Below are 143430 nucleotides of genomic sequence, written 5' to 3'. Positions count from 1 at the left end.
ACAGTATTATACATGATAGGCTTAGATACACAACTCAGCACACAGCATTATACATGATAGGCTTAGATACACAACTCAGCACACAGCATTATACATGACAGACTTAGATACACAACTCAGCACACAGCATTATACATGACAGGCTTAGATACACAGCTCAGCACACAGTATTATACATGATAGGCTTAGATACACAGCTCAGCACACAGCATTATACATGATAGGCTTAGATACACAGCTCAGCACACAGTATTATACATGACAAGATTAGATACACAGCTCAGCACACAGCATTATACATGATAGGCTTAGATACACAACTCAGCACACAGCATTCTACATGATAGGCTTAGATACACAGCTCAGCACACAGCATTATACATGATAGGCTTAGATACACAGCTCAGCACACAGTATTATACATGATAGGCTTAGATACACAGCTCAGCACACAGCATTATACATGACAGGCTTAGATACACAACTCAGCACACAGCATTATACATGATAGGCTTAGATACACAGCTCAGCACACAGCATTATACATGACAGGCTTAGATACACAACTCAGCACACAGCATTCTACATGATAGGCTTAGGTATACAACTCAGCACACAGCATTCTACATGATAGGCTTAGATATACAGCTCAGCACACAGTATTATACATGATAGGCTTAGATACACAGCTCAGCACACAGTATTATACATTATAGGCTTAGATACACAGCTCAGCACACAGCATTCTACATGATAGGCTTAGATACACAACTCAGCACACAGCATTATACATGATAGACTTAGATACACAACTCAGCACACAGCATTATACATGACAGGCTTAGATACACAGCTCAGCACACAGCATTATACATGGTAGGCTTAGATACACAGCTCAGCACACAGTATTATACATGATAGGCTTAGATACACAGCTCAGCACACAGTATTATACATGACAAGATTAGATACACAGCTCAGCACACAGCATTATACATGATAGGCTTAGATACACAGCTCAGCACACAGCATTATACATAATAAGCTTAGATACACAGCTCAGCACACAGCATTATACATGATAGGCTTAGATACACAGCTCAGCGCACAGTATTATACATTATAGGCTTAGATACACAGCTCAGCACACAGTATTATACATGATAGGCTTAGATACACAGCTCAGCACACAGTATTATACATGATAGGCTTAGATACACAGCTCAGCACACAGCATTATACATGATAGGCTTAGATACACAGCTCAGCACACAGTATTATACATGATAGGCTTAGATACACAGCTCAGCACACAGCATTATACATGATAAGCTTAGATACACAGCTCAGCACACAGTATTATACATGATAGGCTTAGATACACAGCTCAGCACACAGTATTATACATGACAGGCTTAGATACACAGCTCAGCACACAGTATTATACATGATAGGCTTAGATACACAACTCAGCACACAGCATTATACATGATAAGCTTAGATACACAGCTCAGCACACAGCATTATACATGACAGGCTTAGATACACAACTCAGCACACAGCATTCTACATGATAGGCTTAGATACACAGCTCAGCACACAGTATTATACATGATAGGCTTAGATACACAGCTCAGCACACAGCATTATACATGACAGGCTTAGATACACAACTCAGCACACAGCATTATACATGATAGGCTTAGATACACAGCTCAGCACACAGCATTATACATGACAGGCTTAGATACACAACTCAGCACACAGCATTCTACATGATAGGCTTAGATATACAACTCAGCACACAGCATTCTACATGATAGGCTTAGATATACAGCTCAGCACACAGTATTATACATGATAGGCTTAGATACACAGCTCAGCACACAGTATTATACATTATAGGCTTAGATACACAACTCAGCACACAGCATTATACATGATAGGCTTAGATACACAGCTCAGCACACAGCATTATACATGACAGGCTTAGATACACAACTCAGCACACAGCATTCTACATGATAGGCTTAGATATACAACTCAGCACACAGCATTCTACATGATAGGCTTAGATATACAGCTCAGCACACAGTATTATACATGATAGGCTTAGATACACAGCTCAGCACACAGTATTATACATTATAGGCTTAGATACACAACTCAGCACACAGCATTATACATGATAGGCTTAGATACACAGCTCAGCACACAGCATTATACATGACAGGCTTAGATACACAACTCAGCACACAGCATTCTACATGATAGGCTTAGATATACAACTCAGCACACAGCATTCTACATGATAGGCTTAGATACACAGCTCAGCACACAGTATTATACATGATAGGCTTAGATACACAGCTCAGCACACAGTATTATACATGATAGGCTTAGATACACAACTCAGCACACAGCATTATACATGATAGGCTTAGATACACAACTCAGCACACAGCATTATACATGATAGGCTTAGATACACAACTCAGCACACAGCATTATACATGACAGACTTAGATACACAACTCAGCACACAGCATTATACATGACAGGCTTAGATACACAGCTCAGCACACAGTATTATACATGATAGGCTTAGATACACAGCTCAGCACACAGCATTATACATGATAGGCTTAGATACACAGCTCAGCACACAGTATTATACATGACAAGATTAGATACACAGCTCAGCACACAGCATTATACATGATAGGCTTAGATACACAACTCAGCACACAGCATTCTACATGATAGGCTTAGATACACAGCTCAGCACACAGCATTATACATGATAGGCTTAGATACACAGCTCAGCACACAGTATTATACATGATAGGCTTAGATACACAGCTCAGCACACAGCATTATACATGACAGGCTTAGATACACAACTCAGCACACAGCATTATACATGATAGGCTTAGATACACAACTCAGCACACAGCATTATACATGATAGGCTTAGATACACAGCTCAGCACACAGCATTATACATGATAGGCTTAGATACACAGCTCAGCACACAGTATTATACATGACAAGATTAGATACACAGCTCAGCACACAGCATTATACATGATAGGCTTAGATACACAACTCAGCACACAGCATTCTACATGATAGGCTTAGATACACAGCTCAGCACACAGCATTATACATGATAGGCTTAGATACACAGCTCAGCACACAGTATTATACATGATAGGCTTAGATACACAGCTCAGCACACAGCATTATACATGACAGGCTTAGATACACAACTCAGCACACAGCATTATACATGATAGGCTTAGATACACAGCTCAGCACACAGCATTATACATGACAGGCTTAGATACACAACTCAGCACACAGCATTCTACATGATAGGCTTAGATATACAACTCAGCACACAGCATTCTACATGATAGGCTTAGATATACAGCTCAGCACACAGTATTATACATGATAGGCTTAGATACACAGCTCAGCACACAGTATTATACATTATAGGCTTAGATACACAGCTCAGCACACAGCATTCTACATGATAGGCTTAGATACACAACTCAGCACACAGCATTATACATGATAGACTTAGATACACAACTCAGCACACAGCATTATACATGACAGGCTTAGATACACAGCTCAGCACACAGCATTATACATGGTAGGCTTAGATACACAGCTCAGCACACAGTATTATACATGATAGGCTTAGATACACAGCTCAGCACACAGTATTATACATGACAAGATTAGATACACAGCTCAGCACACAGCATTATACATGATAGGCTTAGATACACAGCTCAGCACACAGCATTATACATAATAAGCTTAGATACACAGCTCAGCACACAGCATTATACATGATAGGCTTAGATACACAGCTCAGCGCACAGTATTATACATTATAGGCTTAGATACACAGCTCAGCACACAGTATTATACATGATAGGCTTAGATACACAGCTCAGCACACAGTATTATACATGATAGGCTTAGATACACAGCTCAGCACACAGCATTATACATGATAGGCTTAGATACACAGCTCAGCACACAGTATTATACATGATAGGCTTAGATACACAGCTCAGCACACAGCATTATACATGATAAGCTTAGATACACAGCTCAGCACACAGTATTATACATGATAGGCTTAGATACACAGCTCAGCACACAGTATTATACATGACAGGCTTAGATACACAGCTCAGCACACAGTATTATACATGATAGGCTTAGATACACAACTCAGCACACAGCATTATACATGATAAGCTTAGATACACAGCTCAGCACACAGCATTATACATGACAGGCTTAGATACACAACTCAGCACACAGCATTCTACATGATAGGCTTAGATACACAGCTCAGCACACAGTATTATACATGATAGGCTTAGATACACAGCTCAGCACACAGTATTATACATGATAGGCTTAGATACACAACTCAGCACACAACATTATACATGATAGGCTTAGATACACAGCTCAGCACATAATATTATACATGATAGGTTTAGATACACAGCTCAGCACACAGCATTATACATGATAGGCTTAGATACACAGCTCAGCACACAGCATTATACATGATAGGCTTAGATACACAGCTCAGCACATAATATTATACATGACAGGCTTAGATACACAGCTCAGCACACAGTATTATACATGATAGGCTTAGATACACAGCTCAGCACACAGTATTATACATGATAGGCTTAGATACACAACTCAGCACACAACATTATACATGATAGGCTTAGATACACAGCTCAGCACATAATATTATACATGATAGGTTTAGATACACAGCTCAGCACACAGCATTATACATGATAGGCTTAGATACACAGCTCAGCACACAGCATTATACATGATAGGCTTAGATACACAGCTCAGCACATAATATTATACATGACAGGCTTAGATACACAGCTCAGCTCACAGTATTATGATTTATTTTGCTTACTTATATAGCGCACAGCGCTTTACGGAGATATTGTCAGTCACTGTCCCATATATCGCACATGATAATAATTTTTATTATTTTGTTATACTTGTCACTATTTCCTAAATGTAGACACTACACACCACCACTGAAGCATTAGGGTTTATTCACACCTGGCAGATTTATCTGAATGAGATATGAATGGGATAGTAACAGAATATTTGGCAACCAATCTGCTGTGTGTGATTCTAGCCTTAAAGGGATTCTATCATTAAAATTGTATTTTTTCTGTCTACCACATAGGAATAGCCTTAAAGGGGTTGTCCCATGAAAAGCTTCAGCTTCTCCACTTATCAGCTGGTTAAATTGAATTTGGCTGATAAGGGCTGAGATAAGGAGTCCATTACCTCTGTATGTAATGCAAGCTACATCAGTTTCCACATCAGCTTCATACTGTGGTAATGCACAGCAGATAGCAAAGCAAGTGAAACCCCGCCCACCAATGTGCCGAGAAATCCAGGAAGTGAAGAGAGCACAGAGCCCTCAGGCTGCAGAGCAAGAGTTATGGGAATACCCCTTTATGAAAGGCTGTTCTTCTCCTAGCTTTAGATGTCTTCTCCAGGCCGCCATTCTGTAGAAATCCCAGTTTTCGTCGGTATGCAAATGAGTTATCTCGCATCACTGAGTGCGGGCCCCAGCGCTCAAACAGCACTGGGAGCGTCCCCAATGCTGCCAGAGAACTCTCCTTCGCCGCTTTCATCTTCGTCTGGAACGGCTACTTTTCGCGTCTTCTTCCGAAGCTGGGTTCAAACTTCTAGGTCTTGGGCAAAGCCGACAGCACATGCCCGCCAGCCACAAGAAAATGGCCGCTTACACAGTAAGTGTAAGAAGCCATTTTCTTGTGGATGGTGGGCATGCACAGTTTGAACCCAGTGCTGGAAAAAGACGCAGGGAGAGGCCGTTCCAGACGAAGATTGAGGCGGCGCTGGAGAGTTCTCTCGCAGCTTTGAGGACTCCCCCAGTGCTGCAAGAGAACTCATTTGCATACAGAAGAAACCCGGGATTTCTACCGAACGGCGGCGTAGAGAAGACATCTAGGAGAAAAATAGCCTTTCTTAAGGCTATTCCGATGTGGAAGGCAGAAAAAATACAATTTTAATGATATAATTCCTTTACGTGGCGATGAATATGAGGATTTCTTCATGTCAATGTAGTCTTCACATGTGACATCCTATGTTCTTCTCTGTGGTCTCCTGATACATTTTATGGGTTGAGTGGCAGGTTTTAACCATTCACTGTTCATCACCTTGACATTTATGATAGGTGCCATGTCCTTTCTACTTCTCCTCCTCAGTGTCTTCAGCTTAGAGGACATAACTCCAATGACATTGGTCGGATGTTTTATCTTGACCCTTATTCCACCATCCATCTCCTCCTCAGACGTCCATGTCCACCTCACGTTCCTGCCATGTGCCTGCCAATGTCATGTCCAGTAGTTTATATCAAGTTTCTCAACTGATACTTCCTCTTTCTCTTTAGAAAACCTAATCCTTTAGTCAGGAGTAGTCCAGCTAGAAATATGGCAACCGGCCAGCCACTAAGCAGGAAGATGGTCCATGACGATACAGTCCCCATCAGTCTCCACCACCATCTACTGGTATTTTTCCCTTGACCATTGCTATGGACCCCTGTAGAAAGAGAAGGTACAGTAGTTAGTGATGAGTAGATGACCTCTGATGTCCATCATGTCAGTATTCCTAATAGATACCTAAAAATGTGTCCACTAAAAGTGACAAGCAGAGGAGTCCTATAAAAGTATCTCCACCACCATGTACCCTCTTTCTGGAAACAACATAATACTGTAGCACTAGTTGTACTGCTAATAATTTAGCACCTCATGGCAGTATATAGGTATTAACGGATATAATATACAAATTAAGAAGGTAGATATTGCCCGGGTGCCACTAATCCAATGCCCTTGAATAATTGATCATTAACAAGGGTGATAGATAACCTCTACAAAAGAAGAACTTTGGACAGTTTGCTGGTCTGGAGCATTTAAGCGTGTATTAACACAATACCAAGGAGGAAAGACATAAGCAATGATCTTAGAGAAGCAATTGTGGCTGTTCTTCAAACTGGGAAGGGCTATAAAACCATTTCGAAAACAATTTGCAGGCTATCATTCTACATTGAGAAAGGATATTCACAACTGAAAAACATTCAGGACAACCGATCCTGGAGTGGACATCCCAGAAAATTCAACACAAGGTCAGCAGAAAAATTACACTCCAGAACTCTTCCAGATATCAGTGTATTGTAGAGTCAGATGTGAGGCCAACAGATAAAGCTTGGGTGAAACTGGGTAATGTAACTGGACAAGAACCTGAGCACATTGTACAACAGAATGGCTGGGAAAAAAAAGACAACAATGGCGATGTTGTAAAATCCCCATCACAGTCCAAACTCCAAACCAAAAGGAATGTTCTGACATTAAAATAGCTGAGCAAAAACCAAAGCAAACAAACCTCGATGACATGAGGGAACCTTATAAAGATGAGAGGGATAAAATTCCACCGGAACGATGTGAGACTGATAAAGACATCGAGGAATCCAGGAGGTCAGGTTATTGCTGTAAAGGAGGATCTAGAAGTGACTGGGGCATGTAGTTTACTACACATGACTTAAGCCATGAATGTTGAAGAATAAATAATGTGCCGGTGGAATCTGATGTGAGGGGGGATCTACCAGATTATAAGAAATTGTAAGGACCCAATATTTTTCATTATGTGTGTCTGCATAAAACTAGATGGAACTTTTCTCATGAGTATATATTGTGAGAAGGTGACAGGCAGGGTGCTGGAATCTCGCTATATCTCCTGCAGGGTTTTAACATTTGTGTGGTCCATTGCAGGTCTTGAGTAGGCCTCAGCCCAGGTGTGAGTCCTTGGCTCATTCCTGGGCTACAGATCCTGCACTCCAAGGCAGATCCATGGAGTGAAAGGAGATGTGTGGGTCTGTCCTGTAACCCTGAGTCCTATGAGACTATATTGCGCTTATTTTGTTTGTGTGGCTGATAGTAAGCCACACGTATAGTTAGGTTATCAGTTCTGTTTAGTTAGTTGCTCAGACGAGCAGGATTTTATTTTTTTTTCGCCTGAAGTTAAGGCTGTATTTTGTTTTGCTCATTTTGTGCCTGAAGTCAAAGTTTATTTATTTTCCTGTTTTTTTTGTAAATAAATCAGACTGTTTGGGTCCGCACCACTGCTTCTACTGAGCCTCCTTCCCCACAAGATATATATATATATATATATATATATATATATATATATATATATATACATATGATGTATATGTACATTCCCTTTAACACTTCTATTTTTGAAAGCCTTTTTGCAGCATTTTTTCCACATCTGCCTAAAACTCAAGCAGCTGCCTTGGTATTACATAATACAGGAAAATAGCTGGAGAGCAAGCACACCGTACCTGTAAATAATGACACTGTGAGTCCAAGTGGGAAGAGACGCGTCCCAACGCTTGTTTCGTAACCAATGCATCTCCCCCACTTGGACTCACAGTATCATTATTTATATTTATGGTGTGCATGCTCTCCATCTATTTTCCTGTATTGTGCCAAGGCATGTGATTATATCATGTATAGCCTATATAGTGTCTATGACTGAATGCCGTATAGAAGTATATGGAGAGCGCAGCCTCCCTTGCTATATTTACTCTGTGATTCTATCTGGGGTGAGTCTTTTGCTTACATATATATATGGTTATATTCCAACATTTCCTCCTTGCTTGTTCACCTAGTGCACCAACTGCCTCATTTCCAAGACTTCAAAGTTATTTTTCTTCAGATCTTCAGTGAGATATAAAGGTGTGTTCTATGTCACTGTAGCGTGCTCTGTAACACGGTGGTGGCAGCGGAATATGCTTCAAGGACGTAGTAGGGTTCCTTTTACTGCCAGTGAACCTGAAGCGCAATGTGAACTGAGGGTTTTTATGATCAAATCCAGTGTAGACTGGTGCACTACATATCTCCCCTGCCCTGGTCCCCGGACTGAAACCTCGTGCCTGCACTGACAATAGTGTGAGAAAGTTTTACTGACAACCCTTTTGGAAGAAAATAAAGGACTCGTGCAGGGTATTGTAACTGACTTACCAAGATCCAGGGATCACCGATCACCTCGGGGGTTCTGACCACATCACAACCACGAGTCCTGTCATCTGAAGCAGCGTTCCACCCAATTTCGCGTTGCTCTGCGTTCTCCCAGTTTCCCTGATCCCCTATAGTAAAGCAAAATTTACCTGTAAAATGGTGGGGGCAGAGCAACTAGGAGATGGAACGCTTCTTCAGTTCACATGCCATGGTGGTCGTAAACCTTCGAGTCCATCATAAGTGATCACTGGATCAGGTAAGTCTATTATAACTCCTCGGACAATCCCTTTAAGGCTAAGGCGCCATGTTGCAGAAACACAGCTGAAAAATTGCTGTTTTGCATCAGTGCCAAAGTGAATGACATTCTGGCTAATCCCATCCACACATTGCGGGAGGAAAAAATGCTGTGTTTATGAAAAACACAGCATGTAAATTTTACCTGCAGAAATGCAAGCGCTTTCCCTATAGAGTTAATAAGGGAAGGAAAAACACAGGGAAAAACACAATGGAAAAGGTTTCGGGAAAAAAAGCAACGCGTTTTCACTGCGTTCTTTTTAGCTAGCCTAAAGGACTGAATTTTCATAGTGATGACTTATCTTTAGGGTGATGTGTGGGGATCTGACATATGGATCCTGCACACATCAGCTGTTCCGGAACCCCTGGGCGCCCGGATGGGGAGCGCTGTGGGGATCCTATACCGGTGGATTGGTCATCAGTACAAAAACAACCAATCCAGGGCTGGACAGGACAACTAGGTTGGATGTCACCCAGATTTCCTAGAGAGAGATAGATTAGGGATTGGATTTACCGTGCACCCTGAGGAGGATGTCTCTTCTGTAGTAGGCGTCGGATAGGATGATCCAGCACTGATATTCTCCCGCATCTGATTCTTGCAGTGCAGAAATCTCTAAATCAGCTTTACCAAATGTCCTTGAGATCTGAGTCCGGGATGAGTTTGGGGACATTTGGCAATGTGGCGCCTTCTTGATTTTCACCACACAATCCCATAACTTCTCAGTAAAATTTTTGAACCAAATAACCTGCAGTTGTTCATCCTTCCAGTTGCTGGTTATGGTGATGGAGCACGGTAATGTGGCGTTGTGATCCACTGCTCCGTCCACTGTAAATGTATCATCCATTGCTAAGTGGTTGTGAACTGAAAGGGAAAGACACCAGAAGTTAAAATGTGGCCACTACTGGGGGGAAGAGTCGTGTGTGTATGGGAACATAGAGAGAAGAGAGATGACTTCTTTGTACAGTTTAACCCCTGATTTGTCTTCTCTGTATAGTTTAGCCTAAGGTTTGCCCTTTCTGCACAGTTTAGTCCCAGGTCTGCCCCTCTTATACAGATTAGCCCCTGGTCTGCCTTCTCTGTATAGATTAGCCCTGTCTGTCCTCTCTGTACAGTTAAGCCCCTGGTCTGCCATCTAGTATAGTTTAGCCTCCATGATTTCCTACGTTTACTATGGCACGGTGAGTCCCTGCAGCTGCAATGATTCTTGGTATTGAGATAAGAATCTTCCTTCACTTTCTGGTATCTTAGCTGTATTCCTGGCACTTCTTCAACTACAAATTATAATACAGATAGAGTCCCCTTGGATGAAACCCTGTGCGCCAACACAAATGTCTAGGTCCAGACTCACCAATCCTGAGCAGCAGACACAGGACAAGGACCAGGACTTCTCTCCTGGGCTTTGCCATGGATGTTCAGAGCTGGAGGAGATGTAAACTGTTCACACTTCTTTTTCTTAAAGACTTCTCAGACCTTTAATTATAAACAAGGATAAACCTGAAAATCTACTATGCGTCATACCTGTAAATGATGTGATAGGAGGACCTGCCCCCGGTCTGTAGACATCCTGTACATTATGGTGGAGAAGACATATCAAAGGATGGGGAAAGACATGGCTTAAGGGAATGGGTCTTTACAGTTATATAAGCCTTTATATTATATATAAGGGGGCGTTCAGACTACCGTACCATACCATAGGATGACAGCAACGGACAATAAACTGTCACAACCTGATTCTGTGCCCATTCCCATTGACACTAATGAAACAACATGTTGTATCCGTTTACCTTTGTAACAGAAGATGCATGCACAAGCTATCTTCCATCATCTTGTTTACGTTAGTGTCACAGAATTAGTCTGTGACCAATCACTGTGACAGTTTAATGTCCATTACTGTCACCCTATGACGAAAGAATGCAACATGGACATTAACAACGGTAGTGTGAAAACCTCTTCAATTATATATGCTGGTGTGTTTAAGGCCGGGCTCTATGTGCCACGGTTTGGTTGTGGTGGAAACACCGCAGAAAAAAAACAGGGCATTTTACAGTAGCTGTATAGTACGGAAATATACACGGTTGTGGAAATGACAACATGTCAGTTATACCTACAGAAACGCTGGCGGTTACCCTATAGGTGTAATGGGATCAGACTTTCCGTGAAAAGCGCTGCACTCTTTTTGCAGTGTCCCACTACATGGGGGCCTTACTTTATGTGGTTTTGGATAGTTTTTAGACTCAATAGGGTGTTATCTGAGTTGTTGTTGGGCGTCTGCAGACGGTCTTAGGGTCTTACATCTGATCAGTTGTATCTTTGTCTCAATGGGGGTCTGACTGCGGAACAACATTTCAGTGCTTCATAATGTATTTTTTCTGCTATGGCTATTACGATCCATCCCACAAGTCCGGGCTGGTGTAGGGAAGAGTTGTACTAGAGAAAGGGCGCCCTGTGTACTTTGCTATTATTAGTACTGTATACGTCTGGCTTTGCGCCCCCAATGCGAGGATGCCAAGGAGAGGTGAGCTAAGGTGAGTATAACAGTTTGCCATTTTCTTCCACCTTTCATGGGCTGCAACTTATTATACTCTGGGGTCTGAAAACTAGTACAAACTAAGCAGAGGGCCAAGCCTCATGAATATTCGTAAAAATTAATTTTTTAATTAATTTTGAAGGAACTGCCTGAAGCAGCTTGAGGCTCATGGGAGCATATTATACTGTGTGGGGCCACTGTGGAGCATATTATACATATTATACTGGGGGAGTCTATTATACTGTGTGGGGCCACTGTGGAGCATATTATACATATTATACTGGGGGAGTCTATTATACTGTGTGGGGCCACTGTGGAGCATATTATACATATTATACTGGGGGAGTCTATTATACTGTGTGGGGCCACTGTGGAGCATATTATACATATTATACTGGGGGAGTCTATTATATTGTGTGGGTCTGCTGGCAGTATATTATACTGTGTGGGGCCACTGTGGAGGATTATGCTAGAGGGCCTTCTGAGGAGCATATTATACTGGGGGAGTAAATTATATTGTGTGGGGCTGCTGGGAGTATATTATACTGTATGAGGACACTGTGGAGCACTATAAGGGGGGACATTTGGGCAGTATATTTTACTAGGTAGGGCCACCCTCTCCTCTAAGCTACATGATGTTAATAAGATCATCTGACGCTGTGCGAATCTGCTGTTGTATCAACAAGTTTGTCATAACAAATTGCATTACCTGCCAGGCAGTTCTAACAGTAATTTCTTGGCAATGGCTTGAGCTGTCATCTTCCTGACTGGTTACACCTCTATCCACCCATGGAAAATATGTAGGTTGCACTTTATATGAAATCCATTTATATCCGTTAGAATGGATACAGATATTTGGTAAATGTTTTTGATGAGGTTTTATGGGTTTACAAATAGTGAATTTTAGACAATAAGGCTACGTGAAGATAAGCTTAGTTACAAATATAAAATCTAGAGATGAGCGAGTAGTATTCGATCGAATACCTCGCTCCCATAGGAATGCGTGTAAGTGGCTGAACACCAAGGGGTTAAGTGCATCAAATATTCACTGCGCTTAACCCCTTGGTGTTCGGCCGCTTACACGCATTCCTATGGGAGCGAGGTATTCGAACGAATACTACTCGCTCATCTCTAATAAAATCCCAATGATAGACGTCCTTTAAAAATGTGTGCCACTATTAAATGAGGCCATCGATTTTAGATCATCGAGGGTTCCCCACATATCAGCTGTTTCTCAGGGTGTGCAGCTCCCAGTATTGTTTATATGCCTGGCCGTGTTTTGTTCACTCATCATGATCTTAATAAGGGTGTGGGTACTATAGCTGTGCCCATTTGAAGTTTCTGGGAAACCACTGCAGCAACCAACCATAACCATTGCTACTAAGATCATACAAGTAAATACATTGCATCAACGCCGCCACCCAAGAATATGACAGCGCTACTTCTGCAAAATATTTTTTTCCTTCCACCCACTGCAGTTGTGGGGTGTCAATGGTTATCATTAGAGATGAGCGAACACTGTTCGGCACAGCCGTTCCGAACAGTACGCTCCCATAGAAATGAATGTACGTAGCCGGCACGTGGGGGGTTAACCGACCGGCCGCCGGCAAAGTGTACATGCCAGCTGCTTCCATTCATTTCTATGGGAGCGTGCTGTTCAGAACGGCTGATCCGATCAGAGTTCGCTCATCTCTAGTTATCATGGCAAACAGGGGTCTCTTAAAGGCCCGAGGGTCTGCCATGGGTGAATGCCTATAAAGCCCTGCCGGAGACACATTCTAAATGGTTACCTGACCGATTACACTGAGGTAGCATTATATCAGCGATCATATGATCACAGTGCGACTTCCCCTAGTAGTGGAATAAATTAAGGGAATAAATTAAATAAATTAAATAAAATAAATTATTTAATACATTAAAATTAATAAATTAAATAAATTAAATAAAGTAAAAAAAAAAAGAAAAATCACTCCAGTGGCAAAATGAAAACCAGTATTTCAACAAAAAATGACTTCATTTTTTTAAAGTATTGAAAAAAAATAAAAATATATATATATATATACATTATTGCTACTATCATACCATACTGGACAATAATGAAAAAAGATCATTTAAAACAGGATAAAAAATAATTTTTTTTTCTCTCCTCCCCACCTAAGGATAACTAAATGAAAAATAAAAGTAGTAAAAACTATTTTTTTTAAACAAACAGTATAATTTCAAAAGAAATCCCCCATACGTGTTTTACCAAATCTTTAGCGACATGTACAATAAAGGTAATATGTTATTTACGAGACAGTGAATGGCACAAAATTTAACTCACAAATTGCTGTTTTTGTTCGGCCCCCTCGCAGGAAGGGTTAATAAAAGTCCTTCAATAAGTTTTATGACCCCCCAACTATTATTCCGTCCAAATATACAACTTATTCTATTAAACACAACCACAGACAATTACGCCAATGGCAAAATGGAAAAAAGTTATGGGTTATGGTGGGCGACCATGAAAACAATGTTAAAATTCTGGATCCTAAAGGTCAAAACTTAGGCCCGGTTCACATCTGCATTCTGCAAATCCATTCGAAATCAGTATTTGAAATCTTTAAAAACTGATTTTGAACGGTCCAGACTAAAACCCATTGATTTCACAATGAAATCGCATTTATCAGTTTGGGCCATTTCCACCTGGTTTCTGCTTTTTTGAGCGGAGAGAAAAGTAGAACTTGCAGGACTTTGTCTCCGTACTAAAAATAAGGATTCCAGACAGACAGCAACCGATCCGTTTTTTTTTTTAACATAGAAGTCTATGGAAAATGGATAGCAATCAGTTTGTGTCCGTTTTGCAAACCGTTTTTTCCTCTGTGCATGCTCAGAATGAAGAAGGGGAAGAAAGAAAAAACGGATTGGTCAAAAACAGACACGCACTGCCAGTTTTTTGAATGTACACGCATTGACTAATCCGTTAAAAAAAACGGATTCAGGTATCCACTGTGTAGCATCTGGAGTGCTTTTTGTAGCAAAATGTATTTCTCTTAAAACGCTTTGCAAGTGGACGGCTACCAGATGCAAATGTGAACCCAGCCTAAGCTGTGTCTCTGCTTCTCCCTTGAGAATATCTAGACACAATCTACAAACACTTCCATTATTTCATGTGCAAACATTACTGCCGACACCACCCCTAATGTAAAGGTGTGGAGGTGAATGGCCATCAATCTTACGTGCACTGGTGGCGACAATCTCAGACCTTCGTCCTAGACTTCTGGAGTGCTCATCTCCTGGAGAGAATCAGGTAAACAGTCTAAGGGTGCATGCACACGATGTAACGCGGCACTGATTCTTGCACAATAACTTGTGCAAGGATCAGTGCTGCAAAACAGAATCCCATTGACTTCAATGGGTTCCGTTTACGCGCGCTAAACGGAACCTATTGAAGTCAATGGGATTCTGTTTTGCAGCGCTGATCCTTACACGAGTTATGGTGCAAGAATCAGTGCTGCATTACATTGTGTGCATGCACCCTAATGCAAGTCCTAAAACTAAGGAGGAGTGCTACACACTAAATGATTATAAATACCCCAGACCCCTGGTAATAACCTGAGGACACCTGACTGTCCATCCAAGACATAGCATGCAAGGAATGTCCCAATCCCAAACCTACTAAGTTAACAAATAAGAACCCCCCCTCTGAGCCGACCTCACTAGTTCTCACCTCCATATGGAGCAGTGACTCCTCCAAGATCTTGCTGAGACCTCTGTAGGAATACCGGAGGTTTTTCCTCTTCTGCTAGAGGTTGACTTATGAAACCCGTATCTACGCTCAGTGCACACTCACAAGACTTACAGGTAAAACTACCTAACAGGATTATACGAAGAAGAGTAAACAATGGTGAACTGAGTAAGAATAAAAAAAAAAAAAAGGAGAATGGTTCAGTGATATAGTACACAAGCAGAGTCTTAGGAGTAATGGCGGGCGGTGTGCCAGGCCTGGAGGGCAGAATGGAATATGAAGGATAATTCTGGGTTAGTTACTGTCTTGCCAAAGAACATTGACTCATATAGGATAGTGATCACATGGGCAGTTATTCCTCAGGTAACAGCTGTCACACGACACAAAGATAATAATGGCTGCATCAATGCAAAGAACCCCGTCCAGTCCAACCATTGGGGCACAGTTGCCGCAGACATTGGCGCGCAATGGCTAGAATAGAGTGATCCTCTGTCCTTTGCATGTGAACCTCTCACATGTATTCACTTGTATACTCTGCTATATGTATGTTAGAGCGCTCTGATATCAGCATAGTAGTCAGTAATCGGTCTAATAATACACCGTATTTACACCAAGTGGATCACTGTTATACAAGGGTAAGTATTCTTGTCCAATACTTCATGGAATCAACCACTTGGAGTGCGTAGATTTCTTATGTAGATATATGTCGAGTCTGACACATAAATATACTCGACATGCTACGTCTTGTGAATCCTGTAGCAGCGCACAGTTACAGTGGGGCAAAAAAGTATTTAGTCAGTCACCAATAGTGCAAGTTCCACCACTTAAAAAGATGAGAGGCGTCTGTAATTTATATCATAGGTAGACCTCAACTATGAGAGACAAAATGAGAAAACAAATCCAGAAAATCACATTGTCTGATTTTGTAGGAATTTATTTGCAAATTATGGTGGAAAATAAGTATTTGGTCAGTAACAAAATTTCATCTCAATACTTTGTTATATATCCTTTGTTGGCAATGACAGAGGTCAAACGATTCCTGTAAGTCTTCACAAGGTTGGCACACACTGTTGTTGATATGTTGGCCCATTCCTCCATGCAGATCTCCTCTAGAGCAGTGATGTTTTGGGGCTGTCACTTGGCAACACGGACTTTCAACTCCCTCCAAAGGTTTTCTATAGGGTTGAGATCTGGAGACTGGCTAGGCCACTCCAGGACCTTGAAATGCTTCTTACAAAGCCACTCCTTCGTTGCCCTGGCGGTGTGCTTTGGATCATTGTCATGTTGAAAGACCCAGCCACATTTCATCTTCAATGCCCTTGCTGATGGAAGGAGGTTTGCACTCAAAATCTCACGATACTTTGCCCCATTCATTCTTTCATGTACCCGGATCAGTCGTCCTGGCCCCTTTGCAGAGAAACAGCCCCAAAGCATGATGTTTCCACCCCCATGCTTTACAGTAGGTATGGTGTTTGATGGATGCAACTCAGTATTCTTTTTCCTCCAAACACGTAAAGTGGTGTTTCTACCAAACAGTTCCAGTTTGGTTTCATCAGACCATAGGACATTCTCCCAATACTCTTCTGGATCATCCAAATGCTCTCTATAGCAAACGTCAGACGGGCCCGGACATGTACTGGCTTAAGCAGTGGGACACGTCTGGCACTGCAGGATCTGAGTCCCTGGCGGCGTAGTGTGTTACTGATGGTAGGCTTTGTTACATTGGTCCCAGCTCCCTGCAGTTCATTCACTAGGTCCCCCCACGTGGTTCTGGGATTTTTGCTCACCGTTCTTGTGATCATTTTGACCCCACGGGGTGAGATTTTGCGTGGAGCCCCAGATCGAGGGAGATGATCAGTGGTCTTGTATGTCTTCCATTTTCTAATTATTGCTCCCACAGTTGATTTCTTCAATCCAAGCTGGTTGCCTATTGTAGATTCAGTCTTCCCAGCCTGGTGCAGGGCTACAATTTTGTTTCTGGTGTCCTTTGACAGCTCTTTGGTCTTCACCATAGTGGAGTTTGGAGTCTGACTGTTTGAGGGTATGCACAGGTGTCTTTTTATACTGATAACAAGTTTAAACAGGTGCCATTACTACAGGTAATGAGTGGAGGAAAGAGGAGACTCTTAAAGAAGAAGTTACAGGTCTGTGAGAGCCAGAAATCTTGATTGCTTGTAGGTGACCAAATACTTATTTTCCACCATAATTTGCAAAAACATTCTTACAAAATCAGGCAATGTGATTTTCTGGATTTGTTTTCTCATTTTGTCTCTCATAGTTGAGGTCTACCTATGATGTAAATTACAGACGCCTCTCATCTTTTTAAGTGGTGGAACTTGCACTATTGGTGACTGACTAAATACTTTTTTGCCCCACTGTATATTACCGAGTATAAGCCGACCCGAATATAAGCCGAGGGCTCTAATTTTACCACAAAAAACTGGGAAAACTTATAGACTCGAGTATAAGCCGAGGGGGGGAAATGCAGCAGCTACTGAAAAATTTCAAAAATTTAAATGGTCGGAGTTTTTGGGTGCAGTAGTTGCTGGGAAAGGGGAGGGGGTGTTTTGGTTGTCTGTCTGCCCCTTCCCTGAGCTTGAGGACTGTTTTTTTTCCCCTCCACTTGGAATTCAGTCTGGCTGTATATAGGGTATCTGCAGTGCTCCTATTAACCCCTTCCCGACGGAACAGGAGCACTGCAGATCCCCTATATTCAGTAGACCGGGCACTGTCAGACACAGGGATACCTAATGTATATGCGTTTCACAGTCATTTTCTACTTTTATATGTTTTATATGTGTGAACGAGCCCTAAAGGATCCAAAGTAACAGCAGACCTGGAGCGTTGCTAAACTAGCTTCTCTTGTTTTTCCCAAATCCAACCTATATTTTACTATTGTGTCTGATATTCCTCTAGATTAGAAAGTTATAGCATGGGTGGATTACTGTAATAGCTATCTGGTAATGACCTAGAGCAGTGATGGCGAACCTATGGCACGCGTGCCAGAGAGGGCACGCAGAGCTCTCCATGCTGGCACGCGTGCGGTCGCCCGGATCGCTCACCAACAGGGAATCCGGTACAGGATTCCCCGTTGATGAGCGATCACTGCCTTCAGTTGTATGTGCAAATGCACATACAGCTGAAAGATGTCAGGGTAGGCCGCGGATCGCGCGACCGCGGCCTACACTGGCTGCAGAGTTTGACCTCTGCCCCGACGCGGGCGCGATGACGTCATCAGCGCCGCCAGTCACAAGAAGGTGGATGCCGGCGGCTCTTCAGGGGTGAGTATGAGAGTGGCTCACTGTGTATATGATGTTGGGGGGAGCGCTTATAATACTTGGTGGGGTGTATGATACTGGGGGGGAGTGTATAATACTGGGGGGGCTTATAATACTGGGTGGGGTGTATAATACTGGGGGGAGTGTATAATACTGGGGGGAGTGTATAATACTGAGGGGGCTTATAATACTGGGGGGAGTGTATAATACTGGGGGGGCTTATAATACTGGGGTGGCTTATAATACTGGGGGGTGTACTAAAGAGCATATAATACTGGGGGGGGGGCCTATTTATAAGCACACAATACTGTGTGTGGATGCCACTGTGGAGCATATAATCCTGTGGGGGGGGGACACCTACTGCGGAGCATATAACACTGGGGGGCTACTGTGGTACTGTGGAGAATATAATATTGTGTGGTGGGCCCACTGCAGAGCATATAATACTGTCTGGGGTCCCCTCACTATTTATATCACACAGTATCTGTTTTATAGCAGACGTGATATTAGTACAGGATGTAAGAATATTACACGGTAACTATAAAACAGATCCTGTGCGATGTAAATAGTGAAAATTAATTGTTCAAAGTACCAAATGCCGAGACCTTTACATTTCAGTACAACGTTGTTTGTATTATTGAAAGCTCTGTAAAGCCCCACATGGCTGTAATTTTTGGTCAGTAACTGTCCGCAATTGTGGATCCGCATAGTATTAAGTCTATATTGTCGTGTTGGCACTCCGCGAAAATTTTGTGGGTTTTGGGTTGCAGTTTGGGCACTCGGTCTCTAAAAGGTTCGCCATCACTGACCTAGAGCGATGGTTAATTATCGTCTGTTGCTTGCACAATGGCAGGCAGGTAGTAACGCTGTACAAATGCATCTATCCAGGTGCCACATCCACACTGCTATTATATCTGCTATTACTATAAATTAGGAAATTATCACCATAAACTGGGTGGATCGCTGTAATGTTAAACTAATAACCTAGAGTACTGGTAAAATGGCGTCTGTTGCTTATACAATAGCGGCTAGTAGTAACCTGGAATGCTGTTATAACAACGTCAAATGTTTTTCCAGATGCCACGTCCACACTGCTATTATATCTATTGTAAATCCACTGTGAAAACAGAGTCAGGTCTAAATCCACTAAATGTTCTTGTTATCCAACCTGATATGCAACATATAGCATGATGATCAGATGGGACATCTTTCCCTAGTATATCATGTGCACGCTCCTTAGCTCATATTGACACTGATCGCAGCCAAACCAAACACTGGAAGTGGTTAACGAAAGCTTGGGATCACTACAATGAGAATGGTACTGCACTGCAATGACCTTCTTCATAGACACCATAGTGGAGATACATACCTCCCAGCTTTTGAAGAGCCGAAAGAGGGACAAAATATGCGGCGTGTGTGCGCGCTGCGGCAAACTTAGCCCCGCCCACTCTTATGTTGACTCCGCCCATTCTCATTCATTTTTCATGTGCCCCCACACAGTATAATCTTCCTACAGTCACCTGTAAATTATATTCCCCCTCTCCATCTCTCCCAGTTTCATATAACCCCTTTATCTGCCCCCAGTTTCATGTCCCCCCTCCATCTCTGCCCCCAGATTCATGTCCCCCCATCTCTGCCTCCAGATTCATGTCCCCCCTTCTCTTCCCCCAGATTCATGTCTCCCCCCTTCATCTTCCCCAGTGCCATGCTGTTCTCCCCCCCTTCATCTTCCCCAGTGTAATGCCATTCCCCCCCTTCATCTGCCCCAGTGCCATGCCGTTCACCCCCCCTTCATCTGCCCCAGCGTTATGCCGTTATCCCCCACCTTCATCTGCCCCAGTGTAATGCCGCTCTCCCCCCTTCATCTGCCCCAGTGCCATACCGTTCTCCCTCCCCTTCATCTGCCCCAGTGTCATGCCGTTATCCCCCTCCTCATATGCCCCAAGTTTCATAGGCCCCCTACATTACTTTCCCTTCAATGTTTAACACAAACAAATACTTATACTCACCTTCCAACGCTCCCCCGCCGCTCCCTCCGCAGTCTCACATAGTTGTAGGCCCGATGTGACGTCATCACATGGCGCCTACACACGCCGAAGTCGGAGTGCAGCGGTAAGGCAGAGCTGAGCTTTGACAGCTTCTGCTTTAATCGCTTATATGTTCAACTCATCAGCTTCGAAGGATATATAGGTATGGAGGTATGGGAGATATACTGCGGCAAACACAAAGTGTCTCATGTTCATGGTCTTATGCTGCGACCGCTATCATTTTCCTGTGGTATATTATCCTAGGGCTATCATAAGTCACAGTACACCAAAAATATTGGGGTGCTGTCAACCAGCGTATAAAATCATCATACCATCATTACACTGTTATATCCTATGCTAGATGGATATAGATAGATATCAGGGCAACATGACAAATAATTACACGGTAGGGCGTTGGTTCCGCCAAAAATCCTTATTCAACATCCACTTGTGGGTACTGTATGAAGCATATTCATAAATCATACATACACATCAAATACTCCACACTCGGGAGGGGCAGATATGTACAAAGCCCCTAAAGATGCTATACATCCAATTCATAAACTGATAGGATGCAAGTGAAAATGCGGCCATATACCATGCATCATGCTATTCAATGAAACACATGTAAGATACAGATTCATTACGGCCAAGAGGGATCATGGTTTATAGGATAAACATCCATCTAGTTTCATATTGAAGAAGCCATTGGTCTACATCCCCCCTCTTGGTGAAACTTTAATTGATCGGTTCCCTTGGGATAATATGTTTTGCATTCCCGCCATGTTTTTCACATACGTGTCTTGCCACAGGGTGTATCTGCCGTATATTCAATGTTACTCACACGGTCTCTAATTCTCCTCCTGAACTGTCTGATGGTCTTGATCATGAACATGTCAAGAGTAGCGATAAGCGAACAGTGAAATATTCGAGATTCGATATTCGTTTCGAGTAGAGCCTCAATATTCGACTACTCAATCTACTCGACTACTCGACCCATTATAGTCTATGGGGAAAAATGCTCGTTTCAGGGGAAACCACTATTCGACTAAAGGAGAATCACCAAGTCCACGAGTAGCAGGAGGAGAGTGTTTAGGAGGAGCGCTGTGCAGTTGAAGCGCACGGACCCCATTATAGTCTAAACTATACCAGTTAAAGAGGACACAGTGTATTGCAGACTGTAGGGTCTGCATGAGTTCTACCTCTAGGATCCCCCATCTGCGCACAGCTAGTCAATATTTGCCCTCCATTATATACTGCAGGGGGAGAGTGGTCCATGTGACAGACTCCCGTACATGATAGGACACCCTGCAATAAATATTTTTTGAGGTAGCCTGAGACCTTAATTTACTAAATTTCCAGCCAAATACTACTAGCTACTCACTAAAGCTACGATCACAGCTACAAGCACAACTTTATCACATGGCACTTTCAATTGAAAACAACAGACACCCAGTCAATGGGTCCTGCGTGTCCACTATTTTAGTGGGCCATTTGTTCTTTGTTCATACAAGAACAATGGACACCTCGAGGCAAGGGTGAACTCAGTGTAACTCTTGGCACAAATATGTTGCCATCTTGGGTGTTGCAGCTTTCAGGTGAGAGGACACCAATGGAGTGAGTGGCAGGTATCTCTTGTGATACAGACCTGGGTACGTCTTGGGAGTCTGGTGGATCTTCAGAGGTGATGCTGCTGCGTATATGCTTCTACGCTAGGTTGGTGGGCTGCCTCTCTGATACTCCTCCCCTAAGATGCAAAGTCATGGAGAAGCAAGTAGTACTGGAAAATGTAGTCCACTGCTCTTCACGATAAGATGGGCTAATGTCTGCTGCAAAGGGTCCCTGGTTGGAATAAATGTATACAAAGGGCTCCCTGCCTGGACTACAAAACAAAAGAAAAAAGTCACCTGTTTGAGGCCGATAGACAATGTCATTTGCAACCAAAGTCCATGAAACAAGACCCGAAAAGAAGGGAGAAAAGACTGGTTGTAGTAGTCTCACTACCAGCTGCACTGCCTGTCCTGTGGTGACCCGGCTCACTTACAAAGGGAACCAACTTATGTCACATGCCCGCATTCTCCACCAACTGCTATATAAAGACTTTTCCATCTCACAGTGCATAAAAACAAATGAAAATTTTATTTAGAAATGAAGATTACAGAAAAAAAGAGTTTTAGAGATAAATTGAAAATAATGACATAAAGAAAACGAGGTAAATGTACCTTTCGTAGGAGAATAGAAAGATATCTGACCTCTCACCTCAAACATGGGCTTTCAAGTCAAATTTTTGTCCATTGAGAAGCTTCCTTATTTTGTGGTATGGGGCCCTTATATGCCTTTTTCCACCTAGATTAGTGGCATATTTTATGACTTAGAGCGACCTTTGTGGTCCCCTCATAGTGCAGGGCCCGGTAGTGACTGCTCCACTGCACCTCTTATAGCTACAACTCTGATATAAGGAGTGGCTGAGCTGAACCATGTCCAATCCTTTACATTAATTAAATAATATTATGGAGTGCCTATAAATTAATAACATAATGGTGTCCCTATATTTTAATTACATAACATGACGCCCCTATATATTAATGACATACCATAATGACTCCCCTGAATATTAATTAGATAACATTATGATTCCCCCATACAATGTAAACTTCTGAGCACAACTGTATTACCGTGCAGCGGACTGTAGTGCCCCAGTAAGGTAGACATGTCTTGCTATGCTGATGTGTCCTCTATTCCTTACCTCTTGGTTAGACATGTCCAGATGTCACGAGATGATTCGCTTTCTAGATGTGTTTTGTGATTTTATGTAACAGAGTGATGTCCTATATGTGTCTATGTGTGGCCACCCAGTGGTTGTGTTGTGAGTTACAACCAGTGCCTCTTTAATCAAAGGGCAAATGGTGTAGCTGTAGGGGGCGCCCTTGATCTGGACCACGTGACATCACTCACCATATGATGTACACTCAGTGGCGTAGCTCTAGATGCGACTGGACCCTAAGCTAGGGGGGCTCATAGGCCCCCTTGCTACGCTACTGCCTTTTGCTCTGGTGAGTTGTATACGTACCTTTCCTTCCTGCATATCTCTGATACGGCAGCCATCTGCGCATCTCTTCTCATGTTCTCCTGGCTATACTGGCTCCTGCTCTGTAGTGCCGATTGCGCACATTGCAGGAAGAAAAGGTAAGTAAGAAATTCACTAGAGACTGGACTGGATGTGATGTGGGGGTGCCATTACCTATCTAGGGGTGCAATAGTGAGAACGATTACCTATGAGTGTCACTAATATATGTGGGGGGGTCCCAACAGGACTCTATGGGTTGACTACTACCTGTGTGGGGATAATCAGGACACTATTACCTATGTTTTGGGGGGGTCACTATTAAGGAGGGGCCCGGTTACCTATGTGGATTACGTTTCATCCTGGTACAGCTAACCGTACACAAGGCTGCTCCACCCTGTAAGGTCTATGATTATCCCTTTCCCCTATACACACAGACAAGTTATACATAGATCTTTATTGATTATTATACAGGGTGTTATCTCGGGCACATGGTATGGCATCCGCCGTCTACAGGCAATGTAACACCTGTGATAAAAGATGCAGCGTCTGAAGCCAGGAAAGCGATTGTCCGGGCAACTTCCTCCACGGTGCCGGCCCGCCCCAGAGGATGACTGTGCTGACTGCTCTCCAGAAACTTCAGAGAGAGGAAGACAATGATGAGAGATCACCGAAATCACCGAAACAGCAATGAAGTCATGTGAAGGAGGAGAGTGCTGCATACCTGAGTATACTGCTCCTCGTCTAGACCAGCGCGGCGCTGCAATTCTGTCACAATCACCCCGGGACTGAGAGACAAAACGTGAACATGGTAACTGTAAATTCCCTCTATACATGTGCCATAAATAAAGTCAGGTCTACAAATCACATTCATATGAACAGGAGAGCTGCAAAAATGTGCAAAGCTGAACTTAGCTTTATACCGTATATTCTAACAAGATACAAAGTTGATATAAAGCTGAGCTCTGTCTGGTTACATGGCTATCTAGAGAGAATCTCCATGTAGTAAAGAAATTTTGTTTCCAGCGACATCTAGAACAGACTTAAGCCGCCATACACATGAGATAGGTGTCAGAAAGATGTTTGATTAATATCTACAGTATCTCTCCTTACTTCCCTATACACATATATACTCAGAGGTAAGCAGTGCATGTGTACTGAATGGAGGAGGGGAGAAAACTGCTGGCAGACTCCTGTGTCTCCTCCAGATCCCTCTATTTCCCTTAGACTTATTTGCCTCTTCCAGACTACTCTGCCCTTTTTATACACAGTGTCCCCTCCAGACCATTCTGTCCCTTCAAGACTCCTCTGATCCCTAATCCTTGTGTCTCCTCCAGACACTTCTACTACCTCCAGACATCTTTGTCTTCTCCAGAATACTTTGTACCCTCCAGATCCCCCAATTCCCTCCCTCCATCACCTTCCAGACTCCACCTTCCCGTGGCAGAATCAGGACCAAAATCTGCCATTCCACGCCCCGTGTAAACAAGGCCTATATGTATCTACTATAATGTATGCAAGTAAAGTTTCTACTCACCAGACGGCGTTCACTCGGACTTGGTTACTCGCCAACTCTGAGGAGGAAAGATGGAAAAATGTGATGAGGGCATACAATACCGATCATATATAATGTGAGCGCATCAAAAACGTGACCAAATGATGGAATAAACATGGTCTGTGATTCAACAGAGCGAGAGATTTTAAAAAAATTTCAGAAATACTTAAAAATGGATGTGGCCTAAGAGTTGTGATATCATCCTGCCCCAAGTGTCGTCCTGAAGTTGAGAAAAATCAGGGGAAATCAATAGTAAAATATATTTTTATTAGCATCGGATCTGTCACAGCGGCTGACGTTTGAGGTTAAATGTCGTATACCGTATTTTTCGGACTATAAGACGCACTAATATTTCCCAATATGGGAGGAAAATGTGTGTGCGTCTTATAGTCCGAATGCAGCGTGTGCAGCGTCTGTGTCCTGTCTATGTGGAGCAGCACGGAGAGCAGCACGATGCCTGCCTGCTCTGCCCCTCCTTCCCTGTCTGTGTCGTGTGTTTGCAGGAGCGAGATCTGAGAGGCAGGGAAGTAGGGGCGGGCCAGACAGGTGAAGGAAGCGTGGTTTCAAGCTTGCAGAGAAAACCACGCCTCCTTCTCCCGTCTGGCCCGCCCCTCCTTCACTGCCTCTCAGATCTGGCTCCGGCAATGAAACCACACAGACAGGGAAGGAGGGGCGGGCCAAACGGGAGGAGGAGGCGTGGTTTTCTCGGCAAGCTTGAAACCACGCCTCCTTCACCCGTCTGGCCCGCCCCTACTTCCCTGCCTGTGTGGCTTCATTGCAGAAGCAAGATCTGAGAGGCAGCGAAGGAGGGACGAGCCAGACGGGTGAAAGAGGCGTGTTTTCAAGTTTGCTTAGAAAACCACACCTCCTTCACCCGTCTGGCCCGCCCCTATTTCTCTTCTTACATAGCTTCACTGCAGGGTGTCTCTTTCCATCCATGGATGAGATAGATTAGATATAGATAGACAGAAAGACAGACACAGACAGACAGACAGATAGACGGATAGATAGATAGATAGATAGATAGATAGATAGATAGATAGATAGATAGATAGATAGATAGATAGATAGATAGATAGATAGATAGATACACAGACAGACAGACAGATAGACAGACAGATAGGAGATAGATAGATAGGACAGATTAGATAGATAGATAGATAGATAGATAGATAGATAGATAGATAGATATGTTCAAATCACCCCCATATCCCTAGAATACATATAAAACAAAAACATTACTGTTACTGTTTACGGTTCTATTTACATTGGTGAAATATTATATTATTAGGTTATTAAATATTTCACCAATTTTTTTTCCTTAATTTTTTTTTTCCCTATTTTCCTCCTCTAAAACCTCTTATGGTCCGGTGCGTCTTATAGTCCGAAAAATACGGTATTTACACTTCTTTGTCACACCATTTGTTGACTGAGTTTATGCAAAAAATATGGCAGCCACCTTCTGTAATTCCCATCTCACAAAGTGATAAATCTGTAATTTAGCAGTAAATCTACCATCAATAATAGTGACAAATGACACAGAGGTACAATCAAAATGTACCCCAAATCTATCACCGAACACTGTGGTCCCTCTGACCACACTCTCCGCCCCCTCCATCAAATGTCAATGTCTTATCCCAATCCATAAGACATATGTAATCCCTGTATAAACTGTCATTTGTGCTCATGGAGAAGAATATTATTTCTGGCCATTATATGACTTGTGTTCTGCAGTTTTAGCAGTTTTCCCTGTGCAGGCTCCATCCTTAATACTTAGTTCCCCCTGAGCTGATGGCTGGTGACTAGCTTCTATTGCCGTTTTGTCCCATATGGAGAAATCACATCATAGATATCACAGTAAACAAGGTATTATAACCTGCATGTATATAGTGAGTGGGGCAATGGCTGCCATATCACAGAACATTACTCACCCAGAGCCGCACATCTGGTCAACTGGTCAACTGCAGATTTGGACATACAATAGGCCAAGGCCCCGGGGAACTGAAAGACAAGAAACTTATATATAAAACCTGGTAGGCCATGAAAGCGGTGAGGCAGAAAAAGGCCATTGAGTCTTATAGGACTGCACTTGTGTCGGATAGGGCAGAGCTTGCAAAAAGTGTATGATGGAGGAGAGCTTGTATATAAGTATCTGATGGAGGAGAGCTTGTATATAAGTATCTGATGGAGGAGAGCTTGTATAGAAGTATCTGACGGATAGGGGGCCACACGGTGGCTCAGTGGTTAGCACTGCAGCCTTGCAGTGCTTGAGTCCTGGTGTTCAAATCCCGCCAAAGGCAAAATACCATCTGCAAGGAGTTTGTATGTTCTCCCCGTGTTTGCGTGGATTTCCATCCCATATTCCAAAGACATACTGATAGGGAAAAATGTACATTGTGAGCTCTATGTGGGGCTCACAATCTACATTAAAAAAAAAAAAAAAAAAAAGAATAGAAGTATAGAAGTATCTGATGGAGGAGAGCTTGAATAAAAGTGTATGATGGAGGAGAGCTTGTATAGAAGTATCTGATGGAGCATAGATTTCATAGAAGTGTATGATCGGGCAGAACTTGTATAGAAATGTCTGATGGGGCAGAAGTTGTAGAGAAGTGTCTGATGAGACAATAAAGATCCATGAACACTCACCGCTCTCAGTCCGGCAAGGCTGGAGACATTCACAATATTTCCTTTAGTCTTGATGAGATGTGGAATGGCCAGCTGAGTGAGGTAGAACAAGGACCTGGGGACAGAGTGGAGATATTTCCCATCAGTCTTCATTTCTTTCTGAGACCAAAAATCTACAGCATTCCCTACATGTGACTGGGACTATGGCTGCAGGCGGTGCCGAGATTTCTGTAAACACAACAAATCTGCCGTATGTGAATTAACCTTAGAAGTCGGCTGCAGAGTCACCTCATAATCATCTCCCAGCGCTGTGATATAATCATGTATTTAATAAGTGTTATCTATCTCTCACCGAGTGTTCACCTTCATCACTTCGTCGTAGCTCTGCAGAGTTGTGTTCTCAGTAGTCCCCATTTTCAATATCCCGGCATTGTTTACCAGCACATCCAGCTGTCCAAAGTGCGCCACCGTCTGCTCAATCATCCCCCGGACCACCGCCTCATCTGCCAGGTCTCCTGGAACCAGCAAGGGCTGTAGGGAAGGAAAGAGTTAATACAATACTGCACATGTTGAACTGCAGTCAGGAACGTATGTCATTTGTAGTACCACATCTCACCACTATGCTTACAGCGAATGTTTCATATAGACAGCAATGGAACAGCGCCCCAAGTTGTGAGCTATAGAGGAATGTTACAATAATTGACTAAGGCTATAAAGCTCTAAGTCGCACCCACTGCTAATATACAAGACACAATCCCTTTAACCTCTTATGGTGTAGGCAACTATTAGTATTAAAGGAGGGCTCTAGTTTTTTTTTTTTTTCCCAGCAACAGCACCCTTCTTGTCGATGGCTGTGTCTGGTATTGCAGCTCATCTTTATTCTGGTGTACAACAATGATAGACGTGACGAGAGGCTGGGAAGAGTGCTGACTTTATTTCTCAATCCTTGAGACCCCTCTACAGGGCAATATTATGGAAGGTATAGAAGTAACATCACCTTCTGGTCACACAACTCCTGGCAGCGCTGAGCCGTCTCCTTCAATTTCTCTTCATTTCTTCCATTAAGGGCCAACCGGGCCCCAAGACGGGCAAAAAGCAACGCGGTGCCGGCACCGATCCCCGAGCTGGCTCCAGTCACCAGACATACCTTACCCCGGAGAGACACCACCTGTAGAACATGAGGAGAGATATGGAGTCAGTGGGGCCAGACACAAGAATAAAATCACCAAAAATGACCCTCCGGCTTTTTTTTTTACACTTTGGAGGCATTTTTATTATTGGTCTAAGGGTAACTGGGTGGCATTGTTCTATTGAGGGGAACAGCGCCACCCAGGGTTGGACCTGCCCCCACCCGCTTAATAGACCACATGTTGGCTCAGACACCATTTTCTGTTCTAGTTTTGCTCTCTTGATCGCTCTTCTGGATTCTAGCGCAGATCTTCATTTAGTTCTTAGCAGAGGACGCAGATCTGAGTTGAACACATATGCGGCTGAAGCAAGGAGCTGACACAGGTCAGCTCCTCGCTTCGCCGCTGCGTGTCTCTCTCGCTGACACACGCGGCTGAAGCGGCTCGCGTGCTCGCTTCGCCGCTGCGTCTCTCTCTCTCGCTGACACATGCGGCTGAAGCGAGGAGCTGACCTGTGTCAGCTCCTTGCTTCGCTGCTGCCGCCGGCTCCTGGCTTGTAGACGCGATGTACAAGCCAGGAGCCGGCGGCAGCAGCGAAGCGAGGAGCTGACACAGGTCAGCTCCTCGCTTCAGCCGCATGTGTCAGCGAGAGAGAGAGACGCAGCGGCGAAGCGAGCACGCGAGCAGCTTCAGCGCATGTGTCAGCGAGAGAGGCGGGCAGAGAGCGGTGAGGGAGCGGAGGAGAAGGTAAGTTTAATGTGGAGGTGGAACGTGAATCTGGGGGCAGATGAAGGAGAGGACGGCATGACACTGGGGGCAGAGATGGAGAGGACGGCATGACACTGGGGGCAGAGATGGAGGGGACATGAATCTGGGGGCAGAGATGGAGGGACAGGAATCTGGGGGCAGAGATGGAGGGACATGAATCTGGGGGCAGAGATGGAGAGGACATGAATCTGGGGGCAGAGATGGAGAGGACATAAATCTGGGGGCAGAGATGGAGGGACATAAATCTGGGGGCAGAGATGGAGGGACATGAATCTGGGGGCAGAGATGTGGGGACATGAATCTGGGGGCAGAGATGGAGAGGACATGAATCTGGGGGCAGAGATGGAAGAGGGACATGAAACTGGGGGCAGATGAAGGGTGTATATGAAACTGGGGGAGAGATAGAGGGGGGACATATAATTTACGGTTGACTGTAGGAGGATTATACTGTGTGCGGGGTCAACACAAAAGTGGGCGGGGCTAAATTTGCCACGGCGCGCTATGCGCGCCGCACATTTTGTCCCTCTTTCGGTTCTTCAAAAGTTGGGAGGTATGTAATAAAGTGATAGACATTTATGACAGGGCTGGATTGCTGCCATGTTTGGACTGTACATTAGAGGTTGGATCAAGTGCACTGAGCTGACCCCTGACCTCACAAGAAGCAAGGAAAGCGTGAGCTATACCCCTAGAGGGTACCAATGAAAATGTCAACTCATCCTGCAAAAAACACAAGCCCTCAACAGTAAAATTACAAATAGTTAGGAGTTCTGAAGCGAAAACATGAATGTTGGCCAGTCCAGCCCCTGCTACACTCTGTGGTTCAGAATGGCTGACCATACACATTATATTGTATCTGACAGTGCGTCCTTATAAAGTTATTGTGAAACCACAACCCCCAGTATGAACAGAAACATACACCTCATGTAAACATACACCCCTCATACACCTCAGACTTGTCCTCCATAACTTCGTAGCCTCTCATACAAATCAGACTTGTCCTCCATAACTCCGTAGCCTCTCATACACCTCAGACTTGTCCTCCATAACTCCGTAGCCTCTCATACACCTCAGACTTGTCCTCCGTAACTCTGTAGCCTCTCATACACCTCGGTCTAGTCCTCCATAACTCTGTAGCCCCTCATACACCTCAGACTTGTCCTCCGTAACTCTGTAGCCCCTCATACACCTCGGTCTAGTCCTCCATAACTCTGTAGCCCCTCATACACCTCAGACTTGTCCTCCATAACTCCGTAGCCTCTCATACACCTCAGACTTGTCCTCCATAACTCCGTAGCCTCTCATACACCTCAGACTTGTCCTCCATAACTCTGCAGCCCCTCATACACCTCGGTCTTGTCCTCCATAACTCCATAGCCCCTCATACACCTCAGACTTGTCCTCCATAACTCTGCAGCCCCTCATACACCTCAGACTTGTCCTCCATAACTCTGTAGCCCCTCATACACCTCGGTCTAGTCCTCCATAACTCTGTAGCCCCTCATACACCTCAGACTTGTCCTCCATAACTCCGTAGCCTCTCATACACCTCAGACTTGTCCTCCATAACTCCATAGCCCCTCATACACCTCAGACTTGTCCTCCATAACTCTGCAGCCCTTCATACATTTCAGACTTGTCCACCATAACTCCGTATCCTCTCATACACCTCAGACTTGTCCTCCATAACTCTGTAGCCCCTCATACACCTCAGACTTGTCCTCCATAACTCTGTAGCCCATCATACACCTCAGACTTGTCCTCCATAACTCTGCAGCCCTTCATACATTTCAGACTTGTCCACCATAACTCTGCAGCCCCTCATACGCCTCAGACTTGTTCACCATAACTCCGCAGCCCCTCATACGCCTCAGACTTGTCCTCCAGAACTCTGCAGCCCTTCATAAATTTCAGACTTGTCCACCATAACTCTGCAGCCCCTCGTATGCCTCAGACCTGTCCTCCATAAATCAGTAAGCCCCTGCAAACACCTCAGACTTGTCCTCCACAACTTTGCAGCCCCTCATACCCCCAGACACTACACTCCTTGCTCACTCACTTGCTCCTGGTCTCTTGCCGCCGCCGCTGCCATTCTTCTCTTGAAACACAAACCTTTGCTCTCCCTGTGTTGAGGCCCTTTGCACACTGCGAGCTCATGTGACCATTCTATAGATTAACTCCTTGAGTACCAGGTCAGTTTTAGCATCGACGGATAAGATCTTCTCTCCTTTTGCATTTTGGTGGTCATCATAACTTTTATATTTTTTACTTATCTTTTGAGGCTTTTCTGTTGAATAAGTTGTACTTTATGTACGTTTAGTTGCTGTGTTGTGGTGCATATACATTGTCTGATACATTACTGTGATTCTTCATATTTTTCTGTACAGGTTGTTACAGTCTACAACAAATACAAAATCAGTGTATAATATTATACAGTTTAATAATATAATGAACAGATATATTATACTCACCCCCTGCGTGACCTACCTGCAGTGCCGCCCCCCCCCCCCCTCCTCTTTACCTTGTGGCCGCAGCGGGACCTTCCAACACCAGTGCGCTCATGGACCCCCAGGCCCCCACCTTGCACCCCGCTGGCCCCCTTCCCCTTCTCTCCCCCTGCTCCCCCATTCCCTAGCTCCTTCATCCTCCCCCAACCCGCGACCCTGGGCCCCCTTCCCCCTTGGGCCCTCTTACATTCTGTGGGCGGGGCCAGGCATGTGGGCAGGGTCTTGCGGAGCGTGAGAGCAGGCAGCCCCGCCTGCCAGTGTCCGGAGATGACTCTCAGCCTGCGCTGTGAACAAGCAGCATCCCGGCTCCCTTCATCCCTAAGAGCGGGGAGCGCGTCATCCCTTGGAGTTGCTGCGGCCCGGCCTGCAAGTGTCCGGAGTGCTTGTTCACAGTGCAGACTGAGAGTCAACTCTCAGCCTGCACTGTGAACAAGCAGACATCGGGGATCCCTGGCTGCATCCCGCGATCGACCCATACGTCCTTTGCGATCGACCGGTAGATCGCGATCGATGTATTGGACACCCCTGCTCTCGAACCTATTAATACTAGTAGTCATGTACATTTTGGTTTACAAGGTAGATATCTACCCTTAGAGATCTCACCACCACATCCTGCTGCAGCCTTTGCTATTATTTTACAGTTTGGCAGTGTTGTGTGTCTTACCGGAGAGGCAACCTCCAAACGCCTCTGAATTTTGTTACTGTCGCTTGTATTGTGGTCGCTAAAGTATTCATACCCATTGAACTTTTTCACATTTTGTCAACCACAAACTTAAATGTATTGTATTGAGATTTTCAGTGATAACCAAGACAAAGTAGCAGATAATTGTGAAGTGGAAGCATAATGATACATGGTTTTCAAAATTATAATCAAATAAAAATCTGAAAACTGTGACATACAAAAGTCTTCAGTCCCCTGTACTCTGATACCCCCAAAATAAAATCCAGTGCACACAACTGCCTTCAGCAGTCACTTAATTAGTTAATAGAGTCTGGTTGTGTGTAATGTAGTCTCAGTATAAATACACCTGTTCTGTGAAGGCCTCAGTGGTTTGTTAGAAAACACTAGTGAACAAACAGCATCATGAAGACCAAGGAACTCATCAGACATAAAGTTGTGGAGAAGTTTAAAGCAGGGTTAGGTTATAAAAACATCCCAAGCTTTGGGCATCCCAAGGAGGACTGTTCAATCCATCATCCATAAATGGAAAAGTATTCTACAACTGCAAACCTACCAAGACATGGCCGTCCACCTAAACTGACAGATTGAGTAAGGAGAGCGCTGGTTAGAGAAGCAGCCAAGAGGCCCATGGTCACTCTGGAGGAGATGCGGAAATCCACATCACAGGTGGGAGACTCTGTCCACAGGACAACTATAAGTCATGCACTCAACAAATCTGCACTATATGGCAAGAACAAAACCATTGTTGAAAGAAAGACATAAGAAGTGTCATTGGCATTTTGTCACAAGCCATATAGGAGACACAGCAAACATGTGGAAGAAGGAGCTCTGGTCAGATGAGACCAAAGTTGAACTAAATGCAAAGTACTTTGTGCGGTGTAGAAGTAACTCTGCTCATCCCCCTGAATACACCATCCCCACTGTGACACATAGGGGGCAGTATCATGCTGGGGGGGGGGGGGTTATCAGCATGGACAGGGAAACTGGTCAGAGTTGATAGAAAGGTGGATGGAGCTAAATACAGGTCAACCCTAGAAGGAAACCTGTTGGAGGCTGCAAAAGACTTGAGACTGGGAAGGAGATTCACCTTCTAGGAAGACAATGGCCCCAAACATACAGCCAGAGCTACAGTGGAATAGTTTACATTTATTTTTCATAGATTTACTGATACCTATGTCATTGTCTCTCACAGATCCACTTGAAAAGGGTCACACTAGACCGAAACGTTGTATATTAGATCTGTATTAATGGTTATCTCTATCCTACTACATTGGATGTAATATACTAAGGAACATGTAATATGAAAACAGAACCGCTATAGGCACCTTTTATGGCGTTACATAAGATCTTGTAGCACGAGAACAAGGCTCCTAGATGCAGCTCCTTCTATGGGGTTACATATGAATTCAGCTGTCCAAACCCATATCTTGTAGGGCCACACGGTGGCTCAGTGGTTAGCACTGCAGCCTTGCAGCACTGGAGTCCCGGTGTTCAAATCCCACCAAGGGCAAAAAAAACATCTGCAAGGAGTTTGTATGTTCTCCTCATGTTTGCATGGATTTCCATCCCATATTCCAAAGACATACTGATAGGGAGTGGTACTACTGTTCCTCTGTATAGTGTCCCCTCCATCCCAAACTGACATTGACTCTGAGATCTCTGCAGACAGTCGCAGAAGTATCAGATTACAAGTCATATTGAAAGTTTATGGAGAGGGGCTAAATTGATGAGTGATGGAAGGGAGAGAAGCACCCAGAGGCGGCTGCTGCTGCTGTAGATAACAGTAAGGTTTCTATCTTACCTGAGGTCCTTTAGCTACATGCATAGAGGTTGGTCTTATCTATAATGTCCTGCACGTCCCTGCTGTTCCTTCTACAACCTCCACATACCAATAATCTTACACAGGGCAGCTCCATCCTGTATGATATGTGATTGCATTACCATCCTGGTACTACTAACCCAAAACAGGACTGCTCCATCTTGTATGGCCTGTTGTTGGCCTTTCACCCCTTTACTAGTACCACTACACAAGGCGACACAACCCTTTAAGGTCTATGTTTACCCCTCTTCCTCACTGAAACAGACATGTTATACTTATATCTTTATTTATTATTATACAGGGTGTTATCTTGGGCACATGGCGTGGCGTCCACCATCTACAGGAATGGTGGCCCCTGTGATAAAAGATGCAGCATCTGATGCCAGGAAAGCGATTGTCCGGGCAACTTCCTCCACGGTGCCGGGCCGCCCTAGGGCGTGAGTGAGCTGAGAGCGTTGCAAAAACTACAGAGAGAGGAAGACAATGATGAGAAATCATAGAAACAGGGATTAAGGCTGGTAAAGGATGAGAGTTCTTCGTACCTGAGCATACTGCTCCTCTTCCAGTCCAGCGCGGCGCTGCAATTCCGTTACAATGACCCCAGGACTGAGAGACAAACCATGTGATTAGAGAGGACATAAAGTGACAAGACAGCCAACAACATGGAAATAACTGATACATTGTATAAAGAGTAGGGTTGAGCGATCGGCTAAAATAGATCGGAAACGGAATTCCGATCCTGATCGCTCAACTTACCTGCACAGATCCGTTGCCGCTCCGCGTTCTTCTCAGTCTGGTTCTCTCTCATTTACAGGCCTTCAGAGCACTGTGTGCGCCCCTGCCTCCCAGGCTAGTGTTAAAGACCTAGGAAGAAGGCGGGGCTTGTGTCTTAGGAGAGTGTGGGCAGGTACTGGGAGGGGAGACGTGAGTGATGCACTCATATCTCCCCGCCCTATACTCGCCCACACTCTCCTAAGCCACAACAAGCCCCGCCTACTCCCAGCATCTCTAACACTGGCCTAGGGAGGCGGGGGCATGCACGGCACTCTGAAGGCCTGTAAATGAGAGAGAAGAGGAGCAAGAACAACAGGGAGCGGCAGCGATCTGTGCAGGTAAGTGGACACGAGGGGGGACTAAGTAGCCAGAGGATTTTTTTTTAATCATTACACAGTGTGGAGTCTAAAAATTAAAGCGTTCAATTTTTGGACTCCATGCTATATAGTGAATAGGATTGTTTTTAAATCCGATCTTTGATTATTAAAAAAATCCCATTGACTTGCATTAGGATCGGGATCGGGTTTGAATGGAAAATGATCAGAAATCGGATTTTAAAAACAATCCTGAAATCTCAAGATCAGCTCAACCCCAATAAAGAGATTTATCTATCTGATACTCCAGTCACATCCATTGCGACAGTCACAACTTCTGTGATAATATATTTGCTGAATTAAGCGGCCATACACATGAGATAGCTTTTGGCCAGATACGGGCTTAACTAATAGCTACTGTATCTCACATGATGCCCCTATACACATGCATCCTCAGACAAGAGAGTGCATGTGTGCTAAAAGAGAGAGAGGAAAAACAGCTGCCCGATTCCTTTATCCTCTTCAGTCTTCTCTGTGCCCCCTCCAGACCCCTAAAGCAAGTTGTATCTCCAGAACAATACACTAAATGAGTATATAGTTTCCACTCACCATACGGCGTTCACTCGAACTTGTTTACTCGCCAACTCTGAGCGGAAAAGAGGAAAAATTGGGAACAGAGTTAGTGCAGCGGTCCAATGCACAATCTTGCCTCTTATCTCTGGCATTGTACTTTGGGAATTGGATCTCATATATGTTGAATCTATGTTTTCCATGCACCTTTATGTGCATCCTTTATACACTATCATTGTTTTATCATTGTTTTTGTATTTTTTTAGTTAGTCTATTGTATGCACTTGAAAAAGGGGCATCTACCTTGAAACGCGTTGTGATTTTATTTTTTTTTTTAATAAATAAAGAAACCTCTGTTCAACTTATCTTCTGTGACCATTATTCCAAAGAGCGCGGACTGTCCAGTTCTCCCCCCTGGGTGACTCTACCCAGCTTTCATGCATTAATCATGGACTCTATCCAAGGTAGCAGCCTCGGTGGTATCAGCCATATAGTGGACATGGTTAAAACCATCATATCATAGGATGTTACTCACCCAGAGCCGCGCATCTGGTCAATTGGTCAACTGCAGACTTGGACATACAATAGGCCAAGACCCCGGGGAACTGAAAGACAAGAAACTTTTATATAACAATTGGAGGAAGGGGACAGTAATGGGATAGAGTAGGATGGGAAAGAGGCATGGACTGGAAAAGCAATATACTGTTACAATGTGGCTGCGCTATGGGGGCTGCACTTGGGATGTCAATAATTTGCCTCTCTCCTTGCCGGCAATTCAAAGTTCTATTTTCTAAGGCTTTTTGGGTATATAAATTCCGGGGTCATACAACTTAACCAAGAGGTATAGCTTTTCATCACTGGCCTCTGAGACAATGTATGATGTCAGTGATGGCTGAAGGGAAAGAATGCAAAAGGAATGGAAAAGAACTGTATGATGGGACCGTGCCTGTACAGAACCATCTGATGAGAGTTGGACTGGTAGAGATGGGGCTGGTCCCTGTATAAAACCACGTGATGGGGCAGAGACAGTACAGAGCTGCTAACACTCACTGATCTCTGTCCATTCACACTGGAGACGTTCACGATGTTCCCTTTGGTCTTGATGAGATGCGGCACAGCCAACTGAGTGAGGTGGAACAAGGACCTGGGGGAACAGAAGGGGAGTTATTTCACTTTTACACTCACTTCCTGCTGAGACTGTCCCTTGAAATCACAAGATCCCCAGCTAATGCCATTCTGGAGTCTCCTCTTTCCCCCATTTTCCCAGATAAGAAATAGCAGATTATATGGTAAATTGAGCAAAACTATGTTTGTGCTGTTCTCCTTCCAGATGGTGCAAGACCAAAGTAGGTGCAATGACACAGCAGCAATTACAACTAAAGTGACAGCAACATATGGTACAGTGCAATACTAGTAGCCAGATTTGTCTCTCTGTTCACCTGTAACTCCAGTTTCTCCATCCTGTGCTAGTCACTGCACCGAAGGCTCCAATCTGTGACCGTCTCTACAAAGATGCCTCCGGTCTGTGTCACTACACTGATGTCCTGCTCATCATATAATGCAATTTAAACTTCTCTTTCAGCTACAAAGCTCTCCTCAGTACTGCACCTTCCTACATTTTTGTATTCCACCCTACCCGTCTTCTCTATTTTGCCAATAATCTAAAACTTGTTTCTTCCATAATCCAAGATTTTTCTTGAGCTGCAGTAGTTCTCTGGAATGCTTTACCCCAGAAACTCATGTTATTATGCAATATTCACAGCTTCAAATGTGTGTCTTGACTATAATAGTGTAAATAATAAGTGTGTATCACTCTCCTCTCACCGGGTGTTCACATTCATCACTCGGTCGTAGTCCTGCAGAGTGGTGTTCTCAATAGTCCCCATGGCCAATATCCCTCCGTTGTTCACTAGCACGTCCAGCTGTCCAAAGTGCGCCACCGTCTGCTCAACCATCCCCTGGACCACCGCCTCATCTGTCAGGTCTCCTGGAACCAGCAAAGGCTGCAGACAATGAAAGACACAGGTTGAAGAGGACTTGTAGTACCACACCTCACAACTACACCAACACTAAATATGTCCTATAGACGACAATGCAACAGCGCCCCCCAACTGTGAGATATCAGAGAAAAGCATCACATAACGGAAAAAAGGGAAATAAATGACTCCAGAATGCAAAGCTTTAAGCCACGCCCACTGTTAATATATAAGGGATTATCCCTTTAACCTCTTATGGTTTAGGCATCTATTACTATTACATATAGCTTGGAATTTTTGCCCATAAACAGAACCCCCCTGCCTATGGCTGCGTCTGGCATTGCCGCTCATCTTCTTTCAGATGAGACAGTGATGGACATGAAAAATGCAGTCTGTTTCTTAATCCTTGAGATCCCTCTAGGGAGACAATACTATGGAAGGTGTAGAAGTAACATCACCTTCTGGTCACACAACTCCTCACAGTTCCGAGCCGTCTCCTTTAATTTCTCTTCATTTCTTCCATTAAGGGCCAACCGGGCCCCTAGACGGGCAAAAAGCAACGCAGTGCCGGCACCGATCCCCGAGCTGGCTCCAGTCACCAGACACACCTTACTCCGTAGCGACATCATCTGGAAAACATGAGGAGAGATATGGCGTCAGTGGGACCAGACACAAGAAGAAAGCACCAACAATGACCCTGTGTCCTGTGATCTGGGGTCAGGGTCTTAGACTGTGGTATATGTACATCAGGGGGTACACACTACATCTCTACTGGGGTCAGGGTCTTAGACTGTGGTATATGTACATCAGGGGGTACACACTACATCTCTACTGGGGTCAGGGTCTTAGACTGTGGTATATGTACATCAGGGGGTACACGCTACATCTCTACTGGGGTCAGGGTCTTAGACTGTGGTATATGTACATCAGGGGGTACACGCTACATCTCTAGGGGCTACTCAGTCCTTACATTGTGGAGCACTGGGTATACTGAGAAGCTGGGGGACCATTTATTTGGCTATAAACATTGGTGGCCATATTTACTTATGTTTTCTGTCTTTTTTTTACAGTTTCTGGGTGTGTTTACTTTTGGTCTGGGTGCTCATTGGGTGGCGCTGTTCTACTGAGGGGAAGAGCAGTGCATGCTGGGAGCGGTGCTCAGTTCTTCCCAGGCAACAGAGACAAATCCAAGGCGAGAAGCCACGGGGACACGTGGACATAAAATGCACACATAGAGATACAGAGAGAAATAACCTGAAACCTCCATTAACTCCACTATTATTAACCCCCAGTCAAAGAAGAGAACACAGGACACGAGGGGGGGACACCAGTCAGTTTGTGTCATGAAATCTGTTTTTTGGGGTCAAAGGACATTACAGCATTCCCAAGTCTCTGGCCGTCACACCATGTTCTGATGATGCCACATATATAATACTGGAGACGTATGATTTGGACACGTGACTGCACGCTATGGCTCAGAATGGAGCTCTACATATAGTGTAACTACAACCCCAAATATGTGCTGACAGACACTTATCCAACCTGAAAGGATCCTCCATGACAACGTATCCCTCATCGTGTAGACCCTGGATATGTATTTCATGACACCATAAACCCTCATACACCTCAGACGTGTCCTCCATAATTCTGCAACCCCGATACACTTCACCTTTGTCCTCTATTACTCAGCAGTCCCTTAAACACCTCAGACTTGTCCTATGTATCTCTGCAGCCCCTCATACACCTCGGTCTTGTCCTCCATAACTCACTATACTGTCATACACCTCAGACTTGTCCTATGTATCTCTGCAGCCCCTCATACACCTCGGTCTAGTCCTCCATAACTCTGCAGCCCCTCATACACCTCAGACTTGTCCTAAATACCTCTGCAGCCCCTCTTTCACCTCGGTCTTGTCCTCCATAACTCTGCAGCCCCTCATAAATCTCGTTCTTGTCCAATGCAACGCTCCAGCCCTCATACATCTCAGTCTTGTGCTCCATAACTCTCTATACTGTCATACACCTCGGTCTTGTCCTATGTATCTCTGCAGCCCCTAATACACCTCGGTCTAGTCCTCCATAACTCTGTAGCCCCTCATACACCTCAGACTTGTCCCCCATAACTCTGCAGCCCCTCATACACCTCAGACTTGTCCCCCATAACTCTGTAGCCCCTCATACACCTCAGACATATCCTATGTATCTCTGCAGCCCCTCATACCCCCAGACACTACACTCCTTCCTCCCTCACTTGCTCCTGGACTCCTGCCGCCGCTGCCATTCTTCTCATGAGAAACAAACCTTTGCTCTCCCTGTTTCAGGCTGTGTGCACACCGCGAGCTCACGTGACCTGACTGTAGATTAACTCCTTGAGTGCCTGGTCAGTTTTCGCATTGAGGCCTTTTGAGGCTTTGCTTTAATGAAACAAGTTGTACTTTGTGTACTTGCAGGGGCGGACAAGCCATTTACTGTACCAGAAAGATTCCCCGTGGGCTATAATGCTTATAATACTTCTCTGATCACACATTGGGTATAATAATCCTACCAAAGGGACATACAAATACATGTCGCTAAATCCCTATATATATGTCCCCCAACCTAAAACCCATAAACGACAACAAGAAATGCAATTACACTAATGAAATATATCAAATATCAATAGATAAGAACCAGAAAAATCTCAACCACAGTAAAGATTGGAGGGGAAGAGGTCATGACTGACAAATCCCAAACGCTACTATATTACTACAGTACATGTAATAGTTACAAGTAAATGGACCACAATAAATACAAAAGATACAAAATATTATATGTTTATAGAGATGTATAATAAATCTGTATAACAAACAAAAATGTGTACAAAGTACAAAACTAGATATGTAGAAATCAATTCATCATATAATAATTCAGTGTATAATATAGTTCTGTATAAATATATCACACAGCTCTAGTAATAGATATTAGTGAATGCCAGATATATCCATACATCCAGTAACCCTATCCTCTCTGTAGCCTGAGGCGAACTATAGAAAGGCGGCGCACCCTACGCCCCCCCCCCCCCCCGCAAAACAACCCCAAAAAACAGCTAACTTTGGTTGTGTGATAGGGCCCATAATGAAAATTGTAGGAAATGCCCCCATTTGAAGACCAAAAAAATCAACTTATTTGGCTCCCACAAGGTATACAGTCAATTTTTTTTTGGCCCACCCTATGGTATACAACCCACTTTTTCTGGTTCCCCACACAGTATAAGACCCCTTTTTCTACAACACCACACAGTATATAATGCCCCGTTTCAGCCCTCCATACAGTACAAGGGCTAGTTCACACCGGGCTAGTGACCGCGTATTTTGGTCCTGATTTTGGGCAGGAAGCCGCACCAGAATAGGACCAAAATGCGCCTGCCGCGACTGTCACAGCTTCCGACAGTCGCGGCTTCCCGCTCCAGAGTAGGCCCAAATGAAGGGGCCTAGTTCAGAGGGTGCTGCCGCGAGGCAGACGCCGGGTCTGAATCAGCTGCGGAACCCGCCTGAAGAAAGGGAAGCTCGCTAGTGTTCTACATAGACCTCTATTGTGAGGGGGCGGATTTTGAGGTGGATTCAGCGTCCAAATCCGCCCCCTCTTGTCCCGTGTGAACGAGCCCTAAGACCTTGTTTCTAGCTGACATGACCGTATATATAACCCCTTTTCCCAGCCCCCACACAGTATATGACCTACTTTTTTGCCCCCACAGTATAGGACCACATTTTTTGCACCCCCCTAGATATCTTCATTTTTTGCATCCTCACAGTATATGAGCCCTTTTTCATGGCCCCACACACAGTATGTAATCCCCTTTTTTTATGCCACAGTATATGTTAGCCCCATATATTATAGCAATATGTAGCGGCCTTGACAAAAGCGTGGTCGATGCCATGAAGTGCCTCATATATCCATATAATAATTGTATAAATATTAGTGAATGTCAAATATATCAATAAATCAGGGCAATGCAACATAGTGTCAGGCAGTCAATGTGTATGTCCATATATCAAGGCAGCCTACACAGTATCAGGCAGTCAATATATATACAGCACCAAAGAGTAGAAGTGGATTACAGCCACGACCTCCAAGCGGGGTAGGGATGATGCCGGCTCTTTAGAGGGCCAGCTCTCCTGTAGTCCATTACAGGTCAGTGTCTCTGAACTATGAACCAATATGGAGTTGGGTCACTGCTGTGTCCGGTAACACTGACCCCTCTCCACACAGAAAACATGGTGGTTGTCCTGGTGAAGTTTCCTTAGTGTGATACAATGTCAATCTATAGAAATGATGACAATATTACAGCAAAGGAGAAAATTATTGGGGAAAATTGAACACAAGTTCTTGGATCCTGTTGGTCACCCCTAGCCTGGATACAAGATGATATACTGTTGGACTTGCAAGTAGACAGGTTCTGTATGGTATCCTGCGGCACATTTACCCACAGATGTTAAAGCTGGCCTGTAGGTCACCGTAGGCTGGTGAAGCTGTGTCTGAGCTAGGCCCATAAATGGTGGTCATACATCTGGTGACCGGACAGGAGAAGGAAGTCTTGTAATCTGTTGGAGACATTTTTGGGAACCCTTGTGTGTGTGGGCGAGCATTATCTTGTGGGTGTCAGTTGTCCATCCTGCTATAAGAGACAACACACGTGGCCACAGGATGTCCTGTACATATGATTGATTGATGGGAGATGCTTGTTCTTGTCGTTGGATCTTCTCTACTGGTGGTCTATCTGGTTAGCTCAAAGCCTGTTTGCGTCCTCGCATAACCACTGCCCAAACATCTCCTAAAAGCTATGTCAAAATGACCATTCTGATTCAGTCCAATGATATTCCTTCTCAAACCCTGTCAACTGGGTAAAATACTTCTAAATGCATCATAAAGGGATGTCCAGCAGTCATTGATCTCTCATAGAGAGGTTCAGCACCCAAAAGTAGTCTCTTTTATAGGGACACCATCGATAACAGTCCATTATTATCTCCCTTCATCCCTGTACAATAATGTCACATGAGCCACTCCACTCTAAATGTCCGGTGATAGCCCCTGTCCCTATATAAGACTGCTCCACCCTGTATGGTCTTGGATGATCCCACCATCAATATGTTAGTACCCCTAAACAGAGCAACACAACCCTGTAAGGTCTATGATTACCCCTCTCTTTCATACACACACAGACATGCTATACAAATATCTTTATTGATTATTATAGAGGGTATTATCTCGGGCACATGGCGTGGCGTCCACCGTCTACCGGCATGGTGACTCCTGTGATAAAAGATGCAGCATCTGATGCCAGGAAAGCGATTGTCCGGGCAACTTCCTCCACGGTGCCGGGCCGCCCTAGGGCGTGAGTGGTCTGAGTGCGCTGCAGAAACTACAGAGAGAGGACGACAATGATGAGAAATCATAGGAAAAGTGATTAAGTCAGGTAAAAGATGAGAGCGCTACGTACCTGAGCATACTGCTCCTCGTCCAGTCCAGCGCGGCGGTGCACATCCGTTATAATGACCCCCGGACTGAGAGACAAAACAGATTAGAGGGTGCATAAAGCAACTAGAACCCCAACAACATGGTATGAATGCCATAAAGAACATTATGGTGGTGTTATTCAGCTACTATGTGGTAGTAATACGTGGTTATGGTGTGATGGTATTAATGTTATACTCACCAGACAGCGTTCACCCGAACCTGTTTACTCGCCAACTCTGAAGAGAGAAAGAAGAAAAATTGTGAGCAGAGTCAGCGTAGCGGTCAGGACAACGGCCAGAACATACAGTACTGCACAATACTGATCATGTGTAATTGGAGTACAATTGTGGGAATCAACACTGTGATTATTATTATTTATACAGCACCATTAATTCCATGGTGTTTTACATTTGAGGTTTTACATACAGTACACAAGTATACTAACCATGACCAACTGGCACAGTGGGATAGAGGGCCCTGCCCGCAAGGGCTTACAATCTATGACGGTGATAATGATGACTGGTGACCAGGAGAACCATAGCAGCCTATCCAATGGCAAGATTATGGGCACAAGAGCTAGTACTCTTGGCATCACCCATTTAGTGGGCGTGTATGACCGCCATATTACAGAACGTTACTTACCCAGAGCCGCACATCTGGTCAACTGGTCAACTGCAGACTTGGACATACAATAAGCCAGGACCCCGGGGAACTGAAAGACAAGAAAGTTATAATAATATAATATATAATAACTAGGGAGGGGGAAAATTGAAAGGGGCAGGGCCATGAAAGGGGGCTGCACTTGAGATGTCTTATACTCCAGTCACATTCAGAGCTACAGTCAATTCTGTTGTTACATTTACATTATGTCTTATTCTCCATCTACAGAACTGCTGTCCCAGGCTGTACGGAGCCGCCAGAATCTGCATAGAACTGTCTAATGGGCAGAGCCTGTACAGAAACATTTAATGGGTAGCATTGGTAAAGAACTGTCTGACGGGTGTAGCCTCTAGAGCACGGTCGGATGGGTGGAGCCTATATAGAAATCAGATGGGTGGAGCCTGTATAGAACAGTCGGATGGGTGCAGCCTATATTGAACAGTGAGATGGGTGGAGCCTGTATAGAACGGTCAGATGGGTGGAGCCTGTACAGAACCATTTAATGGGCAGCATCTGTAAAGAACTGTCTGATGGGGGTAGCCTTTATAGAACAGTCGGATGGGTGGAGCCTATATAGAAATCAGATGGATGGAGCCTGTATAAACAGTCGGATGGGTGCAGCCTATATTGAACGGTGAGATGGGTGGAGCCTGTATAGAACGGTCAGATGGGTGGAGCCTGTATAGAACGGTCTGATGGGTGGAGACTGTATAGAACTGTGAACACTCACTGATCTCTGTCCATTAACACTGGAGATGTTCACGATGTTCCCTTTAGTCTTGATGAGATGCGGCACAGCCAACTGAGTGAGGTAGAACAAGGACCTGGGGGAACAGAAGGGGAGTTATTTCACAGTTCCACTCACTTCCGGCCATAGAGAATGTTGCCCAAGATTCCCAAGTAATATTGTCCTGAGTCCCCACTTTCCTAGATAAGAAATAGGGGGGTCTAGTTTGAGGTTTGTATAGATGATGGGTTTGTTCTGAAGTCTATATAGATGGAACTGTCTGGTCTTAGGTCTGCATAGATGTAGGGTCTGGTCTGAGGCTTTGTATAGTTGGAGAACTGGACTGAGATATATACATTGTAGATGAGGGGATTTTGGTCTGGGGTCTGTATATAGAGCATGAATGGTTTGGATCTTAGGTTTGTTTAGGAAGTGTCCTGGTGCAGGGACTGTATAGATGGGTGGTCCGATGTAAGATCTGTATAAATGGGTGCCTTGTGTGGGGACTACACAGATGAAGGGTCTGAACTACTAAGTATACCGGCTGCAGATAACTACGAGAGCCACTCCATCCACTCCTATCAATGGATCATGGCTCAGGAAGATATGATCCCATTCACCATGAACAATTGGCAACTCTACAACAAAGGAGTCACATGTCTAGTTGGAGAATACCCTAAGACTATATATTTTATAATGCATATTTTAAGTGTAATAAACATTTAATTGACTCTTCTAACCGGGCGTTCACATTCATCACTCGGTCGTAGTCCTGCAGAGTTGTGTTCTCAATGGTCCCCATGGCCAATATCCCTCCGCTGTTCACCAGTACATCCAGCTGTCCAAAGTGCGCCACCGTCTGCTCAACTATCCCCCGGACCACCGCCTCATCTGTCAGGTCTCCTGGAACAAGCAGAGGCTGCAACAGATAGGGAAAGAGTTAATATAATATTGCACATGCTGAACTGGAATCAAGAACGCATGTCACTTGTAGTACCACATTTCACCACTATGCTAATAGCTAATGTTTCTTATAGACCTCAACAGAACAGCGCCCCCAGCTGTCAAATATCAGAGAAAAACATTATATAAAGGGAATTAAAAAAGAGAAAATGTTACCATAAGCAACTCCATATTAATGTAGTGCCCCAGTGGGCCTTTTAGGGTTGTGCTATAAGGTGTCTTGCAGGAATGGTCTTTAATTTTAGGCTGAGAATTGGGTTAGCGCTAACGTTTGCCCTCCATCTCATATTTACATGGTGTATGTTCTTTTTCTGCATTTGTTGCTATGACATACCGTTTATGCGTTTAATTGTGCGGCTAAACCATCTGTGACTAAAGCAGGGGTAAAGGATTCCCCTAATTTTAACTGGTATGCTCCTATAATACTCTAGCAGGGGGCTGGACCAGTTTATTTATGCGTCCCGCACCCCCTGTTCTTGGTCAGTCATGTATGTAACTTGCGTTTGCAGGGTTTAGCATGTGAGGACAAGAACTCTCAGCTTTCGACTAGGCCATTTTACCTTACGCACTGTTTTGCAGTTTCCTTGCAGCTTTTTTTTTTTATGGAACTTCTCCCTGCAGCTTGGGTATTTTAGAAAGATAAAATATCCCACTTTGAGAAGTCGTGTGGACCGAGACCAATTTGCTATAAATAAAGAAATTATATATATATATATATATATATATATATATACAGTCCTATGAAAAAGTTTGGGCACCCCTATTAATCTTAATCATTTTTAGTTCTAAATATTTTGGTATTTGCAACAGCCATTTCAGTTTGATATATCTAATAACTGATGGACACAGTAATATTTCAGGATTGAAATGAGGTTTATTGTACTAACAGAAAATGCGCAATATGCATTAAACCAAAATTTGACCGGTGCAAAAATATGGGCACCTCAACAGAAAAGTGACATTAATATTTAGTACATCCTCCTTTTGCAAAGATAACAGCCTCTAGTCGCTTCCTGTAGCTTTTAATCAGTTCCTGGATCCTGGATGAAGGTATTTTGGACCATTTCTTTCTACAAAACAATTCAAGTTCAGTTAAGTTTGATGGTGGCCGAACATGGACAGCCCGCTCTCAAATGATCTGAAAACAAAGATTGTTCAACATAGTTGTTCAGGGGAAGGATACAAAACGTTGTCTCAGAGATTTAACCTGTCAGTTTCCACTGTGAGGAACATAGTAAGGAAATGGAAGACCACAGGGACAGTTCTTGTTAAGCCCAGAAGTGGCAGGCCAAGAAAAATATCAGAAAGGCAGAGAAGAAGAATGGTGAGAACAGTCAAGGACAATCCACAGACCACCTCCAAAGAGCTGCAGCATCATCTTGCTGCAGATGGTGTCACTGTGCATCGGTCAACTATACAGCGCACTTTGAACAAATAGAAGCTGTATGGGAGAGTGATGAGAAAGAAGCCGTTTCTGCACGTACGCCACAAATAGAGTTGCCTGAGGTATGAAAAAGCACATTTGGACAAGGCAGCTTCATTTTGGAAACAAAAATTGAGTTGTTTGGTTATAAAAAAAGGCGTTATGCATGGCGTCCAAAAAGAAACAGCATTCCAAGAAAAACACATGCTACCCACTGTAAAATTTGGTGGAGGTTCCATCATGCTTTGGGGCTGTGTGGCCAATGCCGGCATCGGGAATCTTGTTAAAGTTGAGGGTCGCATGGATTCCACTCAGTATCAGCAGATTCTTGAGAATAATGTTCAAGAATCAGTGACGAAGTTGAAGTTACGCCGGGGATGGATATTTCAGCAAGACAATGATCCAAAACACCGCTCCAAATCCTCAGGCATTCATGCAGAGGAACAATGACAATGTTCTGGAATGGCCATCCCAGTCCCCAGACCTGAATATCATTGAACATCTGTGGGATGATTTGAAGCGGGCTGTCCATGCTCGGCGACCATCTAACTTAACTGAACTTGAATTGTTTGTCCAAAATACCTTTATCCAGGATCCAGGAACTGATTAAAATCTACAGGAAGCGACTAGAGGCTGTTATCTTTGCAAAAGGAGGATCTACTAAATATTAATGTCACTTTTCTGTTGAGGTGCCCATACTTTTGCACCGGTCAAATTTTGGTTTAATGCATATTGCACATTTTCTGTTAGTACAATAAACCTCATTTCAATCCTGAAATATTACTGTGTCCATCAGTTATTAGATATATCAAACTGAAATGGCTGTTGCAAATACCAAAATATTTAGAACTAAAAATGATTAAGATTAATAGGGGTGCCCAAACTTTTTCATAGGACTGTATATATATATATATAGTGTAACAACACCTTCTGGTCGCAGAACTCCTCACAGCTCCGAGCCGTCTCCTTTAATTTCTCTTCATTTCTTCCATTAAGGGCCAACCGGGCTCCTAGACGGGCAAAAAGCAATGCAGTGCCGGCACCGATCCCCGAGCTGGCTCCAGTCACCAGACATACCTTACCCCGGAGAGACACCACCTATAGAATATGAGGAGAGATATGGAGTCAGTGGGGCCAGACACAGGAGAACAAACCCATGACCTGTTATCTGAGCGCCAGGGTCTCAACATCTGATATATGTACATCAAGGGGCACACGACACGTGAAAGAATCATGGGGCCACGCATCAGGTGAAAGACTCGTGGGGCACACACCATGTGTTTAGGAGTACACACCACATGAAAAAGTCAAGATATGGAGCACACTTATCATTACTGTCTTAACTGAATATTATACCAAGTTATACTTTGGACAAGAGAACCTGCACCATATTCATTCTTTTCGATTTCATAAATGAGACACTTCTAAACCACGTCCATTATGGGACACATTTCTCATGTGTCTAGTTACTTGTATTTTTCTGTTCTGATGCGAACCGTTAATAAATATGCCATAAATGTTTTGTACCATAAATTATGGCATAAATGTAGACTGAAAAGTGTCAGACTTCTATTGAATGTCATAAGATTACACCAATTTTAACTTAGTCTACTTTTCACATCTGTGGCAAAATCTGCGCCACATTTGTACATTTGTCCATTCTGGGGCATATTTTTCAAAAGTTTTCAACCAGTCTTATCTTACTGTTCTTTCTGGTGCACGCTGTTCATTAACAGGTCTGAATACACCATAAGTTTGGGCACTAATGTAGACAGAAAAGTGTCTGACTTCTACTGATTTATATGCTCCACTGTTTCTGGACAGTGTTACAGGTTGGCTTCCTCTGTGCTGAATGACATTGTTCACCATGAAGTTTTTGTTTATCTATAACTCCCAGCATGGACTTACAGTGGCAGGCTACACACCCATCTATCTACCCTGAGTATATCCTCTACGTGTCTACAGCCCCTCATACACGCGTACTCTGCCTCTCCACTGCCCCATATACGCACGTCCTACGCGTCTCTAATGCTCCATAAACGCATGTCCTACGCCTCTACTCTGCCCCATATACGCACATCCTCCGCCTCTACACTGCTCCATATAAGTACGTCTTCTGCCTCTACACTGCCTCATATCTGCACATCCTCCGCCTTTCCAGTGCCCCATATCCACCCGTCCTCCGCCTCTCCAGTGCCCCATATCCGCACGTCCTCCGCCTCTCCAGTGCCCCATATACGCACGTCCTCCGCCTCTCCAGTGCCCCATATACGCACGTCCTCCGCCTCTCCAGTGCCCCATATACGCACGTCCTACGCCTCTGCACTGCCCCATATACGCACGTCCTCTGCCTCTACACTGCCCCATATACGCACATCCTACGCCTCTCCAAAGCTCCATAAACGCACGTCTTCTGCCTCTACACTGCCCATATCCGCACATCCTCCGCCTCTCCAGTGCCCCATATCCGCACATCCTCCGCCTCTCCAGTGCCCCATATCCGCACGTCCTCCGCCTCTCCACTGCCCCATATCCGCACGTCCTCCGCCTCTCCACTGCCCCATATCCGCACGTCCTCCGCCTCTGCACTGCCCATATCTGCACACCCTCCGCCTCTCCAGTGCCCCATATACGCACGTCCTCCGCCTCTCCACTGCCCCATATCCGCACGTCCTCCGCCTCTGCACTGCCCATATCTGCACGCCCTCCGCCTCTCCAGTGCCCCATATCCGCACGTCTTCCGCCTTTCCGTTGCCCCATATCCGCACGTCTTCCGCCTTTCCGTTGCCCCATATCCGCACGTCCTCCGCCTCTCCAGTGCCCCATATACGCACGTCTTTCACCTCTCTACTGCCCATATATATACGCACGTCCTCCGTCTCTCGCACGTCTTCCGCCTCTCCATTGCCCCATATACGTACGTCCTCTGCCTGTCCACTGCCCCATATACGCACGTCTTTCACCTCTCTACTGCCCCATATATACACACGTCCTCCGTCTCTCTGCCTCTACACTGCCCCATATGGCCACGTCCTCCACTATCTCAGTCCCTCATACACATGTCCTCCATCTCTCTCTCATTTACACATGTCCATTCTCCCACACTTCCCCCGCTCCTTCCTCACTTGCTCCGACTCTGCCATTTCTCTCCTGAATCACCAGTTGCTTTTTGTTTTTTGTACAACTTTATTGAGAGCAGACATTGTGCTCTGGAGCAGGCCTGGCCCGTCCCCCCCTCCAGGCTGATTACACCAAGCTGGCGGATCATGTGTCTGCAGATTAACCCATTGAGGCCAGGGTTGGGAAGAAAAGTAGCTTTTTCAAAGTTTCTATAAAGTCATATATACAACAGTGCAGACTCTCAGCTGTAGAAAACATCATCTTTCTATAGAGAGATTTAGTCACGTCACTTAAAAAAAAAGTCACATTTGACCTGCGACTAAAATCCAACTGTTTTGGATTTTCTGTGGCTGTTGCATCACAGTCGCACAATCTCATGTGTAGCAATGTGACACCAGAGAGGTACATTAAAGTGATTGTTGTACAACTTGTGAGTGACTTTTTGTTGTGTGACACCGGACACTTTGCAGCTCTAGCCACCACTCCACCACCCTCACCTACTGTCTCTATTCCCTTTCCCTCATAGATTGTACACCATTGCGGCCAGGGCCCTTTTTCCCACCCTACCAGTGGTCACTCTTACACTAGTGTTCAGGTTTTCATCCTGAAAGATGGAAAACTTATCCGCCTAAAAAGCAGTTACACAGGGAGACACATGGACCCCTGTCATAGCTGATAACAGAGAGCAATAGAGAGGAGAGGGAAAGTAGGGTAAGGAGGGGAGAGGCTGACTGTAGGACATGTGAATACAGTTAGCCTATCCCTTCCTAACATGGCTGATAACATAAAGCAATAGATTCTATTCACATGTCCTACAGTCAGTCTCTCCCCTCCTGACATGGCTGATAACAGAAAGAAATAGTTTGCTTTCATCTGTCCTACAGGGGCAGGTGAAGGGGGACATCAAACTGGTGCAGCTGAAGGGAAGGACGTTAAACTTAGGGCAGATTGAGGGGGGCATTAACCTGGAGGCATATGAAGGGGGACGTTAAACTGAGGGCAGATGAGGGGGGGCATTAAACTGGGGCAGCTGACGGGGGGACATTAAACTGGGGGCAGATTGAGGGGGATGGATTAAACTGGAGGCATATGAAGGGAGCATTAAAATGGAGAAGATGGAGGGGGCATTAAACTGGGGACAGATGAAGAGGGACATTAAAAGGGGTGGATGGAGGGTGACATTAAACTGGGGCATCTATAGGGGGCCATTATACTAGGAGCAGCTGGAGGGGTACATCAAACAGTGGGGTTTGCTGGACAGGGACATTAAACTGGGGGCAAGTTGAAAGGGGACATTAAATTATAGGCAACTGCCTCTAGTTTCCCCCAGTTTAATGTCCCCCTCTAGCTGCCGCAGTGTAATATCCCAATCCAACTACCCTCATGGTACAATGTCCCTATCCAACTACCCCCAAAGTTTAATGTCCCCATCCAACTACTCCCATGGTTTAATGCCCCTCTCCAGCTCCCTCAGTTTAATGTCCCCCTCTAGTTCCCCCCAGTTTATAATGTGGGGGCATATAATGGGTGACTGTACATAGAAAAATAGATCAGAATGGACGGAGTCAATGTGGAAGTGAGTGGAGCTAAATTTGTCAAGGCGCAAGTAGTCCACCGCATATTTTATCATAATATATCCTCTTTCTATCCTTTGAAACTTGGGAGGTATGCTGTTACCATACGTGTGAGACATGGGATAGACTGACTGTAGTGTTCTTCAATGGGCGGAGAGACAGGCTTTGTACTCCCCCTTCATGATCACTACTTTATGTCACATTCCTCCATGTTTCGGACCCTACCATGTATATGACTAGTATCTGATCCCTCCTATTATAATACTCCAGCTCTGTTACCACTCTAAATATTGGGATCACTGTTTGATAGTGGACACATTGAGATATTCTGTCAAGCTCAGGAGGACTAGTAATTTATCAGACAGTTTACAGGGCGATCAGTGTGTGACAACTCCCCCCGCCCGCCCCACCGGCCACTGCTGCCTGGTTTCTCCTTTCACTTTCACTATGATTGGTCTGACTGCTACATCCTGTCTGTAGAAGAAAAGGGGTTAATGTGCAATTGTTCCCAGAGAATCCAACCGGAGAAAAAATACGGTAAAAACATCTAAAATATATTGTATGAAAGAGAGGAAAGGAAAGAGGGGGAGAGAGAGAAATAGAAAGAAAAAGCTAGAGAGAGAAGAAAAAGGGTGCAAAAGAGAGAAAAGGAAATAGAGGAAGAGAAAGGAAGAGGCAAAGAGAGATAGAAAAGAGAAAAAGGAAGAAAAAGAGGCAGAAAGATTAAGAAAGTGAGAAAAGGTGAGGAAACGGGTGAGGAAGAGAAAGAGAGAGCCAAAGAGAAAGAATGAGAGAGAGAAGGAGAGAAAAGAAGGGAGAAAGAGGCAGGGAGAGAGAGAGAGGAAAGGAAATAGGGGGAGAGAAAGAAAGAGGCAAAGAGAGAGAGAGATTGGAAGAGGCAAAATAGAGAGAGTGAGAAAAAGAGAAGTCGAGAGAAAGGCAGAAAGAGGAAGACAAAAAAGAGGGAGAGAAAGAGACAAAGAGAGAAAGAAGGAGAGGTAGAGACAGGCAGAGAAAAAAAGAGAGGAAGAAGGCAGAGAAAGAGAGAGAAAAGAATATAGATGCAGTAATGAAGAGAAAGAAAGAAAGAGAGAGAGAAAGAAAGAAAGAAAGAAAGAAAGAAAGAAAGAGCAAGAAAGAAAGAAAGAGAGAGAAAGAAAGGAAAGAAAGAAGGAAAGAAAGAAAGAAAGAAAGAAAGAAAGAAAGAAAGGAAAGAAAAAGAGAGAAACAAAGAGAGATGCAGAGAGAGCATAATAAAAAGAGAAGGAGTAAGGCAGAGAGAGAAAGACAGACAAATATGATGGAGAAATAGAAAGGACGAGGCAGAGAGATAAAAATAAATGTAGAAAGGTAGAGAGAAAGACAAGGACATAGCAAGCAGTGCCCCTGAGTTAGAAAAGAATTGCACTAAGCTGAGTGCCCTAACAGTAATAGTTCTCCCCATATGGTGCTGAGTGACACATATATATATTTTTTTTTTCTGCAGGTTTGTTTGTTTTTTAATGTAGATTGTGAGCACCGTATAGGGATCACAATGTACATTTTTTCCCATCGGTATGTCTTTGCAGAATGGGAGGAAATCGACACAAATACAGGGAGAACATACAAATGCCTTGCATATGTTGTTCCTTGTGGGATTCGAACCCAGGACTCCAGTGCTGCAAGGCTGCAGCGCTAACCACTGAGCCACCGCGTTGCCCCTATTGCTAGGTGACATATATGTGCATGGTCAGGGGTCACAAAGGAGACAACCAACTAGTGTAACTGGTGTTGGCCCCAAGATGTCCCCGAATGACTGCCCAGCAGGTATTATAGAGCCTGTGCAGCCGCAGTCCTGGTGTATCACCCTCTGATTACAGCTAAGGAGACTATAAGGGTGTCCATACACAGAGGAACACGGTAGTTACAGTGGCAGCCAAAAAACCGCACCATTTCACAAAATGTAATGATTGTAACGAAAATTATTTCTTGTCTTTTTCTATTTCTATCCTCTTCTCTCCTGGATGACGAGTATTTGGCAATTTTGTACATTTTCCAGTCGATTTCATAATAGGAGGTATACATATCATCTGCAGGGACTCAATTTATACGCATCACATACATTTGACAAAATCCACCGGTGGTGCACTGTATATACAGTGGGTTTGTAGCCATAGAAAGATGTCATATACAGTTGTCAGTTCCTCGCAGTCACACCCCTGTTCATTCTTCTTTCACTTCCTGTTGCAGGAAGAGGTTAGATGTACAAGGCGTCTCCATAGACCTCAGCGGCCACATAGTCAGGTCTGCTGTATACATGTGAAAGCAGGGTATTAGGAGATATTACTGAGCGCTGCTTTACTTCAGGTGTACTGGCTTTGACGTACATTATGCTACACCCAGAGCTGCATTCACAGTTCTGCTTTTCAATGTAATATTGCACGTCATACACATTCAGAGCTGTATTCAGGAGTTCTGCTGTTCCATCATGGCTCATAGCCCTGTCATATTCCTACTCGTTTCTTTCTAGCTTCTTTTGCCCCTTCTAGTTTAGTGTTTGTGCCATCTCACTGTAGCGCATTGTCGTAGATGCAGAGAGCTGGTGACACATGGCTTCTGTTGATATTTGGTGTCTCTAAGGTTGATCTTTGTTCCTCTTACAGATCAGACGCTGACACTTCGTTACATGAGATCTGCAGGATTTCTACCATTACATGGACGCCCTTGCGGAGAGGATCGGGAGAGGTAAAAGCGCAAGCGGAGCTGGAGGATTCATAGGGGTTAGATGGGTAAAGATGAAGACTTGAGGACTAGGGTTGTGCCGATCTTGAGATTGCAGGATCGATTTTAAAATCCGATTTCCAATCATTTTCCAGCCGATCCCAATCATGAAATTTGCTCGATCATCGATTAGGATCTGATCTTTTCTGATCCCGATAGCTCAACCCTAATTGTATATTATATATACAGTGGGGTTGAGCCGATCTTGAGACTTCAAAATCCAATTTTCGATCATTTTTCAGCCAATCGTGATCGTGAAATTTGCTCGATCGCCGATCAGGATCCGATCTTTTCCGATCCTGATCGCTCAACCCTATTGAGGACTCATAGGGAGATAGATGGGTAAAGATGGAGACTGTAAGATTCAAAGGAGGTTAGATTGGTAAAAATGAAGGCTAGAGGACTCAAGGAGTTAGATGGCTGATAATGGTGTTAAATAGGTAAAGATGGGGCTAGAGTATTCATAAGGGACTACTGTGGTAAAGATGGGGTTGGAAGGCTCATAGGGGGTTTAGAGGAGTAAAGGTGGTAGCCAGAGAATTCATAGATGGTTAAAGGGGTTATTATGGTGGTAATGTGGAAAATGTTTTAGTTTAGAGAATGCGGGGGTATCTACAGGGAGGTAAGGGTTACAGGGTGATGGGGGGTAGAGGGGTGATGGGAGTGGTGCAATTATTCCATTAATACTAATAATTATTTTTATTGCAGCAAAACTGGGCCCAGTTCCACTACCGTATGTAAGTGTTATATGGGGTGGAGATGGAGGAAGATGGTGGTTATAATGAAGATGAGGGGGGATGATGAGGATATTAATGATTATGATTATGAGGATAATGATGATTATGATGATGTCACTGACTTCTCTTGAAATCCCAGATTTTCGTCGTTGCGTTATTTCCCTTGTGGACGTCATTCTCTAGCCATGAAAACTCCTTATTATTTTCTGTAAGTATTGGGGTTTTTTGGTCGTTTGGTATGTGCTAGAGAATTCTTGATGTATCTGCAGCAGATGATTACGGAGCAGCTGTTGTTATCTGGAACAGTCACTAGAGAGGTTTTGGGCACCGCAGTGTGCAGGAGTAAAGGGAGTCTTTGTTCTGTAGAAGAAAAGCCTTCCAAGAGCCTAGACTACTGGAGGAGAGGGAGTCTTCCCCCCTGCAGAAGACCGGTGCACAGATAAGATGTCTGCCACAATGACCAGTCTCCAATGCAGGCCAGATCATAGACCAGACCTGAGCAACTGATGAGCTGATAAGGAGTGTGGGAGGAGATGGAGTCTCCCTTCTGAAGAAAAAAATCCTGCTGAGAGCCCAGAGTATTGGAGGAGAGGGAGTACCACCCCTACAGAGAGCCAATATACAGATGAGATAGCTGCAGCAATGATCAGTCCCAATGCAGACTAGGTAATAGGCCAGGCCTGAGCAGCTGATGAGCTGATAAGGAATGTGGGAGGAGAGGGAGTCTTCCCACCAGAGAGAGACAGCTTGGAAGACCAAGGATAGTGTCTCTGGTCCTAAGGGAGGGTTCACACGGTGTAACGTGCAGCGTGATGTGGCACGTCTACGCCCCGGGAGCTTTTGCGGGCCATACCCGCTCTCATTGATTTCAATGGGAGCGGGGATCGTATGCGCCGTGCTATTTTGCGGCCACAAAATCACGGCCGCAAAATAGCGCGGCGCATACGATCCCCGCTCCCATTGAAATCAATGGTAGCGTGTACGGCCCGCAAAATCTCCCCCGGCGTAGACGTGCCACATCACGCTGCACATTACACCGTGTGAACCCTCCCTAAGGGTGCATTCACACGATGTCTTTTGGCAAGTAATGTGGCACGTAGATGCCGCGGGAGCTTTTGCAGGCCGTATACGCTCCCATTGATTTCAATGGGAGCCGGGACCGTATACGCAGCGCTATTTTGCGGGCGTGATTTTGCGGCGGCCGCAAAATAGCGCCGCGTATACGGTCCCAGCTCCCATTGACATCAACGTGCCACATTACTTGCCAAAAGACATGGTGTGAACCCGGCCTAAGAGTAGTTAACACCCTGGTATGTATCAGCCCCTGGGAGCATTAAATAGCAGAAAAGTCACTCCGAGAATATTAGGTTAAGCTGAACTTGAGTGTTGGAGAGGATTATAACATCAAGTAGGACCCCATAGGACTAATGGACCTTAAGGACTTTGCTGTAAATAGTTGTTGGTATCTTGGATAAAGGACTATGGCATAAATTTGCCCATGTTGTATAAAGCCTGTTTATGCTCCAAGGTTTATGTCCACTGCACCCTATATTTTATAGAGAATCTGAGCATGCAGATACAGCATGGGTACAGTAAAGTTGTTCATTCTAGCCCCACACCCACCTGCCCATTATTTCTGTGTCATTCCTACATCCTACCTCTTATAGTCATGCCCCTGGGTCAGTGTCTTCTGCGCTATGATCAGATTCATATCTTTCAGTATTGATTATTATTTCCTTCCAGATGTTCATCATCATCACCGTCACCATGAAGGGTTCGCTGTTTTCCTTCTGGATCATGTACAGAGCGGTGAGTGGACAGTCATTCAGGATAGTCAGAATCACGAGCAATGTTCTCGGAAACTCGCTCCGATTCTGAGAATGAAGGGGCTGTAGCACTGATTCTGCATCACAGCCACTTGACTGGTTTTCTCTGCACAGCCTCAGGATGTACAGGGAAAAACAGTTAAAGAAGTGCAGTAACAAACCAGTGAAACCAGTGATCCAAGTGGAGCCAACATCTATCATACATGTATGGTATTTTTTGGTGGGCACAGTTTGGTAGAAAGTGACCCAGATACTCTGGTCCTGGCCTGTAATTCTGCCTTCACCCTAGGATTGATGACTTTTTGCTCCTTCCCTTCCTTCTCTGGGTTGCAGACACCTTGGATCCTGCAGGTGACGTTGGTATCAGGTGTGATGATCGCTCAGATGATCATCCTTCAGTTCAGTCTTCACGCCTCTCTCTTCTTCTTGGTGAGTAGACAGGAGACAGGACAGGACACATTGAGCCTGTATAATCTCCAGCTCTGTAATAACATGCACAACTTTGTTTTCTCCTCAAGATCCTCCTCGTGCCTCCGTCCACCTTCACGGGAATCTGTATTCTTAAATTACATCTATGGAACCAAGGAGATGACAAATGTGAGGTGAGTACTGGAGCTGTAGGACCTTGACAATATGGATGCACTATGCCAAAGCATTGCTCACCCCCCCAAATATAGGCAAAATTCCATGATATATATTTTACTTTATTGCCGTTGCATCTTCATTTAGTTCTGGTGGGTTAACATAAAATTTACCCAACAGGTTCTTGCCCAATTGAAGTCAATGAACATCCAGATGGTAGATGAGAGAATGCACTGTGAGGGGAAAGGGCAACCACTAAGCCATTTTTCATTCTGCAACAAGGCCACGTTGTTTCAGATTGCTCTTCACCATTTATTTTGATATACAAACACTTGAAGAATTGTTCCTTTCTATTCCAGGATCCTGTTCCTGTCCCCTGGAGCAGAAAGGTCATTGGGATATTTTCCCGGAGCGCACCGGAAGACTACGCATGGCTAGCCTCCATACTGAACAGAGTGGGGAGAGTAGTGTCTTTTTCGATCACAAACTCAAATTCCCAGCAGTTCAGGCAGCAAGTCAACCAGTGCACATTCGCCATATTGTATCACTCAAAGACACGAGGACGGGTCAACATCACCGATGTGACGGACTCACTGTACGATGATGAGCTGGAATACATGTCGCAGGAGCTCGGTAAGATGAATACAACAGAGGTGTCGGTCAGACCTGTCCTTGTATTCTTTGTAGACACCAAAACTTTGTTGAGGTGGCCATCACCATTGGTCTTCACACCCAAATGACAAAGGTAGACAACATCCATTTTTTAGATTGGATTTTTAGAATAGAGCCCCCAAATCCATTCCTATTATAATTATTTACCTTCACTATACTAGGATAGGGAAATCTTGCATTATTTATGCCCCTGTTTGTAGCATAGAACATCAGCTTCATCTTCCATCAATGGCCCCAAATTTGGGACGTCTTGGGATGTCAGTCATGTTTAATGTGGGGGAAATGTAGGGTGATTTAACCTGTTCCTTGGATCTCTACTCTTCTCCATCCTTGGCCTATCTCATCTCTTTAACCCCTACAGGTAGGAGTAAGGTGATTGTTGTGGCTGATGATATGGACGACAGCAGCTCCAAGACAGAGAAGAACATCCTATCTAACCAGCCGTCCATTGCAAAGCTGGCCTACAGCATCTATCTGTTCACCAAAAAGGAGAAAATGGATGATCAACTGGTAAAAGATAAAGTCCAGCCAATAAGTAAAATAATCTCTAAAGGTACAGCTGAGGTCTAAGGCCAAAGCAGACACTATGGTGGTGGTGGTGGGTTAATCCAAGTTGCCATTGCAATGAATTTCTATTAATAGTCTTGAATATGAGCTACAAAGCTGTAGAAGAAAAATACTTCATCTGTAGGTGACACAAACCAATCACCTTCAACATGTAACCATTAGCTAATTTTATATCTAAAAATATGTGATTGGAACCAAGGATCCGTAACCTTGACATAACATGGTGACAAGATGGCCACATTGTAGGGGGGAAATTCGATGGTGTCTCCATCCTACATAGATTGGAGCAATAAAAAGAATCTCCACCTGCCCTCTGGATCAATAAGAAAAACTCCTCCTTTACTGGTGGTGAAAATAAAGATGAGATATGGCTAAGACTAACCGGGTACTTAATGAGTTTCCCTCAGTCTTCCAACTTATCAGACAGATCTCTATATTCACTGTAATGTTTTCCCAGTCGTATCTAATGTCTGTACCCTCAATGGAGAAGGAGCTGTCTTGTTCTTGTGTTATTAAGACTTTTTGTGGCATTTATTAAACTTATATTAAAAATGATTTTGTTCTAAGCTCATGAACTGGAAGTTTCTGTTAATATCAAAACTTTTGACTAAAAATTATTGGATCCAAACACTTCAACTGGATACACAGTGTGACAAACAAATAGTGACTTCTATCTCTCTCTATTACTTCACTGACACACACACACCCTGTGCTGCTGCTCTATCAGTGTAACAGAGTGACTCCTATCTCTCTCTATTACTTCACTGACACACACAGCCTGTGCTGCTGCTCTAACAGTGTAACCAAGTGACTCCTATCTCTCTCTATTACTTCACTGACACACACAGCCTGTGCGGCTACTCTAACAGTGTAACAGAGTGACTCCTATCTCTCTCTATTACTTCACTGACACACACAGTCTGTGCTGCTACTCTAACAGTGTAACAGAGTGACTCCTATCTCTCTCTATTACTTCACTCACACACACAGCCTGTGCTGCTGCTCTATTAGTGTAACAGAGTGACTCCTATCTCTCTCTATTACTTCACTAACACACACAGCCTGTGCTGCTGCTCTAACAGTGTAATAGAGTGACTCCTATCTCTCTCTATTACTTCACTGACACACACAGCCTGTGCTGCTACTCTATCAGTATAACAGAGTGACTCCTATCTCTCTCTATTACTTCACTGACACACAGCCTGTGCTGCTACTCTAACAGTGTAACAGAGTGACTCCTATCTCTCTCTATTACTTCACTAACACACAGCCTGTGCGGCTACTCTAACAGTGTAATAGAGTGACTCCTATCTCTCTCTATTACTTCACTGACACACACAGCATGTGCTGCCACTCTAACAGTGTAACAGAGTGACTCCTATCTCTCTCTATTACTTCACTCACACACACAGTCTGTGCTGCTGCTCTATCAGTGTAACAGAGTGACTCCTATCTCTCTATATTACTTCACTAACACACACAGCCTGTGCTGCTGCTCTAACAGTGTAATAGAGTGACTCCTATCTCTCTCTATTACTTCATTGACACACACAGCCTGTCCTGCTACTCTAACAGTGTAACAGACTGACTCCTATCTCTCTCTATTACTTCACTGACACACACAGCCTGTGCTGCTGCTTTAACAGTGTGACAGACAGAATGATTCCTATCTCTCTCTACCATTTCACTGATAGACATGGCCTGTGCTGCTGCACTAACAGAGTAACAGACTGACTCCAGTCTGCTATTTCTCACTATCAAATAAATCTATTTTTTTTTCTCTAGCTATAGCATTACACTATCTGTGTATGTTTTCCTATCTCTCTAAGTCTCACTGCCTGAGACCATATCTCTCTAATCTCTGACTTGGAGGAGTATGATACTGCATTTAGGAGATAGGGCTGCATTACTTGGTGGAGTATGATACTGTATTTAGGAGATAGGGCTGCATTACTTGGAGATTACACCTCGAAGATCTTTAGATGAAATAAAGAAAGACAATTTCTTTTCTTCCCTCAGGGTCGAGCATTGACATTGTGTCTGATCTAGTAAGTATATTCTTCTATATGGCATGAGGCGGGAGCTACTTCCTGAAGAACTTCTGGTGATGGCTTCTGTGTTATCTTATGACTTGTCATGAACAGATTATTTCTTGTGCACAGGTCTCGTTCTTCTTGGTCTTTGTACCTTGGCTCTACTTCATCTATTCAATCTGCAATGTGAGTCGGGGTAATTGGGTATGTTTGTCACATTAAGGGCTATAAAATCTTGGTGTACCCAGCGTAATATGGAACATGTCCATGTAGTTCTGTGGGACTGTGTGTACGTAGATGTTTCTAATACATAAAAACCTTCATCTCCCGCTGGGGAAGTGCGAGATATTATCTGAACTCAGTACAGGGACAATATATTCCTCCTCCCATTGCTCCATGACACCATCAGGGATTTGACCCAATTGTTGGGATCATTGATCCTTTTTTTTTCCCTTTCCCCCAGGTGTATTTTCTGATCACAACAAACCTGAACGGGTCGTTTCTTGTGTATTACGCCACTTATTCTCCGAATCATGTGAGTATTGGGACAGTTAAGAGGAAGTATAGGTTCCAGGTATATACGTTATGTACATATATAATTTCTCCCATCACCAGAGTAAACTTCTCATGGACCTTACCATTGGACAACATCTGTATCTATTATCTGTGAATGTGTAAATGAGTCTATCAGGTCCGAAATTGTTTCCAAACAATTAAGGGAATCCTATCATTAAGGGCTCGTTCACACGGAGTAAACGCGCCGCGCAATGTGGCGCGTGTACGCCGCGTTTTTTTACGGTGCGCGATTACGCTGCGTAATCGCAAACCGTAAAAAAACGCGGCGTACACGCGCGTAAACGCGCCACATTGCGCGGCGCGTTTACTCCGTGTGAACGAGCCCTAAAACTCAATTTTATGTCCCTAACACGTAGGAATAGCCGTAAGTAAGGGTATTCTTCTCCTACCTTTAGATGTCTTCTCCGGGCTGTCGTTCGGTATAAATCCCGGTTTTCGTCAGTATGCAAATGAGATCTATCGCGGCACTGGGGGCATCCCCAATCCTGCGAGAGAACTAACCAGCGCCGCCTCCATCTTCTTCAGGAACAGCCTCTTCAGGTGTCTTCTTCTGGCTTCAATTTTCTAGGCCTTGGGGCAAAGCCGTCTGTGCATGCCAGCCGGCCACAAGGAAATAGTCGCTTACAGAGTATTGTAAGTGGCCATTTTCTTGTAGCCAGTGGGCATGCGCAGTCGGCTGCCCAAGGTCTAGAAGTTTGAAGCTAGGTCCGGAAGAAGACGCGTGAAGAGGCCGTTCCTGAAGAAGATGGAGGCGGCGCTAGAGAGAGTTCTCTCGCAGCATTGGGTACACCCTGTTTGAGCGCTGAGGACATTTAAAGGTAGGAGAAGAATAGCCATGTTAGGGACAAAAAATTGAGTTTTAATGATAGAATCCCTTTAAGAGTGCAATGTAAGGGCCTTTGCTAGGAGCAGAAACCTATTGGGTTTTGCCACCAAACACCACTCTTTTAGTCATTGTTCACATTTTTTGAGCCTCTCTCTTCATCACTGCTCTGTTCTGAGGGACGACATTTTCTTTTTGTCCTGCTTTGCCTCCTAGCACAACTTAGTGCTTCCATCTACCCATCCCATCCTGCAGAGAAATTGGCCAAGAATGAAAAGGAAGGTAAGTTGGAGCCTGTGTGGAGCAGGAGATAGTGGCTTCTAGACAGCATTCTGCAACCTGAAATGTGCAGTTCATGTAGGAAAACCTCCAAGTTTGTCTGAAGAGGGGGCTACAAAATCTTTATACTCATTGAAGTTGGATTTGCAAAAATATATTTTTTTTCATCCTTGACTATGAACAGGTTTGCAGAGCTCTATATATGCAGACCCCTTAATCTTCAGAGGGTCACGTCTCATCACGATGAGGGCCTTTTCTTTTGCAGGGTTCCCGTATGGTGGGTCTAGCAGTTGTCCTGGTACTGATGTTCATTGAGCTGTACTCCCTGACCTGGGTAGCATCAGGTGTGAAGATGGTGAGTATATTTGTGCCCCATGGTTCCCATCATGACCATCAGTCCGATCCTCAATGACATGGACTGTCTTTTCTATAGGTCTTGCTCATCATACAGTCACTTGGGACAGGTGCATTCATCCTCAAGATGTCTAAGTCTTGACCTATGGTCAACCAGGTAAATCAACGATGGTTGTTATGGACAGGGACTCCTTATTTACAACAATAGTGTTGATAAATCTTGATTCTTGATGACTAAGGGTGTCTGAAGCTTGTGTTCTTACTTCGTGGAGTGATAACCCAAAGTTGAAAATTAAGCTTTAAATGCTCAGCGAGGACAAAATTGCATTGGACAAGTGATAATTCTTTACCCTATACATTGTCCGATCCTCCACTCCATCAGTTCCCATGTATGGATACTTCACCCCAGGACTCAGCCTGTCCTGTACTTCACAGTATAAAGAGTCTGACGCCCAATGTCAGGAGGTTTATAAAACTTGTAGAATTTTTGTCTTCCAGAAGAATCATCTAGAAACCAAATCCTCAGTGAACTGCACAGGAAATGTGGAATAATGGGAGATCACTGTCTATATACTTCAATAATGCAAGCATATTCACCACCTGATACTCCAAGATCTCTCCTGCTCATCTACTGCATTCATCATTCCTGCTATATCTGATTGTACAACGTCTACTTCATAAAGGGAACCAAGTATTTACTATAATGTATAATGTGATATTATGTGAAATCTCTAAAATAAACATCTGCCCCACAAAGTCATAGAAGTTAGAAAATTATTCATATGGGGCAGAATTATAGTAGTTATATTCTTGTACATAGGAGTAGTATTATAGTAGTTATATTCTTGTACATAGGAGCAGTATTATAGTAGTTATATTCTTGTACATAGGAGCAGTATTATAGTAGTTATATTCTTGTACATAGGAGTAGTATTATAGTAGTTATATTCTTGTACATAGGAGTAGTATTATAGTAGTTATATTCTTGTACATAGGAGTAGTATTATAGTAGTTATATTCTTGTACATAGGAGTAGTATTATAGTAGTTATATTCTTGTACATAGGAGCAGTATTATAGTAGTTATATTCTTGTACATAGGAGTAGTATTATAGTAGTTATATTCTTGTACATAGGAGTAGTATTATAGTAGTTATATTCTTGTACATAGGAGTAGTATTATAGTAGTTATATTCTTGTACATAGGAGTAGTATTATAGTAGTTATATTCTTGTACATAGGAGCAGTATTATAGTAGTTATATTCTTGTACATAGGAGTAGTATTATAGTAGTTATATTCTTGTACATAGGAGTAGTATTATAGTAGTTATATTCTTGTACATAGGGGCAGTATTATAGTAGTTATATTCTTGTACATAGGGGCAGTATTATAGTAGTTATATTCTTGTACATAGAAGCAGTATTATAGTAGTTATATTCTTGTACATAGAAGCAGTATTATAGTAGTTATATTCTTGTACATAGGAGCAGTATTATAGTAGTTATATTCTTGTACATAGGAGTAGTATTATAGTAGTTATATTCTTGTACATAGGAGCAGTATTATAGTAGTTATATTCTTGTACATAGGAGTAGTATTATAGTAGTTATATTCTTGTACATAGGGGCAGTATTATAGTAGTTATATTCTTGTACATAAGAGTAGTATTATAGTAGTTATAGTCTTGTACATAGTAGCAGTATTATAGTAGTTATATTCTTATACATAGGAGTAGTATTATAGTAGTTATATTCTTGTACATAGGGGCAGTATTATAGTAGTTATATTCTTGTACATAAGAGTAGTATTATAGTAGTTATAGTCTTGTACATAGTAGCAGTATTATAGTAGTTATATTCTTATACATAGGAGCAGTATTATAGTAGTTATATTCTTGTATATAGGGGCAGTATTATAGTAGTTTTGTACATAGGAGCCGAATCTTTTTGATATTTTAAATTCCAATTTATTATTTCCTTTGATTTCACAATAGAAATACTACTGAATAGAAAAGCTGAAATGAATTGATTACTATGATGCATATTTGCTAGTTGCTGAGCCTCATTATGATACCGGATTGTGGATTTTTCAGTAAGGACACCATAGTGAAGGTGTTACATGATCCCCAGGGATGGGAGGATGTTAGGTGGTTCCATTGCCTGTCATCAGATGCCTGCAGCCGCAACGATCGACGGAGAACGGAGGACAAACTGAGAAATCCTCTGCAAAGTCTACAATACAAAGCTCAATATCACTACGTTATTTATACAGTATGTACAACATTATTCTGGCATATAGTAGGGTAGCATTCACATTTATGGGGAAACATTATGGCAACTCTTAAGGACATTGGGGCTTTTGTGTGGAAAGAAATGCAGAAAAGGAGACTATCTGCCATGGCTCCCGGGCAGTGTTGTCCAACCTGTCACACTATAATGTGTGGCTATAAGGCATAATGTATTTTACTCTATACACTACCTTTGTCTAAAGTTGGAAAAGTTAGTATGCTCAAAAAGGGAAGTGTGTTGTCACTATAGTGTGTGTGTGGTCATTATGGAGTGGACGTGGTCACTATAGAGTGGGTGTGGTCACAATAGAGTGGGTGTGGTCACTAAGTGTGATCATGATAAAGTGGGTGTGGTTACTATGGAGAAAGTATAGTCATTATGTCGTGGATGGCCTCAAATATATGATAAGCCGAAAAACAAAAGATGTCTAATTTTTAATTGTCACAAACCTCAGTTTGCCCATGGCCATCATAGATGCCGAAGAGATGTCAAAGAGCTTTTTGATAAATTTGGTGCAAACCACTCATTCTTTTTTAAACACTGTCATGACACAAGAGTCTTCATGGGACCAGTCACAGGTGTCAGACACCAAATAAAGCCAAAATAAAAAGGGGCCATATACTGTATGGGGTGCCAATAAAAAAGGGAGGTGATACACTGTGTGGTGGCCAATAAAAAAGTGGGGTGACATCTTTTGGAGGCAGTGGTATGGATGTACTGAGGTGGAGATGATGGAGGAGGTGACATGGATGTACTGAGGTGGAGATGATGGAGGAGGTGACATGGATGTACTGAGGAGGAGATGATGGAGGAGGTGACATGGATGTACTGAGGTGGAGATGATGGAGGAGGTGACCTGGATGTACTGAGGTGGAGATGATGGAGGAGGTGACCTGGATGTACTGAGGTGGAGATGATGGAGGAGGTGACCTGGATGTACTGAGGTGGAGATGATGGAGGAGGTGACCTGGATGTACTGAGGTGGAGATGATGGAGGAGGTGACATGGATGTACTGAGGTGGAGATGATGGAGGAGGTGACATGGATGTACTGAGGTGGAGATGATGGAGGAGGTGACATGGATGTACTGAGGTGGAGATGATGGAGAAGGTGACATGGATGTACTGAGGTGGAGATGATGGAGAAGGTGACCTGGATGTACTGAGGTGGAGATGATGGAGGAGGTGACATGGATGTAGTGAGGTGGAGATGATGGAGGAGGTGACATGAATGTAGTGAGGTTTGAGATGATGGAGGAGGTGACATGGATGTAGTGAGGCGGAGATGATGGAGGAGGTGACATGGATGTAGTGAGGCGGAGATGATGGAGGAGGTGACATGGATGTAGTGAGCCGGAGGTGATGGAGGAGGTGACATGGATGTAGTGAGGTGGAGATGATGGAGGAGGTGACATGGATGTAGTGAGGCGGAGATGATGGAGGAGGTGACATGGATGTAGTGAGGCGGAGGTGATGGAGGAGGTGACAGGGCCTCTAGAATAAATGTGACCTATGTGTCTGTAGTGTATAGATATATATTATAAGTGACATGTATGTGTATGTATACATAACCTGTAACCATCATATATACTCACAGTTTCAGCATCTGATTGTTGCCAACCTGCCCAGAAAGTAAGTAGCACCAGTCCGTATGATATCACCCCCCAGACTGGTCGTCTCTGCAAGACAACAGAGAAATTGGCCATAAGCAGGACATGATTGGAGGCGACTACACGGCCCTAGGTGTTTATAATGAGTGACACAGCTACATCCTTGTCTAAAACATGCCATTGTTTCTAAGGCTGAGCCAAAATGCATGACTGATATATAATGACTTATATTAAATAAATTACTTTTATATTACATAATAATGTTGATCTAAAAACCTATATATTACATAATAACCCAGATATAATAAACTTTATAGTACATAACAACCAATATATATAGTAATATAAAAGTATAATATATATATATATATATATATATATATATATATATATATATATATAATCTTTAAAGTATGGATACAAGATAGATATACACTGTATAAAAATAATTTATAACAGTGATCTGGCTATAATATAATAACTTTCATATAGCATAAGAACCTTAAAAAAGACATAATAACTGAGCTATGGGAACAGAAATCTGTACACGACTCTAACTGTTTTGGGTCTAGGGGAGTGTGGTGAGTGTAATTCTTTTGGGTTTTGGGGGTGCTTGCTTTTTTTGGTGAATAGACCTCCACCATTTACTGTGCTACAGTACCGTATGTGCCAGTAAACTGAAAAAACAAGAAATATACTATACTGGTACATTTTGACCCCCAGAATGTGATGACAGGATTATATTTGAATAAATATTGATTTTTTAATTTTTTTTGAGAATGAATGAAATTCCCTGAAAATAAGCCCTAACTCATATTTCCGAGCAAAAAATAATATAAGACCCTGTCTTCTTTTCTGGGAAACATGGTATATATTGTAGAGAGGTTGACTGCTGGCTGTAGACAAGAGCATTGCGGATTGAGGAGAGGAATATTGCAGATTCTAGATGGAAGCATTGTACATAGGAGTCCTATACACCGGAGAGAGGAGCACTGCACACTATAGACAGGAGCACTGTACATTGTCGAGAGGACCACCACTGCACACTGTAGAAAGGAACACTTCAGACTGTAGAGTAGACCACTGCTTACTGTAGACAGGAGCACGATACATTATAAAGAGGATCACTACATACTGTAGAAAGGAGCACTTCAGTCTGTAAAGAGAATCACTGCACACTATAGGCAGGAGCACTGTACATTGTCGAGAGAACCACTGCACACTGTAGAAAGGAGCACTTCAGATTGTAGAGTAGACCACTGCTCACTGTAGACAGGAGCACGGTACATTGTAAAGAGCATCACTACATACTGTAGAAAGGAGCACTTCACACTGTAAAGAGGATCACTACAAACTCTAGACAGGAGCACGGTACACTGTAAAGAGAACCACTGCACACTGTAGAAAGGAGCACTTCAGGCTGTAGAGTTGACCACTGCACACTGTAGACAGGAGCACGGTACACTGTAGAGAGGACCACTACACACTGTAGGCAGGAGCACTGTATATTGTAGAGCGGAGCACAGTACTCTGTAGAAAGGAGCACTTTACACCATAGAGCACTTTTCAGGCAATGTAAAAGGTTAAGAGAAATCTACTCACTAGTTGCTGATTTCTGGGCCAGGCATTTCTTGAGCAGGATGTTAGCCACATGATGCTGCAAACAACCTAGAAATAACGTGAGATCCACATTTATGTCAGATAAAGTCATGTGATTATTATACTACCGTCAATCATCCAGACCAAGAGACCTCTAGAATTATAGTCGTACTACTCACATTGTAGGCATTGGATCTGTAGTAAGTATCATAGATGATGCAGGTCGTAATGATGGAGGACAAGGTCAAGCGTCCGTTGTAGCCCTGCCACAAAACAACTGGTTAACAAGATGTAATATCATATTATATGGTTATATTATTATTATAGGATATTGAGCAGATACTCACCAGTGGTAACACATGTCTATTTACATCAATACTGAACACCCTCAGGGTTGTTGCAGCCCAGGACACGGCCAAAAGACCCTGCAATGAAAATAAGTCTCATTTCTGTATGTAAATGTATCAAGTCAATTGGGTAGACCTAGGGGTACTGTATTATAGAGGATGTAGAGGTATCAGATACACCTGTGCCCTGGTGTCTGAAAGAGTGCTGTATATAACAGGTTGGGGCACTGTCACAGATTTTACAATGGGGCCTCACATTACAAAGGAACCCCCATTATCTACTACGTATATGATGGTGGAGACCAGAAGTAGTGTTCTTTCTCTATGTGGTGACATGACCTGCATGGTGCTGGGTGGAGGGGACAGTGTCCATCTGTCTGTACACTGTCGTTCAATCCTGATGGACGTTGACACACATTTCTATACTGGTAATAAATAGTTCTGTACTGGGAAACCAACAGGGCAGATTTCTGAAACTTCCCACTTTTGTCTCAGTTTCTTATATTGACCCCCTTTGCACTCTAATCCCTTTATCCATTTGTTACACTTAAATAGGTTTTCCAGGCAAAAATGTTTGTTTGTTTTAATGTCTGCTGCTATTAATGGGTTAATAAATGCACCCATATACCTTAAAGAGGACCTTTCACCTCTTGGGGCACATGCGGTGTAATACACCACTAGAAAGCCGACAGTTTCAGCTTTCACATTCTGTGCCCCTGGTGAAAAGCTATTGATGCCGGTACCGTAGCGTTTCTGACAGTCAGGAAGGCACCTCCTCACAGCAGTGAGAGGGGGCTTTGCTTACCGCTCAACGATGATGCTGAGCGGTGAGGAACACTCCCCCAGTACTCATGTATGGACAAGTACTATCAGGAGGGGAGGGGGGCATTCCTCACCACTCTCACAGTACAGCACTATAGATGCTACTGTGAGGAAGGGTGTTCCTAACTGACTGTCAGAAACGCCCTTCTGACAGTGAAGAGCTACGGTACCGGCACCGATAGCTCTTCACCGGGGGGGGGGGGGGGGGCACAGAACGGGAAAGCCGACAGTGCACTGAATTCAGCGCACTTTCAGCTTTCTAGCGGTATATAAAACTGCATGTGCCCCAGGAGGTGAAAGGTCCTCTTTAAGCAGTGTTTTGAGTGATTTCTGGATGTCTCTGGAAGCCCCTGGTATCTTCTGCATTTGTTTACTTGATTCAGCTTCCTGCTATGTAACTTCCCCCTCTCTTTTTCCCTCCCTTCCTCCTCTCTCCCATACACCCTCTCCCTGTCTCTCTAGCCATCCCGCCCACTGCTAGCCCTTCCCTACCTACTCAGCCAAACCCCCAACCCCATTATATACTTACCTCTCTTCCTTCCATAGCTTCTTCCTGCGGGATGGCCGATCCTTCTTTACTGATACTGCAAGCTTGGGCTCTTCTCTCAGTGCTGCTCTGTTCTCTGTAGCCACGACCCACCTTTGCTGCGCATGCGTGGGAGCTGCACAGTATAGGTGGATTATTGGCAACAGAGTGCAGAGCAGTGCTTGGAGAAATTAGTCACAAAAGAAGGAGGAGCTGTCCCGCAGGAAGAAGCCTGGAAGGTAAGTATGATGGAGTGGATGGGAGAAGGTGGGGGTAGTAGTGATGTTCCATTTCCAGAAATGGGGAAACAGATCATCAATAGATAATCACAAAATGTCCCTGGGGTAGTCATGTGGGTAAATATATATTTTTATGTTATTATATATTAATTATGTTACTTAGAATGTAAGATGGGGGAGGGTGTTTAGTTTAGTGTAGGGCTTTCCATTTATCCTGGAAACCCCTTTAATTTTCACTTTCCATTTAAAAACTTACATTTCTGAGGTCTGGAAGGTTGTATGCCTTATAGAATACGTATAAAGAGAGCGCTGATATCACAAGCTTTCTCAATATCTGACAAAACCACCCCTAAAAAACAGATAAACCAAACATGTCAAGGTCAACCTCAAGTCATATAGGAAATACAGTATATATGATGGATGGTTTGTGCAGACTGATTGCTCAGAACTGGGAGGTTATAGTTCAGAATGTGATGGTACAACATCCCATCCTCCGTCCGTATGTGTCCTAATGCTAGATCTGAGCTAAAACTGACTTAAGGTCTGGTTCACATCTTCCTTTGGGTTTCCATTCAAGGAGTCTGCTTGGGGACCCCCTGAATGGAAACCTAATCTGCATAAAAAAGCGGATACCTTAGGAAATCCATGGACTCCATAGACTGAAATGAGGTCCGTGTGGTTTCTGCTCGGTTTCCGCATGAAAAATGCTGAGAGGGGAACAGAATGACCTGAACGACCTGAACGCAGCAGATGTTAAGCAGGCCTAAGACATTTACCTTCTCTTCAGATGGTCACTTCTGATGAGATAAAAGTTGATTCTATCAAAACATTGGCCCGAGTACCTGAGTACCTGACTCTACTCGTCCATAGCCTTGTACTGTCAGAGGGGGCTTTCCTTACCACCCAGCAATAACGCTGAACTGTGAGGAACAACCCCCCCCCCCAGCACAAGTCTATGGACAAGTACTCTCGGGGCAGGGGGGGCGTTCCTCACAGCCCAGCTAGACTGTTAGGAATAACCGCCAAGCTGACGAGATGCAAGAACATCGAAACAGCTGTCCTTGTTTGAGAGACTGTACCTGGTAAAATCCCAACATCATTGCAAACAAAGGCCTCTGAGAAGGTCGGCATGATGTTAAAGGGAGTGCCCTCTATTGGTTTGCTTGACTGAGACTCTGTCTTCCTAATTACATCATGGAAGATAGACTTGCACATTCTCAGTCAGCGCCCTCTATTGGTGTGCATTCTTGAGGCACTGGCATCCTAATTACATCATGGAAGTCAGATTTGCCTATTCTTCCCATGTTCCTTTGCACAGTGGAGCGCTCATGGCTTAATAAGACTCCACACACCTAAATGGTGGTTCTCTCCCTATGGAGTGACAATATCCCCTCACTTCTGACGGTGGGCAGAGATCTGTGCTGAAACTAACGGCACCAATATCTCCAGCCCCGGGGCACATAATGCACTGTCAGCCTTCTAGAGGTATATAAATCCACATGTGGCTGAGGACATGAAAGGTCCTCTTTAAAGCTAACATGTACTTGTATGTATCATGATCACTTGAAAACAGAGCATCCCAGCCCCGAAACGCGTTGTGCCATGGTAAGACTAAAGGCATCTTCTAGAACTATTTGGGTAAGGTCAGATCTTTCTCTATTTCACTGGTTGAATTTGGTCGTCATTGGATGATATTGAGATCAGTATTATATATACGGGGGCCATTTCATCACTTCAAAATCTCCTCCTCCAAATATTGACGGGATTTACATTTCTCTTTTTTCCATTGACAAAAAAAAACTACCCTTCTATTTGTGAAAGAATTCATACTGCTCAGCATTTTTTCACACACATGTCTACAACTTTTGCACAGCACTGTGATCACCTGCTTCTAGTAAGACCATTCAGAGGAATCCTCACCTACATTGTGTCCGGATCTCATCCTTCTCCGCTGTTTCCTAACATACATCAGTTATCCTATTATGAAGTATGATATGTTGGTGAAATTTGGTGACCATATGGTGGTATCATCTCTGTAGATCTCAGGGTCAGCCTTATAGGAAATTATTAAGAAATGGAGCCCATACAGAAGATAATACAGTGAGTGAGATCATGAATGTGGACAGTACCTTGTTCCTGCGACCAGTTTCATCTCGAGCCTGCATTGTCTGATGAACAAAAAGAAGCTTCAGTATAAAGCTGTGAACATAGGGGTACATAGACGATAGCATGATATAATTCACTATATATATTGATAGAGATGATCAACGTGGTTCTTGGTAATGGGAAGAGGCCATGTATACAATCTGCAAATGGTTGACCACAAGACTCTGCAACGTCCTGTCCCATCAGCCATCCAAAACCACAAGCTAACAATAATATTGTCCATGAATAATGGACTCCAGTCCATTATTCATGGGATAGGGAAGAGTTAACATTTAGGTCACCCTGGTAAAGGATTCACAGCTATAGTAAGTACAATCGACAATCACCGGTCTAGATGACAATGGAGGCCTCGACACCAAAAGGTCCACCATCACATTCACCAACATTTGGGGCCGTTGTTGTTCCTCCTGTCAGCCCTTCCCCCTGCAGTCATTTGTGGCTCAAATTATTAGGGTAATTATCCTCAAATGGATACTTTACATTAGTTTGCGATAAAAAAAATAAAATAATAATAATTGGAGATGTTGGAGGCGAATATTTCATGCCTTGTATGCAGGTTTTTGGCATATAAAAAAGTTGGAATTTTGTTGCATGTGACTGGATTTTTTGTTAAAATTGTGATTTTTTTTTTTTTAGGTTTGCATCTCATTCACCTAGAATACACACATTGAATAACTCACCGATGTGGGGATGTTCACAGGGATGGAGGAGACTCGCTGGAAGAAATGAAATATGACAAAAAATTAAAGGGGTTGAGAAAATTGATAAATAGCGCTGCAGACTCTTCATCACTTCACATTGCTGTAGACCTAGGGCAGTGATGGTGAACCTTTTAGAGACCGAGTGCCCACATTAGTGGACAGTTACAGACGATCTGGAATAATATCACTTGTCTGCTGCAAAACAGATACTATGTGATAAAAATAGTGAAGGGCCCCCACACAATATAATCTGCTCCACAGTTGGCCACACACAGTGTAATCTTCTGCAAACTGGCCCCACACAGTATAATTTGTTCCACAAATGGGTGCCTACAGAGAAGGCTCTGAGTGCCACCTCTGGAACGTGTGCCATAGGTTCGCCATCACGGATCTAGGGTGTACTTGTATAGTAGAAGCAGTACAGGATACTCCAGCTTTTACAGAACATCCCAGCAATACCCTGCACCACTGCTACTAAAAGTATATCATTCAGCTGTGCGAGTAGGGTCCAGGGTGATGTAGACAATGAATAGGGCGCAACACTCACTACAGTAGCACCCCCCCAACTCCAAATTGTCCCCACCATAAAGTCTACATGGACTTGTTTTGGAACAGAGACTAAAGCTGCATCTGAAGGAGCTTTATATGTAGTCCCACGTGGTCAGTACGTACCTCTGTATGTCTTGTCAGAACATCTGTAATAAGAGAAGACACCATCGTTACAAAAAAAGTGCCATACTAATGCTCTACTACAGATAAGAGTCACAGACATGCCCACATTACGTCAGATAGACACCCCGCTAACATTACTGCTGACTAGAGATGGACAAACCTTGTAAGATTCATTTTGTGAACATTCGCCTGCCAGTTGAATTTCGGACTTTACTCGTTCATTTCAAACCTAAGGTGGTAATATCATATTCTGGGTTCTCTTCAGATGCCAGAATATAATAATCGCAGGCTTGGACCTCTCTTGGGCTCCCTCACGATCTCCACTGTTCATTTCAGGGCATCTTACAAGTTCTTCTGACCTCCAGGGTGACATCAGCGGATCTGGAGGATCACTAAGGTCACCTTGATCATGACATTTGTCAAAACTAGGTTTGAGCGTTCGGAATTGGAAAAGATCGGATTCCGATCCCGATCTTTTTTGGCGGGATCGAGGTCTCACGTTAGTTCCCACAATACTTGGCTACTGGCCAATCATTGTGGGAAAAGCAAACAATTATTAGTTGCTTACTTATATAGCACCATCATATTTTACAGATAAGGTCCCACTCTAAACTCTAACACTATGTTTTTGGAGGAAACCAAAGTGCACCCACGCAAACACAGGGAGAGCATACAAACGCCTTCCAAATGTTGCCCTTGGCTGGATTTGAACCCAGGACTCCAGCTCTGCAGCCTCTGATTCACTGGGCTGTATTGCTAAGTTAATAACAATGTGTGAAGTTTTTGAAGGATCAAACCACGTTTTGTACTTTCAGTGATGATGTCTATGATGACTGCCATTCTCTGTCGGAGGAGATCTCTATTCGCCTTATCTTCTCCGGTGAACAGGAAGATATCCTGGGTCTGGGTTTCCAAGTCATACTGATGTTTCAGAATCCTTTTCTTTGTCTCAGGACTGCTGTCATCTAGATCATCAATAACAACTATCACCCGCTGTTTACCTGAAATACATGGAGGAACACATGTCCTGGATGACCATCATGATGGAGCCTGAACAATGGAGACCCAATGTCAACACAATGGTGGAAAAAGGAAAACCCCCAAAAAAGTTTAATATATCAAACTCTAAAATCCTAACAACTTTCATTAGGACTATCCCGACATGAGCGTCTTTATCATATTATTATAGACTACTGCTCCCATCAACGTAATTGCTTCGTACATCTTAGAAGATCCCCCGTACATGACCTTGTGGAGATTCTTCTACTGTAACTGTCGGTCTTCAGGTTCTACTTGGTTCTTGTCATCTCACCTCATTCTCCCATTACTAAAGCCAGCTGCAATATTCTCACTGTACCACACCAAACCTATAGACTGTAAATGCATGGTGCATGGATGAAAGAAGCTATGCAGTCTTGGACAACCCTTTTAAGATCAGGTCTCTACTCTCACTCATATAAACCTGAGAATTGTTATCTAGGTTAAGCTGCCTTTAGACTTATCGTTCATTCTGCCAAAACAGGTGATAAGAAAAGTATCAAGAGCCATTTTAGGATCCTTGACTTGAAATTCTTCAGGACCCCTGGACTGAAAGTATAAGATTATTACTGAATATATAATCAGCCATGACAGTCTAGGACTCTCCCTACCATACATGCCAACCAGTATCTCCTGACAAGAAGTTACTTATCTCCTAAGCCCTTATAATGACTGTAATACCTAACCTAAGAGCCAGCAGCAAAAGTAACTCTTCTTACCAAGTGCCTTAGACATGGTCCTCACTTCTTCATCATACAAAGAGTCAGTGACATTGGTGATATTGACTCTTCCTCGGTTTCGGGAGTGGTAGAGGATCCCGAAGGAACATCTGTAGATCTCCTCACAAAACAAGCTATAATTTGTGTTGGTGATAATGAAAGGAGACACGGACCACTTTTCCTTTAGGAAGTCCACTAACCATCTGTATTCACCTTCTCCAGATCTGGAGAATATCCCAATAGGAGCCTGCAAACGCACCATGATGTTCTGCTATAATAGTCACTAAAACAGAAAACAGAAATATCACTGATCTACACTGTAAGAGGACCAACCTGGAGAGTCATTTATACTAGAAGAGAACCTCTGTGGCGAGTCATCTACACTGAAGGAGAACATCGGTGAAAAGTCATTGACACTGGAGGGGAACCACTGTGGAGAGTCATAGATGTCAGAGGAGAACTACTGTTGACAGTTATCTATATTGCAGGAAACCCCCCATGGAGAATCATCTACGCCAGAGGACAACCACTCTGGAGAGTCATCAACATTAGAGGAGAACCACAATGAAAAGACATCTACACCAGAAAAGAAACATCGGTAGAATCGTTTAGACCCATGGAGAACCACTGAGGAGAGTCAACCACACCAGAGGAGAACCAACATGGAGAGTCATCTACACCAGAGAAGGATAACTGTGGAGAGTCATCTGCACTGAAGGAGATCCATCATGGAATGTCATCTACATTGGAGGATAACCACCTTGGAAAGTCATTTACACCAGAAAAGAACCACCATTAGAGCAATTTGCACCAATGGAAACCACTCTGAACAATCATCTACACCAGAGCTGAACCACCATTGAGAGTCATTTATACCAGAGGAAGATAACTGTGGAGAGTCATCCAAGTTATCTGAAGGAGAACCATCTACACTGGGGAAGAACCACTGTGGAGAATCATCTATACTAGAGATGAGCGAACAGTGTTCTATCGAACACATGTTCGATCGGATATCAGGGTGTTCGCCATGTTCGAATCGAATCGAACACCACGTGGTAAAGTGCGCCAAAATTCGATTCCCCTCCCACCTTCCCTGGCGCCTTTTTTGCACCAATAACAGCGCAGGGGAGGTGGGACAGGAACTACGACACCGGGGGCATTGAAAAAAATTGGAAAAAGTCATTGGCTGCCGAAAACAGGTGACCTCCATTTTAGACGAATAGTGGATTTCAAATCCGGGTCATATGAGAATGTGAACTTTGTGACTATGAGACAGGGATAGCTGTACAGGCAGGGATAGCTAGGGATAACCTTTATTTAGGGGGGAATGTTATTAAAAATAACTTTTTGGGGCTCTATCGGGTGTGTAATTGTGATTTTTGTGAGATAAACTTTTTCCCATAGGGATGCATTGGCCAGCGCTGATTGGCCGAATTCCGTACTCTGGCCAATCAGTGCTGGCCAATGCATTCTATTAGCTTGATGAAGCAGAGTGTGCACAAGGGTTCAAGCGCACCCTCGGCTCTGATGTAGCAGAGCCGAGGCTGCACAAGGGTTCAAGCGCACCCTCGGCTCTGATGTAGGAGAGCCGAGGGTGCACTTGAACCCTTGTGCACCCTCAGCTCTGCTACATCAGAGCCGAGGGTGCGCTTGAACCCTTGTGCACACTCTGCTTCATCAAGCTAATAGAATGCATTGGCCAGCGCTGATTGGCCAATGTATTCTATTAGCCTGATGAAGTAGAGCTGAATGTGTGTGCTAAGCAGAGTACGGAACTCGACCAATCAGCGCTGGCTCTGCTGGAGGAGGCGGAGTCTAAGATCGCTCCACACCAGTCTCCATTCAGGTCCGACCTTAGACTCCGCCTCCTCCGGCAGAGCCAGCGCTGATTGGCCGAAGGCTGGCCAATGCATTCCTATGCGAATGCAGAGACTTAGCAGTGCTGAGTCAGTTTTGCTCAACTACACATCTGATGCACACTCGGCACTGCTACATCAGATGTAGCAATCTGATGTAGCAGAGCCGAGGGTGCACTAGAACCCCTGTGCAAACTCAGTTCACGCTAATAGAATGCATTGGCCAGCGCTGATTGGCCAATGCATTCTATTAGCCCGATGAAGTAGAGCTGAATGTGTGTGCTAAGCACACACATTCAGCACTGCTTCATCCCGCCAATACAATGCATTAGCCAGTGCTGATTGGCCAGAGTACGGAATTCGGCCAATCAGCGCTGGCCAATGCATTCTATTAGCCCGATGAAGTAGAGCTGAATGTGTGTGCTAAGCACACACATTCAGCACTGCTTCATCACGCCAATACAATGCATTAGCCAGTGCTGATTGGCCAGAGTACGGAATTCGGCCAATCAGCGCTGGCTCTGCTGGAGGAGGCGGAGTCTAAGGTCGGACCTGAATGGAGACTGGTGTGGAGCGATCTTAGACTCCGCCTCCTCCAGCAGAGCCAGCACTGATTGGTCGAGTTCCGTACTCTGGCCAATCAGCGCTGGCCAATGCATTCTATTAGCTTGATGAAGCAGAGTGTGCACAAGGGTTCAAGCGCACCCTCGGCTCTGATGTAGCAGAGCTGAGGGTGCACAAGGGTTCAAGTGCACCCTCGGCTCTCCTACATCAGAGCCGAGGGTGCGCTTGAACCCTTGTGCAGCCTCGGCTCTGCTACATCAGAGCCGAGGGTGCGCTTGAACCCTTGTGCACACTCTGCTTCATCAAGCTAATAGAATGCATTGGCCAGCACTGATTGGCCAGAGTACGGAATTCGGCCAATCAGCGCTGGCCAATGCATTCTATTAGCCCGATGAAGTAGAGCTGAATGTGTGTGCTAAGCACACACATTCAGCACTGCTTCATCACGCCAATACAATGCATTAGCCAGTGCTGATTGGCCAGAGTACGGAATTCGGCCAATCAGCGCTGGCTCTGCTGGAGGAGGCGGAGTCTAAGATCGCTCCACACCAGTCTCCATTCAGGTCCGACCTTAGACTCCGCCTCCTCCAGCAGAGCCAGCGCTGATTGGCCGAATTCCGTACTCTGGCCAATCAGCACTGGCTAATGCATTGTATTGGCGTGATGAAGCAGTGCTGAATGTGTGTGCTTAGCACACACATTCAGCTCTACTTCATCGGGCTAATAGAATGCATTGGCCAGCGCTGATTGGCCAGAGTACGGAATTTGGCCAATCAGCGCTGGCTCTGCTGGAGGAGGCGGAGTCTAAGATCGCTCCACACCAGTCTCCATTCAGGTCCGACCTTAGACTCCGCCTCCTCCAGCAGAGCCAGCGCTGATTGGCCGAATTCCGTACTCTGGCCAATCAGCACTGGCTAATGCATTGTATTGGCGTGATGAAGCAGTGCTGAATGTGTGTGCTTAGCACACACATTCAGCTCTACTTCATCGGGCTAATAGAATGCATTGGCCAGCGCTGATTGGCCGAATTCCGTACTCTGGCCAATCAGCACTGGCTAATGCATTGTATTGGCATGATGAAGCAGTGCTGAATGTGTGTGCTTAGCACACACATTCAGCTCTACTTCATCGGGCTAATAGAATGCATTGGCCAATCAGCGCTGGCCAATGCATTCTATTAGCGTGAACTGAGTTTGCACAGGGGTTCTAGTGCACCCTCGGCTCTGCTACATCAGATTGCTACATCTGATGTAGCAGTGCCGAGTGTGCATCAGATGTGTAGTTGAGCAAAACTGACTCAGCACTGCTAAGTCTGCATTCGCATAGGAATGCATTGGCCAGCCTTCGGCCAATCAGCGCTGGCTCTGCCGGAGGAGGCGGAGTCTAAGGTCGGACCTGAATGGAGACTGGTGTGGAGCGATCTTAGACTCCGCCTCCTCCAGCAGAGCCAGCGCTGATTGGTCGAGTTCCGTACTCTGGCCAATCAGCACTGGCCAATGCATTTCTATGGGGAAAAGTTAGCTTGCGAAAATCGCAAACTGACAGGGATTTCCATGAAATAAAGTGACTTTTATGCCCCCAGACATGCTTCCCCTGCTGTCCCAGTGTCATTCCAGGGTGTTGGTATCATTTCCTGGGGTGTCATAGTGGACTTGGTGACCCTCCAGACACGAATTTGGGTTTCCCCCTTAACGAGTTTATGTTCCCCATAGACTATAATGGGGTTCGAAACCCATTCGAACACTCGAACAGTGAGCGGCTGTTCGAATCGAATTTCGAACCTCGAACATTTTAGTGTTCGCTCATCTCTAATCTATACCAGAGAAGAACCACAATACGGAGTCATTTACATTGGAGGATAAACACCTTGGAAAGCCATTTTCACCAGAAAAGAGCCACCAGTAGTCATTTGCACCGAAGGAGAACCACTTTGAAGAGTCATCTACACTGGAGGAGAACCACCATAGAAAGTCATCTATACCAAGGAGAACCACTGTGGGGAGTCATCTACATCAGAAGGGCTCTTATACTGGAAGCTTCTACCAAGTAGGAAGCCCAACATGTTGGGGAGAGTGAAATGTGTCAGTATTCACTGCAAATTTGGTATTTTATTCATAAACACAGTTTCAGGCCTTGCCCCCATAGTAGAGTGTTGCAGAGTGTGGAATTGCTGAATGTATGATTATACAATAAGCCTTGTAGTGAAGCTGTGCCTGTGGTCAGGATCTGTGTGCACATATAGTACACCTGTCATACAAGTGATGAGTGACACATGATGCATGCTATAATGTCTCAGGCTGCCAAGAAATGTTTCCAGCAATGAGACAAAGTGCAATCCTGATAAAGAAAGTCCAAAGGAGCTGATATAACCGACCCGGGGATCTCAAAGAATGCGCTAAAATACAGCATCACACAGCATACAGCATACATTACCCATTGTACATATAACATAGCACACAGTATAAATATCACACATGGCATATATCATACAACATACATATCAAACATGGCATACATCACATAGAACACATAGAAGATATCACACATAGTATCGATCATACAGCTCACATAGCACGCATAACACGTAGTGCATATCACACAGCACATATGGGACATATTACTCAGCATACATCACCAATGTTATACATCATACAGCATGTCATACATGAAACACATCACACAGTACACATCACACATAAAACACATTGCACCAAATAGATCACACATTACACAAGAGAACCCAGAACACACGATAAACCATAGTTTACTATATTACCCAACAATCATCACACTGTTCACACATAAAACACACCACACACAATGCACAGTATACACATCACACATTAACCAGTAAATATCCAACATATCAAATACAGTCTATATATCACATAACAAATGTCACACATACACATGATACATAACACAGACCAGCCAGCACAAGTCATCCAAGGTAGTCACACATCACACACAGCACCCTGCACGTATCATATAAATAATAATAATAATACATGTTATTTATATAGCGCCAACTGTACAATTAGTAACATATCATTATATTAGTAACAATCATACATAACAGAGCATACACAGCACACCCGCTATCACATAGTACACACCAGATACACATGGCACAGGGGGACACATTACATTATCCCCCCCATCACCTTTGTTGCTCAGATTTGGGGATCTCTGTCGTTTCTGCTTCTCGACCTTCCTGCAATTGACTCAGGATGAAAGTGAAAGTATGAGACCGAGTATATGGGGGAGGGGACACATACTTTCATTTTCGATCATCTCATATAGCTCTGTTGTTTAAAGGCTGATGGGGGATGGGGGGCACTGGTCATAAAGCATGTCCTGCTGCAGGTGTAGGGCTATCACAATTCCTAATGTAAACATGATACACATTTTATGATGCTGTTTCAGGCTAATTTTATATGTTCAAGCACCATTCACATGTTAAAGGACACGACTGGTGACGGCTCATACAGCTTTATGTTTGTAACCTCTATTACAAAATTGTCTGACCCCTGTATAAGCCATGTTACCTCCAATACCGCCCCTGCTACCTCTTGTGTCACCCCCTCTACCTCATAGATTGTAAGCTCTTGTGAGCAGGGCTCAGTCCCATTGTGTGAAGTGACTATTTCTTTGTAATGTATCTTTTTGTCTGTACAGCGCTGCGGAATGTGTTGGCGCTATATACATAAAATGTATTATTATTATTATTATTATTATTATTCACCTCTCAGATACACTGCTCATACAGTATGTCCTGCTGCAGCAGGTGTACGCTTTACCTCCCATATTTTGTGGCATAAATGATGGTAACTCTGACCTGCCCCCTGCACACCTTTTTGTGTACAGCATTCGGCCAATCAACACTGGTTCTGCCAGAGGAGGCAGAGTCTAAGATCAGTCCACAGCAGTCTCCATTCTGGTCCGATATTAGACTCCGCCTCCTCACAGAAGAGCCTCCGGCAGAACCAGCGTTGATTGGCCGAATGCTGTACTCTGTATGGCATTCGGCAAATCAACGCTGGTCAATGCATTCCTATGGGAAAAAGTCAGTTTTCGCATATTGCAAGCTGACAGGGATCCCGACCAGATAGAGCCCAAAAGAGCTGTGTGAGCAACATTCCCACCTAAATAAAGGTAATCCCTAGCTAACTCTGCCTGTAGATCTGTCCCTGTCTCCCAGTCACACAGTTCACAGTCTCATATGAACCGGATATTAAATCCACTGTTCGTATAAATTGGAGGTCACCTGATTTCGGCAGCCAATTAATTTTTCCGATTTTTTTTTATGCCTCCGTTGTCGTAGTTCCTGTCCCACCTTCCCTGCGCAGTTATTGTTGCAAAAAAAGCGCCAGGGAAGGTGGAAGGGGAATTGAATTGTTAGTGAGTTTGCCACCTGGTGTTCAACTTGAAGCGAACATCTCAAACAGCCTGATATTCGATTGAACATGTACTCGATCGAACGCTGTTTGCTCATCTCTAATAATTACCCAGATTGCCGGGGTGGTCATGTGACTGCCTCAGGCACATTTTCTAAATTTCCGGTGGCGTTCCATTTCCCCATTTCTGGAAACAGAATGTTGGCAATACTGCTCACCGTACCATACTTATCTGTCTTTATTTGTTCTTCTGCTGGGCATGAAACATCATTCCTTTCAGGGGGGGTCGAAGTCTGCACAATAGAGCTGGGGTGCACTCTGGCTCTATTGCACCAACACCGGCAGACGTGAAGGGAAGAAAGATTAAGCCTCCCATGCAATAGAGTAGGGGTCAAGAGAAGAGGAGATGACGGCACAGAAGAAGCTGATCTCCAGGACACAGAAGACAGGTAAGTGTGTTGGGGTGGCTGGGTGGGAGCTGAGATAGTTAATTAGTTAGGTAGGGCTAGTAGTCTGCAGGCTAGCTAAGGAAACAGGGAGGGGGTGTGAGAGAAGGAGAGGGATGGAGCTGAGATGGGGATCGGAGTGAAGTGCAATGTATCATGGCAGTTGTAGGTTTAGAGAGCAGGAAGCTACCCATGTAAACAAATGCAGAGGGTTCCAGGAGCTCCCAGAGAAAGCCAGAAATCACTCAAAACAATGCTAAAGGTATTGGGTGCACTTATTAACCCATTAGTAGCACTAAAATACCTTTCATAGAAAAAATTGCTCGGAAAATCTTTTTAAATATTTGCCCTTTTATATAAAATATCATAAATTGTCTTGAGGCCCAGTTTCATGCATTATTTCATTTTATTGTTCCCTTCTGGCATAATTCTGGTGGGTGCCCTTAGAGGATACACAGACATGTCTAGAGGCAGAATGACCTCAGGAGTACAGTATAATACGCAATGATAGGTACATGCTAGATTTCTCCCCTGAGATTTGATCTGATCTTCCTCGGTGTCGTTCTCTAGAGCTATAATAACCTTGGTGCCCATATGCTTGAATGTGTATTTAATCTCAACAAAATTTCCTCATTTCCTAATTCCCCGCAGTCTACCCAAGACAGAATAATGATAATGGAACTCAACAGTTGGCAGAAAAGTGATGGCACAAAGCACCTTTTCTTATATTTTATACACACTATCAACTTTTTGGGGAACCTGGGGCAAAATCAAGCAGACAACTTTGCCAACCTGACCATGTATCAGCCACTCTATGGTGAGGGACCAGCTGCCTCAGCCATGCTCCCTCTCTAAGGTTCTTGCTGAGAAGTAAGCTACCACCAATCCCACCGTGGGGCCACCCATGGTCTCAGTCAAGTCCCCATGCTGGGTGAAGTGCTATGACTCTACCAACAAAAGAAGGGACACCCTAACCTGGTTCCTACTTTTCTGCCAAACCATACCCCCTTCTCTAGCACGTCCTGTAAAGCATCGTTAAGAATGTCAAAGATAGGTGTCTGATCATGTAAATTTCTAACATAGAAACCAAAACCAGAAATACAACTGACACAGAAGAGACCGCGAAGCGACTGTTTCTACATTCATTTGTCAGAATTTAATAGTAATAACCAAAAATCTTGTTTGGCCTCCCGTTTTTGCCTTTCTTCCTCCCTTTTTCTTTCTTCCTCCCGTTTCCTTTCTTCTTCTTTCTTTCTTCGTTCTTCCTGTCTTTTATTTTCTTCCTCTCTTCTTATTTCTTGCTCTCTTCTCTCTTGGTCAGCGGTGTGTATATAATCCAGCAAGAACTTCTTCCGCTGCACCCAGTCTCTTCGGGGGTCTCTTCTCTGTCCCAGGCGATATCTTACATCTTTCAGAGCATGGTCAATAATCATTAGAATATCTGTTGTTGTTCCTCGGGTTTTGATCTGATCTTCCTCGGTCTAGTTCTCTATAGATATGATTACCTCGCCTCCCATAAACTTGAAGGTGTTTTCAAGATCAATATAATTTCCACTATTTTTATGGGTGGTGACAACAATGGGGACAATTCCTGTAAGAAACAAAGATGTCATCAGGTGTGTGATATGTGATACAAACTCACAAACCCTATATTGTTCACAGATATTTACCCTGGACTGCAGTATTTAAAATACAAGTAATTAAAATAGTATTTAAAATACTTGTCAGGTGTTTGTATTTGTAATTAAAATACTTTTAGGAAGTATTTTACGTATTTTAATTATTGTCTAAATTCAAAACAAATGTTGTAATTTAAATAACCCGCCTCAACGCACTTATAAAAAAAAACAAAAAAAAACAGCGCGAGTCACATCATCACTCTCGTTTCTCGTGCGAGGTGCGACGAGAGGAGGGAAAATTCCAGCGCGTTCCAGCAACACAAGTCCACCTTGTAGTGAATCGTGATTTATTTTTAGTTTTTAATCATTCCATGCTCAATGCAGTACACACAAGGACACAGGACAGAGGTTGAGTCAACTTTAATCCATTTCAACTGGCTGCAAGTGTGATTTAGTTATTGCCACTACCTGTTAGGTGCCTCAGGTAAGTAATAGGTGCTGTTAATTACACAAATTAGAGAAGCATCACATGATTTTTCAAACAGTGCCAATACTTTTGTCCACCCCCTTCTTATGTTTGGTGTTGAATTATATCCAATTTGGCTTTTTGACAATTCTTTTTGTGGTTTTCCATTGAAGACAAATTAAATGAAGATAATAATACCAAAGAGTTTGTTCTTGCAATCATTTTCTGGAAGAAACTGAGTATCATCTGACAGAATTGCAGGGGTGCCAATACTTTTGGCCAACACTGTAAGGGTAATTTATTTAATTACATCATGGTTTGGTTTTTATTTTACAATCCCCATCCCTGAAGCAAATTTTTAAAATTTCATTTAATTTAGTTTTAATTTAATTTAATATTATGCGTTTCGGTAAACTTTTTTTTACATTATATTACCATAAAAAAACCTAAAAAAAAAATATGCAGGAGAAATCTATAAATGGACCGTAAATGACCACAGACTACACTTAAAAAACCCTTTTGAAGTTTTATTTAATTAAAAATATTTAAAATAATTATCGATTTATACCACACGCATGAGAAGTTCGGTTTAAGCGTCGACAAAATTTCGTACATCGTCACTGACAGCGGCAGCAATTTCGTTAAGGTGTTCAACGAATTTGGTGAAGAAAATCATGGTGTTCTGATTTCTGTGCCTCTGAAGACGTCGATTCGAAAGATGAAGATAGTGGCCGTGTCGAGGATGACGACTTACAAAGGCTGGACAGTGACGAAATTCTTCAGCATGAAGAAACGGAAAATGACAGCACCAATGATGCCCTGGGTGAAGGCGACTTAGGTGACGCCATTATCCTGCCTCAGCACTTAAGGTGCCAGAGCCACACCTTGAACTTGCTTGCCACAAACGATGTCAAGAACGCTCTTACAAGCACTACAGGATCGGGTCAGTACAAAAATCGCGTCAAATTTACATTCATCTGACTAAACAGTGCGTTACCCTCATTGGCTCCAGTCGAACGCTTATTTTCTCGAGCGGGAATAATTCTCTCACTGAGAAGAAACCGCCTGTTGAACTGACTGAACCTGATATTACAGATCCTTCACTTTAAAGGGAGTCTATCTTTAGAAAAAGAACTTTTTAACTAATGGCACATTGGAATAGCCTTTAAAAAGGATATTCTACTCCTACCTTCCATTCTTTGCTTTTCCCGGACGTTTCTGATAAAATCCATTTCTTCTGTTATGCTAATTAGGATGACGGAGCACCGGGGGCATTTCCCCTTGTAATCCAAGCACCCCCTGCGTCATAACTCTCCAACACCCATTAGCTGCTTATACTCACTCCCCTCCTCCTCTTCGCCGAAACTTCTGCCTTTTGCAGGCATCGGATGCAGCACTGTACTTATGTAAAATCACACGCATGCGCAATGACTGTTACCTGGCATAGTTGAAACAGGCCCCGCGCCCCGCCGGCTTAGAGATGAAGATAGCGATTGGTCCCCCTACTGCCCCGCTCCTAGTCACGTTTCCTGCGCTGTACGGTCATTCTACACAAGCGTACTGCACAGGCTCAGTACGTTCATGTAGCAGACCACCGGAAAATGGCTGCCCAGGCATGCGCAGTCAGCTCTGCCCAAACCTGAAGTGGCAGAGCTGATTGCACATGTGCAAGATTTTACATACGTACAGCGCTACATCCGTTGCCTGCGAAAGGCAGAATTTCAGGTGAAGAGAAGGGGAAGAGTGAAAGTAACCAGCTAAGAGGCGGTGGAGAGTTATGACGCGGGGGTGCTCGGATCACAATGGGAATGGCCCCGGTGCTCCGTTATCCTACTTAGCATAACAGAAGAAACAGATTTGATCAGAAACGGTGGGGAGAAGTAAAGAATGGTATGTAGGAGTAGAATATCCTTTTTAAGAGCTATTCCAATGTACCATTAGTTAAAAAGGTGTTTTTCTAATGACAGACTCCCTTTAAAGAAAGTTTGTCACCAGTACCCAGCATATCACACTAGCGCTGCAGATAGATAAGTTAGCGTTAGGGGTGAACCTACCCCTTTCACCGCCCGAGGCGAACTACAGAAAGCCCCCCCTCCCCCCGGAGGAGGGGGCGGAGCGAAGCGGGCATGGCCGAGCGAAGGGGGCATGGTCGAGCGAAGGGGGCTGGGCTTAGCGTCGTTCGCAGGCAGAGAGCAGGCACGGAGTGGACCTGCTCTCTGCCTGAGCGTGAGGGGAGGCCGCTGGAGCAGCGCTGCTCCAGCGGCCTCCACAAACCACCGCTCGGTGCTAAGCCAGTCCAGGACAGCTTGTCCTGGACTGGCTTAGGTAATCAAAAATGCCACCCTCCCTGGGGCCCTGGCATAGCGCCGCCTGAAGCGCTCGGTTCAGGTCGCCTCATGGAAGGTGCGGCGCTGGTTAGCGTCACCAGAACCCAGACAAAGTGGCTTGTTGATGACTCCCAGCGCCAGGTATATGCCCTTACTGCCTTCCCAGATGAAACCCACTCTTAATGTTCAGCTCAGCCACTTGGTCATATCCTTATCAAACAGATGGGTAATATCAAGCACAGTATAATATTCCTATTATCAGCACATTGCTATGTCATTCACTTTATTGCAAGATACTGTAAGAAATACATAACTCAGCCGTCATCTTACTACAAGGAGAGCCATAATGGAAGAAGAGAAGATGTCCAGTATACACAGCCCCACTATTACCTGTCATCTTCTTACAGTTCTCCATGAATGTCTGCAATTCTTTCTTGTTAGGGTCAGATAATGTACATGTCGCTCTGTAGAAATAAGGATGATGGTGGGATTATTGTGATGGTTATGGTGACCACCGGGGTGATCACTAGCAGCAAGCATTCATATCTCATGCCCCACATTTTTGCCTGATACCGTAGATCTCTGGAGGAAAGATTTAAACTCAAGCGACCAAGCACAAGACGGAGCCGTTTCCTGAAAAAAACGGTCCATGTTAGGGGTGAACGTCTCAGAGTAACCATGAACATGACCATACAACTAGCTAAACCAGTTATGATGCAAAGAGTCCCTAACAGCCCGACCACTACAGTGCTGAAAGCTTTATATCCTTCAGTACAGGCGTTTGGGAGTTCACTTTATAACTTTATTATTATGATCCGCGCCGCTGTTCCAGTGTTATTTAGTTTTTTCGCTGTGAACAAATGAGTCTTCAGAAGACACAGGGGACTTTCCCTTTGCTCAAAAAGCACAGGGGGCGTCTCCTGTGCTGTCCGAAGACTCTCCAGCAACACCTCCATCCTCTTCCCCCGACTGCCTCTTCATCGGCCACCTCATCAGCCAACAGAGCCGACTGCGCATGTCCGTTTGGCCATTTTCTTGTGGATGCGGAGAGTCTTCAGACAGCACAGGGGATGACTCCTGTGCTTTTTGAGCATAGGGGAACACTCCCTGTGCTTTCTGAAGACTCATTTGCTTCCAAGAAAAAAACGAAATAACACCGGAACGGCGGTACGGATCAGAATACTAAAGGGAGGAAAAAAATAGCTTTTCTCAAGACTATTCTGACGTGGTCTTAGTTCAAAAGGGGATTCTAAGGGTTAGTTCACACGTAAACAACATGTGCTTTATTTTGGCACCGTAAAAAAAAGATTCCTAATTAGGAAGCTTTTTTTGGACCTTGCCAAGCTTTTTTTGGAGCTTTTTTTTTTTTTTGTAAAAACAGCTTTAAAGGGATTCTACCACTAAAACACATTTTTTTCTAGTTACCACGTATGGTATCATCTCTTATCTGTGGAAGTGCTCTCCGCCGCGCCGTTTGTTCAAAATACCGGTTTGTACCGGTATGCTAATTAGTTCTCTCGCAGTGATGGGGGCGTCCCCATTGCAGCTCGAAAACCGACCGCAGCGCCGCCTCTCTGGTCTTCTGTATCCTCCCCTTGCTTCTTCAGCGTCTGTCGGACGCCTGCACAGTATGCTCTGTTCGGCGAAGATTGCCGAACGTACTGCGCATGCGCGAAATTGCGGTGCCCGCACTATGGCTGGGAACGCAATTTCGCGCATGCGCAGTACGTTCGGCAATCTTCGCCGAACAGAGCGTACTGCGCAGGCGTCCCACAGTATGCTGAAGAAGCAAGGGGAGGACACCGAAGACCAGAGAGGCGGCGCTGCGGTCGGTTTTCGAGCTGCAATGGGGACGCCCCCATCGCTGCGAGAGAACTAATTAGCATACCAGTACAAACCGGTATTTTGAACGAACGGCGCGGCGGAGAGCACTTCCACAGGTAAGAGACGAATAGCCTTTTTAAAGGCTATTCCGACGTGGTAACTAGAAAAAATGTGTTTTAGTGGTAGAATCCCTTTAAAAAAAAGCCAGTCTGTTTCCCCCTCCTGTAAAGTGAATGGGCTGAAAAAACCGCGTCGCATTTTTTTCCGCGCGTTTTTTTGCAAAAAGCGTTGCTTAGTTTTGAAAAAAAAAACACGTGGTTTTCGCCTCCCATTCACTTCTATTGCTTTCTTCAGGCGTAAAATAGACCAACATTGTAAAGGGGCTGATTTTGAAGCGAAATCCGCTGTCAAAATCAGCCTCTTTGCCCCCCGTGTGAACTAGCCCTAAAATTAGAATCCCTCATTGTTTCTATTGTTTGGTCAAAGTCTTGGAATACATTAATTTATCAAAAAAACTGACTAGATTTCCTGACCCTAAGGGTAAGTTCACACGCCACATTATTTTGAGGACATGATTTTGCAGCCGCAAAATCAAGGCCACAAAATAACGTGGCGTATACGATCCTGGCTCCCATTGAAATCAAGGGGAGCTTTTACGGCGCGCAAACTCTCACACGCCGTATACGTGCCACATCACGTGGCGCGTTACTCCGTGTGAACTTACCCTAAGATCTTCACTAAACTCTAAAGATCACTGCATTATGTCTAGCCGTGGCCTGGTGTCTGAATCTATTTGTGTTGTGACATTTTGGTAATGACCGTAGAGGTGAGAGGCTCAGTCGTTGTCAGGAGAAGTCATCATGGAGGTCTGGGCCAGATGGGTAGGAAAAGAAAACAGCAAAGTTAAAGAGAAGATGTCACCTGTGAGTCAATGGTCATGATATGGAATTTGCTTCTAGCTGATGGTCAGTTCTGACATATGGAGTGGACTTCTTTGTGTGACTGTCACAGGGTAGGAATTAGCCTTCGGATCTGGTCAAGATAACACTGGGCCTGATTTCTAATAGGACAGACATCACTATGAGACTTGCTTACCTGTATACTAGGATGGGGACAATGAAGTCAGAGTAGTTTGGGTTCAGTTCGGCATCTTGCAGCCTGTTCATCATGGCTGAGTAGTTATTCGACCACTCGACCCTCTCGCCGATGGGGATGAAGTTTCCTGGAAGTAACCAGTTATACTGTATATTAATAAGTAACGAGTAGTGACCAGCTGCCATGACGGTGTAAGATAGAGGAGCATGGAGACAATAACAATGTACATGGTGAATTGTTTGCATTGTATTATGCGTTGATGGTGGCCCCTGCACACTGTCTACCTACACATTGTATATCAGGGGTCTCAAACTCAATTTACCCAGGGGCCGCTGGAGGTAGAGTCTGGGTGAGGCTGGGCCGCATCAGGTTTTTCCCAAAAATTTTTTTTCTAAAAGTCGCCATATTCTGACAGCCGTAACTTTTATATACTTCCGTGTACAGGGATGCATAGGGAGTCTTTTTTTTTGCAGGGCGGGGTGTACTTTTTAGTTCTACCATTTGGGGGAATTGCTATTGCTTTGATCATTTTTTATTCAAATTTTTATCAGAGGCAAAACAGTGAAAAAATGGCGGTTTGGCACTTTTGACTTTTTTCCCCCCACTACAGTGTTTACCGTACAGGAAAAATATTTTTAGAGATTTGTAGAGCGGGCAATTTCGGATGCGGGGATACCTAACATGTATGTCTTTCACAGTATTTAACTACTTTTATATGTGTTCTAGGGAAAGGGGGGTGATTTGAATTTTTAAAACTTTTTAATTTTTTTAATTTTTTTTTTTTAATTTTTTTAAATTTCTTTTTGCATTTATTAGCCCCCCTATGGGTCTTGAACCCCAGGGGGTCTGATCACTAATTCAATGCATTACAATGCTAATGCATTAAAATACATTGCAAAAAATTGTCATTTCTTTTGCAGGCTGCATAGAGCAGCCTGCAAAAGAAAATCACTGCAGACCGGCCAGGGAACCTTTACAAGGCTCCCGGCTGTCATGGCCTGGCCATGAGCATGCTCCAGGCGCCGTCGATCACCGGCAAAATGGCCTAGGCGCCTGAGGGGTTAATGCCTCCGATTGGTGCAGGCACCGACCAGAGGCATTAGCACTGGGTGTCTACTGTGACAGTAGACACCCGGCAGCTATGGCGGCCGCCTGACTCCTGGGTGGCTGCCATAGTTAAACGCCCGCCGGGGGCCGCAAACAATCGTCCCGAGGGCCACAGTTGGGCAGCTGGGTGGTGGTGATCAAAAGCCCATGATTAACTGATCATTAGCAAGTATGACCATCTCTATGGTAAGCAGTAGTTTTAGCAGTTTGCTGGTCTGGAGCATTCATGTGTGTATTACCTAGATAAGCAGGATACGGTAAGTCATGGGAGAACACAACAACAGTTGTCACCTGGTATGTTTGTCATGTTAAAGTACACCCTTATAATATCCTCTCCCCAGTTATAGTATGGTGGGGCAGGCTTCTCAGTCACATGACATTCTGCAGCCATGTAACAGGCTCAACCCTACAGGACTAATATTTCATGTGTCACTTACCCAGCTGGGCATAAATTTCCGCCCTCTCAAAGCTGTTCATGACTTTGTACCCTCTGTTGTCCACTATGGTTATGGTGTCGGTGAGCTGATAGGCTCTCCTCTCCGTGGTCATACCTCCATCTCTTTCCGCGGCTTCAGCATATGATATCAGTTCTTCAGTATCCTCCAGCACGTACTTACAGGAGTTAATAATGGCAGATTTCCCATGTCCGGTGTAACCGAAGAGCTGCAGGAGGACCCGGGAGTATCCCTGGTCACCACGAGGACCTCTAGCCAGGCTGAAGCTGAGAATACCTTCTATGATCTGGGTGGGATCCATCTCTATATACTGCTTCTGTATACTGCTGTGTCTCTATATACCATACCTCCCAACTTTTGAAGAACTGAAAGAGGGACAAAATGTGCGGTGCGCCTAGCGCGCCGCGGCAAATTTAGCCCTGCCCACTTTTGTGTTGACTCCGCCCACTCGTTAATTTTTCGTGTGCCCGCACACAGTATAATCCTCCTACAGTCACCCGTAAATTATATGTCCCCCCTGTATCTCTCCCCCAGTTTTATATACACCCTTCATCTTCCCCCAGTTTCATGTCCCTCTTCCATCTCTGCCCCCAGATTCATGTCCCTCCATCTCTGCCCCCAGATTCATGTCCCTCCATCTCTGCCCCCAGATTCATGTCCGTCCATCTCTGCCCCCAGATTCATGTCCCCACATCTCTGCCCCCAGATTCATGTCCCACATCTCTGCCCCCAGATTCATGTCCCTCCATCTCTGCCCCCAGATTCATGTCCCTCCATCTCTGCCCCCAGATTCATGTCCTCTCCATCTCTGCCCCCAGATTCATGTCCCCCATCTCTGCCCCCAGATTAATATCCCCCCCATCTCTGCCCCCAGATTAATATCCCCCCCATCTCTGCCCCCAAATTAATGCTCCCCCATCTCTGCCCCCAGATTCATGCCACCCATCTCTGCCCCCAGATTCATGTCCCCCATCTCTGCCCTCAGATTCATGTCCTCTCCATCTCCTCCCCCAGATTCATGTCCCCATCTCTGCCCCCAGTTTCATGTCCACTCCATCTCTGCCTCCAGATTCATGTCCCCACATCTCTGCCCCCAAATTCATGTTCCTCCACCTCTGCCCCCAGATTCATGTCCCTCCATCTCTGCCCCCAGATTCATGTCCCTCCATCTCCTCCCCCAGATTCATGTCCCCCATCTCTGCCCCCAGTTTCATGTCCACTCCATCTCTGCCTCCAGATTCATGTCCCCACATCTCTGCCCCCAGATTCCTGTCCCTCCATCTCTGCCCCCAGATTCCTGTCCCTCCATCTCTACCCCCAGATTCATGTCCCCACATCTCTGCCCCCAGATTCCTGTCCCTCCATCTCTGCCCCCAGATTCCTGTCCCTCCATCTTTGCCCCCAGATTCATGTCCCCCATCTCTGCCCCCAGATTCATGTCCTCTCCATATCTGCCCCCAGTGTCATGCCGTCCTCTCCTTCATCTGCCCCCAGATTCACGTTCCACCTCCACATTAAACTTACCTTCTCCTCCGCTCCCTCGCCGCTCTCTGCCCGCCTCTCTCGCTGACACATGCGGCTGAAGGAAGGAGCTGACACAGGTCAGCTCCTCGCTTTGCCGCTGCCCGCCTCTCTCCCTGACACATGCGGCTGATGCTCGCGTGCTCTCTTCGCCGCTGCGTCTCTCTCTCGCTGACACATGCGGCTGAAGCGAGGAGCTGACCTATGTCAGCTCCTCGCTTCGGCGCTGCCGCCGGCTCCTGGCTTGTACATCGCGTCTACAAGCCAGGAGCCGGCGGCAGCAGAGAAGCGAGGAGTTGACACAGGTCAGCTCCTCGCTTCAGCCGCATGTGTCAGCGAGAGAGAGACGCAGCGGCGAAGCGAGCAGCTTCAGCCGCATGTGTCAGGGAGAGAGGCGGGCAGCGGCGAAGCGAGGAGCTGACCTGTGTCAGCTCCTTGCTTCAGCCGCATATGTGTTCAACTCAGATCTGCTTCCTCTGGACGCAGATCTGAGTTGAAATCGGGACATACCTCCCTCCAACCGGGACCGCGGGACATGTCACCCAAATCGTGACTGTCCCGCGGAAATCGGGACGGTTGGGAGGTATGATATACTTCCCCTTCTTCTCTTCTATCTGCTGTATACTGCTGTGTCTCTATATACTTCCCCTTCTTCTCTTCTATCTGCTGTGTCTCTATATACTGCCTCTGTATACTGATGTGTCTTTATATACTTCCCCTTCTTCTCTTCTATTTGCTGTATACTCGATGACAGTCTCTGTTTTATATCTCTGATTTCTTTTACTTTCTATTTCCAATCATCAGATGAATTCCGGGAAGTAAGATGTAGTAGGACGCCGCATAGCTGAGCTGTAAGTGCTGAGAAGTAGATTTTTTTAATAGGCCATTACCTGCTGGAGGCGGCTGTGAGTGGGAGCTGGGATTGGTAAGTAAGACCGCCAACCCACAATCCGCACAAACACCACTGTCACAGCTCAGATCCCCAAGTATAATGGTCAGAGGCCCAGGAGAGGTTAGAGAACATAAAAAACGCTTACTTACCTCTCCTGACGGCTTCCGGACCACATGTTGATGTCACAGAATGCTTTTACCCTTATGTGTCGCGACGCAGTCCAGGCTCACATGACGTCTGCTCCATCATTGAAGATGGCCAAAATCAGCCAGGAGTGCACCAGAGCCCCGGAGAGGTAAGTAACATTGTTTTTTATGTTTGTTTCCACCTCTTGGTCTCCAATTATTATACTCTGGGGTCCGTAGTATCATCATTTGTGGATCCCTCATATTAGCTTTCAAGGGGCACTACTGATATCAGCTGTGTGGTCTCCTGGACTATTAGAATTTCCTCCACTTTTCGAGTCAGTATTTTCTATCGAGTGACATATTTGTTTTTGCCACTGATTTTTGTATATGCAGATGGCATTTTTGTGATTACTGCTTCCCTACATGAGTTCTTTATACAGGCTATTGTGCGTAGTATTTGCCCCCCACCTCCCCCAGTGTATGATATTTAGTGATCTTGCACCTCCAGGGTATTGTATGATACGGTATTGATATGCAATGGCCACACCTTCAGTATATGATATGTAGAGATCCCGCACTTCCAGGATGTGCCGCTGAGACTGTATATATGTATTTTATAATGGTAGATGTGTTTTACCCCTTTTATTGCAGCTTCCTTTGTGTGTTATTTTTTCCATGTAGATTGTGAGCCCCACATAGGGATCACAATGTACATTTATTTTCCTATCAGTATGTCTTTGTAGAATGGGAGGAAATCCACCCAAACACGGAGAGAACATACAAACTCCTTCCAGATGTTGTTCCTGGCGGGATACGAACCCCAGACTCCAGCAATGCAAGGCTGCAGTGCTAACCACTGAGCCACCGTGTTACCCCAGCTTCCTTTATGTTTTATCTGTAGCCCCCCTTGTTTCCTTCCACTGTGTTTTGCTACCTCTCTAGTTTAGAGGACTTGGAACAACCCTGCCTGACCACTGGCCACGGGGTGAAGACTGGAAGTCTCCAAGAGACTGTTAGTTCAAGGTCAGTTGAGTGTGTATCATGAGCCAGTAGACATCTGCTGTGAGTCCTCTGCATCCCCTGAGGGAAGAAACTTATCAATTATCCCAGCAACCACATAGAGCCCTGAAACAGGTAAGATACTGCTGTCAGCCCCATAGTGGAAAAAGAGTGCCAACTGTTAGAGGAAGTCGTGGCTCATAAAACCCACCAGCCAGGACCCTTTTACCTCCAGGTATCTGGGCAGAAACTTTGTATTATTTAGAGTGAGAATGGTACCATACCACCATCTTGTTCAGGGTATCCCTCATCCCAAGTCTGAGAATAGACTCCACAATAGAAAATACAACGCCCATTGGGAAGCTGAATGTGTTTCAAGTTACCGCAGTAAAGTTTTATCTTGGTTGGACTGCATCACTGTCTCCTGAGTCGTTCCTGTGCTGACCATCAGAGCCCTTCCAAACACCACCACGTGGCTCAAGGTAAGAAAGGACCCGTTTCCAACTGGAAGCTCCCTGGGGAAAAAAACTACCATCAGGTACCACGCAGGCCCCACTTGTCACTGTTAGGCCTGGTTGGTGGGCTGGAGGAGTTGGTCTAGTGTCTTTGGCCTGCCTGTTACATCACCACAACTACTGCACCCATTTTCTGGTTCCTTCCATTGGCTTGTGGCATGTATAGTGATCTCACACCTCTAAGGTATTGTATGTAATGGTCACACCTTCAATGTATATGTAGTGATCCCGCACCTCCAGGGTATTGTATGTAGTGATCCCCCACCTCCAAGGTATTGTATGTAGTGATCCCCCACCTCCAAGGTATTGTATGTAGTGATCCCGCACCTCCCAGGTATTTTATGCATTGATACCGCACCAACGAGGTATTGTATGTAGTGATCCCTCACCTCCAAGGTATTGTATGTAATGGTCACACCTTCAATGTATATGTAGTGATCCCGCACCTCCAGGGTATTGTATGTAGTGGTCACATACCCAGTATATTACATGTAATGATAACACCTTCAGTGTATGATATGTGGTGATCCCACACCTCCAATGTATTGTATGTAGTGGTCCCGCACCTCCAAGGTATTGTATGTAGTGGTCCCACACCTCCAAGGTATTGTATGTAGTGATTTCGCACCTCCAATGTATTGTATGTAGTGATCCCGCACCTCACAGGTATTTTATGCAATGATACCGCGCCAACGTGGTATTGTATGTAGTGATCCCGCACCTCCAAGGTATTGTATGTAGTGGTCCCGCACCTTCAAGGTATTGTATGTAGTGATCCCCCACCTCCAAGGTATTGTATGTAGTGATCCCCCACCTCCAAGGTATTGTATGTAGTGATCCCGCACCTCCCAGGTATTTTATGCATTGATACCGCACCAACGAGGTATTGTATGTAGTGATCCCTCACCTCCAAGGTATTGTATGTAATGGTCACACCTTCAATGTATATGTAGTGATCCCGCACCTCCAGGGTATTGTATGTAGTGGTCACATACCCAGTATATTACATGTAATGATAACACCTTCAGTGTATGATATGTGGTGATCCCGCACCTCCAATGTATTGTATGTAGTGGTCCCGCACCTCCAAGGTATTGTATGTAGTGGTCCCACACCTCCAAGGTATTGTATGTAGTGATTTCGCACCTCCAATGTATTGTATGTAGTGATCCCGCACCTCACAGGTATTTTATGCAATGATACCGCGCCAACGTGGTATTGTATGTAGTGATCCCGCACCTCCAAGGTATTGTATGTAGTGGTCCCGCACCTCCAATGTATTGTATGTAGTGATCCCGCACCTCCAATGTATTGTATGTAGTGATCCCGCACCTCACAGGTATTTTATGCAATGATACCGCGCCAACGTGGTATTGTATGTAGTGATCCCACACCTCCAAGGTATTGTATGTAGTGGTCCCACACCTCCAATGTATTGTATGTAGTGATCCCGCACCTCCAAGGTATTGTATGTAGTGATCCCGCACCTCCAAGGTATTGTATGTAGTGATCTCGCATCTCCAAGGTATTGTATGTAGTGATCCCGCACCTCCAAGGTATTGTATGTAGTGATCTCGCATCTCCAAGGTATTGTATGTAGTGATCCCGCACCTCCAAGGTATTGTATGTAGTGATCCCGCACCTCCAAGGTATTGTATGTAGTGATCTCGCATCTCCAAGGTATTGTATGTAGTGATCCCGCACCTCCAAGGTATTGTATGTAGTGATCCCGCACCTCCAAGGTATTGTATGTAGTGATCTCGCACCTCCAAGGTATTGTATGTAGTAATCCCGCACCTCCAAGGTATTTTATGCATTGATACCGCACCAACGAGGTATTGTATGTAGGGATTAACATTTAATGAAATATCATTGCAAGTACAGATGGCCCGGTGTGTCTATCCCCAACCCGCCTTGATTTCCACCTCTGTCTTAAGTGGGGCCAAGATGAGGCACATTTTTTGCTACTTTCTAGGTGCTGTCCAGTAAGTAAATCCGGGTCATCATAATATATTGATATTATCACTTCCAGAACTCCCACCAACTCCTCCCATTCTCCCGTTTCCTTTCTTCCTCCCGTTTCCTTTCTTCCTCCCGTCTCCTTTCTTCTTCTTTCCTTCTTCGTTCTTCCTGTCTTTTATTTTCTTCTTCTCTTCTTATTTCTTGCTCTCTTCTCTCCTGGTCAGCGATGTGTATATAATCCAGCAGGAACTTCTTCCGCTGCACCCAGTCTCTTCGGGGGTCTCTTCTCTGTCCCAGGCGATATCTTACATCTTTCAGAGCGCGGTCAATAATCATTAGAATATCTGTCGTTCTTCCTCTGGTTTTGATCTTGTCGTCCTCGGTGTAGTTCTCTATAGATATGATTACCTCACCTCCCATAAGCTTGAAGGTGTTTTCAAGATCAATATAATTTCCACTATTTTTATGGGTGAGGACAACGATGGGGACAACTCCTGTAAGAAACAAAGATGTCATCAGATGTGTGATATGTGATACAAGCTCACTAACCCTATAGTTAACACATCAGATATTCACCCAGAACACCATACCGTGGAGTCTTCAACTAAATGCAGAGCTGTAGCTAGGCTTTCCATCAGAAGGTGCAATGGTTCAGTTCACTATCTAATACCCTGGCCTGGGCAGAGTAGCTTGTAGGTAAGGGTTTTACAAACATCACAGTAAACTGGAAAGCTTCCCACTCGCAGGTCAGGGGGACTGCAATCTTTGCAGGGGGTCAGTGGGCAGCTACATGAGGACTGGAGGAACTGTGTCCCACTTAGCATCCCCCCTTCCCCTCGACTTCTATCTTTTCAGGAGTTACTGGGTATAGTGCTTATCGTGATTTATACTTGATGCACAGGTCTGTACGGAGAGGTTGAGTTTACCCAACATTGGGTGAACACACCAGTGAGATGACTCTTTATTGGCTCACAGTTTAGAGTCACTGACCTCTAATGATAAGCATGGTTTAAACATGAGGTCAGAAGTCAGGGCAGACAGCCCAATAGGGGATGAAAAGGTGTAGCCCACACTAAAGAATAAGTATATGCACAACAACTTAAAGAGGTTTTCCCAACACAGTGTTTCAGCTTTCCCTGCTGTCTGTTCTTCTCCCTTTCTGTATTTCAACCCCCCCCTTCCCCTGCTGAATAGGCCTGAGAAGTCTCACAACACTTATGCAGTTCAGATAATATGCAGATGCTTGTACAGAAGGGACTCAGTGTTATCTGTGTGTTTATATAGAGAGATAACAGCAAACTGCAATTAGCTGAACTGATTATCCTGCAGCCAGAGCAGTGAGTGAGTGACACCACTTGTCCTACAGGTCAGTGAGTGAGTAGGTGACGTCACTTGTCCTACAGGTCCGTGGTTATAGCAACACTGTGTAAACAATGGGGTAAATAAGTTCACATAGCAGGCAAACAAAGCAGCATTTCTAAAGCAATATATTTAGTAAAAGTCTTCAATTTACATAAGTTACCAGTATAGATAGGATCCTTGAGATGGGACAACCCCTTTAAGTAGAAGCACCCAACATCTTACTACATGGAGAGCTGTAATAAAGGAAGTTGACCCTTAATTACCTGTCATATTCTTACAGTTGTCCATAAACGTCTTCATTTCTATCTTGTTAGGGTTGGATAATGTGCATGTAGTTCTGTAGAAATAAAAATGAAGACTTATGTAGATAATGATGGTGGTGAGCATGATATGGATGGCAAAGGTTATTATTGTGATGACAATGGTAACCATCAGGGTTGTTATTTAACCCCTTCCTCTCCTGCGCCATACTATTATTCCTGACTACCTATGCAAAGTTCACTAAGGGGGTGTTCACCGTCAGTAGTGTCCGTTGTTATTGTCTGTTCAGCAATGCACACAAGCCGATCAGTCAAAAATCCATTAAAATTCCATTGATTTCAATGGGTTTTTACCATATGTCTATTAGCAACCGTTAGTGTCTGTTTTACACCAAATCTGCTACATGTCCATTTTTTTTTTTTTTTTTGCAGAGAAAAATTCTACATGCAGGACTTTTGTGTCCATTGAAAAAAATTGTTTCATAATGGACGCCAGGCGTCCATTATTGTTTAACATTGAAGTCTATGGATAACGGACTTATACTGGACATTAACTGATAGCATCAGTTACTGTCCATTATTTTCTGTCCGTTTTTCTGCGCATGCTCAGAAAGCAGAACCCCCCCAAATAAAACAAAATGGACAGTATATAAATGGACACTAACTGATGCTAATGTGTCCAGTTTTTTTAATTGATCTATTAAATGGACCCCTTTTTCTGCGTCCCACTGCGATCTCTGCCTCACATTGAAAACAATGCACTCTACACTGTTGCTGATAATCCACCTGTACTGCGCAGCTCCCACGCATGCGCAGTGCAGGTGGATCATTGCTGCAGAGCATAGAGCAAGAGAAGAGCGCGAGCCTGCAGAATCAGTAAAGAAGGGTTGGCCAGCCCACAGGAAAAAGCCTGAAAGGAAGGAAGAGCGATAACTATATAATGAGATCAGGGGTTGGGCTGAGTAGGTAGGGAAGGGCTAGTAGTGGGTGGGACAGCTAGAGAGACAAATTGGGGGTGTATGGGAGGGAGGGAGAGAGAGAGGAAGGGGGACTGATGTGAGTTGGGTTAGTGTGGAAGTTACATAGCAGGAAACTGAACCAAGTAAACAAATGCTGAAAATACCAGGAGCTTGATTTCTGCTCTTAGTTTGACCTCACCAGTACTGGATGAAAGGTATGCTTGAGCAGTCCTGCGACCACAGGAATAAGCCTTTGGATCAGGTCAGGTTTGTTCTACTATTGAGATATCAATGGAACTAATTAATAGGACAGACCGCTCTATTTAGGAGACCCGCTCACCTGTATACTAGGATGGGGACAATGAAGTCGGAGTAGTTTGGGTTCAGTTCAGCATCTTCCACCTTGTTCATCATGTCTGAGTAGTTATTCGACCACTCGACAACCTCACCGATGGGGATGAAGTTTCCTGGAAGTAACCAGACAGTCATACTGTATATTAACATGGTGACCTGCAGACCAAGGTTGGTCCAACTATGGCATTTAACTGTGTTTTATAGATAGGTTCCTAGGAGCCCTGATAGTGTTCTACACTATGTTTTATAGATAGGTTCCTAGGAGCCCTGACAGTGTTCTACACTATGTTTTATAGATAGGTTCCTACCGGTAGGAGCCCTGACAGTGTTCTACACTGTTTTATAGATAGGTTCCTAGGAGCCCTGACAGTGTTCTACACTATGTTTTATAGATAGGTTCCTAGGAGCCCTGACAGTGTTCTACACTATGTTTTATAGATAGGTTCCTAGGAGCCCTGACAGTGTTCTTCACTATGTTTTATAGATAGGTTCCTAGGAGCCCTGACAGTGTTGTACACTATGTTTTATAGATAGTTTCCTAGGGGCCCTGGCATTGTTCTACACTATGTTTTATAGATAGCTTCCTAGGAGCCCTGACAGTGTTCTACACTATGTTTTATAGATAGGTTCCTAGGAGCCCTGACAGTGTTCTACACTATGTTTTATAGATAGGTTCCTAGGGGCCCTGGCAGTGTTCTACACTATGTTTTATAGATAGGTTCCTAGGGGCCCTGGCATTGTTCTACACTGTTTTATAGATAGGTTCCTAGGAGCCCTAAGAGTGTTTAACACTATATAAGGTAATTTATAGATATGGAATTGTCCAGTCTTCTGTTGCATTGTAGGTTAGGATTGATAGACAATGGACATAAAGGACAACATAAAAGAGATGTGACTAAGGGCCTCTTCACACGGCGTAAGCACTTGGCTCATTCCGAGCCGTACACGTGAGCGCTTCTAAACAGTTTCCATTCACTTCAATGGGAGCGCGCGTAAAGCGGCTTTATGTGAATGGGAAGTGTTTAGAAGCGCTCGCGTGTACAACTCGGAATGAGCTGAGCGCTTACGCCATGTGAAGGGGCCCTAAATCAGAAAGAGGACGACCGATCTCACTAAAGAGACGTCACTGCAAAGAGGCAGCTTTGCAGCATATAGGGACGTATTAGACCATGCATACCATGCTAAGAACTCTGGGAAAGGAACATGCAAAAAAGTAGTCCACGGTGCAGATGGGAAATTTGCTCTAGCACCATTTTTTTTAAAAGGAGCTCCCTATAGAATAATGCCTGGATTTCATGTAACCTAGTAGTATAATCTGGGACTACAGCCAAATCAGAATATTTCCACCATAAGGAAAAGAGACCCATCCACAGACAGCGGTTTCAGGGAATGTGCCTCTTATCAGTTCTAAGCAGAGTGCTGGCTAAATAATGCAAAAGTCTCAACCCTACAGGACTAATATTTCATGTGTCACTTACCCAGCTGGGCATAAATTTCCGCCCTCTCAAAGCTGTTCATGGCTTTGTACCCTCTGTTGTCCACTATGGTGATGGTGTCGGTGAGCTCATAGGCTTTCCTCTCCGTGGTCATACCTCCATCTTTTTCCGCGGCTTCAGCATATGATATCAGTTCTTCAGTATCTTCCAGCAAGTACTTACAGGAGTTAATAAAGGCAGATTTCCCATGTCCAGTGTAACCGAAGAGCTGCAGGAGGACCCGGGAGTATCCCTGGTCACCACGAGGACCTCCAGCCAGGCTGAAGCTGAGAATACCTTCTATGATCTGGGTGGGATCCATCTCTGTATACTGCTGTGTCTCTATATACTTCCCCTTCTTCTCTTCTATCTGCTGTATACTGCTCTGTCTCTATATACTTCCCCTTCTTCTCTTCTATCTGCTGTATACTGCTCTGTCTCTATATACTTCCCCTTCTTCTCTTCTATCTGCTGTATACTGCTTTGTCTCTGTATACTGCCCCTTCTTTTCTTCTATCTGCTGAATACTCAGTGTTGGTCACTGTTTTATATCTCTGATTTCTTTCGCTTTCTATTTCCAATCATCAGATGAATTCCGAGAAGTAGAGCTGAGAAGTAGATGTAGTAGGACGCCGCATAGCTGAGCTGTGAGTGCTGAGAAGTAGATGTAGTAGGACGCCGCATAGCTGAGCTGTGAGTGCTGAGAAGTAGATGTAGTAGGACGCCGCATAGCTGAGCTGTGAGTGCTGAGAAGTAGATGTAGTAGGACGCCGCATAGCTGAGCTGTGAGTGCTGAGAAGTAGATGTAGTAGGACGCCGCATAGCTGAGCTGTGAGTGCTGAGAAGTAGATGTAGTAGGATGCCGCATACAGGGCCGCATCTAGTGAGGCAGGTAACGGCCTATTTACCTACCTCCAAGGGCCTAGTCATGGCTGCCCCCTGCTTCCTCTTCTGCTATAGGACGCAGAGGGCAGCCGTGAACAGGCGTGGGACCAGGCCACGATCTCTAACTACCGCTATATGAGGGAATATAATAAACATGGTTACTCATCTCGCCTGGATCCGATGTTAATCCCAGCAGGCTTCTGGCCTGTATGGTAATGTCCCAGACTACGTGACGTCCGGGACATTATCATACAGGCCCAAAGCTTGCTAGGAGTAACATCAGATCTCGGAGAGGTAAGTAACAGTGTTTATGTTCCCTCACCTCCCCTGGGACTCTGATTATTATACTCAGGGCCTGAAAACACCACAGTGTATAATAATAGTTCATGGGAGGGCCATTATGGGCATAATAAAGTTGGGTGGGCAGCTGTGGGGAATAATAGTTCATGGGTGGGCCACTGTGGGGCTTAATAGTTGGCTGGGTGGCATAATAGAGGTTGCAGGGACCACTATCCAAGAAGTGGTCATGGCGGTCCCAAGGGGAGAGACGTGAAATGTGGGAAGATGTCTCCTATAAGTAACAAAATATTACTGCACTGTATTTGCTGTAATGTTACCACTAGCACCTCCCCCCTTCCCCCCTTCAGCGCCGCCTTCATCTTCGTCTGGAGCGGCCTCTCCCCGCGTCTTCTTCCGGTGCTGGCATCAAACTTTTATACATGCGCAGTCGGCTCTGCTATCGGGCCTCCGCCAGAGCCAACTGCACATGCCTGCAACCATTTTTTTGTGGACACTTATGCTCGCGGCCACAAAAAAATGGCTGCACAAGACAGCATGACGTTTTTATTTATCCATTTTGATTTTTTTTCCCCCCAGCTACGCAGCTCACTGTCTGGCATAACTATTTTTATATATTATTAGTTCGGGAATTTTTGTGAGTGAGGATTTTTTTATACTTTAAAAAAAAACTTTTTTATTTTTCTTTTATGTTTATTTTCAGACCTCCTTGAACCCTAGGGGTTTCTTATCGCTCACACTGATCACAGAAATACTAATATACATTGCCTTCTATTATACGCTGCCGAGAACTATGACAATGACAAGCCTGGGAGCCTTCCATACGTCCCCGCCTGTTATAGGAACCGATCGCTGATGATGCTCCAGAAAGCGCCGATCAGGAAAAGACATAGACTCTAACGCTAAAGTAGTCTATGAGAAATTGGTTATGTTACTATTCAGACCTGCCACAGGTGGGGCTTTATAGTGCCATAAAACAAGCAGGCCTGGAAGTCTTCAAAAGACTCCTTGTTAGACTTTGTACAACCTTGAAATGTTGTCCCAGGTATTGCTTTCATTGTGGTGCCTAAGGCCTGGTTCACATCTGCATTCGTTATTCTGTTCGGGGAGTCCTCATGGGGATCATCCCGAACAGAATACCAAACGCATTGACAAGCGGTGAGTTTATGACAGCACATGGACCCTATAGACTATAATGGGGTCCATGTGTCTGCAGGGAACATGCAGAGAGAGAAGTACTTCATGAACTACTTTCCTCTTCGCATGACTCATGCGGACTCCGCACGGAAAACACATGGACCCCATTATAGTCTATGGGGTCCATGTGCTTTCATTGCTCACCACTTGTCAATGCGTTTGTTATTCCGTTTGGGGGGGTCCCCAAGCGGACTCTCCGAACAGAACACTGAATGCAGATGTGAACCAGGCCTTATTTGTAAAACTATATAATAGGCTGGACTCTGTTACAATAAAATAAGACATTTAGGGCTAGTTCAGACGGGGCTCCGCGTGAATACATTCTCTCGCGGCTTTCCGCTCCAGATGAGGGAGGTGTCACGAGGCTGACGCCCCGGCTGAATCCGCCTGAAGAGAGGGCAGCTCGCTTCATTTTTGTGCGAACGGGAACACACTGCTAGCGGAAAAAAGAACGCTAGCGGTCTACATAGAACTTCTATTGTGAGGGGGCAGATCTTTAGGTGGACTTGGCATCAAAATCCGGCCCCTCTTGCCCCGTGTGAACGAGGACTTATACATACCAAGAGACTGTAGGTTTGTGTCTCCTGGGCTTGTGATAGATATGTTTTATTAGGAGTTTACAGAAAGTTTTCGGGAGAATTTGGTCTGCACATCGATTTGCTACAACCGGGCCGTCCCCACTGCTGTATTAATGTCACTGTATGTGAATATGGACTAGTCACATTAGGGTGGGTTCACATCTGCGCCCGTGTCCGGTTTCATCCAGTCTTGCCGATTTCCGTCTTCTGCCCAGAGAAACTGGACAGACGATGGAAACCCGACAGTCAGTTTTCAAACCCATTCCAGTGAATGGGTTTGCAAAGTGACCGCCCGTGAGCGTTTTGTATCTCTCCGCGGCGAAACCGTTTTTTTTTTTTTTTTTTTAGTCGGACATGCAATACTAGGTGTCTGGTTAAAAAAACCCGGTTTCGCCGCGGAGAGAAACAAAACGCTCACAGGCGGTCATTTTGCAAACCCATTCACTTAAATGGGTTTGAAAACCGACTGCCAGGTTTCCGTCCCCTGTCCAGTTTCTCTGGGCAGAAGATAGAAACTGGCAGGATTGGCTGAAACCGGACATGGGCGCAGATGTGAACCTGCCCTTACCAATATTTTGACAGTCCGTAGTAATTCTCACTTGATGTTGTTTTAGCAAAATGTAAAAGAAATCAATTACAATCCAGTAAAAGTTGTCAAAAATATGTTTTTACTTTTCCTTAATATATTCTGTAATAATATATTATTGATTTGATTACCACATATGGCGGCCGGCAGATACATTTATCCCCATGAAGTAATGGCTGGAAAGTCAAAAAGAGCAGCAACAAAGAGACCACGGGGGTAGACGGGTCACATACTGGATTACCAGTACTTAAAAAATAGGTTTAAAAAAAAAATTAAAAAGGATGAAAACTGATTCCAAAAACATCTGAAAAATACATCTCATGTATAAATAACAAAAATTATAATAAAAAAAATACAAGCTGTATGTGCTCACTAGGGGGCGCTCCGCACAGAGTCTCTATTGCGCAGTAGGCTGGACTGTTTCTCCATCAGTTTACTGAACAAGCCGTTTCTGTCCTGTAGAAGTTGCTCGTGTTTCCCGCACTCCACCACTCGGCCCTGGTCCAGAACGGCCACCGCATCTGCATTCTGGATGGTGGACAAACGATGAGCGATAATAAGAACCGTCCGTCCCTCCATAAGACGATCCAGCGCTTCCTGAACAAGATATTCATTTTCTGCATCCAGGGCGCTGTTTGGGAGCAAAAACAAAAAATTATAAAGGATAAGGAACCACCGAGAGGAACTAAAACTATGGGACGCATCGGGTGGTGGCTCTGGTGTCCTGCAGGACCGGAGACCCATCTCTAAATCCAACCAAGGACAACATTGGCATTGAGTTTTCATGTTCTTCCTGTGTGTTCAGGAGTTTCCTTCCTCATTCTAAAGGCATCCTGTTGGGTTATTTGGCTTCATATGAAACCGGATCAAATACACAGTCCAGTCATATTAATGTGACCACCGCCTACATTTGACGTCAACGTTAAATAACCAATCGCAGAAGGCACGTGTCATCAGCCATCTGGGTGCACTCATCATTGTGGAAGGCACGATGGATCAACACAAGTATGCATCTATCCTTGCGGACCATGTTCACCCCTACATGTGAAATGTTTTTCTTCAGGACGATGGCATCTATCAGCAGGACAATGCAACGTGTCATAAAGCTCGCAGTGTACGTGCGTGGTTGGAGGAGCACCAGGATGAGTTTACCGTTGTCCCTTGGCCAGCAAATTCCCCGGACTTGAACCTAATAGAGAATCTATGGGACCACCTCAATCAGGTTGTTCGCGCCATGGATGCTCAACTGCGTAACTTAACGCAGCTGGCCACGGCACTGGAGTCGGCATGGCTCAACATCCCAGTGACCATCATCACAACATCCCCTCTCTTCCTGCACGTCTCGCAGCGGTCCGCTCTGCCAATGGTGGTTATTCTGGATTTTGACAGGCGGTCACATTAATGTGACTGGACTGTGTATAAGTGATTGAAATTAGATTGTCTCTATCCACTTCAGTCAATGGGGCTCATAGTCTTCATAGAGTACTGACGAATATGTCAGCACTTACATTAAATAAATGCAACTCAAATACATAGAAAGCATAAAAGGTGTCTACGTAGACTTCCCAAGAGGGGAGAATGCAGCAAAAATACCAAATAAAATAGAGCAAATTAAAAAAAACTCAGCAGAAAATTTTTTTGTAAGTGCACCAGAGAAGAGAAAACCAGATTTGTTATACATTTTCCAAAAAAATTTGGCTTCGTCAGAACCCTAAATTTTTGGGGTTCGCCACCCATAAATCGTGATTATACTCAGGGGTTTATTCAAGCCAGAGAAGTGCATACAATTAAAAAAAAAAAACAACAACAAAAACTGTTATACTCACCTTCCCTGGGCTCTTCCATGGCATCCAGTCTTCATCTATGGGCCTCTTCGGTGTGTCCGGCTTTTCTCCCTGATGTCATAGTCCTCAGGTCACCGCTGAAGCTGGTAAATGAGCCTCTGTAGTCACATGTGAGACACTGAAGTCATGACATGCCATGTGACTGTGAGGACCATTCACAGGCCTAAACGGTGACCTGCAGCCTATGATGTCGGGAAGAGAGGTGGAAGACTTCAGAGGAGGTCCAAAGAAGCAGAAGCGCCCCACAGAGCAACCCAGAGAACGCCCCACAGAGCAACCCAGGGAACAGGAGTAGAAGTGTGTTTTTTTTCCATTTTTATACAACCTCTCTGGCCAATTATTATACTCTGAAGCCAGATGAGACCTCAGGAGCTTCAGTCAAAAACGATCTTCCCACCAGACCGGTTCACCTCTCACTAGGTATTACATAGAAGAGGTCATCCTGGTGATCTCCATGAGGCTCCATGTTCCTATTTAATCTGTCATGTTTGCCAACAAAATTGGATTACAGAAGACTGACAGAGGTCATCCCAGTCATAAGGGCAAAGATCCCAGAGATTTGGAAACTGACCAAATATGTTCATGGAATCAACCCTAAGTTAATAGAAGACCAATGTCAATGAGAACTGTGAAGAGACTGTAACATGCACTATCCTTACCTAGTGGCTTCATCCAGAAGAAGAATTCTTGGGTTCTAGAGGAGAGAAAAAAAAAAGAATAAAAACAAACAAAAAAAAATTACAAAAAATGATATAGTGCAGGATCCAAGTACAATTCCAAGGCCATAATACAGTATACTGGTACCAGATTCAGGAAAAAGACAATTTTTTAAGCGTTTGTATAAAGTGAGATCTAAAATGTGAGTTTTTGTCCATTTTTATGGGCCAGTGGTGTCACTTTCTAAACGCAACATGCGCTAGGAAGAGACGTTCCTTTCAGTCTCTCTAATATGCATGTTCAGGGACTGTGTGGATATAGAAAGAGACAGATCCGTCCTGACCACATGACAAATGATCCAAACTTACACCATTAAAGGGATCCCGAGTATTACAGGAATAATATAGGGTTTGGGGGATATTGTCACTCCTTAGGGAGAGACCACCATATAGGTGTGTGGAGACTTGTTAAGCCTTTAGCACTCCACTTTGCAAGGAACTATGGGAAGAATATGCAAATCTGGCTTCCATGATGTAATTAGGAAGACAGTTGCTGCCTCATTGTTGCAAACCAATAGAGGGCGCTCACTGGAATGTGCAAGCCTGTCTTAAGACAGGATTCCAGTGAAACAACCCAATAATGGCTGCTCCCTTTAGCCTTATGCCCGACCTTCCAAGAGGCCTTTGTTTAGCAATGACGCTGGGATTAATACCAGGTATAGTCTCTCAATCGAGGACAGCTGTTTCGATCTGGTTGGATCTCATCAGCCCGATGTAGAGAGGACTATAACCTGGTATAGGTGAGAGGCTTAGACAGGGTTTGGGGGATATTGTCACTCCTTAGGGAGAGACCACCATATAGGTGTGTGGAGACTTGTTAAGCCTTTAGCACTCCACTTTGCAAGGAACTATGGGAAGAATATGCAAATCTGCCTTCCATGATGTAATTAGGAAGACAGTTGCTGCCTCATTGTTGCAAACCAATAGAGGGCGCTCACTGGAATGTGCAAGCCCATCTTAAGACAGGATTCCAGTGAAACAACCCAATAAGGAGTGACAATATCCCCCAAACCCTGTCTAAGCCTCTCACCTATACCAGGTTATAGTCCTCTCTACATCGGGCTGATGAGATCCAACCAGATCGAAACAGCTGTCCTCGATTGAGAGACTATACCTGGTATTAATCCCAGCGTCATTGCTAAACAAAGGCCTCTTGGAAGGTCGGGCATGAGGCTAAAGGGAGCAGCCATTATTGGGTTGTTTCACTGGAATCCTGTCTTAAGACAGGCTTGCACAATCCAGTGAGCGCCCTCTATTGGTTTGCAACAATGAGGCAGCAACTGTCTTCCTAATTACATCATGGAAGGCAGATTTGCATATTCTTCCCATAGGAATAATATAGTCCAGAATATCCAGCTGTATTAGGGACGTTTGCACGAGGTCTCTCTCTCCTCTCCTCTCATACCACCCACTCAAACCACAAAAAAAAAACAAAACACTGTCTGACCAGAAATGACCATAACATGGAACATAGTCACATGTAAGTGTAATGTCACGGAAGAGGACACAGACGATCCATTTGTACATAAGTCACCATCGCCATGGTCTTCTACCATCACTCCCAGTCCTTCAGCTTCTTGTTCAGGGTGATGGTTTTATCCATTTGCAGATTATTTTATATTACATTTTCATATCCACCCTACATAACCGTGTTGTCACTTCTACAGGGCTTCTGGGTCTACATCACAGGGGACTTACCTTCAGTAATGCTCTGGCAATGGCAATTCTTTGTTTTTGTCCACCTGAAACAACAAATGGTGGCATGTGTGTATAATGGAAAAAGTGAAAAAAATTTCTTACATTTTCTTTTCCATTTGTGGTTAAGGGGATTGTCCAGGTTCAAAGCAAAAGTCACTGGGGCTGGGAGTAGTGCAAAATAACAAAATTAAATGTTACTAACCTACCCCTAAATACTTGGTTTAGGTGATATGTCCCATATTTACTCCATGTAATCTCCGATACATGCTGGGACCAGAAGTGCAGGGACTTAGGTGACTATTGTGACGATCACTGGCTTCAGCAGTCACATGTTGGGTATTGTTAATATCACTCCAGTCCATATTTGAGAGGGAGCGCACCATCTAAACTGAGATCCAGGGGTAGGTGAGTATCACTTCTATTTTACACCATGCCCCAAGTACTTCTGCATTTATCCCAAACAACGCCTTTAAGAGGCCTTAGGACATGACTTGGATATAAGCCAAACCAAACATTGATCTGCAGCTGTTCAGGATGATGGCCCTTGTATATACTTACACTGGGTTCGCTCTAAGGAAAAGGAGTATCCACCAAATACCCACAGTGATTTTTTTTATGAGCCTCATATACACTCACCGGCCACTTTATTAGGTACACCTGTCCAACTGCTCGTTAACACTTAATTTCTAATCAGCCAATCACATGGCGGCAACTCAGTGCATTTAGGCATGTAGACATGGTCAAGACAATCTCCTGCAGTTCAAACCGAGCATCAGTATGGGGAAGAAAGGTGATTTGAGTGCCTTTGAACGTGGCATGGTTGTTGGTGCCAGAAGGGCTGGTCTGAGTATTTCAGAAACTGCTGATCTACTGGGATTTTCACGCACAACCATCTCTAGAGTTTACAGAGAATGGTCCGAAAAAGAAAAAAACATCCAGTGAGCGGCAGTTCTGTGGGCGGAAATGCGTTGTTGATGCCAGAGGTCAGAGGAGAATGGCCAGACTGGTTCGAGCTGATAGAAAGGCAACAGTGACTAAAATAGCCACCCGTTACAACCAAGGTAGCCAGAAGAGCATCTCTGAACGCACAGTACGTCGAACTTTGAGACAGATGGGCTACAGCAGCAGAATACCACACCAGGTGCCACTCCTTTCAGCTAAGAACAGGAAACTGAGGCTACAATTTGCACAAGCTCATCGAAATTGGACAATTGAAGATTGGAAAAACGTTGCCTGGTCTGATGAGTCTCGATTTCTGCTGCGACATTCGGATGGTAGGGTCAGAATTTGGCGTCAACAACATGAAAGCATGGATCCATCTTGCCTTGTATCAACGGTTCAGGCTGGTGGTGGTGGTGTCATGGTGTGGGGAATATTTTCTTGGCACTCTTTGGGCCCCTTGGTATCAATTGAGCATCGTTGCAACGCCAAAGCCTACCTGAGTATTGTTGCTGACCATGTCCATCCCTTTATGACCACAATGTACCCAACATCTGATGGCTACTTTCAGCAGGATAATGCGCCATGTCATAAAGCTGGAATCATCTCAGACTGGTTTCTTGAACATGACAATGAGTTCACTGTACTCCAATGGCCTCCACAGTCACCAGATCTCAATCCAATAGAGCATCTTTGGGATGTGGTGGAACGGGAGATTCGCATCATGGATGTGCAGACGACAAATCTGCGGCAACTGTGTGATGCCATCATGTCAATATGGACCAAAATTTCTGAGGAATGCTTCCAGCACTATGCCACGAAGAATTGAGGCAGTTCTGAAGGCAAAAGGGGTCCAACCCGTTACTAGCATGGTGTACCTAATAAAGTGGCCGGTGAGTGTAGGGCTCACAATGTACATTGTTCCCTATCAGTATGTCTTCGTAGTATGGGAGGAAATCCACGCAAGCACAGGGAGAACATACAAACTCCTTGCAGATGTTGTTCCTGGCAGGATTCGAACCCAGGGCTCCACCACTGCAAGGCTGCAGTGCTAACCACTGTGTTTCCCCTTCCCCCCCACAGTGATTTTTCAGTCAGCCACACCACCCTTCTGCTCTGTCCTAGTGAAGGGCTGCCACCATAAAATTGCCGCCTGCCGCTCCGTGTCTGGTTTGGCTTTCATACTAGTACAACAATGTATTTCTTCCAGTTAGTGCCATTAGTGCAAACACATCATCGGAGATCTTCCCGATCTGCCTTACATGTGGGTAAGGGTATCTCATTTAGCCACGTCCATAACTTTTCTTTTTGTTGGAAGTATACATTGGGAGGATGTAATATTGGAAATTCGATTAAAAGGGGTCTACAAGTAAATCCACAATGGTTGGTTCCTTGCAGACCTTGAGGTGGACATACCTGACAGAAGAACACCTTTCTCCCCAACCACAGTGTCAAAACCTTTTGGAAAATGTTCAATGAAGCCCATGGCATTGGCGACCTCGGCCACCTTCCGAATCTGCTCCTGCGTGACTGTAGAGAGGTCGTCTGCCCCATAGGCAATGTTCTCCGCGATTGAGCAGGAGAATAAGACTGGTTCCTGCAATGACAAAGGAAAAGGGTAACGATTAGGTAAATCCTATCCATGAGCAAGGGTATTTGTCCACAGAATATACTTCTCTTCAAGTGTATTGCCATGTAAAATTTCCACCACATGTAGACAAAGCCTAATAGCTAGAGTGAAAATAGATTATTCAACCCAACCATAGGACTCCAATGGCTCATAGAGAGTTTCAGATGGCGTTGTGTCAATGGTCATTCGGGTTGGATATCCTATACAGCAATAACCTTCTTTCTGTAACATCCAGCCAACATGAGGACATGTCTATTCAGAATTATAGAATCCTGCACCATCTTGCTGGAGGAATGGCATCATGTGTGCCCTTCTTACCTTTCAACCTGGCTGGACACGTCCATATATGTGTCAGAAGATTAGCAGTTTTTCAAGACAATGTTGTTTTATAATTTTACAAAGTGAAATGCTGTCTATTAGAGATGAGTGAACACTGTTCGGATCAGCCGATCCGAACACCACGCTCCCATAGAAATGAATGGAAGCACCTGTGACGCTGACTTTGCCGGCGGCCGGTCGCCGTGCCAGGTGCTTCCATTCATTTCTATGGGAGTGTGCTGTTCGGATCGGCTGATCCGAACAGTGTTCGCTCATCTCTACTGTCTATATTAAACATATCTATGTATGTTCACCTAGTGGTTGTGTTCATGACAAGTTGGAATCCTTAACCAGACTGGACCAATGGACCAAAGTGTGTCTGTGATTACCTGGCTGACAGTGCCAATCTTAGATCGTAACCAAAGTGGGTTGAGTTGACGCATATTGTAGCCATCAATATGGATGGATCCTGGGAAAATAAATGGTGGATAAAATGAGAGTTCCAGGAACGTTACAGTATAGTCATAGTAATCCTTCAGAGATAGAAGACAATAATACACAACCCACTATTCATCCCCAACTGATGGGAAAACCAGATCACGGGATGAAGAAACCAAAAATTTCCAGTCCCCATGTGCCCTACAGTCTGGGACCAATGAATTAACTATTACACGATTTAAGCATAGACTTGGAGCTACCAAAATATTAGGCCCAGCAGGACCTGAGAAGTGGCCTACATAAGAAGAGCAGAAGATCACTTACCTGTGCTGGGATCATACAGCCTTAATAACAGTGAAACCAGTGTAGATTTTCCAGAACCACTTGGTCCCACCACAGCCATCACAGATCCTGCTGGGACGGAGAGGTTCAGTCCTTGGAAAACAGGAGCATCGGGCCGGCTGGGGTACATGAAGCTGACATCTTGGAACTCCAAGGCACCTCTAAACCTATCTGGTGTAATCACTAAACCCTCTGTAATGACCAAGAAACAAAAGAGTCACAAACATAGGAGAAGGTCATCACCATCAGAATTATCCAACACCAGTCGTCATTCATCAATCACCAGTCATCATCACCCATAATCACAATCAATAATCCAATCGTATTACTCTCACCATTGAATGGCATCACAGGTTTCCGGTCCAGGAGCTCCCAGATACGAGATCCGGCGCCAAATCCCTTCATCAGCTCCGAATAGAAAGAACTGAGCCCTGAAACACAAAGTGCGGCCATAAATACATTACTAACGGTCATTAGGAGCAGCAGGTACAAGGCTGGCAATTGATATATATATATATATATATATATATATATATATATATATATATATATATATATATAGTAGGCCCAAAGCTGATATACAAAGCCACCGCTTTATCTACAGGGCAGAGATCAGTCTCCAGGTAACAGTGAACTACTCGCCATATGTTCTTCTATCTCGGAGGAAACAGTGTAATAATGGAAGACAATACACGGTAATGGTGCCAATTTTCTGGTGCTAAAAGCCACAAACATTGGTACATCTGTTCTGCACAATAATTTGGGACTTTTTTGATTTAGAGGATCCATAAAGAACGTTACTATAAATTACACCGTAAACCATGCTTCTCATAACAGGCATACATTTACATTTTTTAACATATATACGGACAAAAGATGTGGGAAATTTATTCAGAGGAACGCATCTCTTAAAAGGGTTGTCCGTTTTTCGAAGATTTATCTGAATGGACTGTAAACTACACTACAGGTCACAACCCAATATTGCGTCTCCGGCCACGATGCGCCAGTGTCAATGTTTGCTAAGTGCTGCCCCCTGGTTGTGTACTGCTCTCTCGCTGCTCTGGACCTATCATGGTCATGTGACCAGCAAATCCATTAGTGGCCTTCATTGGTTTATAGTGTACATTGCTCTACGAATGAGCTAGATGGAGGGGCATTGCCATATGCAATGTAAATCAATAGATAGATGGTCACATGACCATCCTTGAGCGGATATGATAGAACCGTAATAGCACAGGAGGCCATACATATAGCAGGGAGCGACTCTTACCAAATCTTTACATTTTGCATCAGTCTGCTTTTGCATTAAGACAGGAGGTTCATGGTGAAATCTTAATTCTGAGTAAGATGGTAAAATATAAATTTCCCTATTATGTATACCATGAGGTATTGTGTAATTTTGTATGTACCTCCAATACTGATTCCCACCCAGAAGGCATACATCAGGAAGGAGGACAACTCGCCCACGGTCATGTGCGCTGCCCCGGTCAGCAGTCCACCTTTATATAACACCGCCAACACAATGAGGTTCCCGGACAGGCCAGTCTGTAGGACACAACAAACACACAGCATATTTATTACAGATGTAATTACTCTGATGACTGAAGAACAACAAGTAACGGCCACACCGAAGACAACAGGACACACAACATGGACACCGTGTCAGTACTCACAAGGCCAAAGAAACCGGCCCGGGCAAAGGCCTCCTTATAGGCCAGGTCCAGCACGTAGTTCACTTTACCATCATACTTCTTCATTTCCTCCATCTCCTTCCCAAAGGCGCGCACCGTCCGGATATTTCCAATACGCTCCTCCGATAGCTAAGGCCACAAGAGCAAGGATTAGAGAAGATGGCACAACACAGGGGTTACCAATAACAGGTCACCATGAGCCAGTCTTACGCCGAGTGGAGATTACCTGAGTGGCTTCTGCAAGAGAATCCTGAGTCAGTTTTGAGACTTTTCGTAAATATCGCCCATAAAACACTGCGACGATGGCGAGTGGAGGAACGATACTGAGGACAAACATGGCCAATTGTGGAGAAACAAAAAACTGCAGGTGGAAAAGAAAAACATATAATGTAGATATAACTCAACAATACAGTATATGTGTCTGTCTATGTAGTGTGTATATACATGTGTTTGTATATACCTTCATCAAATCCAATTCTTGCCACCCTTCAGTAGGCGCTGTTCTAATAATTCTGGTATAGTTGGATTTTTTTCTGTAGGCCCCACCATTCCTGAGCAATCATTGCAGTTAGTTTTAACATCCAATATGTTAATATGGCTCTCTACTGTCAGGTGGGTGGTCCCAGACTATCTGATCCTGCCTGACAGTAGAGAGCTATTAATGCTGGAACTAACAGCAATGATTGCTTAGGAACGGTGGGGACTGGAGAAAAAAGTTTAACTGTTCCGGAATCAGTGGAGCACCTACTGAAGAATGGAAAGAGTTTGAGATGATGGGGCGATAAGATATCTATTTAAAGGGGCTCTATCAGCAAAATCATGCTGATAGAGCCCCACATATGCGTGAATAGCCTTTAAAAAGGCTATTCAGACACCGTAAATGTTATATTAAACTACCCCCCCGTTTTAAAATAATACCATAAAAAAGAATGTGATCTACTTACGCATCGTGCATGCTGGGCGGGCATTCAGGGTGCGCCGTCTTCTTCATCCACGCCTCCTCTTCCTCCGATGTCCTCCGGTCCCGTCCTCCTCCGGCGCTTGCGAACTGACATTGATAACAAAAAATGGCCTGGGCGCATGCGCAGTAGCATGCGGCTTCTACTACGGCTACTGCGCATGCGCCCAGGCCATTTTTTTTATCAATGTCAGTTAGCGAGCGCCGGAGGAGGACATCGGAGGAAGAAGAGGCATAGATGAAGAAGAAGACACACCCTGAATGCCCGCCCAGTGTGCACGATGCGTAAGTAGATCATTCTGTTTTAGGTTTTGCTGATAGAGCCCCTTTAAAGAGGCTGGCTTTGCAGTCTTACACATTGTGCATGCTCTGCTGGGAATTCTGGAAACGTATATGGAAATAAGTTATCCCAGATGGGAAAAGGAAAAGAGGTCCTTTAGCACCACCCTGCAGAAGGCATCCCCATATAGATCAGTGCCTGCCTCAAGAAGCCTAGTGACATGACCTGGGATTGAAGTCAAAGCAGAACATCTCCTCCAAAAGAAAGGGAAATCCATCCATAGACATTCCTTCCCAGAATTCCCAGCAGAGCGTGCACTGCCCGTAAGACTCTGCAATTTTCTCAAGGAGACATAGTGCCCTTTCTGTATGTAATATATGCATGTAGAGATTTGACTAAGTGTGCCTGTCTTGTACTGTAACTTATATACATGCAGCATTACCATCATCCCCACTCCCACAGACGCCTGCGCCACCGCTCTCAGCCCATCTGACAGGTTCTCTGTGACCGATCTGCCAATCAAAACTGTGTCTGAAGACAACCGATTGATGAGCTCTCCTGTACGGGTCTGGTCAAAGAAGCCGACCTCCTGCCTCATGAGCGAGGAGAAAAGAGAGGAGCGCAGCCTGCTTACAATCCGCTGTCCTGGGGAGGATCGAGAAAAAGTCACCATTATGGAAATGAATACTCAGTACCGCGTCATCCTATAGTTATATAGTCAGTGCTCTCCATACCTGAGGTTTGCATGAGGTAGACGCGGGTCCCGTTGGCCGCAGCTCCGCACAGGAACACCCCACTCAGTAAGGCACACAGGGTTGTAAGGCTGGACGTCAGATCCTGGGACGGATTCGAGTAGATCACATCGATCACTTTACCCAGGAAAAACGGAGCCGACATGGTAATCACACTGGAGACGGTGAGGAAGCCGACCGCCGCTGCAGGAGAAAGACAACGTTACGTTATAATATCCCCCATTGTCAGAGGATCATCCAGGATTTCATTGCTTAACACTTTTATGACATATTAAGCAGATGCTGAAGTGAGTGGTCACCCCTTATTATAATGACTAGCAGACATGGAAACAGTCAGTATGCAGGATTAGTAGGACCACCATTGATCACAGCTATATGCCAGGTGGGACCCGGTTACTAGATGACCCGCAACCCTGAGCTTCTGCTATGTATTCAACCAAATGGTACAACGTGTTAGATTCCCAGGGTAAATGACGTTACTGGCCCGGAGGACCCCGGGACATCCTGGACCCGTGTACAAGCCGATTATTCCACATGGGACAGACAGTAATAGAAACTCTGTGGATAAGAACGGCTTTCCTCAACAATAACACCCCCTTGTCATATAGAAAGAAGTCGGCTGTGACAGAAAGTTTTGTCTCGATACAACTTTCCCAGAAAATTCCTCTTCCTCATGGAGTTGGGTCCAGTTTGCATTGGCACAATGAAGTTGTCTATTCTGCTCAACCATCATCCCACTTCTATCTAATGTGTATGGCCAGCTTTAATGACAGAAGTGAGGGAAGAGGTGACCAGAAGGAACGTGACCCAGAACTTTCCAAAACTTCTAAGTTGGCCATAGACATGACCAGCAGACTAGCCAGTCCTGGTGGGGCGTGCTGACAATCTGATGTCCATGGAGATTCGTACACATATGGTTCCTCCTACTCATATAGACAAAGGCTGGACAAATGCAGTAAATAGGGCAGAACAGACAGATTTTCTTGGAGGTCCATACAATGTCGCTAATCTCTAGATCCAGAGCACGAGGAAAGATAAGAACAGAGGCGATGGGTCTCAGACTGGAGGGCTACACAAGGCTGCTCTGTCTATTAATCTGGTTATGTGCCCTAGAACGTGCTATCACCATCATCCTAAAGCTGGGAATACACATGCCATAGTTGTCAGATGACCGACACCTATCTCACCTGACTTCCCAATTCAAAAGCATGCTTTGGCATCACCCCAAGAAGAAAAGGATTGGGCACATGAACTCCTTCCCCCTCCCGACATCTTCTGTTGGTTCAATGGCCGACAACCCCATACATGTTAAATGGATGGCCAAACCTGCCAAAAATGGATTAGAAAAAATATCTGCTCCCTTCTAGAAACAGTGCCTCTCTTGGACATAGGCTGTGCCTGGTATTGCAGTTCATTTCCAGTTAAATTCCAGACTAAACATATGAACAAAGGGGGCGTTGTATCCCCTCAAGATGTTATGACCTGGATGTGTAGGGATCATGTAGGAAGATCTGCACATATTCTGTATAGCTGCAGGATGGACCTAAGGACCTTCAGACTGACACTGTATGCAGACCCAACGTGACGCCATACCAAGGTCTTAGGTCCTTGGTCTAAGGTGGACATCATGTAGTGTCCGAGCCGCAGTCATGGAGGAGGAGTGGTGAACTGAGGACTCATTCGCTTCTGACAATGAAGCAGTTAAACAGCATTAAACATTGTATAAAACTGGTCAGAAAAGTTGGGTGTATCAGACAAGAGCAGAGCGAGCAGGATTCTGGAAGATAAGACCCAATATCCTCACATCAGCTTAAAAATTGCCAGTTGGCTACTGCCGGGAAGAAGGCTCTGAAGTTACTTATCTGTGACAACTCAGACATCGGCCGCCCTACACCCCATTAACAGGCACCACTGCTAACACCTCCTGGACCAGAACTCATCCTGGAGAACACCACAGGGACATAGACATTGTGGGGACCATGCGATGACAATGCAGAGTGATTATGTAGGGACAATGTGGTGACAATGTAAAGACAGCAAAGAGACAAGACAGGGACAACAATGTATAGTTGGGCCAATGCATAGGCAGCGGAGGGACATTGTGGAGACAACATGGGGATAACGTGTTGACATTTCATAGACAGCAGCGAGACAGGGGTCAGAAGTGTAGGGACAGGGGTCAGAACTGGAAAGTGTATTTTGGTAATACATGAAATAAATTTCATCACAGAAAAAACTGCTTGACCCAGACCCCTCTGCCATGTATTATACACCGCACATGATAGATGGGGCCCTAATATAGAATATAAATAGGGGCCCAGGAGCTTCATTATACTTCACTACGACTGCTACACACATGGACTATTCCTGCTCTTCAAAACCTGGAAGGATCCCACAGTGAATTACACCAGATCCAAGATAGAAATTAAATCGGGTAACATGAAATCTGATCATAGGGGCAACACGGTGGCTCAGTGGTTAGCATTGCAGCGCTGGAGTCCTGGGTTCGAATCCCGCCAGGAGTTTGTATGTTCTGCTTGTGTTTGCGTGGATTTCCTCCCATTCTACAAAGACATATTGATAGGGAAAAAAAAAAAAAGTACACTATGATCCCTATATGGGGCTCACAATCTACATTAGAAAAAAACCCCAAAAAAACCCAAAACGCTCGATCATAGTAAGAGGCAGCGAAAAGGGCAGCACAAGAGAAGACTTCCTATGGGACTCTGCAAGGAGAGAGCAGGTGCCGAGGAGGAATCGCACCGCTGCTTATTACATCTCTCCAGAATCCAGCACAAACATCTCATACATATGGAGCTCAGCTGAGAGAATCCCGGGGGCAGAGGACTCGAAGGAATAGAATCCTGATCTGCAATGAATATGCAGTGGTTTGCAAAACTATTCATACCCCTTGAATTTTTCCACATTTTGTCATCTTACAACCACAAACTTAAATGTATTTTATTGAGATTTTAAGTGATAACCAACACAATTGTGAAGCGGAAGGAAAATGATACGTGGTTGTTAAAATTTTAATCAAATAAAAAACTGAAAAGTGTGACGTGCAAAAGTCCTCAGCCCCCTATACTTTGTAGAGCCACCTTTCGCTGCAATTACAGTTGTCAGTCTTTTGGGGTCTGTCTCTACCAGCTTTGCACATCTACAGACTGAGATTTTAGCAGCACCTTTCTCTCCGCATATTTCGTGCAGAAACGGAGTGGAAACCACACGGATCCCATTGTAGTCTATGAGATTTCCTTAGGTAACTGCTTTTTATGTGTATGGGGTTCCAAGCGGACTCCCAGACTGGAAACCCGAACTCGGATGTGAATCGGGCCTAATAGAAGTTGTACTGTGCAAAGTCCATATATGACATAAGATTGTGGTATGACAGTGGAAGTGATGAAAAATTATATAAACATACAGATCAAGGACATAATAAAAGTAAAGTGCGTGCAGACTGTAATACGCAGAGAACCTTGAGATACTTGAGGATTCTGCCTCCAGCAAAGACTCTAAACTGTGGACAAAGAGAAGTTTATGTACATAAGAAGCTTCTTAGATACAGGTTATTATTTATTCTGAGTTAATTAAATATTGTTAAAGAAACGGTCAAGATTTCCAAGGCTTGTGTAGAAGAGATTAAGGCCACAGGCCAGCGCCATCCTCAGAAGATGACACACTAATCCACCATCCTCAGAAGATACGTATAATAGACCAGTACGATTATCAAGAGATGGCACACTAAGGCTAGGTTCACCCCTGCACCGGTCTCCATTCAGGGTTTCCATCCCCGAACCCGCTTAAAAAATGTGGAGAGAAAAGTCTTGCAAGCAGGACTTTTCCCTTCACTTTTTTCGGACGGATACCAGGTGAAAACCCGGCAAAACCCATTATCGTCTTTGGGGTCTGTGGGTTTCCACGAGTAACCGCTTTTTCCAGTGTATTAGGTTTCTGTTTGTGGGGTCCCCAAGTGGGCAGGTGTGAATACAGGTGTGACCCTAGCACAAGTGTGAATCTAGCATAGCCTAGCACCTTCCACAGGAAATAGATACACCAGAGCAGCACCATCCTCAAAAGATGGACCCAGAAGCCCAGCACCATCTTCAGGAGATGGACCCAGAAGCCCAGCACCATCTTCAGGAGATGGACCCAGAAGCCCAGCACCATCTTCAGGAGATGGACCCAGAAGCCCAGCACCATCTTCAGGAGATGGACCCAGAAGCCCAGCACCATCTTCAGGAGATGGACCCAGAAGCCCAGCACCATCTTCAGGAGATGGACCCAGAATCCCAGCACCATCTTCAGGAGATGGACCCAGAAGCCCAGCACCATCTTCAGGAGATGGACCCAGAAGCCCAGCACCATCTTCAGGAGATGGACCCAGAAGCCCAGCACCATCTTCAGGAGATGGACCCAGAAGCCCAGCACCATCTTCAGGAGATGGACCCAGAAGATCAGCACCATCTTCAGGAGATGGACCCAGAAGATCAGCACCATCTTCAGGAGATGGACACAGAAGATCAGCACCATTTTCAGGAGATGGACACAGAAGATCAGCACCATCTTCAGGAGATGGACACAGAAGATCAGCACCATCTTCAGGAGATGGACACAGAAGATCAGCACCATCTTCAGGAGATGGACACAGAAGATCAGCACCATCTTCAGGAGATGGACACAGAAGATCAGCACAATCTTCAGGAGATGGACACAGAAGATCAGCACCATCTTCAGGAGATGGACACAGAAGATCAGCACCATCTTCAGGAGATGGACACAGAAGATCAGCACCATCTTCAGGAGATGGACACAGAAGATCAGCACCATCCTCAGGAGATGGACACAGAAGATCAGCACCATCCTCAGGAGATGGACTCAGAAGATCAGCACCATCCTCAGGAGATGGACACAGAAGATCAGCACCATCCTCAGGAGATGGACACAGAAGATCAGCACCATCCTCAGGAGATGGACACAGAAGATCAGCACCATCCTCAGGAGATGGACACAGAAGATCAGCACCATCTTCAGGAGATGGACACAGAAGACCAGCACCATCTTCAGGAGATGGACACAGAAGACCAGCATCATCCTCAGGACACGGTATATTACACCAGTACCATCCTCCGGAGAGGATACACTAGTTACATTTGGTAACATCAGGTACCTGTAAGTCTCCACTTCTCTGGCTGGGCCAGGGCAAGCAGCCTTTTGACATCTTGGGAGGCCAAGCTCTTCTTTGCAGATTGATCTTCCTTCTTTGGGTCCTGCACCTTCTCAGATGTCCCTTCAGCCTTGCTGATTGGTGTTTGGCTGTAACACTTGTAGCTAACAGCTGACTTGCAGTGCCATGTACTGTCTAGTCTATAAGCTCCAGCTGTCCTCCAGGACACAGGCCTATTGATAATCCTTTGGGGATCTCTGCATAAAGTCCTATAAGAGTGGCCACCAGCATAGACAGGGGGTCTGGAGAGCAGCCATAACCTGCCCTTGATAGCCCCGAGCCCCGGTGAGAGGCAGCAGCCCAGCATGTCTGCAGCAGGTCCAGACCAGGGAGCAGATCATGAATGGTGAGGAGCAGAAGGTCAGGAGCTGGGGGTCACCTGCAGGGGGCCTCCTCCATGTGCTGTGCAGGAAGTGTCCTCCTGGAGGAGTAGTAGTAGTGCTGGCCGGGCAAGGTGTAGAGATAGGGCCTGTGTGTGGCCTGTGATAAGCGGCTGCCTCCTCCTCTCTGTGGGTGTGAGCCTCTCATCATCTGCTATGTCATGATGCACACTCACGTTATTTCTCCCCCCAGACCCGGTATTACAACAGCCACTACTTCCCTAGTTGCCCACTCCCCTCCCCATTACAGTGCTGCCCCTCCCCCTCAGCCGGGGATTAACCCCTTGTTACCAGCTGGCAGTCACTTCAGTTTCATTCAGAGACTTCCAGAACCAAAACATGACAAGGAAGGTTTATTACAGCCCCAATATATCCCAGCAGGAGACTGGAAGAAGAGATTGTATTCTCTATATAGCAGATACATAGTAGATATATTGTATGATCAGTTATTTACATTATATACATTGTATCCTGCCTCAAAATACCATAGAAAAGAAGATCCCTGTTATTATTATTATTATTATTATTATTATTATTATTATTATTATTTACATAGTAGATACATTGTATTATTATTTATTGAAATTTTACATACATTGTATCCTGTCTGAAAATATCACAGAAGACAGGAGTCTATTATTATTATTATTATTATTATTATTATTAATAATATTTTGAATTCATTGTATTCTTCCTGTCTCCTATATGGTATATAGATACATTGTATCCTGCCTGTCTCCTATATGGTATAGATACATTGTATCCTTCCTGTCTGCTGTATGATATAGATACATTATATCCATGCTGTCTCCTGTACAGTATACATACAGTGTATGCTGTCTGTCTCCTATTTATAGATACATTGTAATAACTTTGCTTTCCTGTAAGGAACTCTCATGACATCACTGCACCACGTGATAGGGGCGGGAAAGTGACATCATTGGGTCATGTGACCACTATTCTAGGTCAGACCACAAATGTGACAGCAGATATAGAATGTGACAGTACATGCAGCAAAGTCACCTCCAGCATCTCACCAGTCGACCATGTTACATGGGATTTATAAGATCCTCATAATACTCACCTAAACTGCTATAGAATCTCTCAATACACACCACAGCTGCTGCAGAACCTCACCATACTCACATCAGCTCATGCAGAACCTCATAATACACACCACAGCTGCTGTAGAACCTTATCGTACTCACATCAGCTCCTGCAGAACTTTATAATACACATCTCAGCTTCTGCAGAACCGCACCGTACACACATCAGCTCCTGCAGAACTTTATAATACACATCTCAGCTTCTGCAGAACCGCACCGTACACACATCAGCCGCTGCAGAACCTCTCAATACACACCACAACTGCTGCAGAACCTCTCACTCACATCTCAGCTTCTGCAGAACCTCACCGTACTCACATCAGCAGCTGCAGAACCTCTCAATACACACCACAGCTGCTGCAGAACCTATCCATACATACCCCAGCTGCTGCAGAACCTCTTCATACTCACATCAGCTTTGCAGAACCTCTCAATACACACTTCAGATGCTGCAGAACCTCTCAATATACACCTCAGCTGCTGCAGAACTTCATAATACAGATCTGATCTCCTCCTACTGTACTCCAGTATCTGTTTACGAGCATTGAGATTTTCCTTCCGCCCCCCTCGTGCCAGGATTTAATAACTTTATCTTCATTTATCAAGTTTTCAATAATAATTTTTTTTTGAACTTTTGGTAAAAGTGAAATTTTATTTCTGGTTATTGACATTCAGTGATTTATAGAACCATTCCATAAGAGGGGTATTATTTATGTCAGAGCCCCCTTCTTACGTATCTTCTATGCCCCCCTCCCCCATGTCCTTCTTCAAACTACTTCCCCCTTAACCCTATTTTCCCATGCCCCTCCTCATGTAGCTTCTATACCTCCTCCCCATGTCTCCCATGACTCTTCTTATGTAGCTCTTATACCCCTCCTCCATTTCCCCCATGTCCTTCTATATTTCCTCCCCCATGTCCTTTCCCTTGTAGCCTCTATATACCCTCCTCCATGCCCTTCCACATATATACCCCATGTCCCTCCCCGTGAATCAACTAAACCCCCATCCCATGTCTCCCATGATCCTCATTTCTTCACTTCTCTCTCATGGAAGAATTTGTGTAGAAATTTCTTGCGCTCCGCTCTCTCTTTCCGGGGATTGCGTTCCTCTGACATTCTGAAATTGACATTTAGTAGGACCTTATGGATCAGGTTGAGGAACTGCAGATGTCTTCCCAGGGTCTTCAGATTGTCTTCCTGGGTATAATTCTCCACAGAAAAAATCTCCTCAGCCCCCATCCCCTCAAATATGTCCCGAAATTTGGAGAAAGGGCCACTTGTCTTGTGGGTGAGGACGATGATCGGAAAGATTCCTGCGTAGAGGAGAATAAACATTCATTAGGAAGAAAAAGATGGAGAAGAGATACAGATAGAGAAGAGACAGAGAAGGGAAGGGAATGGAAGGCAGAACATGGTGTAGCCAACTGGAGACACAAGCCAAGACCTCAGGTGAATTGAAGAGGAGATAAGCTGTTCTCTCCAGACTATGTTACCAGCCCGAGGCCCATGTGTTGTCTGGATCTCTACAGCTAAGGCCCATGTGCACCGTCTACCTTTCTCTATTAGTGGCCAATATATACCTTATGTGTCTCTTTACTGGAGGCCCTTATGCATCTTCTTCTTTTAATTCCTCTAGGCCTATCTAATCTTCTGAATCTTTGTACTAGGCGTCCACAGCACTTTCAGCCTCTCTACTGTGTCTCTGTTGGGGTCCATGTGCACATTTTGCCTCTCTTTACTGGGGACCCAAATGCACCTCTGCTTGTTTGTACTAAGGGTCCATATGAACCTTTTGCTCCTATACTGGGGTCCATATGACTATTATGAGAACTCGATTTATTCATCCATGACACAAATGGTGATTTTTGTATCTTGGTCCAGATCATGCATAACCCTACAATTGCAGGTGGGACACATAGTGAAGCCTGCCCATGACCAGAGACCATCAATGTAGATGGCTATGTTTACCATCAATATTATACTACTATTCTGTGCCCATCAGCCATTTGGTATAAATGCTGTGATTCCCATCCATGTAAATGAAATCCCCTGCTGGGAGATATCTGTTCTTGTACACCCCATCGCTGAGAATCGCCCCAATTACTAGAACGCCCATTGGATCTGGGATGGAGTTTTACATCTATCTACAAACACTATGATATTTATGTTTGAGACGTAACAATCTTACAAATTTCTATGTTACATAGTTACACAGTAGATGAGGTTGGATAAAGACATCAGTCCATCAAGTCCAACCTATAACCCTACAATCCCCTACAGTGTTGATCCAGGGGAAGGCAAAAAAACCCCATGAGGCTCATGTCAATTACCCTATTTCAGGGGACAAAATTCCTTCCCGACTCCGATCTGGCAGTCAGTATAAAAACCCTGGATCAACGTGTCCTTGAAATCATCAGTCATAGTGCAGGGCTCATAGACTATGAATAGTGGTGTACAGTCCATTATCTATGTACCCCCCCCCCCCACCCTACAGCAAAAGTAATGGAAACATTCTCCATACATAATTGATTTTGGGTGCACATGTGTCTTATACCCTAAAGGAACTCAAAGTTACTCTCGACACCAGATTGTGTTTTTTGCTTTTTGCTACGATCTTACTGTATATCTACCTGTTAGGTCTCGACAGGTCTTAAGGAACGTCTTGAGTTCCGCCACCTCATTGTCTGCAATTTCTCTCTTTACGCTGTAAAAACAAATATTATACTGAGATTTCCTATAGACATTGTGTGTACCCTTCATACAGCAGTGTTCACCATCCATTAGGGGTGTAGCTGTAGGGAGTGCGGTAGTAGCGGTCGCCATCAGGCCCTGGATGCTGGGGAGGCCCTAAAGGTCCCTTTGTCACATAACATATACCACTACTGTAATTTACCACAAGGTAAGTAGGGGCCCTGTTATAGATTTTGTGTTGGGGCCCAGGAGCTTCAAGTTACACCTCTACCCTCTATTGTCATTGGATGGCCAAGTGTCTGATAAGGGGTCAATACTATTGTCACTGGATGCGGGTGAACATGTGGCCATCATCTGAGTAAATACTCAAGCTTATGACTTTTTATATTGAGAGCTAATGGTTGACAACAAACAAGGGACAATTCCAGATCCAGGTAGTAATAAACACTGAGGCATTGATCTTTACACTGCTGACAATCATTAACTTAAGGTCCATGTCTGATAAATCCAAGAATATTAACCCAATGTAGGTGACCTCATACCATGCATGGTCCTTACCTGTAGACATATACTGGCACAATAATATCGCTGAAGTTTGGTTCTATGTCCGAGTCTTCCAAGCGATTCAATACATCATCAAACTCCTTTGTCCATTCAACTCCAGTATTCAGTGGGACAAAGTTTGCTAGAGAAAAATAAAGACCAAACAAAAAAAATCTTAAGATGAACTATAAGGACTTACAAAATAACCCAAATTCAACCAAAATCCATCCCCTTCACCTCAATACAACACTCTGCACCAAGCCCAACAGCCTCTCATCTCTGATAGCTTCTCTTCCCTCCAAAGTTCACTCACATACAGTGTTGGCCAAAAGTATTGGCACCCCTGCAATTCTGTCAGATAATACTCATTTTCTTCCAGAAAATTATTGCAATCACAAATTCTTTGGTATTATTATCTTCATTTAATTTGTCTTCAATGGAAAACCACAAAAAGAATTGTCAAAAAGCCAAATTGGATATAATTCCACACCAAACATAAAAAAGGGGGTGGACAAAAGTATTGGCACTGTTTGAAAAATCATGTGATGCTTCTCTAATTTGTGTAATTAACAGCACCTGTTACTTACCTGAGACACCTAACAGGTGGTGGCAATAAATAAATCACACTTGCAGCCAGTTGAAATGGATTAAAGTTGACTCAACCTCTGTCCTGTGTCCTTGTGTGTACCACATTGAGCATGGACAAAAGAAAGAAGACCAAAGAACTGTCTGAGGACTTGAGAAGCAAAATTGTGAGGAAGCATGAGCAATCTCAAGGCTACAAGTCCATCTCCAAAGACCTGAATGTTCCTGTGTCTACCATGCGCAGTGTCATCAAGAAGTTTAAAGCCCATGGCACTGTGGCTAACCTCCCTAGATGTGGATGGAAAAGAAAAATTGACGAGAGATTTCAACGCAAGATTGTGTGGATGGTGGATAAAGAACCTCGACTAACATCCAAACAAGTTCAAGCTGCCCTGCAGTCCGAGGGTACAACAGTGTCACCCCGTACTATCCGTCAGCGTCTGAATGAAAAGGGACTGTATGGTAGGAGACCCAGGAAGACCCCACTTCTTACCCAGAGACATAAAAAATCCAGGCTGGAGTTTGCCAAAACTTACCTGAGAAAGCCAAAAATGTTTTGGAAGAATGTTCTCTGGTCAGATGAGACAAAAGTAGGAAAAGGCATCAACATAGAGTTTACAGAAAAAAAAAGGCCTTCAAAGAAAAGAACACGGTCCCTACAGTCAAACATGGCGGAGGTTCCCTGATGTTTTGGAGTTGCTTTGCTGCCTCTGGCACTGGACTGCTTGACCGTGTTCATGACATTATGAAGTCTGAAGACTACCAACACATTGTGCAGCATAATGTAGGGCCCAGTGTGAGAAAGCTGGGTCTCCCTCAGAGGTCATGGGTCTTCCAGCAGGACAATGACCCAAAACACACTTCAAAAAGCACTAGAAAATGGTTTGAGAGAAAGCCCTGGAGACTTGTAAAGTGGCAGCAATGAGTCCAGCCCTGAATCCCATAAAACACCTGTGGAGAGATCTCTTGATGGCAGTTTGGAGAAGGCCCCCTTCACATCTCAGGGGGGACCTGGAGCAGTTTGCCAAAGAAGAATGGTCTAAAATTCCAGCAGAGCCTTGTAAGAAACTCATTGCTGGTTACCGGAAGCGGTAGTTCGCAGTTATTTTCTAAAGGTTGTGCTACCAAGTATTAGGATGAGGGGGCCAATACTTTTGTCCGGCCCATTTTTAGAGTTTTGTGTAAAATGATCAATGATTTGACTTTTTTTTCATTCTCTTTTGTGTTTTTTCATTGCAAGCAAAATAAATGAAGATAATAATACCAAAGAGTTTGTGTTTGCAATCATTTTCTGGAAGACACTGAGTATTATCTGACAGAATTGCAGGGGGGCCAATACTTTTGGCCAACACTGTAAATATAGAATATTTTCAGATTAGGGGTAAGTTCTTCTGTCTGATGAGTCCTTAATAACGTTCACATCATGTTCAAGGATGAACCATAGTCAAATATTCACATCATGTTCATGGATGGTCCATAGTCACAATGTGATATAATTCTATTCCATGGAATTTAAGTCTGGCCACCATGGATGGTAGTCCATATAGTCTGAGAGAAGTCTATTTTTGGATTATCATGACCCATCTCATGACTTTGTACCCTTTTGTTTGTGCAAATGAACAAGGAACCTGCTCAATAAGCAAATGAGCAGGAACCTGCTCAATAAAAGTGAAAATCACTTACCCAATTGGGTGTAAAACTCTCCAGTCTCAAAGGAGTTTAGTGTGGCACATCCTCGATTGTCCACCATAGTGATAGTATGGGTGAGCGGATAGGCATTCCTTACAGTAGTGAGGCCACCGTCAGCAGAGCCAGATGCAGCATGTGTTGTGAACTCCTTATCATGGAGGGCGTATTTGCACGAGTTGATCAAGGAAGATTTTCCGTGTCCCAGGTAGCCCATGAGCTGGATGAGGACTCGATTGAAGCCTTGGTTTCCCAGGGGGCAGTTATTCAAGGAATAGCATAATATGTATTGCTTCAGCTGCTCAATATCCATCTCTGTCTTCTAAATCTGAGGTCTGAGCGATCACAAAGGAAGCAAAATTCTAATGGAAGTGAAAGTGAAAGAGATTCCTATAAATGGGTAATTCCGTATGTGAGCAATAACACGCCTAACATTTATTATTATAGACCTGTTCTACTGTAAGAACCCAGAAGTCAACATTTCTCCAGATCACAAGAATCTTCTCTCACTTATCAGATCAGGCTGTGGTATAAATGTGTTATAAGTAAAGATGAACAAAATGCATGAGATTCATTTTTTGACTAACCACATGCAGAGACAGATAGATCTAGAAACCAGACACCCCTGTACACTGTGGTAAACAGCGCTAAGAGTCTGGCGCCCCCCGACCCGAGATGTAACTAGCCTCCAGAGGTTTTCACCAGAGCCCCGATGGTGGAGATGGATTTAGGTGCTTCCTTTGGCCAGAGTAGCTTCAGCCCAGAGAGCGCAGGATGCGCAGTGCACCACAAGTCACAGCAAGCCCAGAGATCCAAAATCACTCACCTGAGCATGTGCAGAGGTTGATGGAGGATCAGAAGATGAAGCTGTCTGGCTACTGACTACATATTCAGTGTCCCTCTCTATAAGACCCTGTGCCTACTAGCCAGTATCTCCACAAACACAGCAGTTCTTACCAACTCATGTGGTTCTGGCTCCCACAGGCCCTGGCACAGCCTGCCTTTCCCAGATAAGGAACAATAATATCGTTGAAGTTTGGCTCTATATCCCATCTTCTTAAGTTGAAGAGCAAACCTTGATAAATCACTCTGGTCTCTTGTCATAAGTTTTACAGCCTACACCTAATGATTGTACCCTACAGTGCTCACCCGATGACTGTACCCAACATTGATCGATCACACTCTACAGTGCTCACCCGATGACTGTACCCGACATTGATCCATTACATCCTACAATGGGGCAACACAGTGGCTCAGTGGTTAGCACTGCTGCAGCACTGGGGTCCTGGGTTCAAATCCTGCCAGGAACAACATCTGCAAGGAGTTTGCATGTTTTTCTGTGTTTGCGTGGATTTCCTGCCATTCTATAAAGACATACTGGTAGAAATAAAAAAATCCATTGTGATCTCTATATATGGGGCTCACAATCTACATTAAAAAAGAAAAAAAAAAAATTCCACCCTACAATGCTCACCCAATGACTGTAAACTACATCGATCGATTACACCCTACAGTGCTCCCCCAATGACTCTACCCTACATCGATCGATTACACCCTACAGTGCTCCCCCAATGACGGTACCCTACATTGATCAATTAAACTTTAAAATTCTCACCCAATGACTGTACCCTACATTGATTGTTTACACCCTGTAGTGATCACCCAATGACAGTATGCTACGTTGATCAATTACACCGTACAGTGCCTACTCAATGAATGTACCTTACATCAATCGATTGCATCCTACAGTGGTCATCCAATGATTGTACCCTACATCAATCAATTACATTTTACAGTGCTCCCCCAATGACTGTACCCTACATTGATCAATTAAACTCTGCAGTTCTAAGCCTAAGACTGTACCCTATATTGATCAATTACACCCTACAGTGCTCGCCCAATGACTGTACCCTATATTGATCAATTACACTCTACAGTTCTCATCCAATGATTGTACCCTACATCGATCGATTACACCCTACAGTGCTCACCCAATGAATATACCTTTCTGTTGTTGTCCAGTGACTGCACCCTACAATGCTCACCGCATATATGGCATTCCCACATATCAGCTCCATTTTCTGTGTAGGGGCAGAGCCAGGTTACTGCAGCTTAGTTTCCGACCCAATTATCTATTAATAAATGTAGGTCAATACCGTTACAAGTGTATATAAAACATATAAGGAAGTTAAGACTATGCAGATATCCCCCATAATATCATCTTATAATGTGCATGTTCTATGCTGTATATTACATGGTATGTGACCACAACACCAGGAAGAAGCCTTCACAAGTCAGCAAGAAATAGGACACTGGGATAAGAGTATCTGCAGGTTCTTCATATCTATATAACCATCTGGTTTGTGTCTGATTCCAGTACAGATCTCCTGGTACTTCAAGATCAAACATGGTTACAGAATAAAGATAGGCCTGTCATAGATAATGGGTATCCAATCTACAACTAGAGATAACTGCAGATGGATGAACACCTCAAGATTTTCATCATGTTTAGGTGGGTCAGGACTTTTTGTCAAAGAAATTTAGTATGAGCAACAGCATAAATTGGCTTAAAACATAGTGTATAACACTGTCAGGGCTCCTAGGAACCTATCTATAAAACATAGTGTATATCACTGTCAGGGCTCCTAGGAACCTATCTATAAAACATAGTGTATTATACTGTCAGGGCTCCTAGGAACCTATCTATAATACATAGTGTAGAACACTGTCAGGGCTCCTAGGAACCTATCTATAAAACATAGTGTATGACACTGTCAGGGCTCCTAGGAACCTATCTATAAAACATAGTGTATTATACTGTCAGGGCTCCTAGGAACCTATCTATAATACATAGTGTAGAACACTGTCAGGGCTCCTAGGAACCTATCTATAAAACATAGTGTATGACACTGTCAGGGCTCCTAGGAACCTATCTATAATACATAGTGTAGAACACTGTCAGAGCTCCTAGGAACCTATCTATAAAACATAGTGTATGACACTGTCAGGGCTCCTAGGAACCTATCTATAATACATAGTGTAGAACACTGTCAGGGCTCCTAGGAACCTATCTATAAAACATAGTGTATTATACTGTCAGGGCTCCTAGGAACCTATCTATAAAACATAGTGTAGAATACTGTCAGGACTCCTAGGAACCTATCTATAAAACATAGTGTATGACACTGTCAGAGCTCCTAGGAACCTATCTATAATACATAGTGTAGAACACTGTCAGGGCTCCTAGGAACCTATCTATAAAACATAGTGTATGACACTGTCAGGGCTCCTAGGAACCTATCTATAATACATAGTGTAGAACACTGTCAGAGCTCCTAGGAACCTATCTATAAAACATAGTGTATGACACTGTCAGGGCTCCTAGGAACCTATCTATAAAGCATAGTGTAGAACACTGTCAGGGCTCCTAGGAACCTATCTATAAAACATAGTGTATTATACTGTCAGGGCTCCTAGGAACCTATCTATAAAACATAGTGTAGAATACTGTCAGGACTCCTAGGAACCTATCTATAAAACATAGTGTATGACACTGTCAGAGCTCCTAGGAACCTATCTATAAAACATAGTGTATTATACTGTCAGGGCTCCTAGGAACCTATCTATAAAACATAGTGTAGGACACTGTCAGGGCTCCTAGGAACCTATCTATAAAACATGGTGTATAACACTGTCAGGACTCCTAGGAACCTATCTATAAAACATAGTATATGACACTGTCAGAGCTCCTAGGAACCTATCTATAAAACATAGTGTATGACACTGTCAGGGCTCCTAGGAACCTATCTATAATACATAGTGTAGAACACTGTCAGGGCTCCTAGGAACCTATCTATAAAACATAGTGTATAACACTGTCAGGGCTCCTAGGAACCTATCTATAAAACATAGTGTATTATACTGTCAGGGCTCCTAGGAACCTATCTATAATACATAGTGTAGAACACTGTCAGGGCTCCTAGGAACCTATCTATAAAACATAGTGTATTATACTGTCAGGGCTCCTAGGAACCTATCTATAATACATAGTGTAGAACATTGTCAGGGCTCCTAGGAACCTATCTATAAAACATACTGTAGAACACTGTCAGGGCTCCTAGGAACCTATCTATAAAACATAGTGTATGACACTGTCAGAGCTCCTAGGAACCTATCTATAAAACATAGTGTATTATACTGTCAGGGCTCCTAGGAACCTATCTATAAAACATAGTGTATGACACTGTTAGAGCTCCTAGGAACCTATCTATAAAACATAGTGTATATCACTGTCAGGGCTCCTAGGAACCTATCTATAATACATAGTGTAGAACACTGTCAGGGCTCCTAGGAACCTATCTATAAAACATAGTGTATAACACTGTCAGGGCTCCTAGGAACCTATCTATAAAACATAGTGTATTATACTGTCAGGGCTCCTAGGAACCTATCTATAATACATAGTGTAGAACACTGTCAGGGCTCCTAGGAACCTATCTATAAAACATAGTGTATTATACTGTCAGGGCTCCTAGGAACCTATCTATAATACATAGTGTAGAACATTGTCAGGGCTCCTAGGAACCTATCTATAAAACATAGTGTAGAACACTGTCAGGGCTCCTAGGAACCTATCTATAAAACATAGTGTATGACACTGTCAGAGCTCCTAGGAATCTATCTATAAAACATAGTGTATTATACTGTCAGGGCTCCTAGGAATCTATCTATAAAACATAGTGTATGACACTGTTAGAGCTCCTAGGAACCTATCTATAAAGCATAGTGTATATCACTGTCAGGGCTCCTAGGAACCTATCTATAAAACATAGTGTAGAACACTGTCAGGGCTCCTAGGAACCTATCTATAAAACATAGTGTAGAATACTGTCAGGGCTCCTAGGAACCTATCTATAAAACATAGTGTATGACACTGTTAGAGCTCCTAGGAACCTATCTATAAAGCATAGTGTAGAACACTGTCAGGGCTCCTAGGAACCTATCTATAAAACATAGTGTAGAACACTGTCAGGGCTCCTAGGAACCTATCTATAAAACATAGTGTAGAACACTGTCAGGGCTCCTAGGAACCTATCTATAAAACATAGTGTATTATACTGTCAGGGCTCCTAGGAACCTATCTATAATACATAGTGTAGAACATTGTCAGGGCTCCTAGGAACCTATCTATAAAACATAGTGTAGGACACTGTCAGGGCTCCTAGGAACCTATCTATAAAACATGGTGTATGACACTGTCAGGACTCCTAGGAACCTATCTATAAAACATAGTATATGACACTGTCAGAGCTCCTAGGAACCTATCTATAAAACATAGTGTATGACATTGTCAGGGCTCTCAGGAACCTAACTATAAAACATAGTGTAGAACACTGTCAGGGCTCCTAGGAACCTATCTATAAAACATAGTGTATGACACTGTCAGAGCTCCTAGGAACCTATCTATAAAACATAGTGTATTATACTGTCAGGGCTCCTAGGAACCTATCTATAAAACATAGTGTAGGACACTGTCAGGGCTCCTAGGAACCTATCTATAAAACATGGTGTATAACACTGTCAGGACTCCTAGGAACCTATCTATAAAACATAGTATATGACACTGTCAGAGCTCCTAGGAACCTATCTATAAAACATAGTGTATGACACTGTCAGGGCTCCTAGGAACCTATCTATAATACATAGTGTAGAACACTGTCAGGGCTCCTAGGAACCTATCTATAAAACATAGTGTATAACACTGTCAGGGCTCCTAGGAACCTATCTATAAAACATAGTGTATTATACTGTCAGGGCTCCTAGGAACCTATCTATAATACATAGTGTAGAACAATGTCAGGGCTCCTAGGAACCTATCTATAAAACATAGTGTATGACACTGTCAGGGCTCCTAGGAACCTATCTATAAAACATAGTGTATGACACTGTCAGAGCTCCTAGGAACCTATCTATAAAACATAGTGTATTATACTGTCAGGGCTCCTAGGAACCTATCTATAAAACATAGTGTATAAGACTCTTAGAACTCCTAAGAACCTATCTATCTGATTTCTAAGTCTCTAAGGCAATCACAGCCAAAGTTATGTAAAAGTGAATGTGACATGTATGTCTATGGAAAAACAGATGGTAAGCAGAAGAAACAAACTCCAACTTTAATCATATACTACAACAAGGAGGTTCTTTGAACCACATAGACTGGATTAGATGCAATATACACAAAGTGTTATGTTTGCCGTCCCTACCTGAAACAAAGCCTGTCTGTTCCGGAGCAATCAGTTGTGGTAGAAGGGATTTTAATTTGTTCATTAGCAATTCAGCATAGAGCTTAATTCTACATAAAGCAGGGAAATGGAATGATAACTGTCACATTGGGTCGGTTCTTTGACTTCTTTAGGGATGATTGAAATATGGTTCTCCCAGGGGTGAACCATGGCTTTCTGCCGCCCAAAGTGGACGTCAGAAAGCCGCCCCCCCCCTCCCCGGAGGAGGGGGCGGACCGAAGGGAGGGGGTGGGGCCAAGCGGATGGGGCGGGGCCGAGCGGAGGGATCGTCTTTAGCAGGCAGAGAGCAGGCAGGGAGAAGACCTGCTCTCTGCCTGAGCATGATGGGTGGCCGCTGGAGCAGTGCTGCTCCAGCGACTTCCCCAATCCACCACTCAGTGACAGTGACCCTAAGCCAGTCCAGGACAGCTTGTCCTGGACTGGCTTAGGGCAGCAAAAATGCCGCCGTCCCCGTAGCCCTGGCATAGCGCCGCATGAAGCGGTCGCTTCAGGTCACCTCATGGGAGGTGCGGCACTGGGTTCTCCAGTAGTTGAGGCAGGAAACACTTGGTGTCCTCTATAGAGTTGCACACTTGTAGAAAGTGTGGTAGTAAGATAGAACTAAAATGCTTATAATAGGAAGCCCTAGGCTGTCCGGGTAAGTCATGAGTTTGCCACCTATATTAACCTGCATATAATAATTGTGAGAGGCAGTGGTGTAACGTAGTAAGTCTTGTCGGCCCCGGTGCAAACTTTTGTCCAGAGTCCCCTACCTACAGCAAATTCTTGATAGTGATGGTTATAGGTCCCACACAGTATAATATGCTCCACAGTGGTGCCCATACAGCATTATATGCTCTACAGTGCCCCCACACAGTATAATATGCTCCACAGTGGCAGCACACACAATATAATATACTCCACACAGTGGCGCCCACCCAGGATTATATGCTTTCCAAAGTGGCCCCCACCCAGTATTATATGCTCCACATTGTCTCCCATCCAGTATTATATCAGATCTCAGAGTATAATAATCGGAGACCCAGGGAAGGTAATTAAAAATAACAAACAATCGTACTCACTTTGCCTCACTTTTCCAGGGCATCCTTGCCGCATCCTGCTATCTTCAGCGTCTTTGGCTGTCTTCAGATGTCACTGCTGAGGCCCGTAATTAGGCCTCAGCGGTCACGTGGGGCGCACTGTGTCATTACGCCGCCACGCCCCATGTGTTACTTACAAATACTCAATTCTTGAGCCAATGCGTTTAACTTCTTTTTTGATGTTGGCCAATTCCTTCATGACAGGTTGGATGACTTTTTCGAATTTTTTGGAAGGCCCTTAGAGGAGATAGCGCCTGCCATCCTGGGAGCAGCTTTGTGCAAAGTGAATTGTTAAAGGGATCCTATCATATAAACCCTTTTTTTATGAGTAACACATAGGAATAGCCTTAAGAAAAGCTATTCTTCTCCTACCTTTCGTTGTCTTCTCCACGCCGGGGTTCGCCTTCAATCCCGGTTATTGTCGGTATGCAAATGAGTTATTTTGCAGCACTGGGGGTGGGCATCAGCGCTCAAACAATACTGGGGGCGGCCCCAATGCTGCCAGAGAACTCTCTCCAGCGCTGCTTCCATGTTCGTCAGCAGCATAGTCTTCGTCCTCTTCTTCCGGCACAGGTTTACGACTTCTAGGCCTCGGGCCTTGGGCAGAGCAGACTGCGCATGCTCACAGGCCACGAGACAATGGCTGCTTACACAGTATTGGCTTGAGGCCTAGAAGTTGGAAAACTGCGCCAGAAGAAGAGGATGAAGACGATGCTGCTGACGAAGATGGAGGCGGCGCTGGAGAGAGTTCTCTGGCAGCATTGGGGCCACTCCCAGTGCTGTTTGAGCGCTGGGGCCCGCCCCCAGTGCTGTGAAAGAACTAATTTGCATACCGGGATTGTAGGCGAACGGCGGTGCAGAGAAGACAACAAAGGTAGGAGACGAATAGCCTTTCTTAAGGCTATTCCAACGTGTTACTTATAAAAAAAAAAAGAGTTTCTATGATAGGATCCCATAAATCAGCTGCCCCCAACACACCAACCTGATGACTGTGTATTGGCATCGGGAGGTAGCGCACACGTATAGTGTATTAGTTGTGAAGAGGCACACTAGACTCACAAGTAAACATGCAGCCTAAAAGGGCAAATGTGAGTGTACTGGCCCTTTATAACTGTAGTTGTGCAAGCCGCAGGCAGTACCTGATCTCAGTAGTAAAACCAGTGACAGGTAGAGGAAAGGTGAGGGTGAACTGGCGTATAGCATTTTACAGTCGGAGGAAAAGCAGCGCCATGAGATGGATTGCTGAGGCCTGGAATAGACTCAGATATTCAATCCAGAATTCTGCCCTTGCACAGTGGCGGCACAAGCTAGCGGCATTATGGTATAGAGCTGCGCTTTTTCTGACATAGTTCAGGGGTCAGCTACACGTGACTATGAATACCACCCTGTAACCCTTACCCTTGGTTCACATCTGCGTTTGGTAATTCGTTTGGGGAACCCACATGAGGATCCCCTGAATGGACTACCAAACGCATTTGCAAGCGGTGTACAGTGAAAGCACACGGATCCTCATAGACTATAATGGGGTCCCAGGACAGCCACCCCATCTGCCTTTCCCCACTAGCTATAATACTGGATCAGTATTGTAGAAGGAATTAGAAGGGTCATGTGAGCCATAGTAATGGTGAACGGTGAGTTTTATTACATTTTATCTCTCTCCAAGAGCAATAGCTAGAAACAAAGGGCATAAAGTGCCCATGGCCCAGCAACAGGGCCATTGATTACCTGGGGTGTTAGTGGTCCGGTGAAGGATTGCTGGTTAGAAGCTCTAGTTCCACCATAAACAAAGTATTTAGTTCCGATGAAGATGAATGTATCTTTCTGTCATCATTGTATCACCATTATATGATGTATGATGATCGCTGTATCAATATTGTATCATTAATATATCATCATTGTATCATGATAGGATTCCCTCGGGATCTATGGTACATATCCAAGTTCCTCCTCCATAGAGAGGCCACGATTTGCTGACATGTAGGCCGACACATTAGCATCAGGACATACAGTATTTGATAGAGCCGATCCGTGTCCTAGAAAACTGAACAAATGTAAGGAGTTAAACAGCGACCCTAGGTGGGTACCTGCAGTGACCTTGGTCCCAGTCCCCGCTCAGAACAGGTTGCTATCCCATTAAGAGCATAGTTTGTTCTGCAATCCACTGATGGGGGTCCTCCTGATCCCGGGGCCCCTCACAATTGCTTAGGTTGTGTTGTGGCCAAATTCACTAATGGCTGTGTTATGTCAATTGCGCCACCCTGGGGTATATGGTGCACACTACACTGTAATTCTCTGCCTGCCAGGGCTCAGCTTAACACCATTGCCAGTGAATGTCCCTTATTCTAGAGCCACTGTTTTGATTTCATATACCGTGAGCTCTAGAAGAAGAGGAAATTGACTTGTCTGGTGGCGCCACCTGCAGGTATGAAATGTAAATGATAACCCTGCCCCAAATGTCATCTGCAGAGTGATGATGATGATGATATGTTGTTGTTCTTGTTCTTTCCATGTAAATTTTTTCTTCTCAATAAGATGAAAAAAACAAAAACAAAACAATGATGATGAAAAGGATTTGGCTTGGGGTTGTCTCAATCTGATCTGTCCATCACACAGACCCTGGGGATAATATCAAGAGAATCCACTAAAGTCAGCCTGAGCTATGAGGACAGGAAGATTAGACACAAACCAGCAAGATGGGTAGAGAGGCTTCACGTAGAGACTCCATTAAGAGCGCAGCTCTGCAGGACAACCCAGCAGAGACATCTCAGCATCAAAATACAGAACTGAAAGAGAAACTGATGTCCTGAAACTGCACCGGATATATTAGACCCTCCCCATCTACTGGCTGATAGACCGCCTGCTAGTCTGCCACTTGTGCCAGCCTGTGCCCTGTCTTCTATCTGTTCCTACAAGTGACCTGTCTCCTACTTCCACCTTCCTGCGGTTTCCCAGCTACTCCCTTTGCATATACAGAGATCAGCATGAGAAGGAAGGTGAGTGCAGCCAGAGCAGCGTCAGTCAGACATACTGTAAAACTTATTGGTGGGGGAAGGGATCCTCTGGGTGACGGGCGTTATCATGCAATCCTGTGTTATAAGGTGTCAGACCTCATGTGCAGAGTTGTCAGAGACAAGATCACTGAAGAGAAGCCAAATATGAACAGAAACTTAATGCGTAGCTGAGTGTAAAGTCAGGAGAGAGAGTGAAGCAGGAAACATACAATACAATGGACAACACCCTGCAACAGGAAACCTACACAAACCGGGTGCACAACAGCCAATACTGCGGGATTACATACACATACCAGGGAGCACAACAGCCAACACAACAAGAAACATATACATAACGGGGAATACAACAGCCAATACAACAAGAAATATACACATACCAGGAAACACAACAATCAACACAACAAGAAACATACACATAACGGGGAATACAACAGCCAATACAACAAGAAATATACACATACCAGGAAACACAACAATCAACACAACAAGAAACATAATACATACCAGGGAACACAACAGCCAAATACAACAGGAAACATACACATACCAGGGAATACAACAATCAACACAGCAAGAAACATATACATAATGGGGAATACAACAGCCAATACAACAAGAAATATACACATACCAGGAAACACAACAATCAACACAACAAGAAACATATACATAACGGGGAATACAACAGCCAATACAACAAGAAATATACACATACCAGGAAACACAACAATCAACACAACAAGAAACATAACACATACCAGGGAACACAACAGCCAAATACAACAGGAAACATACACATACCAGGGAATACAACAATCAACACAACAAGAAACATATACATAACGGGGAATACAACAGCCAATACAACAAGAAATATACACATACCAGGAAATACAACAATCAACACAACAAGAAACATAATACATACCAGGGAACACAACAGCCAAATACAACAGGAAACATACACATACCAGGGAATACAACAATCAACACAGCAAGAAACATATACATAATGGGGAATACAACAGCCAATACAACAAGAAATATACACATACCAGGAAACACAACAATCAACACAACAAGAAACATATACATAACGGGGAATACAACAGCCAATACAACAAGAAATATACACATACCAGGAAACACAACAATCAACACAACAAGAAACATATACATAACGGGGAATACAACAGCCAATACAACAAGAAATATACACATACCAGGAAACACAACAATCAACACAACAAGAAACATATACATAACGGGGAATACAACAGCCAATACAACATGAATTATGCACATACCAGGGAACACAACAGCCAACACAACAGGACACATACACATACCAGGGAACACAACAGCCAACACAACAGGACACATACACATACCAGGGAAGACAACAGAAAACACACACATACCGGGAAACACAACAGCCAACACAACAGGACACATACACATACCAGGGAACACAACAATCAACACAACAGGACACATACACATACCAGGGAACACAACAGCCAACACAACAGGACACATACACATACCAGGGAACACAACAACCAAATACAACAGGAAACATACACATACCAGGGAATACAACAACCAAATGCAGCAAGAAACATACACATACCAGGGAATACAACAGCCAACACAACTGTAAACACACACATATCGGGGAACACAACCAACACAACAGGACACATACACATACCAGGGAATATAACAAGAAACATACACATACCCAGTAACACAACAACCAACACAACAAGAAACATAACACATACCAGGCAACACAACAACCAAATACAACAGGAAACATACACATACCAGGGAACACAAAAGCCAACACAACAGGAAACATATACATACTAGGGAACACAACAAGAAACATACACATACCAGGGAACACAACAAGAAACATACACATACCAGGGAACACAACAACCAACACAACAAGAAACATACACATACCAGGGAAGACAACAGCCAACACAACAGGAAACATACACATACCAGGGAACACAACAAGAAACATACACACCAGGGAATACAACAATCAACATAACAAGAAACATACACACACCAGGCAACACAACAACCAAATACAACAGGAAACACACACATACCGGGGAACACAACAGCCAACACAACAGGAAACATACACTTATCAGGGAGCACAACAACTAACACAACAAGAAACATACACATACCAGGGAACACAACAACCAAATACAACAGGAAATATACACATACCAGGGAACACAACAGCCAATACAACATGAAACATACGCAAACTGGGAGCACAACAGCCAATACAACATGAATTATGCACATACCAGGGAACACAACAACCAACACAACAGCAAACATACACATACCAGGGAACACAATAGAAAGCATATTTAAACTAGGGAACACAACATGAAAATG

At 44.3% G+C, this 143430-nt stretch overlaps 8 protein-coding genes across 12 annotated transcripts; 1 reads left to right on the top strand and 7 right to left on the bottom strand.

Moving 5' to 3' along the window:
* Positions 1 to 24505: 24505 nt before the first annotated feature.
* LOC142217340 (3-oxoacyl-[acyl-carrier-protein] reductase FabG-like) lies at positions 24506 to 32231 on the bottom strand. Its single transcript, XM_075285551.1, has 8 exons — positions 32178 to 32231; positions 29224 to 29394; positions 28579 to 28757; positions 28248 to 28341; positions 27533 to 27602; positions 25584 to 25620; positions 24771 to 24834; positions 24506 to 24683 (listed from the first exon to the last, which is right to left on the bottom strand). Exons 1-8 carry the CDS (start codon positions 32208 to 32210, stop codon positions 24525 to 24527), a joined length of 807 nt encoding a protein of 268 aa, XP_075141652.1. The 5' UTR covers positions 32211 to 32231; the 3' UTR covers positions 24506 to 24524.
* A 3075-nt stretch (positions 32232 to 35306) lies between these two features.
* LOC142217341 (3-oxoacyl-[acyl-carrier-protein] reductase FabG-like) lies at positions 35307 to 41085 on the bottom strand. Of its 3 annotated transcripts, none has more exons than XM_075285553.1 (8): positions 41062 to 41085; positions 39219 to 39389; positions 38609 to 38787; positions 37835 to 37928; positions 37320 to 37389; positions 36824 to 36860; positions 35669 to 35732; positions 35307 to 35590 (listed from the first exon to the last, which is right to left on the bottom strand). In XM_075285553.1, the coding sequence occupies exons 2-8, from the start codon at positions 39387 to 39389 to the stop codon at positions 35432 to 35434; spliced, it is 774 nt and encodes a 257-aa protein (XP_075141654.1). In that variant the 5' UTR covers positions 41062 to 41085; the 3' UTR covers positions 35307 to 35431. The 3 variants fall into 3 exon arrangements, with proteins under 3 accessions (XP_075141654.1, XP_075141653.1, XP_075141655.1); XM_075285552.1 differs by lacking the exon at positions 41062 to 41085 and adding an exon at positions 41012 to 41043; XM_075285554.1 differs by lacking the exon at positions 41062 to 41085 and adding an exon at positions 40303 to 40322.
* Positions 41086 to 43879: 2794 nt separating this feature from the next.
* LOC142217342 (3-oxoacyl-[acyl-carrier-protein] reductase FabG-like) lies at positions 43880 to 51194 on the bottom strand. Its single transcript, XM_075285555.1, has 8 exons — positions 51152 to 51194; positions 48954 to 49124; positions 46381 to 46559; positions 45644 to 45737; positions 44896 to 44965; positions 44453 to 44489; positions 44237 to 44300; positions 43880 to 44158 (listed from the first exon to the last, which is right to left on the bottom strand). The coding sequence occupies exons 1-8, from the start codon at positions 51167 to 51169 to the stop codon at positions 44000 to 44002; spliced, it is 792 nt and encodes a 263-aa protein (XP_075141656.1). The 5' UTR covers positions 51170 to 51194; the 3' UTR covers positions 43880 to 43999.
* Positions 51195 to 53165: 1971 nt separating this feature from the next.
* On the top strand, positions 53166 to 64622 carry LOC142217679 (uncharacterized). 2 transcript variants are annotated; one of them, XM_075286018.1, is made up of 16 exons: positions 53166 to 53257; positions 55363 to 55444; positions 56189 to 56217; positions 56357 to 56425; positions 57961 to 58026; positions 58377 to 58472; positions 58562 to 58645; positions 58985 to 59258; positions 59659 to 59850; positions 61884 to 61912; positions 62027 to 62083; positions 62361 to 62432; positions 63513 to 63578; positions 63841 to 63930; positions 64009 to 64086; positions 64428 to 64622. In XM_075286018.1, exons 2-15 carry the CDS (start codon positions 55414 to 55416, stop codon positions 64069 to 64071), a joined length of 1218 nt encoding a protein of 405 aa, XP_075142119.1. In that variant the 5' UTR covers positions 53166 to 53257; positions 55363 to 55413; the 3' UTR covers positions 64072 to 64086; positions 64428 to 64622. The 2 variants fall into 2 exon arrangements, with proteins under 2 accessions (XP_075142119.1, XP_075142120.1); XM_075286019.1 differs by lacking the exon at positions 63513 to 63578.
* A 1300-nt stretch (positions 64623 to 65922) lies between these two features.
* LOC142217730 (uncharacterized) lies at positions 65923 to 82301 on the bottom strand. Of its 2 annotated transcripts, XM_075286095.1 has the most exons (12): positions 82241 to 82301; positions 76657 to 76939; positions 75709 to 75900; positions 74900 to 74922; positions 74207 to 74242; positions 73490 to 73528; positions 71617 to 71709; positions 69774 to 69851; positions 69606 to 69689; positions 69430 to 69495; positions 67813 to 67896; positions 65923 to 66161 (listed from the first exon to the last, which is right to left on the bottom strand). In XM_075286095.1, exons 2-12 carry the CDS (start codon positions 76916 to 76918, stop codon positions 66096 to 66098), a joined length of 1023 nt encoding a protein of 340 aa, XP_075142196.1. In that variant the 5' UTR covers positions 76919 to 76939; positions 82241 to 82301; the 3' UTR covers positions 65923 to 66095. The 2 variants fall into 2 exon arrangements, with proteins under 2 accessions (XP_075142196.1, XP_075142197.1); XM_075286096.1 differs by lacking the exon at positions 71617 to 71709 and having other exon boundaries at positions 75700 to 75900.
* Positions 82302 to 98755: 16454 nt separating this feature from the next.
* LOC142217445 (uncharacterized) lies at positions 98756 to 103575 on the bottom strand. The gene is made up of 4 exons (XM_075285692.1): positions 103243 to 103575; positions 101751 to 101877; positions 100455 to 100528; positions 98756 to 99323 (listed from the first exon to the last, which is right to left on the bottom strand). Exons 1-4 carry the CDS (start codon positions 103559 to 103561, stop codon positions 98890 to 98892), a joined length of 954 nt encoding a protein of 317 aa, XP_075141793.1. The 5' UTR covers positions 103562 to 103575; the 3' UTR covers positions 98756 to 98889.
* Positions 103576 to 106882: 3307 nt separating this feature from the next.
* ABCB10 (ATP binding cassette subfamily B member 10) lies at positions 106883 to 124156 on the bottom strand. Its single transcript, XM_075284044.1, has 13 exons — positions 123559 to 124156; positions 118371 to 118571; positions 118079 to 118281; positions 116625 to 116759; positions 116381 to 116527; positions 116117 to 116252; positions 115043 to 115138; positions 114690 to 114899; positions 114317 to 114396; positions 113396 to 113576; positions 111041 to 111084; positions 109286 to 109320; positions 106883 to 107413 (listed from the first exon to the last, which is right to left on the bottom strand). Exons 1-13 carry the CDS (start codon positions 123920 to 123922, stop codon positions 107155 to 107157), a joined length of 2091 nt encoding a protein of 696 aa, XP_075140145.1. The 5' UTR covers positions 123923 to 124156; the 3' UTR covers positions 106883 to 107154.
* Positions 124157 to 125896: 1740 nt separating this feature from the next.
* Positions 125897 to 130942, bottom strand: LOC142216154 (uncharacterized). The gene is made up of 4 exons (XM_075283755.1): positions 130603 to 130942; positions 128350 to 128476; positions 127731 to 127804; positions 125897 to 126413 (listed from the first exon to the last, which is right to left on the bottom strand). Exons 1-4 carry the CDS (start codon positions 130916 to 130918, stop codon positions 126127 to 126129), a joined length of 804 nt encoding a protein of 267 aa, XP_075139856.1. The 5' UTR covers positions 130919 to 130942; the 3' UTR covers positions 125897 to 126126.
* Between the last annotated feature and the right edge of the window lie 12488 nt (positions 130943 to 143430).

The sequence above is a fragment of the Leptodactylus fuscus genome, chromosome 8 (genome assembly GCF_031893055.1).
Source record: "Leptodactylus fuscus isolate aLepFus1 chromosome 8, aLepFus1.hap2, whole genome shotgun sequence".
NCBI lineage: Eukaryota > Metazoa > Chordata > Amphibia > Anura > Leptodactylidae > Leptodactylus > Leptodactylus fuscus.
Note: the sequence above shows the minus strand (reverse complement) of the source record. Positions and strands in the feature narration are given on the sequence as shown.

Coding starts and splice junctions, on each gene's coding strand:
- LOC142217340 (XM_075285551.1), bottom strand. CDS start 32,210: ATGGCAGCGGCGGCGGCAAGAGACCAGGAGCAA. Junction 29,395..32,177: donor CGGCAAGAGACCAGGAGCAA/GTGAGTGAGCAA, acceptor CATGTTCTACAG/GTGGTGTCTCTCCGGGGTAA. Junction 28,342..28,578: donor GTGATGAAGGTGAACACTCG/GTGAGAGATAGA, acceptor CTCTGTCCCCAG/GTCCTTGTTCTACCTCACTC.
- LOC142217341 (XM_075285552.1), bottom strand. CDS start 41,041: ATGGCAGCGGCGGCAGGAGTCCAGGAGCAA. Junction 39,390..41,011: donor CGGCAGGAGTCCAGGAGCAA/GTGAGGGAGGAA, acceptor CATGTTTTCCAG/ATGATGTCGCTACGGAGTAA. Junction 36,861..37,319: donor GACCAGATGCGCGGCTCTGG/GTGAGTAACATC, acceptor TTTTCCGCTCAG/AGTTGGCGAGTAAACAAGTT.
- LOC142217342 (XM_075285555.1), bottom strand. Junction 46,560..48,953: donor AGGAGTTCTGCGACCAGAAG/GTGTTGTTACAC, acceptor TATCTGTTGCAG/CCTCTGCTTGTTCCAGGAGA. Junction 45,738..46,380: donor GTGATGAATGTGAACGCCCG/GTTAGAAGAGTC, acceptor CTGTTCCCCCAG/GTCCTTGTTCTACCTCACTC.
- LOC142217679 (XM_075286018.1), top strand. CDS start 55,414: ATGGACGCCCTTGCGGAGAGGATCGGGAGAG. Junction 59,851..61,883: donor AAGTAAAATAATCTCTAAAG/GTACAGCTGAGG, acceptor TTCTTCCCTCAG/GGTCGAGCATTGACATTGTG. Junction 62,084..62,360: donor TCATCTATTCAATCTGCAAT/GTGAGTCGGGGT, acceptor CCTTTCCCCCAG/GTGTATTTTCTGATCACAAC.
- LOC142217730 (XM_075286095.1), bottom strand. CDS start 76,918: ATGGTGCGTTTGCAGGCTCCTATTGGGATATTCTCCAGATCTGGAGAA. Junction 75,901..76,656: donor GACCATGTCTAAGGCACTTG/GTAAGAAGAGTT, acceptor CATGTATTTCAG/GTAAACAGCGGGTGATAGTT. Junction 69,496..69,605: donor ACAGATCCAATGCCTACAAT/GTGAGTAGTACG, acceptor CGTTATTTCTAG/GTTGTTTGCAGCATCATGTG.
- LOC142217445 (XM_075285692.1), bottom strand. CDS start 103,561: ATGGATCCCACCCAGATCATAGAAGGTATTCTCAGCTTCAGCCTGGCT. Junction 101,878..103,242: donor GGAAATTTATGCCCAGCTGG/GTAAGTGACACA, acceptor GGTTACTTCCAG/GAAACTTCATCCCCATCGGT. Junction 99,324..100,454: donor CAACTGTAAGAATATGACAG/GTAATTAAGGGT, acceptor TGTTTCTTACAG/GAGTTGTCCCCATCGTTGTC.
- ABCB10 (XM_075284044.1), bottom strand. CDS start 123,922: ATGCTGGGCTGCTGCCTCTCACCGGGGCTCGGGGCTATCAAGGGCAGG. Junction 114,397..114,689: donor GCTGTATGATCCCAGCACAG/GTAAGTGATCTT, acceptor TTATTTTCCCAG/GATCCATCCATATTGATGGC. Junction 107,414..109,285: donor CTTCTGGATGAAGCCACTAG/GTAAGGATAGTG, acceptor GCTCCCAAACAG/CGCCCTGGATGCAGAAAATG.
- LOC142216154 (XM_075283755.1), bottom strand. CDS start 130,918: ATGGATATTGAGCAGCTGAAGCAATACATATTATGCTATTCCTTGAAT. Junction 128,477..130,602: donor AGAGTTTTACACCCAATTGG/GTAAGTGATTTT, acceptor ATTTTTCTCTAG/CAAACTTTGTCCCACTGAAT. Junction 127,805..128,349: donor GTGCCAGTATATGTCTACAG/GTAAGGACCATG, acceptor TTGTTTTTACAG/CGTAAAGAGAGAAATTGCAG.